This window comes from Macrosteles quadrilineatus, unplaced genomic scaffold, assembly GCF_028750875.1.
Source record: "Macrosteles quadrilineatus isolate MER2022 unplaced genomic scaffold, UCM_ALF_1.0 Scaffold_55__1_contigs__length_795759, whole genome shotgun sequence".
In the NCBI taxonomy this organism is placed as follows: Eukaryota; Metazoa; Arthropoda; class Insecta; order Hemiptera; family Cicadellidae; genus Macrosteles; species Macrosteles quadrilineatus.
Window position 1 is genome coordinate 301,391 of NW_026542648.1, and position 112,008 is coordinate 413,398.

At 35.3% G+C, this 112,008-nt stretch overlaps 2 protein-coding genes and 2 long non-coding RNA genes across 15 annotated transcripts; 2 read left to right on the forward strand and 2 right to left on the reverse strand.

The window, feature by feature from the left end:
- Positions 1-2,920: 2,920 nt before the first annotated feature.
- LOC128981895 (uncharacterized) lies at positions 2,921-7,105 on the reverse strand. Its single transcript, XR_008489520.1, has 3 exons — positions 6,849-7,105; positions 4,939-5,110; positions 2,921-3,076 (listed from the first exon to the last, which is right to left on the reverse strand). It is a non-coding gene; the product is annotated as an uncharacterized LOC128981895 (long non-coding RNA).
- A 108-nt stretch (positions 7,106-7,213) lies between these two features.
- Positions 7,214-34,807, forward strand: LOC128981888 (GDP-D-glucose phosphorylase 1-like). Of its 11 annotated transcripts, none has more exons than XM_054400867.1 (9): positions 7,214-7,305; positions 25,494-25,703; positions 30,578-30,725; positions 31,436-31,577; positions 32,100-32,202; positions 32,519-32,622; positions 33,192-33,343; positions 34,011-34,076; positions 34,651-34,807. In XM_054400867.1, exons 1-9 carry the CDS (start codon positions 7,252-7,254, stop codon positions 34,764-34,766), a joined length of 1,095 nt encoding a protein of 364 aa, XP_054256842.1. In that variant the 5' UTR covers positions 7,214-7,251; the 3' UTR covers positions 34,767-34,807. The 11 variants fall into 11 exon arrangements, with proteins under 11 accessions (XP_054256842.1, XP_054256851.1, XP_054256849.1 ...); XM_054400874.1 differs by having other exon boundaries at positions 7,265-7,300; XM_054400873.1 differs by lacking the exon at positions 7,214-7,305 and adding an exon at positions 22,919-22,941.
- On the forward strand, positions 11,730-20,960 carry LOC128981889 (uncharacterized). Its single transcript, XR_008489518.1, has 4 exons — positions 11,730-16,081; positions 17,820-17,991; positions 19,855-19,918; positions 20,903-20,960. It is a non-coding gene; the product is annotated as an uncharacterized LOC128981889 (long non-coding RNA).
- Positions 34,808-36,145: 1,338 nt separating the features above from the next.
- LOC128981897 (putative vitellogenin receptor) lies at positions 36,146-94,104 on the reverse strand. Of its 2 annotated transcripts, none has more exons than XM_054400885.1 (31): positions 94,077-94,104; positions 85,717-85,819; positions 83,591-83,716; positions 81,167-81,297; positions 80,515-80,655; positions 78,739-78,844; positions 78,065-78,217; positions 77,044-77,148; positions 76,418-76,543; positions 75,646-75,861; positions 75,003-75,174; positions 74,149-74,350; positions 73,253-73,450; positions 71,555-71,831; positions 70,604-70,865; positions 69,840-70,039; positions 68,612-68,895; positions 67,423-67,747; positions 66,711-66,840; positions 65,483-65,571; positions 63,760-64,012; positions 62,747-62,952; positions 62,200-62,313; positions 60,628-60,870; positions 59,513-59,671; positions 58,443-58,668; positions 45,013-45,244; positions 43,902-44,112; positions 42,640-42,952; positions 42,028-42,145; positions 36,146-37,092 (listed from the first exon to the last, which is right to left on the reverse strand). In XM_054400885.1, exons 2-31 carry the CDS (start codon positions 85,787-85,789, stop codon positions 36,931-36,933), a joined length of 5,553 nt encoding a protein of 1,850 aa, XP_054256860.1. In that variant the 5' UTR covers positions 85,790-85,819; positions 94,077-94,104; the 3' UTR covers positions 36,146-36,930. The 2 variants fall into 2 exon arrangements, with proteins under 2 accessions (XP_054256860.1, XP_054256859.1); XM_054400884.1 differs by lacking the exon at positions 94,077-94,104 and adding an exon at positions 87,808-87,926.
- Positions 94,105-112,008: the final 17,904 nt, after the last annotated feature.

Consider the following 112,008-nt stretch of genomic DNA (forward strand, 5'->3'; position numbering starts at 1 on the left):
ACTTATGATCAAGTAATCAAGAATTTAAAAAGACATGGTGGAGAATGTTACAACTTCATGGAACTTAATTAAGGACGCCTTCGTAGGCCACTAAAGGCAATCGGAATTAAAGTAAAAAAAATTAAGGTCGATTCACACACATCAGTTACGGAACGTCACAGTCCAGTCACTTCAGGGGCCCTATTTTTGAAATGGTTGACTGTTGAGTTGAGTGTCGAGTCATTCTATTTCCAATCGTTTCGTATTTTTGAAACGGTTGACGGTGGACTTATACGCGAGCGTTTCAGGGCAGGAATTGGACTAGCCTACTGCGCATGCGCCAGAAAGAACCAAATCAGTTGTATTTGGTCTTCAACGAGTCGACTCAGGAGTCATGACTTACTAGTTCTAGTTCAGTTCAGTTTCAGTAATTCAGTTCTGCTGCTAGCTACCACCGTGACGGTTGACGACTTGAGTCAGTCATCTCTGTCATCCCCATCATCCATTGCATTTTAAGTACCTATTCGGTACTTTAATACTAACTATGGGAATGGACTAAAAATTGAGTTTTCCCATTTTTTACCCTAAAAACATTGTTTTTTGTATTTTTCAAGTTATTTTGTCATACTTGACAAAATTAATAATTTAAACTTAATATGTTCAGAATATACCAAGAAAATTCCAGAGTACTTTCCAGAATATTCTGAGAATGTTCTCCAGATTTCTAGGCTATATAAAAATTTTCTTAGAATATTGTTTATGAATGATCTGAGTATATTTAAGGAAATTGCCTGGGATGTTGAGAATGATCTCAAACATTTTAGAAAAATTCCAGGAAATCCTATTATTTTTCATGTTGTATTTAAGTTACGGTATATACAAGTGAGTTAACAAATGTTTAGATTTTCTCGAATTCGATGTTGGCATATATTGATTGCAGTCCATGCCCTGGAATTTGAGTGGAGCAGAATCATTGCAACTATAAAATAAATTGAAATACCATCCAGAGAAAATATAGGAAATAAGGTCAACGATATTTGGTATCAAATTAAACTTACCAAATTCAAAATAAGTTTTTGGAATTTTTTACATACTTTAACCTTGTTTGAATAATCTTTATGTTGGTCTGGAATTTTCAGATTTTATTTTAGTTCCTTTATACATTTAAACAGACCAATGCATATGCAACTAAGCTTGCAACTTAACGATTGCAATACAAAAATACCCCCGCCGCAGCAAACCTGCAGACTAAGCGAATTTCAACTTTTCTGATTACATTTTTACTCAAATATTTCCATAAATAAGACATATTATTTATTCCCTATTTAAATAACATTAAATTTAACAAGTGCTTAGGTTTGCTGCTACGGGGAAGGTAAAAAGTGTTTTTTGACCATACGTGAATAGTATGGGATGAAATAAATAAATTTGCCAAATTTTATCAATATATATCCATAAACAAGTAAACTACAACAATTTTTATTTTCTCCATAAGAATAACATGGGAATTTAAAATTAAACTATTTTTGAATTTTCTCCGTGACCGTTAGGCATACAACAGCGCTTCAATATACTAAATTATTTCTTTTTTTAAGCTCTACAAAACGGTTTACAAATAAATTGCAAATTTTTTTGTTTTTCGGGTAAAAAATGGGGAAAACACATTTTTACCCCATAAACCCCTGTTCCCATGGTCCGATTATGCTGGATCGCGAACTCGTTCAAATAAACGTAGGTTTACACGTTTGTACCAAATTTCATCAAAATCGTATCATTTTTGTTCGAGTTATCGCGCTAACGGACACATATATATATATATAAATATATATATATATATATATATATATATATATATATATGAATTTGAACGGATGGTGTTTTTGGCCTCTAGGGACCTCAAAATGAAAAAGTAAATCGGTCCCGCGTCCAGGTCTTACCATGAGTACTACGGTAATAGCTTATTCCCTATATGGGAAATTCGCTAACACCAATAAATAATAACAATGGTATATAAATACCCCCGCCGCAGCAAACCTGCAGACTAAGCGAATTTCCTATTGCCTGATTGGATTTACACTAAAATGTCTCCTTAAAAATATTGCATTATACCCTATTTAAATAGAATCAGTTTGACACATACTTAGGTTTGCTGCAACAGGGGGGGGGGGTAAAAGTGTTTTTTATGTAAAATGTTAATAGTTAGTAAGAAATAAAAACATTTTCCAAATTTGGGCAAAATATGTTAATAAACAAGCAAACTACAACAGTTTACTTATTCTCCATAAGAATAACATGGGAATTTTAAATTTAAATTTTTTTGGAATTTTCTCCGTAACCATTAGGCGCATTATAGCGCTTCAATATACTAAATTATTTGTTTTTTTAAGCTCTACAAAACAGTTTGGAAAGAAATTGCAAAATTTTATGTTTTTTGGGTCAAAAATGGGAAAAACCCATTTTTACCCCATAAAAGCCCCCATAAACCCCCGTTCCCATGGTCCGATCATGATGGTTTGCGAACTCGTTCGAATAAACGTAGGTTTACACGTTTGTACCAAATTTCATCGAAATCGGATCATTTTTGCTCGAGTTATCGCGCTAACGGACACATATATATATAAATATATATATATATATAAATATATATATATATATATGAATTTGAACGGATGGTATTTTTGGCCTCTAGGGACCTCAAAACGAAAAAAAAAATTTGTCCCGGGTCCAGGTCTTACCATGAGTACTACGGTAATAGCTTATTCCCTATATGGGAAATTCGCTAAAAGCTGTTGTGTTTACTATTTTATATTTTTAAAGTGCATATTATGCAAATATTGACTACATCAGAACTTATGTTTAGAAACAAAGTAAAAAATAATTAAAAGAAGTATAAAAAAAATTATTACAGCTGGAAATAGTGGCATTGTAAATGATCATTCAATTTTAATAGTTTATGTAGAACATTTATTTTTAAAACATATAAAGTAAATCATAAACAGTGGTAATTTATCACAACAGTCCGTACTATCACACCTCACACTAATAACAAAACATTTTTAAGTCTTCAATCAGTTCACCAGCACCTCAATCAATGACTCTGTAACAAAAAAACTCTGTTTTAGGTTAATTTAATAAACATGGGCAACACATTCAATGTGAAGCCTACAGCGCAGTTCACACTAGTAAACTTATTGTATGTGGTACTATGGGGTTATTGCATGAAGTTTTGGCTGTTATTTTTTTTTTCGTGTCACTATAACATAGTAAAATGTACAGTACAATAGACTCCCTCTTATCCAGACTCTCGGGACCGAGGTCAGTCCGGATAATGGGTTTTCTCGTTAAACTGACGTCCCACAAACTCATTAAAACTGACCGTTTAAATGCATACTGTATATACAGTATTTGACTAAAATGTAGTAGAGCATAATCACTGTTCTCATATCCTTAACACAAGAACAGTCGTTTCAGTAACGCTTACCTCCCACTTCCTGCCGACCTAGTCCGGTTAAACCGATGTGCTGATAAAAATTGCCCGGTTAAAGGCCTATTTTGCTTGGAGCGATTGCAGCGATAGTCGTATGGCGATAATCGCTCCGCGATAGTAGCCGGGCACTGCTCTGACGGAGTTTGCGTTGTCCTGTTTTGCTTGGAGCGACTATCGCAAGAGTCGTGGACCACTGCCCCGGGGACCAGTCTGAGCGATAATCGCGCCGCGACTGATGCGCAGAACCTCAAAACAGTGCACTTCACTCAGTAGGCACATAATAGGGGTTAAATTAACCATAATTTACTTTTTTGTTCAAATAATTTTTTCTATTCATGTGCTGTTACGATTCTACTGTTTTGGTTATATTTCATTACACATTAATTTCATTTTCTAAATTAAATTTTAGTAGAAACAGACGACTTGTTTTAATTTGTTAAGGTAATTTACGTCTATTCAAATTTATTAAATATAAAATGCTTGACTGTTCCAAGTTGTTATGTGTTATTTACGTAGTGTGGGCGTTAATACTGTGTCAGTTTTTGTATGAATATTTTTTTTTAATTTAGACTCCAGGTTTTATTTTCCGACATTCATGTACTCTTATTGATATCACTATTTTTTTATTTATATAAATATATTTTTTCATTGATATCACTACAGTTTTCTATTTATGTCCTATCTAGTGACCTCTAGTGATACGTATCCATCCCTAATCCTACGTATCACTATGTATTTTCAATCGATCGTCCATTGATACTTCCACTAGGGTCGAGTGGAGCCTCGTCTCCTAAATCCTCACAGAGGAGACGCTTTAATGACTTACAATTCGCACTCATGACTTCACCATTGTGAGTGCTGATATTTAACTAACTATGAAAAATCGCTGTGCGACCGAAGATCAATCGCTCTAAGCAAAACGGCCGCCTTGTCAGCTATAGTAGCTGAGCGATAATCGCTGTGCGACTATCGCTACAGTCGCTCCAAGCAAAATAGGCCTTAAGAGATGTAATTTCCACCGAGTGTTGTCTGGTTTAACCGATGTCAGGTTAAAAGGTGTCCGAATAAGAGGGAGTCTACTGTACCTTATCATGGCTATTAAACATAGTAATAATGTTCCCTAATATGCAGCAAGGAAAATCAATTTTACTTAGCCTAAATACAAAGCGAAGAAGACTGATTCTGAAAATTACATTGCACTGCAACAGCAATGTTATGGGGTAAAGTTCTGCAGAGAAACTTTAATGTATTATACTATCCTATCAAATTTTCAGTTTCTATAAATTAATAGGCCTACTGACAAGAGCTTCAAATTTATATAAAATATATTGATTAAGAAATAGGCCTGCTTATTAATCTGTTAGCCTATGGGTCTTTTTAAAAAGAGGACCACCCGCCAATCTTTTACAGACCATTGCGGCGTTTAGGTTATGTTAGCTTATAGGCCTACCACATAGAAAAAAACCACGCACCTGTATGAGTCGTGCATGCAGGACAGCAGGAGAGTCAGAGTGGTGGGGAAAGACACCTCGCCCCAACGACTTATCCCCACCACTGCTCCAGGCCCTTCCCCACCATCACCCTTCACCCCTACATGCGCGAGACAGCCATGGTTCTGCGCAGGTTCTTTTGAAAGTGGTAGGCCTATAGTTTATAAACAAACAAGGTATCATTAACAAAACGTTTAGCTTTTTTCTATAAGCTAAGTTACTCATGAAAAGACACGACTAGGTATAATTTGGCGCTTTTGACAATCAGTTTTGATAGAAAACTGTACAACACTAACCCAACCCAATGATGATGCTATTGGAACAATTTGTACTGTATTTATTTAGGTGTTACCTGGTTTTTATTAACATTAACTAAACCAAACTGAACTAACCTTGTTTAACCACCACGGCACAGTGTGAAAGTCTATTTGAAAAGAATCTATGGCTTTAAATATTCATATCACGATACAGTACCTTTAATACTCAAAACAAAATTTGGAATTTATATCGCAGGGAATAATATAAAGTACTATTTGTATAACGAACTGATATTTCACCCAATATAGGCCTATATTGAAGGTACTGATATTGCAGGTTCTCTAAAGGACTTTACTGCAGTTCTTAATAGCCTACATTGTTTATAGTAAAACATTCTAGCATAAAATGAAGACTGTAAATGTATTGTTATTTGTTTCATCAAAATTACCCCAACTAAAGAATAAATTGTAGGCCTAGTTATTTTGATCTTTATAATAATGACCATAACAACCTGTATAATGATTTTTTACATCACTAAGTAAGTAGAGGACAAATTGTTTATTTCTAAAAGTAGGTAACGGGACAACAGTTTTTGGCCGCTACAAATAACTAGCCTACAGTTTAATCGTTTATAAAACTTAATGTATATTTTCCTGTCGTTGGAGTTTCAAATAGCATGTTTCTCATGGCCATGTTACTCTAAATAATTTCAAACAAACCGCTATTTAAATTAAACAAACGATGTTTTAATATTCTGACTATTACAACAGCGTGAGGAAATGCCTCGTTCAAAAGGTTACAGCATTCTTATTAAGTTAGAGACTATATGTGTGTATGAGTAGCAAGTATAATCATAGACAAAAAGAATTAAATATAGACTACCAGGCGTGCTGCGGTTGCCATGGTTACCATAGGTTCCGGCGCACACCGCTGTAGTTTACGTAGCGCGTACGCCGTAACTACCGTGGTGCTCCAAGCGGTGTGCGCCAGAACCTATGGTAACCGCAGCACAGCTGACGGTCTATACAACTCGCCCAAGGGTTTCTAATATGAAAGGTACACCGCTTGGTAACTTACTTTGTAAGTGCCTTTTACCACACAGCCTAGACAGTGGGTACACTTCCATATTTGTTGGCACAAACAACCGAATCAGTAATATTGATTATTCGATTGTTTAATTCGATATATCGTTTGGTTAGTTAGGTTAGGTTAACCTTACCTAACTAACCAAACGATATATCAAATAATTATATAATTATAAGATTCGTCCTTTTGCAATGTTTATGGGAAATGTCGGTAGTCCTAACTGTGTGACCCTACAGGGGTACAACAGTTTCTTAACTGGGCTACGCTAATATCGATTGGAACTATCAAATTGAAATATTGATTAATAATCGATATTTTAAAATATAATGTCTATTATAAAATTAATCTATCATAACCTAACCTAACTAACCAAACTTGTTGATGGTGAAAAAATCGCAGTTTACTAATCGAATCGATAGTTTCAATCGATATTAGTGTAGCCCAATTAAGAAACTGTATCCTTGTTTTATTTGGACAACACTTGGAACAAAACACAACAAACACTTTTAAAGATTAGGCCTACTGTATAAAAACTAACTTTAACTTACAAGGGTGCACGGGGATGGCACGGTAGAACGCATAACAATAAACACTCTTTTATACACTTAAATCCGACTTCAAAACATACGATACTTCGATAAAACCTCAAATTATTTTTAAAAAAACACAGCTTAAAGACTTTGAAAACTACAATCGCTGGGGCACGGCAGGGGCAGCGGCAGACAGATAAAAGAACGACAGAACAGTAAACAACTCTTTTGCTTCAATTGTGTGAGAGTCGTTCATTTGAGATCAGCTCAATTTTACGGTTTGCGCATGCGCAGTTGGCTAGTCCAATTCCTGCCTTTTACCTTTTACCTTTTACCTAGGTCCTCTTCTCCATAGTCGTTGAGACCAGGGAATCGTCAAAAATTCTTGTTTTTTCTTTTTCTTTCTTCTTTGGATGTTGTTATGTATTGTTGTAGGGTGTGTGGTCTTCGAAATATTCATTTAGACTATAGTAAGGTTTGTTGATTAAGTATTGTTTCAGTTTTTTTAAGAAAAGAGTGTTTGAATCTATTGATTTCAGGTTGTTTGGCAGTGTGTTGAATATTTTAGTTCCTATTATTTTTGGATTTCTGCTGGTTTTAGTGAGTCTGTGTGGTTGTAGATTGTAGTTTGTCTGTAAATTTCTGAGGTTGTAGTTATGGCAATTGTTTCTGGTTTGGGGGGGGTCATTTTTTAGGAATTTCATTATTTCTAGGATGTACAAGGAGGGTAAAGTTAGGATTTGGTTGGTTGTGAAAAAAGGTTTGCAGTGTTCCCTATATTGCAGTTGTTCAATTGATCTCACAGCTCTTTTTTGAAGTATTAGTAGCTTTTGTAGATGGTAGTCTGCTGCTGAGCCCCAGGCAGTGTTTCCATTTGAGGGATAAAAATCCCTTTCTAGGGATATTTAGGGCCTTCGAGGGATTGAAAAGGGATTGAGGGATAACTAGGGATAATCAGCGAAATTGAAGGATTTTTTAGATTTTCTAGGGATTTCAGGCCTTTGACATTATAAAATTGAAATATTGATAAAATAATACATTATGGCTGTATTTCAACAACGTTAAGGACCTATTTTGGCTAATTTTGCAAGGTATTGATAACACATTGATCATACTACTTTTTCCCTAGGTTTTGGTAACAAATCGATTGTAGCATAGATAAAAGATACTCCTCAAGGAGTATGTTTTATCTATGGTTGTAGGTAGTGGTAGTGACGTAGTGTTTCAAAGTCGGAACACGAACACACAAGGGGAAGAGTAACAGCCAACACTGCAAGAAACAAGCAAAGGGCTGGAGTCCGGCCGGTGGAATGGAATGGCGGATCTAGATTACTGTAATTTGTTACTTTCTTAGTAGCCCTGTGCCCTGTGTCAATGTCGAATGTTTGTTTTCGTTTTGATTTTGTTTGCCGGTGATTTCTGTGGTGTTTTTTGGTTAGTAAGTAACTTGGTGTAGGTGTAACCTTTTCACCAAGGCATGGTGGCCATGTTTGAAAAAGACAATTAAGTTTGAAATTTGGACACTTGAGTAATATTTTTGAAACAATTGTAAATACTTATAAATAAAAATTATTAGTTTATAACATTTTAAAAATAACTATTTGTTTCATTTTTTTAGTTAATTAATCTTGTTTTGTACAACATAGACAGTTTTAAATCATGGCTACCTTTAATTCCAGGCTGGAGGCCGCGGCCTTCGAAGTGGCAACGTTGTTATATTGCTTTGGTTTTCGATTCTATAATATTATGTTTTATTTCCATGTTAACTTATAGGGCGTCTTGCGCTAAACAATACTACGGTACTTGCAGCGTTGCCAATTCTACTGGGCCGCGGCCTGCCTGGAGTTAAAGATGGCTGTGGTTTTAATGGTACAAAAATGTTTTTTATATAGTATTACTTTATAAATAATATGGGATATTGAAGAATACTATCACCAGTTACCATATTTTAGGTGGCTATGCATGATATCCATTGGTATTGCTGCAAAAATAAAGTTATCTAGATTTGATGAAGAGGGATAATTGGAGGGATTATTAAAACACGGACTAGGGATAACTAGGGATTTTTTGACGTTGGCTCAGGGATATTTTTTTCTTGCGGATGGAAACACTGGCCCCAGGCTATGATGCCATACCTCAAGTGACTTTCGAATAGGGCAAAGTATGCTATTTTGGCTGTACTCTTATCAGTCACTGACCAAATCCTTCTTATTGCAAAGAGTGTTGTTGACAATTTCTTTTCCAGGTTTTCTATATGTAGGTGCCAGGACAAGTTTTTGTCCAGGGTGATACCGAGGAATTTGGTTTCTGTTGCCATTGTGATCAAGGTGCAGTTTGCAGGTGGGTTATGGTCAGGTTGATTCGATGCTATACAATGAATACAATGAATACAATGAATTTATTTGGCCAATCAACAACAACATTGTTACAGGCTATGTCAATGTACAAGCATAAAATAAAATAAATATCAAGACTTAAAAATCAAACCAAGCAAAAGATGTGCATGCACTATGCAAAAACAGCAAACAGGCTGTTGAGAGGAAAACTTAACTAAATACAGTTTCAAAAAACTCTTTGAATTTGAAAAAAGGATTTTTAATCAGCCAATCAAGTATTGCGGTTTGGAAGTTCTTTCTTTCCAGATTTCTCACATGACCAGGAAGGTGATTGAACAGTTTTATTCCTGAAACAGGGTATGACCTAGCTCTTTTATCAGTCCTGGACCGAGGAATGACAAGCTTAGAACTAAACCTAGTGTCATGATTGTGCACTGAACTGGTTACATGTTAGTCATTCATGCTGTTCTTAATACTAACAAGGCATTGGAATATATACATATTTACAACTGTCAGAATTCTTTGTCTCTTAAACAAGGGCTTACTGTGTTCTTTATAGTGAGCATGACAGAGAATCCTTACTGCCTTCTTTTGCAGTCGCAGGATCTTTTCGACATTGGGTGAGTGGCCCCACAAAATTAACCCATAGGATATGTGAGGTTGGAAAAATGCAAAGAAGGACATTCTAAGGGTACTCTGTGGCAATTGGTCACTTAGACGTCTTAAAAGATGTACTACTCTACTTAGTTTAGTACAGACTTGGCTTATGTGGTCTTTCCAATTGAGACAGGGGTCAAGGGTTATACCAAGGAGTTTGACAGGCTCTTGGAAAGGAACAATCTGGGAATCACATAGGCTAAATGTTATGTACTGTGTTTTCTCATTATTGAGCACTAATTTATTGTCAACAAACCAATTTGAGGCTGACTCAAAAATCTTCTTAACAGACAGCTCTGCTTGTTCACGGGTCGCTTTACATGATATAAGGGAAGTATCATCAGCATACAACATGCAATTACCTTCAAGTCTGGTATAGAGGTAGTCTGGTACTATTTGTATAACGAACTGATATTTCACCCAATATAGGCCTATATTGAAGGTACTGATATTGCAGGTTCTCTAAAGGACTTTACTGCAGTTCTTACTGCATGGAAGTCAGTAAGTCCCGTGGTGTTTTCTGTGATTTGTCTAAGGCCTTTGATTGTGTCAGGCATGACATTCTCTTGGAGAAATTGAGATTGTATGGGATATCTGGATCATCTTTTTCATGGTTTTCTAGTTACATCACTAACAGATATCAGCAGGTTGTCATCAAAGATAAATCCGGTGTCAAACATTTTTCTGAATGGAGCTCAGTAACCCATGGTGTTCCGCAGGGATCTAAATTGGGGCCTCTTCTGTTCATCCTCTACATCAATGACTTGTCTTTTTCAATTTCTTCCAAAATTATTCAATTCGCTGATGACACAACAATGCTAGTAAGAGCACCTTCTATTTTTTCTGCAACTAACATTGCATCCCGAGATTTAGATTCCATGATAACTTGGTTTGCACAAAACGGACTACATCTAAACTGTTCCAAAACTCATCTTCTTCATTTCCATAATCCACAACTGAAGGCAGGTGAGATAACAATCAAACTAAAATCAGGTGATTCCATAAAGTCTTCTGCAAATACTAAATTCCTGGGTGTAAACATAAATGAAAATCTAAAATGGTCTGATCATCAAATACAAATTAGCTTGTCTCTAGCAAAAGCACTGTTTGGTCTAAGGGTGGTTTATAAGTCTTCGGGTTTGCATGCAGCTCTTGCTGTGTATCATTCTTATTTTATGTCTAGGTCTTCCTATGGTATTATCTCATGGGGCAGCTCCCCCATTACCAAGAATATTTTTATCTTACAAAAAATTGCCGTTAGAATTTTAGCTGATACCAGACCACGTTCCTCTTGCCGCCCCCTTTTTATTCAGATGAAACTCTTGACAATTTATGCAGTTTATATTTTTCAACTGTGCATCTTTGTAAAAAGAAATTATAAGGAATTTATGTTGAAAAATTACACTCATCAATATAACACCCGACACAGGAATGATCTTCAATATCCTGTGCATAGAACAGCTCTGTATGAAGGATCGCCATGGTACATGGGTAGGAAAATTTACAATAACCTCCCAGATCAAATTAAAACTGAAGAAAATATGTCATCCTTTAAAAGAAAACTAAAATCTTATCTCGTTCTCTTGTGTCCTTATTCCCTAGATGATTTTATAAAAACTTAGCTTTAAATTTTATGGATTGATAAAAACAAAGAATTTAGCATATGGTATTATTAGATTGTAAAGTGGTATTGACATGTCATATGTTTATATGTGAAAATCACAATCTTGTAAACTTATGTGACGAATAAACATTTCATTTCATTTCATTTCAGAGGTCATTGATTGTTACTAAAAATAACAGAGGTCCCATAATGGAACCTTGCGGAACCCCGTGTCTTACAGCTAATGCTGTAAAGTTTATGTTGACAGTTTTTGATGTGTTGATTTTGAGGTTTAGTGAAGAACATATTTCTGATGCCAGTTTTAGGGTGTTTTCTGTTTCAGCATGGTTTGTAGATGATGTTGGATAAATGATGGTGGTGTCGTCAGCAAACATTATGCAAGTTTTTTCTGGTGTTAGATGATTTGGGAAGCTATTGATGTATATCAAGAAGTAGAGGGGTCCGAGTACAGATCCTTGAGGAATTCCTCGTTTAGTTAGTTGAGTGGGTGATTTAGTTTTTGTTTGTATTTTATTTATCTGGTGAATTATTTCAACCTGTTGTTGCCTATCTTTGAAATAGTCTTTAATCCAATTTAGTGCGTTTCCTTTTATGTTGATTTGGTATAGTTTGTCAAACAGTATATCTCTATCTAGGCTGTCAAAGGCTTTCTGTATGTCTAAGAAGAGTCCTGATGCTGGTTGTTTATTTTCCCAGAGGATGGTAATTGCTTCATGGAGTTCATTTAGTGCTGAGTTGATAGATTTGTTTTTTCTAAACCCGTGTTGATGAGGGGATAGTATCTGTAGGTTGGTCAGGTGTTCCATGATCTGTGTATAGATTATTCTTTCGAGGTATTTAGATAGTGTCGGTAAGATTGATATCGGACGGTAGTTTTCCATCAAAGTACTGTCTCCTTTTTTATATTTAGGATATACTGTTGCAGTTTTCATTCCAGATGGGACTTTTGCTTGATTAATCGAAGAGTTTATGATATGAAGAAGGGGTGGTGCGATTTCGCTCTGGCAGTGTTTGATAATTCTATTTGAAATTTCATCATACCCACATGAGTTTTTTGGTGGTAGTGCTTTGAAGATCTGTTTGAGTTGGTCCATGGTTATTGGCTTAAAATTTGATAATTCAAAGGCTTGTGTTAAGTTGGTAGTTTCATGCTGGTCTGTAGGAGGGTGAGGATCATTTATTCGAGTATTGTTACCCTGGGATACAAAGTATCTGTTGAAGGTGTCACTGATCAAGCCTGGGTCGTTAGTGAGGTTTTGATTAACGTTCAGGGTGAGTGGCCTATCAATATAATCTGCTTTGGAGTTTGTTTCCTTGTTTATGGTGTTCCATATTTCCTTTATTGGGTTGCTGGAGCTCTTGATCTTGTTTGAAATGTGTTTACGTTTTTTGTCTTTTATTTCCAGGTCATATATTTTCTTCAGCTTTTTGTAGGTGGCGTTATCTTTGTCTGTTCCGGTTAGATTGTATTTATTTTGTGCGGTCTGTAGGTTACTTCTGAGTTTGTGCAGATTTTCATCCCAAAAACGGTTTGGATTTTTGTTTTTAATAGTTTTAAGGAACCTGGGCATGGTTTCATCCATATTTAGTCTTATGGTTTGGATTAGTGCCCTATACTGGTCGTCTACAGAGGGTTTTTGATAGACATTTTCCCAATTTTCATTTTTTAGTTTGGTTTTCAGCAAATCTAGATTTTGGGGAGTAATAGGCCTGATCATTTTTTTAAAAGGCGTTGTAAGTGGAGCGGAGAAATCAGATATCTTGCATACAATTGCTTCGTGGTCTGATATATTACTTTGTTGGGCTGTAGCTTTAATTAATGATGGGTTTATGTTTGTAATGCAGGCATCAATGCAGTTCTTTGAAGTCGGGGTTATTCTGGTGAAAGAAGTTTCAATTTGATGTAAGTTGTGAGATTTTAGTGTATTTGAAAGTTGTTTAACATCTTTATCATCTTGGTTTTGTAGTTTGATGTTTATGTCACCCAAGATAACTATTTTTTTCCTTTTGTTGGAGAATTGCTGTGCTATCTGCAATGTCAAAAAACTGGTTTTTGTTTTGGTCAGGTGATCTATATGCCCCAATTATTATTAAGCTTTGTTTCTTTTTATTTAGTTGTACCACGGCAAATTCTGCAGTCTGTTCCTGGTTGAAGTCCTTGGTGGAGATGGTTTGTATTGCTGTAGAGGTTATATTATTCTTAACATAGATTGCAACTCCTCCCCATAGGTGAGTTTTTCGAGAGAATTCTGCTGCAAGTTTGTAGCCATCAAGGTAAATCTGGTTTAGTTGCTCAGTTTTATGTCCGTGTTCTGTAATTATGGGGATTTCAGGGTTGACGCTGTTTATTTCAAAAATCAGTTTATCAATTTTCTTTTGCAGGCCTCTCTGTATATTTAAGTAGTATATTGTTGTTCCAGTATTACAGGTCTTTTTTAGATTTTGTCTTGGTTTTGGGATGCAGGTTGTGAGTGTTGGCGAATTGTGGGCTTCAAGTCAGGCTTTGTGGTGTATGCCTATATGTTCTTCACATATATTGTTTTGGTTTGGTGGGAAGTCAGGGTTTGTCTTATCCATTTTCTCCGTTTCCTCCGCGTCGTCATCAGTGGGTAGTCGGGCTTCAGTTTCTTTTGTATTGTCATCAGTGAAGAGCTGGGGTTGGTGTACGGTGGGGATTTCCTTATTTTTAGATTGTTTGGGTAGGCCTACAGGTTTTGTGTTTCCCTGTCCTTGTAGATCAGCCTCTTCTAGGATCACCTTTGCTAATCTCCATGACCCCCTCCTATTGAGGTGAACTCCGTCAAGGGCAAAACACTCGCTGGTAAGCACTGAGCTTGTGTCTATGTATTTTGCGCCTAGTTCTTCACACATGAATTTAAGCGCTTCATTAACTTTGTAGATGAAGTCATTTTCGACATCATAGCGGTAAGGAATGCTGTTGACGTACCATTTAGTATTCTTAAAATATTTCATGCCAGCCTCGATTGTAAGCCAAATGGGCCGCATTACATGGTTTGGGGTCTTTGCGTCTATAGTGTTATTTGAACCTACATTTAAAATGATTTTGTGAGGGTTGTGTTCCATTTCAGTCAAGTACTTGCTACAATCTCTAATTTTACAGCCTGGCATTATTTTTGAGGTTATGTTAGCTTTGTATTCTGTTTCTATGATGTTGGCTGTACCACGGAGGAGCGAGTCGCTGATTATTATTGCTTCTGTGTTTTGAAGTTTTTCCTTTGGCTTAGCGTGTTGGGTTTTTTCCAGATGAGTTTTGTTTTGACCACTTTTTTGTTTTGGAGGGTAGCAGTTTATTTGGTCTTTAGGTGCGATTTGTTCCTTCGATGTTGGGGTCTGGCTGTGAGAATATGGAGACAGTGCACTGGTTTTGCTGTGGTTCGGTGTGGGTACCGGTAGGCCTATTGTCTGTTTGTTCAGTGGGGTTTCTTTTTGTGTAGGCCTAGACTGATAGGTTGGTCCTGTTTTTTTATTTGTTTGCCTATTGGTATCTTTGGCTACGTTGTTGATGTTCGGACCGGAGTTGGTGTTAAAATCTTTACACAGGTCATAGACAGTCTGTTCTAATTTATAGATTATCTCCATTTTTATAGCAATTGTCTCGGATAGTTTAAGATTTTCTTGATTTTTGTCTTGGAGTTGCTTCTTTAGATTTTCGATGTCACTCATTAGGATATCTACAATACAGTTCATTTGTGTGTTCAGGGGGTGGTCTGCTGTAGATTTAGGCCCATCTTCAGGGTTTGTCTCAGAAGTTTCCTGTTGGACGAGTCCTGTCGAGCCTTGATTTGATTGGCTGGCGAGTGTTTTCGCATCATTTGAGTTATGGTTAGGTCTAAGTTGTTTACAATCTTTGCATACCCATGTCAGTATGAATCTGTCAGATACCATAGCTTTGTATTGCTTATCCGTAATGCCGGCACATCTGGTGTGGTGCCATTTTTTGCAGTCGCATTCAACTGCCTTGTCATTTTCCTCAACGTTTTGTTCACATACTACACAGAGAGTAGGGTTTGGTGTAGAGTCATTTTGGTTTTCTTGGTTTGCACCTGCGTCAGTTTTTGAAATATTTTTAACCATAATTGATTTTTTTTTTTTTTTTTTTTTTTTTTATAGGAGATAGGAGGTTTGGTCTTTGGTATAGGTTGCCCAAGGATGTTGGTAGGGCTGGTGTGGAATGGTCTTTGGTTTGCCTTGAAACGCTCGCGACTTATACAACCAAAACTACTCAACACCTATCGAGCTGTTGAGTGGAGGTTGACTGCACTTTCTTCTTCCTCTCTTTCGGCAAAAAATTACTCTTTTTGAGGCGAGCGTTTCAGGGCAGGAATTGGACTAGCCAACTGCGCATGCGCAAACCGTAAAATTGAGCTGATCTCAAATGAACGACTCTCACACAATTGAAGCAAAAGAGTTGTTTACTGTTCTGTCGTTCTTTTATCTGTCTGCCGCTGCCCCTGCCGTGCCCCAGCGATTGTAGTTTTCAAAGTCTTTAAGCTGTGTTTTTTTAAAAATAATTTGAGGTTTTATCGAAGTATCGTATGTTTTGAAGTCGGATTTAAGTGTATAAAAGAGTGTTTATTGTTATGCGTTCTACCGTGCCATCCCCGTGCACCCTTGTAAGTTAAAGTTAGTTTTTATACAGTAGGCCTAATCTTTAAAAGTGTTTGTTGTGTTTTGTTCCAAGTGTTGTCCAAATAAAACAAGGATACAGTTTCTTAATTGGGCTACACTAATATCGATTGAAACTATCGATTCGATTAGTAAACTGCGATTTTTTCACCATCAACAAGTTTGGTTAGTTAGGTTAGGTTATGATAGATTAATTTTATAATAGACATTATATTTTAAAATATCGATTATTAATCAATATTTCAATTTGATAGTTCCAATCGATATTAGCGTAGCCCAGTTAAGAAACTGTTGTACCCCTGTAGGGTCACACAGTTAGGACTACCGACATTTCCCATAAACATTGCAAAAGGACGAATCTTATAATTATATAATTATTTGATATATCGTTTGGTTAGTTAGGTAAGGTTAACCTAACCTAACTAACCAAACGATATATCGAATTAAACAATCGAATAATCAATATTACTGATTCGGTTGTTTGTGCCAACAAATATGGAAGTGTACCCACTGTCTAGGCTGTGTGGTAAAAGGCACTTACAAAGTAAGTTACCAAGCGGTGTACCTTTCATATTAGAAACCCTTGGGCGAGTTGTATAGACCGTCAGCTGTGCTGCGGTTACCATAGGTTCTGGCGCACACCGCTTGGAGCACCACGGTAGTTACGGCGTACGCGCTACGTAAACTACAGCGGTGTGCGCCGGAACCTATGGTAACCATGGCAACCGCAGCACGCCTGGTAGTCTATATTTAATTCTTTTTGTCTATGATTATACTTGCTACTCATACACACATATAGTCTCTAACTTAATAAGAATGCTGTAACCTTTTGAACGAGGCATTTCCTCACGCTGTTGTAATAGTCAGAATATTAAAACATCGTTTGTTTAATTTAAATAGCGGTTTGTTTGAAATTATTTAGAGTAACATGGCCATGAGAAACATGCTATTTGAAACTCCAACGACAGGAAAATATACATTAAGTTTTATAAACGATTAAACTGTAGGCTAGTTATTTGTAGCGGCCAAAAACTGTTGTCCCGTTACCTACTTTTAGGAATAAACAATTTGTCCTCTACTTACTTAGTGATGTAAAAAATCATTATACAGGTTGTTATGGTCATTATTATAAAGATCAAAATAACTAGGCCTACAATTTATTCTTTAGTTGGGGTAATTTTGATGAAACAAATAACAATACATTTACAGTCTTCATTTTATGCTAGAATGTTTTACTATAAACAATGTAGGCTATTAAGAACTGCAGTAAAGTCCTTTAGAGAACCTGCAATATCAGTACCTTCAATATAGGCCTATATTGGGTGAAATATCAGTTCGTTATACAAATAGTACTTTATATTATTCCCTGCGATATAAATTCCAAATTTTGTTTTGAGTATTAAAGGTACTGTATCGTGATATGAATATTTAAAGCCATAGATTCTTTTCAAATAGACTTTCACACTGTGCCGTGGTGGTTAAACAAGGTTAGTTCAGTTTGGTTTAGTTAATGTTAATAAAAACCAGGTAACACCTAAATAAATACAGTACAAATTGTTCCAATAGCATCATCATTGGGTTGGGTTAGTGTTGTACAGTTTTCTATCAAAACTGATTGTCAAAAGCGCCAAATTATACCTAGTCGTGTCTTTTCATGAGTAACTTAGCTTATAGAAAAAAGCTAAACGTTTTGTTAATGATACCTTGTTTGTTTATAAACTATAGGCCTACCACTTTCAAAAGAACCTGCGCAGAACCATGGCTGTCTCGCGCATGTAGGGGTGAAGGGTGATGGTGGGGAAGGGCCTGGAGCAGTGGTGGGGATAAGTCGTTGGGGCGAGGTGTCTTTCCCCACCACTCTGACTCTCCTGCTGTCCTGCATGCACGACTCATACAGGTGCGTGGTTTTTTTCTATGTGGTAGGCCTATAAGCTAACATAACCTAAACGCCGCAATGGTCTGTAAAAGATTGGCGGGTGGTCCTCTTTTTAAAAAGACCCATAGGCTAACAGATTAATAAGCAGGCCTATTTCTTAATCAATATATTTTATATAAATTTGAAGCTCTTGTCAGTAGGCCTATTAATTTATAGAAACTGAAAATTTGATAGGATAGTATAATACATTAAAGTTTCTCTGCAGAACTTTACCCCATAACATTGCTGTTGCAGTGCAATGTAATTTTCAGAATCAGTCTTCTTCGCCTTGTATTTAGGCTAAGTAAAATTGATTTTCCTTGCTGCATATTAGGGAACATTATTACTATGTTTAATAGCCATGATAAGGTACAGTAGACTCCCTCTTATTCGGACACCTTTTAACCTGACATCGGTTAAACCAGACAACACTCGGTGGAAATTACATCTCTTAAGGCCTATTTTGCTTGGAGCGACTGTAGCGATAGTCGCACAGCGATTATCGCTCAGCTACTATAGCTGACAAGGCGGCCGTTTTGCTTAGAGCGATTGATCTTCGGTCGCACAGCGATTTTTCATAGTTAGTTAAATATCAGCACTCACAATGGTGAAGTCATGAGTGCGAATTGTAAGTCATTAAAGCGTCTCCTCTGTGAGGATTTAGGAGACGAGGCTCCACTCGACCCTAGTGGAAGTATCAATGGACGATCGATTGAAAATACATAGTGATACGTAGGATTAGGGATGGATACGTATCACTAGAGGTCACTAGATAGGACATAAATAGAAAACTGTAGTGATATCAATGAAAAAATATATTTATATAAATAAAAAAATAGTGATATCAATAAGAGTACATGAATGTCGGAAAATAAAACCTGGAGTCTAAATTAAAAAAAAAATATTCATACAAAAACTGACACAGTATTAACGCCCACACTACGTAAATAACACATAACAACTTGGAACAGTCAAGCATTTTATATTTAATAAATTTGAATAGACGTAAATTACCTTAACAAATTAAAACAAGTCGTCTGTTTCTACTAAAATTTAATTTAGAAAATGAAATTAATGTGTAATGAAATATAACCAAAACAGTAGAATCGTAACAGCACATGAATAGAAAAAATTATTTGAACAAAAAAGTAAATTATGGTTAATTTAACCCCTATTATGTGCCTACTGAGTGAAGTGCACTGTTTTGAGGTTCTGCGCATCAGTCGCGGCGCGATTATCGCTCAGACTGGTCCCCGGGGCAGTGGTCCACGACTCTTGCGATAGTCGCTCTAAGCAAAACAGGACAACGCAAACTCCGTCAGAGCAGTGCCCGGCTACTATCGCGGAGCGATTATCGCCATACGACTATCGCTGCAATCGCTCCAAGCAAAATAGGCCTTTAACCGGGCAATTTTTATCAGCACATCGGTTTAACCGGACTAGGTCGGCAGGAAGTGGGAGGTAAGCGTTACTGAAACGACTGTTCTTGTGTTAAGGATATGAGAACAGTGATTATGCTCTACTACATTTTAGTCAAATACTGTATATACAGTATGCATTTAAACGGTCAGTTTTAATGAGTTTGTGGGACGTCAGTTTAACGAGAAAACCCATTATCCGGACTGACCTCGGTCCCGAGAGTCTGGATAAGAGGGAGTCTATTGTACTGTACATTTTACTATGTTATAGTGACACGAAAAAAAAAATAACAGCCAAAACTTCATGCAATAACCCCATAGTACCACATACAATAAGTTTACTAGTGTGAACTGCGCTGTAGGCTTCACATTGAATGTGTTGCCCATGTTTATTAAATTAACCTAAAACAGAGTTTTTTTGTTACAGAGTCATTGATTGAGGTGCTGGTGAACTGATTGAAGACTTAAAAATGTTTTGTTATTAGTGTGAGGTGTGATTAGGGATGTTGCGATACTATCGATACCAGTAGGTATCGATACTTTTATTGCGATACTGCTGGTATCGTATCGGTATCGGTAGTTCCGATATTTACTTGGTATCGATACCAAGAGGCCAGTATCGTATCGTAAGTATCGGAAGGTCATTTCTGACAAATCTGAGTAAAATGGCTACGCTTTTGCCTTCTGAGCGGTTGTTTTACAAAAAGGCTGGAGCAACAGGGACCCAAAAAAGACACAGACTTTAACCATCTTTAACCCAATTAAATATTATTTTTTTTGTTTAGCTTGTCTGATATGTGGTTTGTGTAAATTATGATTCACTATAGAACTATAAGTAAAACCATTGACTATATATATCTACAGTACTGTAGGTATATATAGTCAATGGCTTTACTTCAATGGTAAAACTTAAGGGTTTGGTTGCAGAGATATTTTAATTACACATCAATGTTAGCAACGTTGTGTTAGGCAAATAAAATGAAACCATGGACTATAAAACATCAAATAAATTAAAAAAGATGGCACTTAGTTATTTCAAAATTTTTTTGTCAATTTAGGGTGAATGGTTAACACAAATGTGTGTGAATGTAATAAAATTGTTTTTTTTTTTTAAGATATGCCTAAATGATATAGGCTTAGAACCACAGATACTTGAACTTTTACTTTAAGGTAACATTGAAAACAAAGGTTGGCTATGTTTGGTTAATTTTAATTTTATCAATCTTTACATAATTAAGTAGGTCTTAGCAGCTCGAATAAAAATTTTATGGTTGGCTCATTGGCTGTACTGTACTGGAGTGAGTGAACTTTAATCGAAGATCAGACAATCACAATATGGCGTCACCAGTATTGAATGAATACGATACTGATGGTATCGATACTTTGGTTCCGATACTGAGCCGGTATCGATACTTTTTTGCGATACGGTATCGATACCAAATATCGGAAAGACAGTGGTATCGCAACATCCCTAGGTGTGATAGTACGGACTGTTGTGATAAATTACCACTGTTTATGATTTACTTTATATGTTTTAAAAATAAATGTTCTACATAAACTATTAAAATTGAATGATCATTTACAATGCCACTATTTCCAGCTGTAATAATTTTTTTTATACTTCTTTTAATTATTTTTTACTTTGTTTCTAAACATAAGTTCTGATGTAGTCAATATTTGCATAATATGCACTTTAAAAATATAAAATAGTAAACACAACAGCTTTTTATATACCATTGTTATTATTTATTGGTGTTAGCGAATTTCCCATATAGGGAATAAGCTATTACCGTAGTACTCATGGTAAGACCTGGACGCGGGACCGATTTACTTTTTCATTTTGAGGTCCCTAGAGGCCAAAAACACCATCCGTTCAAATTCATATATATATATATATATATATATATATTTATATATATATATGTGTCCGTTAGCGCGATAACTCGAACAAAAATGATACGATTTTGATGAAATTTGGTACAAACGTGTAAACCTACGTTTATTTGAACGAGTTCGCGATCCAGCATAATCGGACCATGGGAACAGGGGTTTATGGGGTAAAAATGTGTTTTCCCCATTTTTTACCCGAAAAACAAAAAATTTTGCAATTTATTTGTAAACCGTTTTGTAGAGCTTAAAAAAAGAAATAATTTAGTATATTGAAGCGCTGTTGTATGCCTAACGGTCACGGAGAAAATTCAAAAATAGTTTAATTTTAAATTCCCATGTTATTCTTATGGAGAAAATAAAAATTGTTGTAGTTTACTTGTTTATGGATATATATTGATAAAATTTGGCAAATTTATTTATTTCATCCCATACTATTCACGTATGGTCAAAAAACACTTTTTACCTTCCCCGTAGCAGCAAACCTAAGCACTTGTTAAATTTAATGTTATTTAAATAGGGAATAAATAATATGTCTTATTTATGGAAATATTTGAGTAAAAATGTAATCAGAAAAGTTGAAATTCGCTTAGTCTGCAGGTTTGCTGCGGCGGGGGTATTTTTGTATTGCAATCGTTAAGTTGCAAGCTTAGTTGCATATGCATTGGTCTGTTTAAATGTATAAAGGAACTAAAATAAAATCTGAAAATTCCAGACCAACATAAAGATTATTCAAACAAGGTTAAAGTATGTAAAAAATTCCAAAAACTTATTTTGAATTTGGTAAGTTTAATTTGATACCAAATATCGTTGACCTTATTTCCTATATTTTCTCTGGATGGTATTTCAATTTATTTTATAGTTGCAATGATTCTGCTCCACTCAAATTCCAGGGCATGGACTGCAATCAATATATGCCAACATCGAATTCGAGAAAATCTAAACATTTGTTAACTCACTTGTATATACCGTAACTTAAATACAACATGAAAAATAATAGGATTTCCTGGAATTTTTCTAAAATGTTTGAGATCATTCTCAACATCCCAGGCAATTTCCTTAAATATACTCAGATCATTCATAAAAAATATTCTAAGAAAATTTTTATATAGCCTAGAAATCTGGAGAACATTCTCAGAATATTCTGGAAAGTACTCTGGAATTTTCTTGGTATATTCTGAACATATTAAGTTTAAATTATTAATTTTGTCAAGTATGACAAAATAACTTGAAAAATACAAAAAACAATGTTTTTAGGGTAAAAAATGGGAAAACTCAATTTTTAGTCCATTCCCATAGTTAGTATTAAAGTACCGAATAGGTACTTAAAATGCAATGGATGATGGTGATGACAGAGATGACTGACTCAAGTCGTCAACCGTCACGGTGGTAGCTAGCAGCAGAACTGAATTACTGAAACTGAACTGAACTAGAACTAGTAAGTCATGACTCCTGAGTCGACTCGTTGAAGACCAAATACAACTGATTTGGTTCTTTCTGGCGCATGCGCAGTAGGCTAGTCCAATTCCTGCCCTGAAACGCTCGCCTTTTTGAGACGACGCCATATTGTTTTGTTATTGCTTTAATTTACTAATTGCGATTTAGAGGTTATGTATTTGTTGTCAATGTAATAGCACCCAATTATGCGATTGTTTTCTGTAGAATAATCGCATTTCAATTTTATTTACTGTGTCAATACTAGACTATTTAATCAAGGGTTTTAATCTTGTTGGAATGTTTGAAATAGACTAGGCATACTAATTGAACTTATTATAAGATAATTATTGTTATTAGACCTATGATTTAAGGTATTAAAGATTGTGGTAGAGAGAAACAATATCATAGTTTGTTTCAATACCATTCACCTAATAAATGGATCAAATTAATTTAAGTTACGATATGCTTCCAGTGCAATGGCAAATAGCCGCTTTAACCTAAATAAAAAACAATTAAAAATAACATAAAACAAACCGATGAAGGAAACTAAAATAAGGTGATGTGTTCCGATATATGCTTCCAGTGCAATGGCAAATAGCCGCAAGCGCGCTAATAATAGAGATCGATGGTGTGAATCGACCTTTAATGTAATTTGTTTGTTTGTTTTGTATTGGCTGCTGAGTGCTGCTAATAATGACTGCCGTTGCCGTTGCCGATACTGATACCATAAAACATACTGCTGATACTAGCCAAATTTCGGATTCGGAATTTCTTATCAGGGACTGGCATTGGCAAGTGGAAGTGAAGTTACTAAAGCCCTATCTCTCCCTGAGAGGTTATACAGTTTAATTCATAAATCTTATTTACTTTTTCAAATTATACTTAAAAGATAGTGTAAAATGCCATGTCTTTTATTTAAGTGTTTCCTAGACTAGTTTACATCTTTTATCGGTATGATACGTTAAACTTAAGTTTTGATTGTCTAGACAAGAGAAAATGATCTGAACACACACAATATTTGATTCGGTTCTTTTTGGGACCGGGTACAGTTTCTTAACTGGGCTATGCTAATATCGATTAATTAGTAAACCTTCATGCGATTTTTTCACTATCAGCAAGTTTGGTTAGTTAGGTTAGATTATGACAGTTTCATTTTATGATAGATGGGTACACTTCCATATCTGTTGGCACAAACAACCGAATGAGTAATATAGATTATTTGATTGTTTAATTCGATATATCGTTTGGTTAGTTAGGTTGGGTTAATCTTACCTAAGTAACCTATATCGAATAATCTATAGGCCTACATCGAACGATATTTTCATTCGGTTGTTTGTGCCAACAGATATGGAAGTGTACCCACAGATATGTTTGTGGATGTAATTTAAAACATCGGGTAAATCTGGACTTGACTTTAAAACGTTTTTAGATTATTCCTCCGATCTTAATAAACAAAAAATTCCTGTAAAACATTTTTTTAAGGCGCGGAAACCACTGCAAATTACAAAAATATACGGAACTATTTTTTCAAGTTGCGGAGCACATCGCTTGTCGAGGAACGAGGAGCGGAGTGATACTGACTGGTGACTACTTTCTTTTGGGCTCCTAGAATGATTTGTGTTACCAGCTGACCATTGATTTAATATTGATTGTCAATTTACGGCAATTTTTAATCGCATTAAAATAAAATGATATTTTTCTATTCTAAACTAACCTAACCTAACCAAACGTGCTGTATGGTTACATGAATTGGATTTACAGCAGAAAAGGCATGTGGGGAAGGCAGGTCGTGGTTTATGAAAATTCGTGGCTCCATTAAGTCCTTTGAAGTAAGGTTAGATTAGGTACCTAAGTTAAAGTGTAGGTTATAGGTAATCGGGTCGTTTATGTGTATTGCACCATATTGTTTTTTATCTTTTGGAATAGTTGGTTAAACGGGGAAATGATTTCAAAAATGCAAGCATCATATGCTTATCGTATTAAAGTCAGTCCCGGCCTAACGAGCCAACTGTAATACTGAAACTACTGATTCATGTTGAGTGGCTGTGCAATTTGTTATTACAGTATCATTAAATCAATTGAAATGGGAACACCACATGGGTGCGTATTTTCAGTGGCGGTTCCAAGGGGGGGGGGGGTGGCTATACGGGATATCCCCATTGGATCCTACAAAAATTAAATTTAAACATGTTAACTTAACAAAGGTTAAATTTGAACACAATTCAAGATGTAAAAAATGGCTTTAAGAGGCGCCAAACAGCTTTTAAAATACAAAATATTCCAAAACGAGGACCCCTCCTTTCATGAGAACTCCCCCCACCATGACAAGGTCCTAGAACAGCCACTGCGTATTTTAACCCAAAATATGAGTAAAGGCGAGTGTAAAATGTGTAAGTGAGATGATCTGTGTAGAGTTTTTAGATCAGCTTTTCCATTAAGTCAGGATCATGCTGCCATAAAGATCAGAAAAAATTCTTGTTTTAAATAATTCTTATTGAAATTTGCCATTAGGCTAAATCAAAATGAACGAGCGTATAATGACACTACAATTAATCTCAAGTAGCAGAAGAATCTGACACTATTCTATGTACACATGAAAAATGAATAAAGTTATCTTGAGTCTTGATGTGCATCCAATTTAGAAAGCTACCTCAGTTATTAACATGCTGATCAGTTAGTAGGTACTGTAACTTAATAAGTTTATTATTTTAATATTTTGATCTTTAATTGTATTAATTTCAGGACGTCATAATGCCATCTTTATTCGAGTACTCAGAAGACAATTTTATATTTGAAACTTGTTGGAGTGATTTCTCTCATGTAAACTCAACATTTGATAAAGCACTGATTACTAAATGGTCAGCGTTACAAGATGAAAACAAATACTTTAAATATAAGTTACATATCGATGATTCAAAAATATTACCAGGAAAGTTCAAGTATTTAGCACAGGTTTGTATTATAGGCCTACTGATATTCAACTAAATTTAGGCTATTACAATAGATAAAACATACTCCCTTAGTAGATTTGTCATCCTTATGGAACAGCTGAAGCCAATTTTATTGTTAGTTCTGTACGTCCAACTGTAGAGGTTATGTTTTCTTTACAATTTATTTCTTGATATTTCAGTCATTTAAAACATAATTTAACCAAATAAAACTGCATAATCATAAACAATAACTGGTCTTCTAGTAGGTCCGTGAAGTTGGCGTACCCATATTAGCGTATCCACTTTTGATCATACCAATCGTTAGTTCATCGTTAGTTCTCGATAGTTCCCAAATTTTTTCGTTAGTTCTCAAAAAATAAAAAAGTTATAGCCGATTATAAGTGGGTACGCTAACTTCACACTTCCGGGTTCTAGCACGGGCCGTATTCTGAGGAGAAATGTTTACATCTATATACCAATCGTTAGTTCTTCGTTAGTCCTCGATAGTTCCCAAATTTTTTCGTTAGTTCTCAAAAAATAAAAAAGTTATGAGGCATACAAAGTGGGTACGCTAACTTCACAATTGTACAATTTCCAGCGGGAACAGTTTTTTTACTATAAATGCCTATATCTATATACCAATCGTTAGTTCTTCGTTAGTTCTCGATAGTTCTCCAATATTTACGTTAGTTCCCAAAAAATAAAAAAGCTACGAGGCATACAAAGTGGGTACGCTAACTTCACAACTATACAATTTCCAGCGGGCACCGTTTTCTGACTATAAATGCTTATATCTATACACCAATCGTTAGTTCTTCGTTAGTTCTCGATAGTTCTCTAATATTTACATTAGTTCTCAAAAAATAAAAAAGTTACGAAGCATAAAAAGTGGGTACGCCAACTTCACAATTATAGAATTTCCAGCGGGCACAGTTTTTTTACTATAAATGCCTATATCTATATACCAATCGTTAGTTCTTCGTTAGTTCTCGATAGTTCTCCAATATTTACGTTAGTTCTCAAAAAATAAAAAAGATAAGAGGCAAACAAAGTGGGTACGCTAACTTTACAACCATACAATTTCCAGCGGGCACCGTTTTTTGACTATAAATGCTTATATCTATACACCAATTGTTAGTTCTTCGTTAGTTCTCGATAATTCTCCAATATTTGCGTTAGTTCTCAAAAAATTAAAAAGTTACGAAGCATAAGTGGGTACGCCAACTTCACAATTATAGAATTTCCAGCTGGCACAGTTTTCTGACTACACCTATAAATGCTTATATCTATATACCAATCGTTAGTTCTTCGTTAGTTCTCGATAGTTCTGTAATATTTACGTTAGTTCTCAAAAAAATAAAAAAGTTACGAGGCGTACAAAGTGAGTACGCTGACTTCAAAATTATAAAATTTCCAGCGGGCACTGTTTTCTGACTAAAAACGCTTATATCTATTTGCCAATTTTTAGTTCTTCGTTATTACTTGTTAGTTCCCCAATATTATTACTAGTTCTTAAAAAATAAAAAGGCAATAAGGTCTTAAACGTGGTTATGCCAACCTCACACCCAAATCATTCCTAGCGTGCACCCTTGTCTGACTAAAAGTGCCTATATCATAATATTAATCGTAAGATCTTGATAGCTCACAGATTGTTTTTGTTAGTTCTAAAAAAAATTAAATAAATAGACGTATATAGCCAGTAATGAATAGATAAACTTATTTAATACTTCTGATTTCCAGCGCGCACCTTCATTCAACGAAAAATGCTTACAGTATACTACTATACAACTAAATAAATATTGTCTCGACCCCGCCATACCCAATACGCCATTCTAGTAATGTGTTGTACACATTTATTCCATCCACCACTCCAGTCTCCAGTTTGTTCAAGTCCGTATGACCTTCCAGTCTCCATCCGTGCAACTGTCACTCGTTACGTGTTACGTTATAATACTAATACCGAACACAAACAAATACAAACAATACAAACGATTAGTTCAATTAACCAAACATAAGTTCTTTGATCGTACATATTTTATCTGCTTAGTCCAATTCAAATAATCACTGCTTATAAATTACTTTATACCATTTTACTTAGCAGACTCTGGTTTTCATTGCGATGGATAGTTTATTTTGTTTCCATGATGGACTTCTTATAAAATGCACTTTTTCACACAACTAAGTAGGTATAAATATGATTTCATTGCTTATCTAAAACAAATTTTTGGAAGCGTTTTCTTTTTTGGATGTTCTAATTAACTGAACATATTCAACTGTTAATCATTTTGATACCGTAATAAAAATTATCACTCCTAAAAATAATCTAACCGAAAGACACCTGCAACTACTATTGCGGATATCACAGATAAGCGCTATCCTGGAACTGATAAGCAATCCTTTCTCTTCGAGAGAATCATAATGTGATAGTTATTCTAATGTCAGTGTTACTTTGATTTTCATTGTGTGAAGATGAATCAAATTACAGTGCATGGAACTAAAAATTTATATAAAGATAAAAGCGTTTTTAGTCGGAAAACGGTGACCACTGGAAATTTTATAATTTTGAAGTCAGCAAACCCACTTTGTATGCCTCGTAACTTTTTTATTTTTTTTAGAACTAAAGTAAATATTGGAGAACTACCGAGAACTAACAAAGAACTAACGATTGGTATATAGATATAATCATTTATAGTCAGAAATCGGTGCCCGATGGAAATTGTATAATCGTGAAGTTAGCAAACCCACTTTGTATGCCTCGTAATTTTGTTTTTCGACAACTAACGTAAATATTTGAGAACTATCGAGAAGTAACGAAGAACTAACGATTGGTATATAAATATAAGCATTTTTATTTAAAAAACTGTGCCCGCTGGAAATTCTATAATTGTGAAGTTGGCGTACCCACTTTTTATGCTTCGTAACTTTTTCATTTTTTGAGAACTAACGCAAATATTGGAGAACTATCGAGAACTAACGAAGAACTACCAATTGGTATATAGATATAAGCATTTATAGTCATAAAACGGTGCCCGCTGGAAATTGTATAGATGTGAAGTTAGCGTACCCACTTTGTTTGCCTCGTAGCTTTTTTATTTTTTGAGAACTAACGTAAATATTTGAGAACTGTCGAGAACTAACGAAGAACTAACGATTGGTATATAAATATAAGCATTTTTATTTAGAAAACTGTGCCCGCTGGAAATTCTATAATTGTGAAGTTGGCGTACCCACTTTTAATGCTTCGTAACTTTTTCATTTTTTGAGAACTAACGCAAATATTGGAGAACTATCGAGAACTAACGAAGAACTAACGATTGGTATATAGATATAGGCATTTATAGTAAAAAAACTGTTCCCGCTGGAAATTGTATAATTGTGAAGTTAGCGTACCCACTTTGTATGCCTCGTAACTTTTTGGTTTTTTGAGAGCTAACGTAAATATTGGAGAACTATCGAGAACTAACGAAGAACTAACGATTGGTGTATAGATATAAGCATTTATAGTCAGGAAACGGTGCCCGCTGGAAATTGTATAGTTGTGAAGTTAGCGTACCCACTTTGTATGCCTCGTAACTTTTTTATTTTTTGAGAACTAACGTAAATATTGGAGAACTATCGAGAACTAACGAAGAACTAACGATTGGTATATAGATATAGGTATTTATAGTAAAAAAACTGTTCCCGCTGGAAATTGTACAATTGTGAAGTTAGCGTACCCACTTTGTATGCCTCATAACTTTTTTATTTTTTGAGAACTAACGAAAAAATTTGGGAACTATCGAGGACTAACGAAGAACTAACGATTGGTATATAGATGTAAACATTTCTCCTCAGAATACGGCCCGTGCTAGAACCCGGAAGTGTGAAGTTAGCGTACCCACTTATAATCGGCTATAACTTTTTTATTTTTTGAGAACTAACGAAAAAATTTGGGAACTATCAAGAACTAACGATGAACTAACGATTGGTATGATCAAAAGTGGATACGCTAATATGGGTACGCCAACTTCACGGACCTTCTTCTAGTCATATAACCAAATAGTAAAGCACAAATCATGAAAATAACCCTTAATAAAAGAAACAAAATTTTTTCTACACAAGCGATCTGTGTGGACGTACGTACATGAACTAGAAACAAAAAACAAGCTTCAAAATGTACAATGGGATGAGAAGTCTACTTGTGTTGATTAGTCTATGCTATTACTTTATGTAACATGCTGATATTGTTTTGTTTCTCTAAGTAATCTGGATATCAATTCATAATGTGTGTAGCTGAATTGTTGTCAGTTTTAAATGGGACTAGAAAATTTTAAATTATAGCCAAAAGCCTACGGCTAAGCCTCCATTCATTATCATCATTCCCATAATTTTAATGCTGTTGTACTTGGTAAGAATATTCCCATTGCAAGACATCATCCACGATGCTGCCATGCTTTCAGAGATTAATAAGAATGTTAATGTGATTACTAGAGAGGAACGGTTTTTTAAATTTCAATTTAACTAAATTTTAATCCTCAACCATGTTGGGATATCAGAGGGTTAGTTTCCAATTAACTTATAGTTGGCTACTACAAATCATGGGCAAACATGGACAGTTTGGCCCAATAGCTTTTTGCATCATTAGTTATGAAATTAAATGAAATAGTCCTAAGACTGATAATCAATATTATTTATTGCATGTAGCTGGAATTTTATTCGCCGTATTAAAAACAACAGTGAACGTTTTTCAGATTAGTTGGCTGTGTTTGATTTTTATTATAAGAAATACTGCTAAATCCCAATGACAATATATTGTTTTAGATCTAAAATAAAATACCTCTTCCTTGGATAGGTAGTGATGTTTCAAGATACTCAAGTACCTATTTATGGCAGTTAATTTCACTCACTCTTGTTCAGCTGAATGTGGCCAGAGGAACACAAAGACGCAAACCAATAAATGTCCAATCCATGAAACAAATGTTTGATCCAACAGTATTCAATTTTACTAAAATGGATGAAGGTGAAATTTTGTTTCAAGTTTGGAACATTCATCGAAAAGATAAAAGTAAGTCTTCAAATTACAAACATTTGTTAGGGGCCGTCCAGATATTACTTAACGCTCAAGGGTGAGGAGGAGGGGTTCAGCTTATCGTTATGAGAAGGGGAGGGACTGTTTAAATATTTTGTTTAGGTAAACATTACTTTAAAACCAACTTCAAATTAATTTTTTTGACTTCAGGAGAAAATTTTACCTAGATTTTAAACTCCAACCTTGTTTTAGTTTAAGAAAATATATGACATTGTTACTTTACTGGGTGTGGAGGAGGGGGGGGGGGGCTTACTGGATCACGCTTGCGTTATGCAGCGTCACAGGGGGGAAGGGAGAAGTTTAAAAATGATGAAAACTGTTTATGTAATATGTAGATGGCCCCTTAACTAGCTGTCGGCCAGTTCTATGAACAAGAATCATATTTTTATTTTTAGATACCAACCAGCTGTTTGAAGTGGTTTTGAATATTACTACTGTAACTTACACCTTCCTTTTAGTACTAAAAATGTAAAAGAAACATTGATTAAATGTTTTCTTATATTGTAAAGTATTTTGTTTGTTTTAAACTAGTCTATATGTTCCACACTTGCTTTATATTTTCGATTACGCTATCGACAAACGGTTTGTCATTAGTAAAACTCTAACACAAAATCTTAATTTAAGTGACGCATTTAATTTAATCTTGTCTAATGTATGGTTTACTAAATGAAGTTTACAATTTTCAGATAATTACCTAGCGATAAATGTGAGTCCAATAGGTTTTGGTCATTCTCTGTTGGTCCCATCATTGTATGATTGCCTACCGCAAGTCATGACTGAAAATAGTTTGTTAACTGCTATTGAGCTTTTTCTGCTCAGCAAATCACCGTAAGTTTAAGCCAAAAATATTAATAACACATAGATTCGAAGTAGCAAGGTGAAAAATAAATAAAAACTTGAAGGAAAGAAGCCAAAATGGATGCTAGGCCAAATATTGCAAACACTGACTCTCATAATCTCTCGTAGGACAACTTGTGTCCAAGTGTCGGGTAAAACTGTAACTTGTGCAGATTCTGTTGGAAGTTTGTTCGTCCGTGTAAGCATTGCACTTTGTATACTATTATTGACAATATCGCATTAACTTTTATTTTGCCTTTTTGGCTGTCTCCTTTGGTATTGATTCTTTTAAGTCCTTTAAAATAGCCCCTTAAATTTTAAAATAATTGAGATGAAATATTAAATTCCCTTGGGTAACTTAACTGATTTTATGCTTAGTTTTTATGTAAGTAATTACAGTAATGTTAGTCTGACTTAAATCTATTAATTGTTAAAATTTGATATTGAAGACACTGACGTCATATCTGCTGTAGCCTAATGTTATATTTGTGTTTGACCAATGCTTTTGTCCAGAGCGTTGAGAATGGGGTTCAACGGATTGTGTGCCAATGCCTCTGTCAATCATCTTCATTATCATCTCTATTATTTGGAGGAGAAAATGATGCTAGAAACAATTGTGAGTAAAAGGTCTAAACCAATTAATTTTTTAAGACCTCCATTACAGTCAGTAAACCTAATTGCTTGAAAGTTGTTGTACAGAACAGAATTTTGTTCTCATTTTCATTTTTATACCTATCATATATAAGTTAACTCGATAATTCCCATCCATGATTTATAAAATAAACAAAAATGCATCTAAGCTACGATGCATGATACTCCTATCTCGATTAAACCTAAAACTTCTAAATTATAATTAAAATTCAAAATTGTACCTAAATGATTATATTGTGAATTGTCATTGTAGGTGCATGATACAAGATTATGTTTTACAGAATGTGGAGCATTTGGCTGGCCCTTGTCACATGTTGCTGTCGTTCCCGAGCAAAGGATTTGCATTCCAGCTGAGCAAAGGGCAAAATATTCCTATATTTGTAAGGTGAATTTTAGTTGCATTAAACAAGTATGATAGTTAACATTGTTTTTAATATATTATTTTTAATTCAAAGTCTTTTGCATTCAGATTAATGTATGTTTTTATAGTACAGTATTTTAAATTCACATTAGATTAGACCTAGACTTAACAGTCAAGGAAAGCAAACAAGAAAAAAATAAAGTTCACTTCATCATTTTGTGCACACAAGATTCACTAATTTTTGTAATTTACCTTTTCAAATTATGATCAGTTTAGTAATAAATTGCCTGTGACATACCCAAGAGGGTAGACAGTAGAAACATAGACTTTAACGTTTTAAGTTTTTGTCAATAATTTTCAACAACAATAATTAAATCACTAACAAAATTTGTTATGCTGTTTTAAATCTGTGCATTGATTACTATTTTATTTTCTTAAAACTTTTAATTGAATTAGCAACCATACAAAGGTCTACATGGATTAGAAAAGTTGTATTTAAATTAAGTTTTATTTTGGACCTTCCTAATGCGCCTTTAAATTTATGATAACAAATTTAAGACACAAAACAGCAAAAATATTAGTTGTGATTTCAGGGATGTCTACAAACTTGTGAACTTGCTTCAAGAAAGTGAAATACCCCACAATGTTACTGTGACCAGAGGTTCAGGGTTCCAAGAACAGAACCCAGGAGAGTCAAGGAACCATGTCAGAGTGTATGTGTGGGCTCGCAAACCTACGGGACCTGGTGAGTAGTGTAATCTAAACTACAGTAGAAGTCATCATAACCCGACCACCTACAGACTGAGCCCTGGCTAGATAAACCAATCAATTATGAAAACAATAATTTGAACCTTATATTGTCATAATTTGCAATCAGTAGTAGTGTTGTCAAAAGTAGTGTTCATAACTCGATTCTTTTTTAGGAGACTTGTCTGTAACAAACAATAGAGAATTTTATAGGGGAAAAATTTGTTCGGTAACTAACAAAAATATCAATAACATAGATAACATAAAGTAATATCATTGGTAATATTTAGTGAGGATGAAGAAAAAAATTGCTCTCAAAAAATTAGCTTCGAAGATTATTATAATAACCTTATTGATAAAGCCAATAAGACTGGTATCTTCAGATTCATACGTGATTATTGTCTCTTCTTTTACATTGGCCAAACCTCACAAGATCCTTTTCAAAAGGTTTCAAAGAACATTTTTTTTTTCGAAAAAACATTCAACATCAGCCTATGCCAACCATTTAATCTGTTTTAATTACAACCATCATAATTTTATACAAATCTAAATACAAATTTAGAAACTTTCCACCTCAGGGATTTCTAGAAAAGTCTAGAACACACTATTATGTAACAAAAATGAATAATAAAATAGACTATTAAAAAAAATTATACCTGTTTCAGATAGAGATATTTTCAAATTTGTTGGTCCAGCTTTGTGTGAATTGTTTGGACACTTGATGATCAAAAGTAAGTTTACCTTATATACTGATAAAAAGCTAAACTTGTTGACTTTGTGTGTACTTTACATGAAGAAGACAAAAACTCTTAAAATTGCTTGAAAAATTGTAGAGGTTTCAGTTAAAACAATATTCTTACATAATGAAATAGATGAGTTCGTAAATAAATAAACTAACATTGTTTGCAATAAATAAATTGGTCCTGGGTCTAGGTCAAAACAATTTATTGAGTAAACTGATCAAGATAACAATTTTATTGTGTATTTTAATTAGTTAATTTTTTTGGTTTAGCCTGAATTTTTGTTTGTTATCCTTTGTGTTCAGCAGCTTGCTTGTGATGGAGCAAGGATGTAATTTATTTAATAAATTATCTTTATAATACAGACAAACTAGTAAATTAAATATATTGTAACATGAGACGTTTTTTTTTATTGTGATGTTCCAACAAAACAATACGATATAAATTTAACTGTGCTTAGAAACACTATAAAAATTGAATAAAACATTAAGATAATTTTTGTCTTCAGAGGAATATGTGGAACAATCTTTGTAGAATTTTACTGATTTATTGAGTGATTTTCCAGCTCAAGAAAAGTTTGATTCGGTGACTGAAGACTATGTCAATGATGTGCTCACTGATCAAACAGAAGAAACGTTTCAGTCTGTATTGGAAAAAGTCAAGCATCTCTATGAAGAATAAAAAGTGAAAAACGGAATAAAACTACTGTTGAATTATTGAAATACTATTGCAGTTTTTTCAACCTTCAACTAACGCTCCTTTCAAACTATACCTTTTACTATCCTTTCACCCACAACTGGCCAATATTTTTTCACCAACAGCTCCTAGGCACGCACCAACCCCTGGCAGTAAAACCACTTTTATTGCTTGAACACAGGAAGTCTGATGTCAAGCCATCGAGAAATCCTCAGATATCTGTTCTCCAAACTCATCTTCCATCATTATAAAGAACTCATAAACTTGACTCACAGCTGCACCAAAATTGACTGAGGTAGACAAGGCAGGCACCAACTCCAGGTATTAGAATGGCTGGTATTGCTAGGACAAAGACAACCTCATACCAGGCCATTGAGAAATCTTCAGATATTGAGTCATCTTCACACTCATCTTCAATACCCGAAAACTCTTCATCATCCTCACTCACAATCGCACATTTATCCATCATTGGTAGTATCCCTGAACATAGGTGGGCTATTTGCAGAGCGTCAAATATTTTTTACACATTGTCCAGTTTGTACTAGTTGTTAACTATATGCTTGATAAGCTCCTTATGCTTGCTTGTAAAACACTGCTTATCTGAATGATGTTGATAGCAGTGCAATTTATGACACTTCCTTTTCCTTGTCGCTGATATGATTCTTTGTTGGGTATGTTAATGACCCAGGAAAACCACAATTAAACAAAATAGTGCTTGTTTATGAAAGTTGTGTGTTGGTTTTAAGAACAATACCCCCGCCACAGCAAACCTGCCGAATGCCGACTAAGCATTCCATTCCATTCAATTTCCATTTGTCTGAATTGATTTTCAATTAAATCTATTTAAATAACATTAGGTTTAACGAGTACCTTGGTTTGCTGCTACAATGAAACCAATTAAGTGTGGTTTTTAATAAAATATTAATAGCTTTGTATAAAATAAATAAATTTGCCAAGTTTGATTAAAATATATCCATAAACAAGCAAACTACAACATTTTACAATATTCCCCATAAGAATAACACGGGAATTTTACATTTACAATTTTTTTAATTTTCTCTGTTACCAATAACTGTACGGCACAAAAACACTTTGATATACTAAATTATTTGTTTTTTAAACTCTTTAAAAACATTCAGGAAGCAGCTTGAAAAATGGATGTGTTTTTGTAACAGAAAACAACTATTCTCTTCATTGTATAATGACGATTGTCCTCAATAACAATAACTAAGCTTACAATCAATTCACACTTTTTTCCTGATCATCCACATCTGATGTATCCTGCCCGGAGGGGCAGTTCAACTACCTTTGAAAGGAAAAGGTGAATGTAAATGAAAAGATGGAAGTTTATATTAAATATGAATCAATTGTATTGACATTTACAAAATATTCTTAAATATACACTTAAATATACCTTAAAATATACATATCTATAAATTATAATAATATTCAGTCTTCACATTGTATTTGTCATTTTACAAATCACTTATTAGTTGTTATATCAATTTTTACAGTCTTTTAGTTGTGAAGAATCAAGCAAGAGACCCGTATAAAATGCATTACACTCAATTTAAAATATTTTAAAATAACTGATAATCTGTTATGTATATGATGAGCGCTGGAATTATTGAACAAACATTCCATTAGGTGTTTGTTACCATCATAATGTCCAAAAAGAAATAATAGAGAAAAGATATTATTAGATTGTTTCCTAAAAAATAACTATGAAAGGATAATATCTGACTGTCAGTATAGGAAAGGGCTGCAAAATTAGTTTTAGTCTTTTCAAGATAGGCATTGTCTTTTTGACATGTTAAAAAATTATGTCATAAATTTAAGTTAATTGGTTCAAGCTCAGTTTACTTCCAAGAGTATTATTTTCTTAATCTTCTAAGCTTAAAAAGAGAATGCATTCTTATATCACAGAGATCAGATAAACGCGGTCAGATAGTGCATCACGATTCGTCTAGTATGTCCACAATCTCACTAGTCATACACTACACTAAACATCTGACACAAAATATATAGGTACTACTTGCAAATTTTACAATATCTTAAAATAGTTTCACGCTAAAATGTAAAACTTAAAAATAAATAAATATCTCTATAAATATAACAAACAACAATGTATAACAGTTGTAGCTGAATTTTATCTTATGAGTGGAGTTTTGTGAGATTCTCCGATGGCTTCTGAATATTCAAGGCTCGCAGAATCGCCATCGACAAAGTCAGTGACATGGAACTCTATGACCTTTGGTTTCTTGGTTTCGTTGATTTCATTTGTGATTGTACTCTGTGTTCCGTCTGAAATCTGCAACGACAAACAAACCAGCTGATCTTAGACGGTTCTATTCACACCATTTACCATTTACTATTACCAACTACTTGCCCAACATTCAAAATACATATCATTTTCATAATGTTTAAAATTGAACTACTGTATAACATTCTGTATGAATTATAAAAAATTTCAATATTTAATTTTTTATCATGTTTACAATGGTGTTAGTTATGTTTCATCGTGTCCAAACTTCTACTGATTTGATCTTGCAGCGATAATTTGGCCAGACTGATTGAAAGTGTAAACTTAATGTGTTTTGAGTTTGTTGGTAAAATGAATTTATTTCAAATAGTCTTTACTTGCTTTTGTCAGCTGATTATTTAAATGATTTAAATTAGTCATCTGCCACTGTTTTGTTTGTTAGTTTTTATATACACAATTCTAGTTCAGTTCATGAAAATAAAATAATGTTAGAAGTGTTTGTTAATCTGTGAGTTTATCTTAAATTAAGCTTTCCAACATGGTGTCAGGTTATTAGAAGAATTACAATAATGAATGGAATACCTCTACCAGATCCACTTGACATTTCGGACAAAACAAATGCAGCAGAGAAATGGATGTTATTCAAGGTCCAATGGAACAACTATCTAACTTTGGCTGAAGCGTGTGGTGGCTCAAAATGCAGCAAGATAACAAGCAAAAAAGTTCAGGTAGCTTTATTCCAGTCTCTCATTGGAGGTAAAACATTACAGCTAATAAATAAAATATGCAATGACAAGGCCAGTGTTGATGAGATTATTGATAGACTAGATGATTATTTTAATAATGCTAAGAATGTTACTTTTGAGCGCTTTATGTTTAATAGTGCTACACAATCACCAAATGAGTCTTGTAAAGAGTATATTAACAGGTTACATGAAATGATAGGAAAATGTGAATTTGAGTCACTGTCAAATTTATCTAGGCTTGAAATTGAAGAGCAGCTCTTATGTGATAGGTTAGTAGTAGGTTTATCAAATAATGACTTAAGAAAACGGCTCTTATCAAAAAAAGATCTGACTCTTGATAATGCGACAAGCATATGTCTTTCTGATGAGCAGGCTAGTAATCTTGCTAAAAAAATCAATGAACGTAGAACTAACGAGACTGAACCTTCTACGGAAAATATAGTTAATGAGTCGTTTAGAATAAACAGTGATCAAAAACTTCTTTCGTGTAAATTCTGTGGGGGGAAACACCAAAGAGGAGCAAGTTACTGTCCTGCGTTTGGAAAAGCGTGTAGTTTATGTCGAAAAAACAATCATTTTGCTAAAATGTGCCTTAAAGCAAAAGAAAAGATTAAAGTAGTAAGCTCTGCTTGTGAAGATACCATTCCTGGAGATTATGTAGACAAAAATGACATATATGAAATGGAAGATGACATTCCAAAAAAACGTCTATTCGTCCATTTGAAAGTCCCATTTAGGAAAGGTAATCGATTGCTAAAATGTCAACTTGATAGCGGGGCGACATGCAATGTAATGAGTTACGATATTTTGAAGGAGCTGGTTGGAGTTGATCGTCCAGTCCTCCAAAAAAGTAATACAACGCTTACTTTCTATGGTGGTGCTTCAAAGGCTTCTCTTGGGAAAATAACATTGCATGTTATATGGAAGAATATTAAGCAAAGAATGTCGTTTGAAGTTATCAATACGAAGCATATTCCATTGATTGGAGCTCAAGACTGTTTACGGTTAGGGCTTATTGCAGTAGATGAGGATGTTTTTGAGTTAAAGAATTCTCCAAATCCAAGCTCCATTCTATCTTCTTTTCAAGACATTGGTCAAGGTCTAGGATGCTTTGAGGGTAAACATAAATTTAGACTTGACGAATCTGTTGTTCCTGTAGTGGTTCCACCTCGAAGATATCCTCTGGTTTTACAAGATGAGATAAAAAGTGAAATACAACGTCTTCAAGAATTAGGTGTAATACGTAAGGTAACGGAACCTTCCTCATGGGTCAGTGCTATGGTTGTCGTTAAGAAACCGAACAAGTTACGCATTTGTATTGACCCACATCAACTAAACAAAGCTATCCAGCGGTCACATTATCAGGTCCCCACTATAGAAGAAGTTGCTCCAAAACTTATAAAAGCCAGGATATTTAGTACTCTAGACCTAAAAGATGGGTTTTGGCATATAAAGTTAACCGAAGAGGCAAGCAAATTAACGACATTTTGGACTCCATTTGGGAGGTACCGCTGGCTAAGGATGCCTTTCGGAGTAAAGTCAGCTCCAGAAGAATTTCAACGGCGAGTACACGAAGAGCTGGAAGGACTAAAAGGAATTTTTACGATTGCAGATGATGTCGTAGTTTACGGCAGTGGAGACACAGATGAACAAGCTTTAGAGGACCATAACAAGAATCTGCATGCATTGCTTGAGCGAGCTAGACAAAGAAATATAAAGTTCAACATGAATAAATGTAAAATCGGACTGAAGGAAGTTAAGTACATGGGACATGTTTTGAGCAGTGATGGCTTGAAAGCAGATCCTGACAAGATATCAGCAGTCTCAAATATGAAAGAGCCTCAGAACAAGGAGGAAGCTCAAAGGTTCTTGGGATTTATCAATTATTTAAGTAAATTTCTGCCAGGACTGTCAGAAGTAGCAGTTCCAATAAGAACTCTAATTAAAGAAGATGTTAAGTGGACGTGGCAGGAATTACATTCATTGGCTTTCAAGAAATTAGTTAACATGGTGACCAACTCTCCAACCCTACAGTATTACAATAAGGACTCTCCTGTGACGTTGCAATGTGATGCAAGTCAGTTTGGTTTGGGTGCTTCGCTATTGCAAAATGGTAAGCCAGTTTCATATATATCAAGGACTTTAAATCCAACAGAATGCCACTATGCTCAGATCGAGAAAGAATGCCTGGCAGTTCTATTTGCCTTTGAAAGGTTTGAACAGTATTTGTTCGGTAAGTGTGATATTACGGTAGAAACCGATCACAAACCTCTTGAGACTATTTTCAAAAAACCTTTGGTCAACGCACCTAAGCGGTTGCAAAGAATGTTGCTGCGATTGCAGAAGTTTACATTTACTGTTGTTTATCGACCAGGTAAAACAATGCTTTTAGCAGATTTTTTGTCACGCGCCCCAGAAACTAAGTATGAATGCAGTATGCAGGACAATTCAGTAATGATTTTTGAAACCTCAATGAACAGCTCGACAAAGGAGTTTGAACAGTGTAAGTCCTTAGAGTACATAAATGTTACGGATGAGCGTTTAAACCAACTGAAAGAACACACATACAAAGACCCCGTGCTTCAGAAGCTTATACCGGTGATTATAAATGGTTGGCCTAATAGAAAGACTCAAGTTCCCAAGGAGCTATGGAATTACTGGCCTTTTAAGGAAGAGCTTGGAGTTGAAGACGGACTTGTCCTCAAAGGAGAGCGGATTGTTATCCCAAGTAGCATGACAATTGAACTAGTCCATAGAATTCATTTTTCACATCAAGGGGTTGAATCATGTATAAGGAGAGCAAAAGATGTATTTTTTTGGCCGGGAATGGCAGGAGATATAAGAAAAGAAGTTGAAAAATGTTTAGTATGCAAGAAATATGCACCGACTCAACGGAAAGAAACCCTCTTACTTCAAGAAACACCATCACGACCATGGCAGCGAATCGGGGTTGATTTTGCTCAAGAAGGCTCAACTCACTTCATTATTGTGACTGATTACTATTCGTCATTTTTTGAGATTAGGAAAACACAAAAATGTACCTCTGAATCATTGATTGTTTTCTGTAAAGAGTTATTTGCAAGATACGGCATTCCAGACATTGTAGTTGGTGATAGTGGCACCCCTATATTAAGTCAAGCATTTAAAGATTTTTCAGAAGAGTGGAAATTTAAGATAATTACTTCCTCTCCATATCACCACCAGGCAAATGGAAAAGTTGAATCTGCTGTAAAGATATTTAAGAGTATTTTAAAAAAAGTGAGAGAAGACAAAGGCGACTTTCAGCAGGCTCTTCTTGAGTTGAGAAATACACCACTCAAAGAAATTGGTAAGAGTCCAGCTCAGTTGTTAATGTCTAGAAGAACTAAAAGCTTTGTACCCACTTGTGAAGATCTGCTGCGTCCTAATGTTCCTGTGAAAGTAATTGAAAAGTGGGATAAAAAGAAAGATGCATACAAAACATATTTTGACAAAGGAGCTAAAGACCTCGCCCCACTGATACCAGGACAAGTTGTTTGGGTTCAAAGGAAACCTCAAGAGAGAAGGGATCCCTGGGTAGAAGGTAAAGTTATAAAAAAAGAAAGAGATCGAAGATATGTGGTACAAGTTGGTGGAAACTTATATGTTCGCAACAGACGCTTTTTAAAGACATAAAAAAAGTTAAGAAAGGGAGGATGTTGGTAAAATGAATTTATTTCAAATAGTCTTTACTTGCTTTTGTCAGCTGATTATTTAAATGATTTAAATTAGTCATCTGCCACTGTTTTGTTTGTTAGTTTTTATATACACAATTCTAGTTCAGTTCATGAAAATAAAATAATGTTAGAAGTGTTTGTTAATCTGTGAGTTTATCTTAAATTAAGCTTTCCAACAGAGTTTCATCACATGCAGTAATGTAGATTCATCTTATGTTTAGACATTTCATTTTTGCTTGGCATTTAAGCTGCCTTTTATAGGAGATACATTGTGATCAGTGGCGGTTCAAAGAGGGCTGCTACCAGGGACACCTGTTTCATACCGCCTGGAAAATTTGGTATTTTTAAAGCCGTTTGGTGATTTTCTTAAACCATTTTTAGCGTTTAGAACTGTACCCAAAAACCTCTGTTACGTTTTTAGGACAGAATGTATGTTTGAATTCATTTTTCTAGAGCCCCATGGGAGAGGAGGGTTAGCCCCTGTAGACCCCCCCCCCCCTAGGAACCGCCACTGATTGTGAACGACAAGTTTGATTGCTTACATTGTCCGAGGTGATGGGGTTCTCGTACTGATGTTCCCCAGGAGTCAGCCTCGAGTGATGAAACACTGTCTCCAAATGGCTGGCACTGACGTTGTACGCTGGGTTGTTGAAGTGGATGCTTGGAAATACAAAATACAGGTTATTTATTGTGAATAGTGTGTGTTTTGCTATCTCTGTGTTTTACTTTTACAAACGTGAATTAATATGTTTATGATTCAATTGCTGCAGTACCAACTACCTGCTACGCTAGTATAGGTATTTTTTTAGAGAGCAATGTTATTTTTTCATGTCAAACTCTTAGATGGGCGACATTTTGATGGAGGTTACTCTATAATATTTTCAGTGGGCAAATAAAATTTAAATGTTAAATCGGTGTTTTGCAACCGAGTTAAATTGTAGAGTTGGAAAAAAGTAGCTCAAAATAGTTACTGTTTGTCCTGAAAAATCATTGTCTTTGATTCTAATCAACTCTTAGGCAGTCAATAAATCGTAAATAACAGGTTTCAATACAGATATTGTAAATATGGTTTGTAGTTCAAAAATTCCAAAAATAGCTGATAAGGTCTTATTATTGTGAAGAAAACAAACATTCATCAGGATATTATCTCTTACTTTGAGAAGACTGGCTTGCTGGTAGCGTTGATAGTAGCACTGATGCAGGAATGAAGCAAAGCCATGATGTCGTAACGCAGCACAAACAGCGCAAGTGCGATGGGAATGATTATGCAGGTTAGCAACGTGATCTTGAACAGTGTCCAAAGCAAACTCGGAGAAGAAGAGTCAGCAGGAACCTTGGTGATGAAGACGGGTGACCCGACGGACATCGAGGGGCATTCCTGGCCAGGCTTGACACGTGTGCCATTAGCACATAGACAGGTGGGACCCGTCACACACAGATGTGAACAAGAACTGCACTCACTCTGGACTGTGAACAGGACACTCGTGTTAGTTGTTAAGGAAAACATATTTAACTACTGTACTGTAATCAATCAAGGGTATCCCATCTAAAATACATTTTTATCAATTAACTTTTTCATCTCTTTTTACAATCTGACTTTGGCTAAACATTCAACTGAAGGATCAGCTAATTACAATTTGAAACTGTTATAAAGAAAGTTGATCAGCATCACTGAATCATTGAAAGTGTTCTTTAATGGATAAATCAAATGGGGCGGGGGTGAAGCTCTTAAGGAAATTACTTTTTTTATTACTATTGATCCTAGCGCTAGATCATAAGTTTTTTCCCTCTAGGTTCTAAAGATAAATTGTTTTCCAGGCTAGGTCTAGAGGGGATCACGGTATTATCACTTAGATAAAATCCATTGGTGGTTGGCAGGATTTGAACCCAGGAGCTCGGGGGCCGAAGTCCCACGCTCTATCACTAGACCAACACGCTCCCCACTCATAAGCTTGGAATTACACTTCAATTTTGTAAATCGGTTTAGTAGGACAGGTGAAAAAGGGATGTTACATATACACCACTTATTATATTGAGCTTATTGAAGATTTGACAGAAATCAGTTATTGGCACAAAAGGTACTCTTACTCTGTCAGTCTCTTAATTCAATTACATTAATTTAAATTCAAAAATGGCTTTTATTTTTTTACATTAAAATGGAATGTCTACTTCTATCAAACGTCAAAGCCAAAGTTTACTAGTAGAAAATAACTACCATAGTTTTAATTTGTCTTCATCAAGCTGTTTTTCAAATACTGAATTGTACAAATTAATGGGATACTCAAACATTGTTTGAAACGTTTAATGATGAAGCAATTTACAACATTATAAAAAGACCATCAGTGAAAAAATCCATCATAATCTAAGACTAGAAAAGTAAATTTAGTCATCCAATGCACCAGCAAACATGACATACCCAGCTCTTGGTTGGCCTCCTGCATGACGGTGAACATGGCAGGAGCCGTGGCGTCCACGCGGATGACATCACAGCGCCATGCAGTCGGGCCACTCACCGCGCACTGCCACACGTTGCCGTACGTATCGAGGTGTTGGCGACGTACTGTGGACCGAGCCTCCACTAGCCACATCACGTAGTGTTCAAACAAAGCCAGTTTCATTGGCGTATCCTAGCAACACAATGACAACATTAGCGACAATATTCATTTCACGTCGTTTTTATGGTTTAATTTATTTAATCTGTACGCTTACAATTTCAATACATTATTTGTTTAAAGTAGTAGTTTACCAAATATTCTGGGTAATGTAGCACACAAAACACAAAACCATTTTCTTAATAAAAATAATATAGGCCTTACAAATCATTTTGTGAAGAAAAAGGTCTGGACCAAAGGCCAGGACCCATAACTATTAACTCTCACAAACTGATCCATAGAATAAAATATACCGACAAGGTAGTGTTTGACTAAAAAAGCAACAGCTTCTATTGGTCAGCATCCAGTCTGCTTGCACAATATTGCCAAACACTTCCTTGTTATATTAGATCACTCCCACAACTACAATGTAATGTCATTACTCTAAGGATAATCATTGACATCCGATGTTTTTGAAACATTTATGTTTTTACATTTATGGTAGGTGAGGAATATTTTTGTTACATCTATGTTTTTTTTTACTGAATTTTCATTAGTTTTAATTTTTAAGTAATCGATACATTAGTTTAGTTAAGAACGATAGCTCAATTCTTGAAAATTTGAAACTGTCAGTCAAGGTCAAATAGCGGAAGCGGATAAAAACACACATAAAAAACCATCAATAAAATTTATGTTTCCCCCCTGAAAACATCAATGCTTCCATTGCGATGTTGCGATGTTGCGATGTTACCATGTTGATGCTCATCTTTAAATTACTCCTCCGTCTTCAATTTCACAATTGGTTAGTAATATCATAAACTTAAGTTTTAATACATTAAGTTTATGATTAACAAAATAATGCATTAATTCCATCAAGAAAAGCAATGTGTGGAACATGAAAAATGGTCTAATTTGACAAGATAAGTGACTAGTTACCGGGGAGGCAAAGAGGCTTTGTCTGTTGGTGCCGTTGTAGGAGATGCGCTCAACCTCGCGCTTGTCTGCATCGAGCCAGTAGACCAGCTGATGTAGAGGGTCCAGTACAATATCGGTCACTCGGTGGAGTCCCTCACCCAACACTATAGACACTGCGGCTCCTGACATGTCTGCTCGCTTCAACACACTCTTCACCTCTCCTAGCCCCATGCTCTCCGTCCAGAACATCAACCTGCCACACAAGCACACTGTTATTATATACACTATAGCCAGTAGTCCAGCTGATGTAGATGATCCAGTACAATTTCGGTCACTCGGTGGAGTCCCTCTCCCAACACTACGTTCGCTCGCTTCAACACGTTTTGCTCTCTTCACCTCTTCTAGCCTTATACTCTCCATCCAAAACATCAACCTGCCATACAACCACACTGTTATATAATACATTGAAACAAACAAGCCCTTAAACAAGATGAAATAATTTTGTCTTTTAAAATCAGCAGTTATATTTAGATAGAGGGGTAACTCTCGAGTGTTAAGGACTAATTGAGACAAATTTTATTAAAAATTAGTTTTCAGTATTTTTCATCTAAAAAACTCAACAATTAACAAGACAACTTTTTTCCTGTACATAAACACAGCAAGGATTAGTAAAACTAGCAAAATTCCAGTTCAGACTCACAATGCACAAACTCGTCCTATCAACATCCTCTTGAGATTTCAACTGATCATATAAAAACTTCTGCCACAGATAAGCGAACACTCCAGATCAGTTACACACTATGACATACAACTAACTGAGTTAAATTCACACTCTCGATCTATAGGAACAAACTCATGACCTCTTGACAACTTGACAAGTTGGGCTCTAACAATGCCTTAGAACCAGCCAAAGTAATCCATGTTTTTTTTTCTAATTTACTGTTGTTGATTTTAATCATAGATAAAACATACTCCATTTAATCTTATTAAATTAAATTAAAATTAAGTTTTAATCTAACTTACAGGTGATACTACCATATTACTTTTTATTTGCTGTAGCCTGTAGGTAACTCTTGAGTAGGTAAGATGTTTGTGTCACCCTATGCATTGAAACTAACAAAACTGGAAATACTGTAGCGGACCGCTACAATAGCGCAAGTCACGTGACCACGATGCGCGCGCAGTCGACCCGGGTAGGCACGCGCAGCGAACCAAGAGACGAGTACAGTGTAGTGTCGAGCGCCTGGAGCTGTACATCTGATCGGATAAGTAGACTGTAGCCTAAGATGTCTAGCTAATAGAAGTAGGGGTTGGGGAAGGGGTGTAGGTTGGGGCAAAAGGTAATTCAATCATGTAGTTTATTAGGTTCTCGAAGGGTCGTGGTCTGGCAATTAATATCGTAAATTAGAATTCACATTTGCTAAGTCTAGTAACCTTTTTCACGAATTAGAATAAGTCCATATATATATATTTCTCTGTTCATTATATTATAATTAGATACATTAAGAACATAAAAGCTGGCTGTGATAGGCAGCTAAGGTAATATTGTGCACTTTGACGAGTTAGATTAATTCCTTGCAATAGAGTTGGGTTAGGACAGGAGATGTGCGTGATTTGGCAGTGGTTAGAGGAAGATATATAGGGCCCAGGTATCTTCATTTACACTCATACTACTCCACATCACCACATAGTGGTAGCAGAGCGTCAAGATCCGGCCAAAAGTGCAATTTTAACAGAAATAGAATAGATTAAAACGTGTCTCAGACCAGCCAGGTGCTTTGTTCAGACAGGAAATCGACAGGTTGCAGGTCGGCACCACGTGGCGACCTGGAACGCACGAGCATGCATAGCTAGGCACGTCATGAAATGTGAATCAATATCATTCAATTTATTTTATTTCCAAGGAAAATTTAAAAATCAATTTTAATGAGGATGTTTTAATTTCAAAGTAGAATTAGGAGAACTTTGGTGTTTTTTATTAATATTTTACTAAACCAAGTTGATGAATATATTTAAATGCATTTATGTAATCACTCACGAGTTCGACATCAAGTCTGAAAGGCAGTAATTAAACTAAATATACCTCGACGACAGGCCGAATGAGTGTTTGATGAATATTTTTATTACGAAAAGCAAAAAATTAGGAGTCAAAGTGCACATCAGTGTAGTTTACAGGCCACGACCAAAAAATCAAAATTCAAAATTGGGGGGAATTTTAAATTCATTTGTATGTCACCTCCCCAACCCCAAAAAGTCATAAATATCCCCAAAAATTTTTATTTCATAATTTTTACAGCCGAAAGGGTACTGCAGTGAATTAATTAATGATTAAAATAGTATTTTAAAGCGTAGTCTGACATATTTTAGTTGTAACTCATCACCTTAATTTAAGTTGTGTTTAGAATTTAAGTTGTTCAGCAAAGTTTTGATATTTGAGGTGGGCTAGTGAAAGTTGAGAGTCCATGTCATTAATAGGCCAGACAGACTTAGAACAGAACTGGAATGTTAGATAACAGAAGTTCAAAGATAAAGCGACGATTTAAGGCCAGATTTGTTATTTCCAAGCAAACATACACGATTTAAATATACATTACACACAGTTGTTACAGGCTCATCTTAAACAAAAATACAAATAAATATATAAAATAAATATAAAAACAGAAAAACATTTAAAACGTAAAAAAAAAATATATAATAATAATAAATGTAAAAAAAAAATGTACTACATAATCAAAAGAAAGCCAAGAGCCTGTGTACAACATTTGCTTGAGTAAATCGTCACTTCATAACATTTCAGTCAATTTAGGCCATTAATTGACAATGTTGATTCCTTCTGAATCAGGCCAAAATCACAGGGTCAATTCATTGTTCACATCAACATATTATTATCTTACATAAAATTTCATGTAATTTAGTACAACAATAACACAACAATCAGTACAGCAATAGATGTCAGACATAAAATGCATTACAGGTTTATATTTTACAGTTCACAAAGTTTCATTCACTCGCAGCGACCTTGAACATGCAGGCCCGACACTACAACCAAACAAAAGAATTCCGACATACCGACATGCCATTACCCTGCTACACTCTTTCGACCACCTTGATACCGTAATATGATACAAATTCAAATACTCGGCGATTCACTGACTAAACGTCTGGAATATTTTGTTAACCGAGAAGGTAGTAAATTAAAATTAGAATACAGTATGGGAATTTCAGGCGCAACAATTGGACAATTAAAGAAACAAATCAAAATCACAAATCCATATTTCAACAGTGAAATACCATTATTGTTATGGATAGGAACCAATGACATATTCAGCAATACATCAATAACAATGATGACACAGCAATATGTATCATTGCTCAGGGTAATCAGGAAACGTTATCTAGGCACCAGGTTGATACTGTTAGGATTACCATATTTCCCTAGGTCAGAATATACACCACACACAATAGATAAAATTACTCAATTCAACACATTTTTACACACATTGTCAAATCAAAATACCCAGCCAATTTTTCTAACACATGTTTTAAATTCAAATAAATATTATTTACACACGTACAGACATTCAAATCGTAGGGACGACATACATTTGAACAATATAGGGAATCAGATCTTAGTCAAACATTTGACACACCAATTGCAGTAAAATACAATCATTAGCCAAAATTCACACCTTTTTTTTTAAATAATTTCTCTCTTTGTCTTATTAAATTACAATTTGCCCAGCCCAAACTCTTCCCACCTGTTTGATAAAATAGTTGATATTAAAGAAGTTGTTAGGTATTGAATTTTTTTTACTATTCAAATAATAGTAGATCAAGGCAAGATGTCCAAGATTTACGAGTGGGAAACAAAACCCACAGGGGTATCATGGATACGAGATTTTGATGCGCAAAGCGCAATTCTACAGTGCGAGAAGTGGGGCTTAACCCCAGCCAAGACACTGGAAGAAAATAGGGTCATTTTAAAGAACGCGGTGACAGCGCAAGTGCCAACGGTACCAGACACACCAAAACCCACGGAACAAAACACACCCATCTTAGCGGATCAGACGGCGGAAATGATTAGAATCACAGCCCAAGCCATAGGCGATTCAATCGCTCAAGCTTTATCTCAAAACAAACCAGTAACACAATCAACACACACCCACACAAACCCGAGATTAGTCGACGATCTAGCGTCGAAAGCTCCCAACTGCGACGGCACTGACACAAGCAAATTGTTAGCCTTCTTGAAAACGGCCATTCAAATTGAGAAATTAAAGTTAGCCGACGACAAATCAATCACAATAGCATTGTTACACAAAACAGCAGGGCAATTAAGGGATATTTGGACCATGGCATTACAGGAGAACTGGGAGGTCAAGGGTAAAACAATTCCTACTATAATTAGTACCTTTCTGCCAGAAAGGGCAAAACAACAGCTCCTGACTCAAACAGTTTATAGGGCCCAGGTATCTTCATTTACACTCATACTACACCACATCATCACATATTGGTTACAGTTTATAGGGTACAGTACATCAAACAGTTTATAGGGTACAGGGTCAATTCGAGTCACTTTCAGATTTCATTATCCAGGTAAAAGAGTCAGCAGAAATCCTAATACCAACAGAATACGACTTACTGGAGGTAATATTGACAGGTATAAACGCGACAAATAGGGCACGTCTTGCAGGGTTTCCGCCGCCGACCAAACTTGATGATTTAATAGCGCTTATCCCAAAATTAGAAGTTGTGAGACAGTTAGAGGAGGGTAGCAACTCGCAATCACGCCGATGGGAAACCAGAGCAGAAAATAATAGGCAATTTACACCTCAAAACAGGCAATTCACACCTCAAAATAGACAATTCACACCTCAAAATAGGCAATTCACACCTCAACATAAGCAATACACACCACGATACATGCAACAGCCACATGGGCAACCAAGATTCCCACATCGACCACACATGCAGCCAAGTACATACTATAGGACACCAGTGCATAACAGTGCATATCACGGCACACCGAGGCAGGTCAATGACCCCAGACACTACCGCCCGCCCACCGACACTACAAACCAACACACACCTACACACAATACACAGTTAAACTCCAGAGGAGGCCGATAATGGGCGCTCTCGCACCTCCGACACGTCATAGCGCCTATTCACACACAACAATCAACCAAAACACACACACACATAGCCATAAAAACAAAAATGCCCCAAAATTTCCTAAATTAAAAACATGTACAATACAAATTTTTTTCGGCGACATTGAAACAAATGCACTTATAGATACAGGGTCTACGACGTCAATTTGCTCACGATCCTTTTTTGATAGAATCAAAAATAATCACTTAATTACAAAATCAATCACTCCGATCAATCAATTCGCTATTTCAGCCTCAGGCGACAAGGTAATGTTCTCGCACATGGCAAAGCTACACTTTAAAATTAGACACTTCTCTTGGACATTCAGTTTCCTAATAGCACCTAAATTACCAATAAACATTGTATTAGGGTTAGATTTCCTCACAAAAACAAAAGCAATCATCGACGTGGCGAACCACAATGTAACATTTCCATACGGTACAAGACCGGTCATGGCCATATTACACACAGACCAACACGATAGTAATCTACAGGAAGACAAAACTTACACCTTGGGCGATAATTTGACACCAAACCAGATACAACAGATACACAAATTATTACAGTCATTTCCAAACACAGTATCGAAACGATTAGGGCAGACAAAATTGATACACTACGACATAAAATTAAAATCTCAGCAGGTTGTAAGGAGTAGGCCGTACCAATTCGCACCGCCAAAGCTCGAAGCATTACGAAAACAAATCGACGACCTATTACAAAAGGGCGTGATAAGACCATCATCCTCCGAATACAGTAGTCCAGGATTTGTAGTCCCCAAAAAAGGAAACAAAACGCGATTTGTAGTCAATTACAAAAAGCTCAACGACTTGATTAATTTAGAGTCTACGCCAATGCCAACCGTCGAATCAGCATTTCAGTATCTAGGTCAAGCGAAGTGGTATACATTGTTGGATTTGAACAGCGCATACATGCAAATACCGTTGACAGAACAAAGCAAAAAGTACACAGCATTCGTCGTCCCATTTGGGGAATTTGAGTTCAACGTTGTACCATTTGGATTAGCCACAGGATCACAGGTTTTGACAAGGTTAATAGATAAAATATTTGGAGACATAAAATACAAATACATTTTCAATTTTTTCGACGACTTGGTAATTTATTCAAATGGATCATTTTCAGACCATCTCAATCAAATAAAGGAAGTAATAACTAGATTACAAAACGCAGGTCTTACGATCAACCCAGAAAAAATGACTGTAGCATCTAATCACATCGAATTCCTAGGCCACATTTTTCGCAACGGCACAGTTACATTTGACACACAAAAAATTCAACCAATTCTTAACTTCCCAACCCCCAAAAATGTCAAACAGATTTCTAGGCTAATCGGGATGACAGCGTATTACGCGAGGTTCATACCGAATTTTTCACACATTTCGGCACCATTAAACAAACTCAAACGCAAAGACACACCATTTGAATGGGGCTCTGAACAGGAAGCCGCCTTGCAAAGTATTAAAAAAGCTCTAACGTCGCAACCAGTTTTAAGACTCCCAGATTTCAATAAAAAATTCATCCTACAAACAGATGGTTCAGGCACAGGACTAGGAGCGCAATTAGCACAGGAACACGAAGGTAGTTTATTACCAGTAGCCTACGCGTCGAGACCACTAAGCAAACACGAAGTAAACAAATCCACAGTTGAATTAGAATGCCTAGCAGTCGTGTTCGGATTGACAAAATTCCAACAATACCTCGAACACAGGGAGTTTACACTTCAAACAGATTGTTCAGCATTAACTTGGCTTCTAAATCATCCACGACAAGTAGGTAAAATTGCGCGATGGATAACATTCATTAACTCTTTCCAATTTCATTCTGAGCACATAAAAGGCAGTGATAATCCAGTCGCCGACTGTCTATCTAGGTTATACGAGGACGCCGACACACAACCAACAGTAGTAACACTAAACGATGACACTAATACACATTCAGTAAACATTTTGATGAAAATTCCAGAAGCTTTCAAAAACATCGACGAACATCAAAGAGACGACCCCACGTTGATCAAAATTATTAGGGACCCACATAGAAACCAGGCATATACAGTAAAGGACGGAGTGTTAATGCATTTAGCACCCGGCCAAAAGACACCACGAATAGTACTCCCCACGAAACTAATTGACATGATTTTCACATACTACCATTTAGCACCTACATCAGCACACCTAGGAATCAAGAAAACTATACATAAAATAAATCAATTTTTTTGGTCACCAAATTTAAACAAAATAATAGCCGACAAAGTCAGAACATGTCTCTCTTGCCAAAGATCCAAACAAGCTCCGAACACCAGGGTAGGCGAATTATCATCCGATCTAGCAACAAAACCATTCCAAAAAGTGTACATTGACTACGTAGGCAAACTTCCTAGGACAAAGTCAGGCAACTCATACCTACTATCTGTGGTGGACGCATTTTCAAAGTTTGTAATTCTTTTACCAGCTAGAAACGCGACAGCTGCCACCACAACTACACTTCTCACAAAACACATATTCTCACACTACGGTTTCCCGCAATACTTAGTATCAGACAACGCACCATCTTTCAAATCAAAACAAATGAAGGAAATGTGTTTAAACTTCGGAATCAAACACATATTTACATCACCGTACAACCCAAGCGCAAACAACGTAGAGAGAGTCAACAAAAATCTCAAAGTTGCTATGAGAATATATCACAATTCCGACAACCAAACATGGGATCAAAACATTCATTGGTTTCAAATAGCATTCAATTCCGCTCAACATGAAAGCACCGGTTCGACACCTGCAAGCTCAATCTGCAATCTGGGGAGAGAAATAAACCATCCACTACAATTAGCCTGGGATTTAAATAAATTAATTGGGGAAGAACCTCAACCAACCACAGACAATCGCTGGCAACATGCACTTGATAACCTACGGAAGGCAAGAGAAAAACGCACACAATATTATAACAGCGGTCGTCAACCCAATCCTTACAAAGTAGGCGATTGGGTAATGTATAAAATGCACCCACAGTCCAAAGCAATAGACAACGTCAATTATAAACTCCAATACGCCTGGTCAAAACCGTGCGTGATCGACAGTTTCTCATCACCAGTGTCAGTAAAGCTGGTAAACCCCTCAACAGGTAAGATTGTGACAAAAGCCCACATTTCACAATTGAAATGATTTTTTCAACCAATTTATTAAATAAACGTCGTCAGAGTGCACAATAGAACCTTAGCCTAGTTTAATTAGTTATAAGTGAACATCTAGCAAGAAATCTCGAGTAACTGACTACAACAATACTTCGCAACAATACTTCTCAACAATACGGTACACAATACAACTCCGGCCCCGGCTGATAGGGTGTTGGGAGTTGAGTCTAAGCCGTACCTTCACAGAGGGTGCGGCTACACCTCTCGACGCACCGCTTGGCCGGAAAGCCGGAAGCGACAACACGTGGCAAGTTGGCAGCGAAACACGTCATAGTGTTTGTACTTAATATATGCATTTCCAGACCCCAGTAATCAACAACTTTTTCAATCCCCTTAAAACTTACAATCTGAGCAAACGACTAATTTTTTTTAAGTAATTTTTTATTTTTAATTTGCTCAAATTGGCTATGACGGGAATCGTTCGCCATAACACATTCTTATGACAGATTGCAACTGTCATATGAATAGTGCAGCCGACAGTTTACTTATGACAACAAACACTCACTAACAGTACTGGACTGAAAAATGACAACACATGAACGAGACAACTGACTACAGAACAAGCTAGACTTTAAACTATGGTAATTAGGCTAAGTAGAACTAAGTAGAATTAAGTAAAATTAAGTATTTCTGTGTTAATATAAGCAATTGAATCGCAAAGGTAAATACAACATTACATAAAAAGTATTAAGTAAGTAAAGTCATCCACGTATATTAAAATAAGATATATGGTATTTAGGCGTAATACAATCGTTATCAAAGTAGATAACAGCGCACATTACAATACATATGTTTGTAAATAACAAGCAGTATTCTGAGCGTAGCAGAAGAGTTTATGTATTATATATTTATAAAGGGTAATTTAAATGTTTATTATGTGTTATACACTTGCATGCGTTAAAATAAAATACAAAAATATAGATAAATATATTTATGTTGCTGAGCGACAGAGAAGGAAATGGACTAGTAGGAAACAGACAATAGCAAGCGCCAGGCACGAGATAACACCGTCGTTATCAGTACAAACATCTGTTCCATTCAAACCTCTACTTCCGCCCTATATAAATAATCAAACCAAGCACCGATCAATCCTTCACATTGAAGGAAAATATTAAAACAATATTTGTTTAAAAAATTAAATTGTGCTAAGCCGTCGGTGAAATAAATAATTATTATTTAATACCTCTGTGCATAATTCTTGATAATTGGCACTAGAGGAGCTTCGAATGAATGTACACTTACAATAACACTATCATTCCTTACATCAACCAACAGATTTTCGAAACTCCATTCAACCATGAATAGCATCCAAACTGAAAGAGTGTATAATGTGTGTCACACTAGTTAATTAATTTATTATTAGTAAATCAACAGAAACTTAGTAATATATCTCCCAGTCAATCAAATCCATAGCATTTAAGTAGATAAACATTAGATTTTTTCCCTTTTATACTCAGTAAATTAAATTCCTTTTTTTAAATTAAGTAGAACAATTTCTTATTATTAGTAAATTCATTTAGATCATAAGTATCAATAGTAAACTTAAGTAGAGTAGTCGCGATCAATTTTTACCGAATATTTAGGGAATATATCAGTGATAACTAACATCAAAATAATTAATCATCAATCAAAACAATCTCCAAATTCACATCTGAGTAAGCGTATCATCAACCTCATATCAACTTCAAAACCCAACGCATTTCATCCACCATTAAGAGGCGTCCAGCGATATAATTAGCGCCCCGAATTTAGTAAGGGCTCAAGAGCTAATTACGAAATTACGTCACATCACATCACAACAGTATACCTTCAAGAACTTCAGAACACTACTCCAGCTTCATTCTTCAGTTTACACAACTTCATTCTTCCAAATACTCAACTTCAAGAAACTCATCAAACTTCAGCAACCTTCCAAATTTACCAGCAATTACCAGAATTCAATACAACCATCAAATTTCATCAACCCTCACTATTTCGACAACATTCCCAAATTCATCATCATCAATCATATATCCAACTTCATCAACCAACAGATCTTTCTCAACCGAACTTAATTAAATCTATCACTGATATACGCCCGCCCACATTTTTTTAGAGCAGGTTTAGATTAAGCAATCCCACCAAACATAGTTATAAGAAATTCATTCAAAACCATAGTCACCTTTAGTTTAGAAAAAAAAAAAATAGTTAATAGTTTATAAGCAAGACCGACACACATTATAACCTCAAATGAGTCAAACCAAAAGGAGTGCAGAAAACTGTTGGAACATTCCCACACCGACACCGATGTCACAACGACACAATCTCACGGCGAGCACAATAAAAAAAAAAAAAAAAAAAAAAAAAAAAAAAAAAAAAAAAATTTCTTCGTCCTTCATCTTTCCCAAACCCCAAAATCACCCCAAAACTAGGAAAAGAAAAAAAAACAACCCCACCGGGGGGAGGATGTAGCGGACCGCTACAATAGCGCAAGTCACGTGACCACGATGCGCGCGCAGTCGACCCGGGTAGGCACGCGCAGCGAACCAAGAGACGAGTACAGTGTAGTGTCGAGCGCCTGGAGCTGTACATCTGATCGGATAAGTAGACTGTAGCCTAAGATGTCTAGCTAATAGAAGTAGGGGTTGGGGAAGGGGTGTAGGTTGGGGCAAAAGGTAATTCAATCATGTAGTTTATTAGGTTCTCGAAGGGTCGTGGTCTGGCAATTAATATCGTAAATTAGAATTCACATTTGCTAAGTCTAGTAACCTTTTTCACGAATTAGAATAAGTCCATATATATATATTTCTCTGTTCATTATATTATAATTAGATACATTAAGAACATAAAAGCTGGCTGTGATAGGCAGCTAAGGTAATATTGTGCACTTTGACGAGTTAGATTAATTCCTTGCAATAGAGTTGGGTTAGGACAGGAGATGTGCGTGATTTGGCAGTGGTTAGAGGAAGATATATAGGGCCCAGGTATCTTCATTTACACTCATACTACTCCACATCACCACAACACAGCAACAAACCGGCAACACTACAGAGATCAAAGCTCCCGCCCGACCATAAACCAGGAAAGTCTAAACTACCCTCAAACATTGAATGGCCCTAGTGCCAACAACCCCAGTCCAAGAAATGTAGCAGAGGAAGAAAGACCTACTGCCGTGTGTCTTTTGTTGTGTTGTCCGATCCATCCAACCGCGATATTAGTTACCGTGTGTGAAAATAAATATTTTTGTAAATACAGTATAGACCATAGTGTTAGTGATAAGAAGAACTTAAGAACACCCCTGAAGATGCCACAAAAGCTTGCGAAATGCATAGTGTGACACAAACATCTTTATAGTGGAAGAATAATAAAGCCATTCGACCTAACAAATTCGGTCGAAGTGGAAACTTTGCAAAGTGGTTTAGTAAACCTAAATAAATAAAATTTCTGAAGTCCCCATTAATCCCTGCTGTGCTTCAGCCGCCATCTTGGAAAATGGCGGCCAATTTTCACTTTTTTGACAATATTTCACAAACTATTGGTATTCGAGAATTTTTGTAAATACAAAAGTTAAAGAACGTCTAAAAATACATCTTTTTTATATTACAAGGTTTGCTCTATCTCTAATGGTTATTGAGATAAATAATAAAAGTTAGTATTAAAAAAAATTTCCCATGTTATTCTTACGGAGGAAAATAAAATTGTTGCAGTTTGCTTATTTATGGATATATTTTTATCAAACTTGGCAAATTTATTTATTTTATACTAAGCTATTAATATTTAATATAAATATACACATTAGTACCCTCCCTATAGCAGTAAACCTAGTACTCGTTAAATTTAAAGTTATTTAAATAGGGAATCTATCTTACATTTTTAGGATATATTTTTAGTAAAAATCCAGTCAGGCCAATGGATATTAATTTTTCAATCATATTAACAATAATGTTTCTTATTAGTATTATGATTTTAAGCCCACTTACTATTTTGTCACTACCATGTAACTACTAAAAAATTAAGTGGTACCTACTTTATTACTCCCGGTATAATTTTTTGTCGGTAAATATAAGGAAATTGAACCTTAAAATCCGGACTAAATTGAAATTTTGCACAGTTAAGCACAGTGAGACTAGTTGATGAAAATGGCAAAAGTTCCCAAAAATACCGGCTGTGCCTCAGCCGCATTAAGTCCGGATTTTAAGGTTGAATTTCCTAATATTTACCGACAAAATAATTATACCGGGAGTAATAAGTAGGCCTACCATGTAAGCAGTTACATAGTAGTGAAAATATAGTGAGTGAGCTTTAAACTTACTAATATTAATAAGGGAAATCTATTGTTAATATGTCTAAAAAAATAAATTTCCATTTGCCGGACTGGATCATTACTAAAATATATCCTAATAAAAAAAATGTAAGATAGATTCCCTATTTAAAAAACTTTAAATTTAACGAGTACTAGGTTTACTGCTATAGGGAGGGTATTAAAGTGTATATTTATGTTAAATATTAATAGCTTAGTATAAAATAAATAAATTTGCCAAGTTTGATAAAAATATATCCATAAATAAGCAAAATGCAACAATTTTATTTTCCTCCGTAAGAATAACATGGGAATTTTTTATTTAATACTAACTTTTATTATTTGTCTCAATAAACATTAGAGATAGAGAAAACCTTGTAATATAAAAAAGATGTATTTTTAGACGTTCTTTAACTTTTGTATTTACAAAAATTCTCTAATACCAATAGTTTGTGAAATATTGTCAAAAAAGTGAAAATTAGCCGCCATTTTCCAAGATGGCGGCTGAAGCACAGCAGGGATTTATGGGGACTTTTGAAATTTTATTTATTTAGGCTTACTTAACAACTGTGCAAAGTTTCCACTTAGTCCGAATTTGTTAGGTCGAATGGCTTTATTATTCCTAAAATTCTTGGACTATTACCTAAGAACTAAATGCTACAACAATATAGGTAATCTAACATAATTTAGGTTCTTGAATTGGGATTTAAAATAAACTATATAGATACAACGATAAAAGCAGCTAAAAGATTAATAGTTAGGCTTGTAATCAAGGTTTCTCATTAGATAACAATGTAAGCGGTGACTCACTTCTTGGTAGGATCAACAGCAAGTGTGTCTATGGTGACTTCAGGAGCTGCTTTGACGACGATGGAACACTTGCCTACGTTGAAGTTGCACACCTTCACTATGTGATCCCTCTCCACAAAATACACGTTTTCAGTTGCCCAATCCACAGCCAGCTTGCCTGGTCTCACCAGTGATGTCATCGATGTCTCGTTCTTGTTGCAACTGCGTGTGATAGTCCCCACTGTTGCTAAAGGAAGATAAAAAAGTTGATGTATGATCTTGATAGGTACAGCTCTTGCAGTTTCAAAAACATATTTGCCATTTGCACACATTTGTCTTTTTCATGTAACTAACAGAATATTGCAAAATCGTTCAGTTCAGGTAGAAAAATATACACATGTATTTTACCTATAAAATGATACTTTAAGTATTATAGTAGTTTAGGCAACGATTGCGTAAAGATAGTGTTAACGACACGAGTAGAAAATTTTAGGTATGAGCCTTCACTACTCATAACTTCTAAGAGAGGTTAAGTTTTGTTTATAACCTCTTATTGCCACTGACAGTGATACAACAAAACAATGTACCATACACTAATTGCACCACTCAACAATTAAATTGACGTGAACAGCTGATTAGTTGAAGTTCGAATCATTACAGTTTTACTTCTTCTCTCTCAATCCTTGAACCTCATTGGTCCTTTACCTGTGTTGTTATGAGTGGTAAAACTAAGCTGTTATGAAAGTAAACAATGCTTTCATGTGAAACTTTTCAACTCTAAGAACTGCTCTGAAACGGCTACTTTAAAAACCGGCGTAGGTAAAAGTTATGACAATATAATATTTTGAGAAATCGTTTTATGCAAAACCTGTACAATTTACTGGTTTGAACATGTAAACAAATCAAGAATCACACAAACAACCTTAATTTTTAGATTTGAAGCAACATGTATATCCTTAGAAGTTACAAAGTTATCTGGTACATTTGTAAAAACATGACTCCTCCATAGCAATAATGAACAATAACCCTCCAAGCCATTCATGAACAGCACTACAAACTATTTAATGTGTTTCATAGCAAGTGCACATTACCTGAACTCCAGTAAATGCAGCGTCTCCGAGAGTCAACGTCCAGTCCTGAGACTTGAAAGTTCCGTGTTTGAGATTTATGAATCACCCCAAGTTTTGATCGTGTCTGTGTCACGTAGCGTATCTCGTTGTTGGTAGCAAACACAAGAGCCATTTCGTGACCTGCACATTATTTAGGCACTGTTTTATAAACAGTTTATAAAGAGTTGTTCAATTTTTTATTCTAAGGTATGCAAATGGCGAATAAAAAAAAGGTAGTTTTTTTTCCTCTTTTATACCTAACTTACAAGAAAGAATGGAGAATGAAATAACGGGATAGCCTCGAAATGTAACAAACTAGTTAATACAAAACTAGAGGGTCCATGCTGCTCCGCAGCGATAAAATAAATATAATATCAGAGAAATAATCAAATTCATGATTTATGATAGAGAAAACAGTATCTTGAGCTTAACTGACTCAAACGATCAATAGCTCAAATCAAGTAGATAAATATATGCCGATGCTTGTTGGCAAATCTGTCCGTGCATAACTTCAATTTGAGACCTCAATCATGTAAATCAGTCGGGTAGAAGAGCCTAACAAACTTGGAAAAGAAAAAAAATAACTCCCATAAGAAATACATGGGGAGCAAATTTTGTTTACATATAAGCCGAGTGGGATTATAGATAAATATATGCCGATGCTTGATGGCAATTGGTCGGGTAGAAGAGCCAAACGAACTCGGAAAAGAAAACCCAAATTTTTTAAATATATAAGATGATATGTCCAAAGTGGTACAGTGGACTAATCCTATATCATAACTAGGTTGCCAGATTTGCGAATAAAGGGTCAGAATAAGGGGAAATAACAATAACAACAACACAATAATAGGGACAATAATAGGGGGTGGGGGGGAATAAGGGGACAGAAATGAAGGAAATAGAAAAAAATTTTAAATCAACTATAACTTACCTAAGCGTATTAGTATAGTTTAAAAATCAGATTCACCGTTCATAATGATATTGAACAACTATTTCCATCGGACAAAAAGTGAAAAAGTTAAAAACTAGGAACTGGGTTTGGCAACACAGACAGGTTTGAAAATTACACAAAAGTCAATCAAATTGCTGGTTCATACCCTTGGCTTTGCAGGTCATGCGGTTTTCACGTAGTTGGTAGTCAGGGTATTGACAGCTGCAGGAGAAGCTGCCGGGTGTGTTGTGGCAGAACTGAGAGCAGTAGATGCCGAGCGCACACTCGTCAACATCTGTGCAGCTCTTGCTGTCACCGCTCAGCTGATAGCCGTGGAAGCATGCACACTTGGGGCCGCTGGGTGTCTCTTGACATTTGTCCATACACCCAGCATCAGCACAACCTCGACCTGGAGATAGCACGTGCTTTGTGTTAAGGCTTTGCTATTTATACACTAACTCGTAAAGTATTGATTGAGTGGACTGAAGCTTCTAGTTCATGACCGCTTTGGTAAAACATCTACAAATCACAACCTTTTACTTTTACTACATTGGAAATATGTTGCTTAAAACCCATTCATTCGACAATGTGGCTAGGTTGCAGCAACTAACTGACATGTGTGTAAGACCTTAAAATAAAACCTTTGAAGCTAAACTAATTTTCATTTTTTTATGATTATGATACAATCTGTGATTAAAAGAAAGGATATTGATAAAATACCCCCGCCGAAGCAAACCTGCTGACTAAGCGAATTTCCATTTGCCTGAATTGATTTACAATTAAATGTGTTTAATTAACATTAGGTTTTATCAGTACCTAGGCTTGCTGCTACAGGGAGGGTAAACAAGTGTTTTTTTTAGTAAAATATTAATACTTGGTGTAAAATAAATAAATTTACCATGTTTGATCGAAATATATCCATAAACATGCAAACTACAACATTTCACAATATTCTCTATATGAATAACATAGGCATTTTAAAATAACAATTTTTAGAATTTTCTCTGTAATCAATAATTGTACAGAAACACTTTGGTTTGCTGCTACGGGGAAAATAAAACGTGTGTTTTAACCATATGTCAATAGTATAGGATGAAATAAATAAATTTGCCAAATTTTATCAACATATATCCATAAACAAGTAAACTACAACTGTTTTCATTTTCATGGAGGGGGGGATTTTAAATTACACTTTTTTAAATTTGCTCTGTGACCGTTAGGCATACAACAGCGGTTCAATATACTAAATTATATCTTTTTTTTAAGCTCTACAAAATGGTTTGGAGAGAAATTGCTATTTTTTTTTGTTTCTAGGGTCAAAAATGGGAAAAACCAATTTATATACATATTTAATTTTGTAATTTTAAGTAAACTATATTTATTTGTAAAACTATATAAATAGTGAATAGGATAAAATCTTCTTTCGGTGAACTTTACAAAAATTCTTGACTCAAGGCTTTATCTGTCATATCTATTTATGAAATATTTTCAAACCTCCAACTGTATGTCTATTTAGTGTTTGTAAAGTAATAAATTTGACTGTTAACTACGGTTTAAATATTTAAAATCACTATGACTCACAACTCTACTCCAAGACATCCATCCATCCACTCCAAGAAAAATCAATTCTTCACAATACAGCTGCTCAAAGACATACATAACTGCCCAGGTAACACACAACTGTTCCAAGGCACACAACTGCTTTAACACACACAACTGCTCGAAGGCAGAAACTCACCACATCTGCCTCCTTCGTCACTTCCGTCCTCACAATCTGCTTTGCCGTCACACACTTTGATGAATGGCAAACACTTCTTATTCTTACATGTGAACTCAAGGCACTCAGATATACCTATAATAAAGATAAAATTTTGAATTATGACAGCGAAAGATTTGATATAAAACCTGCCACTACTTCCGTAGGGATTTAATTTGTACATCTATCCAACATTGTACAAATATTTAATGAAATGTTGCTTTTCCAGTTTTTGCTTTCTCACTTTCATTTCAATTTATCTAACTTGAATTAAATATTTTTACTAGCCTCTGATTGGATAGAAAAATACAAATGCAATTTTTTGCAATTTATTGTTTACAAAGATATTCAATTTTTAATTAAATTATTAAAATTAAAAGGTTACTCTTAGGTTATTGCTTGAGACTGCCGCAACATTATTAATGGTTTCTAGCAAACGCTGCTGCATCAAGACCTAGTTTTTGGTACAACAATCATTACATGTTGAACAATAAATGTTTCAGTGTTGGCTGTGTGTTCTGATGCGTACCGTGACCGAGGGCTTTGTTAGCAATGCCGCGATGCTGACACAGTGAAGGGTCCTCGTCTGAGTTGTCACCGCAGTCGTTGGCTCTGTCGCACGTCCACTCCTGCGGGATACATCGGCCAGTCTCCGGACACTGGAATTGGTGCTCCAGACATCCGTCACATCCTGTCTCATCCTCTCCCCGGAGACATTCTGCCGTCCCATTGCATCTGTGGGACGGATAAAAATGAAATTCATTCATTCTTTTTATTGACAGATTGAAGTGAAAATGTTCATTTAGATGTTTCGAAAACATTTATAAATCTGTCAGTTAGTTTAGGACTGATGCTCAGTGGCGGTTCCAAGGGGGGGGGGCAAAGCCCCCACCTTAGACCCTGAAAATATATATTTAAAAATAAATATTTTAAAATAGAAATGCAACTGCAGGTTTTTCGACACAGTTATAGACGTTGAAAATAGCATTTAAAAGTCACCAAGCGCGGCTTTAAAAATAGCAAATCCCCTCCTGGTTTAGGACACCCCGGTTATCCCCCCCTTGACATGGTCCTAGAACCGCCACTGCCAATAATTCAAGTCAACACTAAATACAATAATGGTTTCATATCCAAAATATTGCTCCCATAGAACCAAATTTACAACAGACGAGTTTAGTATGCCTGGAAATTCCTACAGTAAACAATGGTAAGCTTACCTTCTTCATACTTTTTTAAGTGCCACACAACCCTTTTTTTATAAAAAACAATGTATCTCCTAAACAGATGTAACAATTTTTTATCACATTTTTAAAAATTTTACCTTGTATTTGAGGCTGAAGGGGGGGGGGGCAATGAATAAGAGCAACTTAAAAAATTGAGGTCTTATCACTCATGTCACAATATCTATGTACCGTAATGAAAAAACTTTAACTAACATGCAAATTTTAGTAATAATATTTTGTAAGCTTTGCAAACGTACTATAAACACCATACTTAATTCAAAATCAAAACATTGAAAAGTGAAAATCTACTGTAACAAACCTGGCAGTAGAAGGTAGGCAGATGTCACACACAAACTCCGTGTCGTTGCACTGTAGCCGCTGAGACGGCGAGGTGGTCTCATCAATATGTCGAGGGACCTGACCCTCCTCCTCGGCCAAAGCTGTGGCTCCGCGACAGTCTGTCTCGTCTGTCCCATCCTCACAGTCGTCCCGTCCATCGCAGATCAACTGACGATCTACACAGCGGCCATTGTTGCACACCAGCTGATCAGGCGCACAGCTGCTCTGGGTTACTACACCATGAATAACAATAATTAGCACTTTTTCACAACAAGTTTCCTTTCTCTAAAAAATATGTTAATGCTAGTTGCTTTATCCGTATTTTACAATAAGTAAGCAAGCTGAATTCTATATATTAAAGCAGTTCCTGCTCAGCTAATTGAATCTACTTTATAATAATGATATAAATAAGTATTTTGTAAAACCAATAGAGTAGTAAATAGTATTATACGTTACTAGTTCTTAAAATAGCTGTTTACCGGACGAGTGTGAGTCCGGTTAACACATTTTGGACGAGTGACGTACGATATTTCACGCCATACTACTCTAAGCTAACTTAACAATAACACCACTTTACAAATCCTTCCACCGACTAAAGGAATAACAATCACTACTCATGATTATGTTTTTGTTTATAACCACTCATTGCCAAATATAATAAGCTGGTTGGTGTCCAGTAAAAACTTAAGCATGAATATATAGATAATTACAAGACAAATAAATTTAATTTTACAGATAGGCCTGTTACTAAAAATTTCTATTCTTTCAATATATATGTTGGATGCCTGCTCCATCTTCGAATTCTCGAGCAGATCTCCATCTTTTTCGAGATCTTCTCAAGCAATTGAGCAAGTCAGTCTTGTTCTGATCCAATTAACTACCAGGCTGTAAGGTTTAACCCATTTTTCTGACAATCTCTCAGCTAGTGCTCTTATTAGTGTTTGAAAATCGTTGCCTAGGATTCCGCCGACTGATTTTATCAAAGGAGTGAAAGAGTTATTCCGGCTCTCACAGGCTGACATATACTTTATTTTCTCTTCTTCTTCTGCATTTTTTATGACATTGTCATGAGGTTTGGAGATATATGAGGGAGCATCGGTGTCTACGACACGGATATCAAATAATGCATCCCTCTGTGTCTCCCACACCCCTCTACATGCCAAGTCAGCTTTAATTGCAGGCCCGTTTGCATTTCCATTCTCTGCTATAAGGGGCTCTTTGATACAATTCCCCCATGCCTGTTCCATAATGTTTCCTAAAGCATCTCTAATTTCATTGTGTCGTTTTATAATTAGGCCAACTACAGGACATACGAGTATAAGGGCATGGTCTGTATTAAATTCTTTCCCACAGCCATCACATTTGGTTGGTAAATGGATCGGTGTCCGACCGTATCTCAGTGCTAGGGAATCCCTAAATTCTTTGGGTAGGTAACATGTCTAAATTTAATTTCTTCAATGGTATACAGGATAACCAGCTGTCATGTTTTGATTTAGGGTCAGCATTTTGTAGAATTACATTTTGCCTTTGTAGTGAAAAATATTTTAAATTTTCATTTAATTTGTTTTTTTTTAGTTTTCTTTTGTTCTCTATGGATCTTTAATGTTGTTTTTTTTTTAGTATCTTCATGCTCACTGAACTCAAGAGAGGTTTTTAATGCAAGAAATTGTAATAGAACTTCGCCTGGATGAGGTTATACTGACCACAAATGTCATGTTCGTCTGACGCGTCGCTACAGTCTGGTTGGCCGTCGCACTCCCAGCTTGAGGGGATACAAGTACCGCTCGTACATCTACACAACACACATAATCAGAATGCAACAAGTATGGGGACAATCCAGTGTCATGGATTTAATGTGTAAACTCTCAGTGAACCATGAAGTGTTAATAAAGTCAGCGTAATACACCTTCAAGGTTCAATTATTTTTCATAACCACACCGGTAGCCAGTTCCAGAAATTAAATATACTCTCTTATACATTTATTTCAGTTATCTGCTGGAAATGATTATAATGTATATTTTAGTCTGATAAGCGGATTAACCAAGCCGCGGCCTGGGGCCGCAAGCAAAGGCAGTGATTATAGTGATTAACAGTCTTTTGTACAAAAATGTAGAACAAAAATTAAAATTAAAAAAAATAATTTGAATGATTGTGGGTGATGATAATGTAGTCCCCACGATTGCAGGGAATTTTCACCTAGGGTGGGGGCCGCTCCGCTTGGGTTAGTTTGGCCTAGAGCTGCTAGTAGACTACGCTAAGTCTGGTAGTGCTGATAACGCTTCAGTGTGTTGTGTCTTTGATTCATTTTTGTTGTTTGGCAAAATTGAAAATTATTATGACTGAACAATTAATCAATCTGCTTAGTGGCTTACCTTTTGCCCAGAGAGGGACTATATTTTGTAAAAGTAAATTATTAACTACTTAGTTATTTGTCCTCTGACCAAGGACTAAAACTTTACAAAGTTAAATTTACTCTAAAATAGGAGAGGGACGTTTCCTCAAAGTCACTGCACTGAAGCATTACAGAAAATGAAACAGTTATCAAAACAAAATTGTATAGTAAAAAGAAAATTCCACTATCATTAGTGAGAGCTGTGGAAACATACAGTTATTAATCTTACCAACTGTACCATTCTAATTTATTATGGGTTTATGTTGAAAATGTTTTTTATTTACGACATTTTCACAAGTGAACAGTGAGAAAATGATATTTTGCAAAAGCTAGTAGCGTAAAAACCACTACAGTTGGTGGGACAAAGACGCTACCGGTATTTTGTAAAAATGTTTTTACTAATCAAGCAAAAAACAAGTCAGTACTAAGCTGCCTCTTTTCTATGGTTAAAATCAATAATCATAGCTATTGCGTTGAGTGGTATTTTGAGTGGGAAAAATACAAAACTAATCTATTTTCAATCAACTTTTTAGTTATACCTGAATTCTTTCTCCGGGTGACAAGTTGTTTTATCACATTGTAGCTCATCAGACTCATCTTCACAGTCTTTGGTATCGTCACACCTCCAGGACATTGGGATGCAGGGGCCACTCTTGCATTGGAACTCACCTGAAGTAAAAGTATATGTAAACTATTTGTACAATTTATCATTAGATAATGGTAATTTACTGGCATATTTTGGTTACTTAGAGTTTATGTTTTGTGGTATTTTGATTACTACTTGGAGTATAGGTGGAAGTGGAGAAGTTTTTGAGTGACAAATTAAGAATTACATTTATTTTACAGTAAATAAACTTGATATTTGGACATAATATGTAAACCCAATGTTTCTTTTCAGAAGCTTTGACGAGGATAGAAGAAATGTGTAAAGAAAAGTCACATTAAGGACACATTCAAAACTTTTCCTCCTCCTGCTCAAGCTAGTACTGCTTTTAGAAGCTACCTCTGATGTCAAGACGTGTTTACTATCTTGTGACAACCTGCTCTTAAAAATGTTTCAAAGTCGCTCACATTTGTATTTCTGTAGTGTTAAATCCTGCAATCGTCAAAAAGTTGTTGTTTGTTTCATAATGTACCTGCTTGTTGCTTGAATGTATCCCTGTAAAGTTATCTCGTCAATTGCAAAAATGCTTGTACTAAATTAAGTTTTCATTTGTATACTCGTTTATGCTGTAAAAAAAATGAATTTACCAGGTTTGCAAGTACTGGACTCAGTGAAGCAGTTGACTTCGTCAGATCCGTCTTGACAATCTGTCGTGCCATCGCAGCGTTTCTCATGGTCGAGACATTTCTCCCCGTTGTGACAAGAGAAGGTTCCTCGAGTGCACTGCAGAGTGAACGTCTTACAGTTGAGCTCATCGTCCCCGCTATGACAGTCGACGCGATGGTTGCATCGTAGAGCCACTGAGATGCATTCTCCTGAGGTACAGCGGTACTGTCCCACCTGACAATGCTTGGGCATCTCACATGTGCGGCTGTCCTCAGTCAGTACCATGCCAAAGGGACAAGCACACACCTGTCACACACACAACAGGGCAGATTATTAAAAAAATGTTTTTCAAAAGTGAATACAAAATATTTATTTAATAAGTAAATAACAGGTAAAGATTTTCCATTAGCATTTTTATCAGCATTTACACTGTTTGCCTTGACATTTTGCCCATCTACAAGGGTCAAAGCTTGGTGTAGTTGTAAAGTGTGTGGGGACGCTGACCATTTGTCTAAGAATTGACTAACAAATAGGATTCATTTATAGGACTACTGGAAAAGGCAGATTAGGAACGATGTTCCCATCAATTCCTGCTCCACTACAGCACTGGTCAAAGGACTGTGCATAGAGCATATCAAGCAGAGCACGGAGTGAGCCGGTAAAATGACTTGTACTGATATGTTTTAAATTGGAGTTCACCAGAATCCTGCTAGTCCAAACTAATTAAGACCAGACCTAGTCTAGATTACCAAATTGTTTAAAGTATAAAAGTTTAGATTAGCTGGAATTCAGTAGGACAGTAATGTAAAAAGAATCAATCCAATTCAAAATATCAATTGGATAAAAACATATTGTTCAATCATGCTGAAGCGTTAATCAAATTTTTAATTATTGTCTTTTGGATTTGTCCCTCTAGGATAAGATTAATAATTTTACGTAATTGTCATCAAGTAGTGATAATATGGTGAAATAATTAATTCAATTTTAAATAGCTGTTGGATCAGGAAACCTTTGTTTTATTTTGCCAATAGGTAAATTGTATTTGAAATTATATCTATAGCCTCTCTAGGACCAGTAGAAATTTGCTCAGAACATAATAAGTAGCACATTTAGAATGTAAAATATTTGCCAAAACAATATCCTTTTTCAACTGCACAAGTCCCTACAAACCTGTTTGTTGGGCTTCAAGAGACAGATGTGACTGCAGCCTCCGTTGTTCTTTTGGCAAGGATGATCATTCCCAGACACTAGGCCAGTCACTGCTGCCAACCTCACAGACTCGAGCCCGTGGGTAAAGTCCAACTTGAGCTGTTTGCTGCTGTCCGCGTCATCATCGTACTTGTTTACCCAAAGCAAATTTGCTGATCCATGATTGGTCCAAAATATATCATCCGCAACCACAGCTATATCCATCGGTGAGTTGTACAGCTCTCGAATCTTGATTCGTTTCATACCTAAAAGATTTCCAAAATTTAGTTTAAGCATTCAACTAAATATATTTTGAATCTAACCATGCTGTTCGCGCCAAAACGGCAAGTGTCGTCCCCACCCCTGGGCTTCGTGGGTGTGAGTGGCACAGGCCAGTAAGGCACCAACGTTCGGTCGTGTCGGATGTCATTTCATGTATTTCAATTCCATTCATTTAACATATCGCATTTAAGTTTACATTACAAGTTTCAAGTTACATATTTTCATTTATTCATTATCATTTATACAGTTTTAGCTATCATCATATTTTCAATAAACAGTGTTTTACTCCATGTGCAGTCTTATATTTCAGCTCCATAAAATCAATTTCATTACATTACATATTTCATTACATTCAGTGCGTCTGCGTACATCGCGGTGCGTACACATGCAACAGATATGAATAAGATAATCATTGCAGTACACGACTTAATTCGTTTACTGTCAAATTCAATATCATCAATTAGAATGTATATTTGGATTTTTTTTAGCATAAAAATATAGTATTAACTGGTGGTTTTATATATAAAACAATTTTTAAACGTTTGGGATTTTACACATTGACACGACACCTATGTTTCTTTGTGCTTCCATCATCAACAGTTACTCTAGGTATCTTGTTAAGATACTTATTAATTTGATAACAAATCAACACACAATAATTACAACTAATTATTAGAGTGCCCTTCAAATGGATTAACGAATCTGTGAACAATATTTGTTAATGTTGAAGAAATACACTTTTCTGACTTCAATCACAAAAAAATACATTAACTTAATTCAATCAAACAAATTTAATTTGTTATAGACCTACTGTAACGTTTGTAGACATATACCACATCAAAGCATGATCAGGATAGCTAGAAAATGGAAAATGATCAAGCTAGATGAAAACAATAAAATTTGTCACATTTACTCCTAAAACTCATACCTTCGACGTCCACAGCCTCAATGTGTCCGGTCCCTGAGTCCGACCAGAAGACGTAGTTCAAGCCCTTGTCGTAGGTGAGGGCCACATTCGGTCCGAGCACGTTGTTCTCTGCGATGTGTACATGGGTCTTCTGCTCTCCGTCCATACTGAACCTGTCAATGTGCACGACCTTGGGACCCATGAGTGCCACGAACATGAACCTACGACAAACAACAGGGACATTTTATCTGAGTTTAAAATTGAAATATTATAAAACAATTAAAAAATATGAAAATAACTTAGCCAGTAAAAATCTTATCCGTACAAACATTTCATTTGATAACTGCTACTTTTAATTATCTTGATACAGATTTGTGTACCTATTTTTTTTTACACTCGAAGCCTGAAATGTAGGCCCTTAGCCTCTTGTTCATGAAATGTTTCTGAAATACATTTTGGGAGGGGCACACATCATGAGAGGGAAATACATCATCATTTAGCAAATGATGTTGTCAATAACATTAGCCACGAATTTATTGATTATGCCAAAAACGTCACAGAAACAGACTTGAGTTTGAAACCGAGAACAAAGAACTTGAAACTTCCAGTCGTCCCTGGAAAAAGTGTTTCATTGAAACTCAAGATTCTAGTTGAGACAATGTTCCCTGCCCAAAGAGTATATCATGGATCCGTCCCAAATGTCTGGAGTCAAAACCAAACGGATCCGAACCTGAAGAAGTCTCCGTAGAAGAATCTAAAGGATCTATTATATTCAGTAGACTTACCCTTGATCAGGCACCAGTGTGATGCCCACAGGACTTTCTCCGCCGAGGTCCCTCAGTAACACCTTGCGTTCATGCGTGTTAAGAGAGAACACTTCAACAGTCTGTCTCTCGGAGTCGGCCCAATAGAGGTTGTGACCATACGGGTCAACGTCCATCCCCTCCACCTTGCCCAGGTCACTAGACAGCAGCACCGTAGTTTCACCTGACATACGGTCCAGAGAGACAATCTTCTTGTCTGCCGAGTCAAAGATGACGATGTGACCTGAGCAACAGTGAAAAACCATTTGTTAAAATTTAAATTTTGGTCAGTTTCGCTAAAAAGAATCAGGCCATGATTTGTAGGATAAGACTATCGCCAATTTCCTGAAAAAAGGCGTTTGATAATGTTGTATAATCAGAAACATATGCAACACCAAATGAACAGTTTGGAACTGCAAATGATCAAGGTATTTGTTTGTAGCCTGAGGAAAGACAATTATAGTGTTAAGTCATTAGGTTAGATTCATACTACTTTGAATTAATCAAATTACAATTTTAAGGCAATAATGATTGAAGGATGAGTGTTTAATATCATAGTGTTTTTCCTGAATGATAGATAAGCTGGTTCATCAGCATTACATGAAGAAAAGCTTGATACAGTTTCAAGCCTGTCGTAGTTTGGTGAATAATATTTATTAAATACTTAACAGCAATAAAATACAGTAGGTACTGTTCCGTATAAAGGTGTCTAAACTTGTAGAATGATTTTAAAGTGTTTAGTTAGTTTGTAGTAAATTTTGTAGTTAGTTTTTTTTTCTTTTGCTTGAGTTAAGTTTCTATGAAAACAAATGTGTTCCTCCTAAAATCCATCCTTTTTTGTCATTATGACCATATCCCTAACCCTACTTTTAGCCTATTGCCTGTTTGTATTTAACGGCTGCATAAATTTTATGATTTGATTATTAAATTTACCATTGAAGGCGTTGTAGGCAATGGCCCCGATCTTGTAGACATCGCGGAGGGGAAGGGGCGTTGCCGATAGTCGACCCAGGTGTTGATGTTCCACTTCCATGAGAGTGTTGCCGGCACCTACCACCAGGGACAGGCTCTTGAGTACTTGCTCGCAGGCGTGATTGTTGGGCGCCAACAGCTTGTTTTGGGGACAATGGCAGGTGTAGCCGCGGCGCTGGGACTTGGGCGCCAGCAGACACAAGTCACTACAGCCTGCGTCTATGCACGGGTTGCGTACCTGGAACATACAAATCACACTTTTATTACCTACTGAGACAATTCATGGGATTTGGCAATAGTAAAATAGTTCATGGTGTAGATAAGGTGGAAATGGTTTAGATCTAGATTACACAATTTAATTGCAATACTTAATCTAAGTGGAAACCCAGTGGGTCAGAGTTCTTGGACCTATCACTAAATGGAATATTTTTTGTAAATTTAAACTACATAATCATTCAATCAAATACTGGTTTTGCCTCTTATGTATTACTTTTTATTGTGCTATAGCACACCTGTTATGCTTAAATTGTTAAGCTCAAAATTACTATCCCACAACACCAAATTATGTATTTACAAAACAATATTAAGACCGGTTATACCATAAACAAAAAGTAATGAACAAAAAGACAGAACAGAAAATAATAACATTTGAAAACAAAGTCCTTAGAAAGATATTTGGCCCGACGCTCAAGGATGGAGTATGGAGGAAAAGACATAACACCGAGATTAGAGAGCGCTACAAAGACCCAGACATCGTAGCAGAAGTCAAGACGGTTGAGATGGTTTGGGCATACTATGAGAAGACAGCAAAACTCGGTATTGAAGAACATACTTGATAGAAACCCCGAAGGCAGAAGACCACCAGGATGGCCTAAGCTAAGATGGAGGGATCAAAGATATTAGAAGATTGGGAAGAAGTGTAAATGAAGCTCAAGAAAGAGACACCTGGAGGTAGTATGTGGGCGAGGCCAAGTGCCTCTTAAGGTACCAGTGGCCACTCCAGTAAGTATGGCACAACTGACCATGAGGAGGAGGGGATGAGAAGGATGATGTATGATTGAGAAGAGGGACCTTATATCTCCAAATAAGTTTTAGTTCTGGTGCCATGAATTCTTTAAATGGAGCAATTTCTGTTACATATAGTACATGTGGATCAAAATGATTATTGTTTTATATTGATCTCATATTTGTAAAGAATTAGTTGAAAAGGAGTACAGTTCAGCTAGCTTACCCGAGAAAAAGTCCAGGGTCCATGGATACACAAAATTGTCTCTTCAATCTACTTTCTGCAGAATTTTTAGATCAGAACTAAATATCAATGTTATGTTTTGTGTTCTTTTATTGTGTATCTATTAGCCCTGGACTTTAATTTTCTTGGGTAAGCTAGCTGAACTGTATTCCTTCTCAACAAATTCTTAACAAGTATGAAATCACGAACAACGCTTTTTCTTATGACCTCCTATAATTGTTGTGTCCATTTGAAGTATAACAGGCACAAACACTTTGATCAGACAACCATAAGGATAATCTTAGCAACACCCAAAAATAATTTATTTAGAGTGCCCAGGAATGTAATTTCCTTTTTTTTTTGTGCTTATAGCTATAGGCTTATTTATGGACTTATGGGAATTGTGTAGTAAACTTAAAAGGTCTACTTACAGTAGTGTTCATCATAGCTGGGTGATATATGTGAACGCCGAAGATGCGGTTGTTTTTCTCTCGTATCACAGTGTGTCTGTCCTTGCCAGTGAACTTGTTACATCTGAGTATCTCCTGACCAGTCCAGTCACTCCAGTAGATGTTGCTCTCAAACACAGCCACTGCGTACGGGTGCTTGATAGCCTCCGACAAAACCACCTACAAGACAAGATCAGCAAAGTAGATTTTGTCTAAAGAGGTTTTTCTAATGAGGAACATAACAAGCAAAGCAAGGGGTGACCCTGTTAGTGGCAAGTTCCAGGATCCAAACCCACATCGCTGCCTTGGGCCCAAGTCCATGGCACTGTGGGCTGAGCCTCCAACTTGCCAAATACAGCCACTTTGTACGGGTATTTAATGGCTTCCCACAAAACAACAATTAATAATAATAATATAACTTTATTGTCATAACACATTTCACATTTCCGAAAAGCTAAAAAGAAAAGAGCTTTCTTTGAAGTCAGAAAAAAACAATATTAACACTCCTAAGCAAAAGGTATAATTTGAATTTTAAGGCTTTTTTGGCTTTTAAAAAGTCAAGTTAAGTCAGGCTTCTGATTAAATATAACACCCAAGTGTGACAAAATACACATGCAGTGATAGTTTACATTTTTACTCTTATAACTAAATGATTAACAAACTATGGTCCTATGTCCATACATCTCTGGTTTATGGTCTGTCTATGGTTTGTACATCTATGATCACTGGAAAACATCAAAATATCAAATTTACCAATGATGTGCAACAACCCCTGGATTACTAAGTACAGTTTGCCAACTACACTTTACAATTTAAATTAGCTTTGAACAACTCTTGTCAAACTATAAGTTCATTCTGTACTATACTTCAAAGCTCACCCTTCTATCAGTTCCGTCAAGCTTAATGGATTCAATGACTAGAAGCTTGGCGTCCACCCAATAGAGGCGCTCGTTGCCGTGGTCGATGGTGAGGCCGTTTGGCCAGTGGAGGTCTTTGGTGACAAAGTCAAAGACCTCTGAACCGTCCATGCCAGAGCGAGCAATTAATGGCCGGTTACCCCAGTCTGACCAGTACATCAGGCTGGGACATAATACAGGAATATTTAGAACAAGCACTGTGCCTGAAGCAACACAAATAAATACAGTATAAAGATCGAGAATGTGATTTTGCATCCCCCCATGTGGAGGAATTAAAACTTTCCAAAAATTATATCATTATAGGTTATTACCATTATGGAATGGGGATGCATCTTGGGTATGTTTTAACTCATGAAAAGATGAGCAAGACCCCCACGTTACTTTTTTGCTTGAAAAATCTCTTTCTTCAGCTAGTACCGATGATCATTTAAAGGTTCGATGATGATGACTAAACGTCCAATGATCATGGAAAGCAGGGTTCAGATTAGAGCCAATAAAATCTACTGACGTTTTGTAGGATCAAACTAAGGCCCTCACATTTTTGGGCGAGAACTAAAACTACCCAGCTGCCCAAAAATACTATATTAAGTTAATGAAGTAAATGTATATTTTTTATCTGTTTCATACATTTTCAAACTTGTCTACCAAGTACAAAAACGTTTACTCAGATAGGTTCTCAAATAATGGAAAGTAAAAAAACTATAATTGGGTAGCCAAATGGAAAATTAACAAAATTTATCATGATGGATTATTAAAACTAAAAATTGATTAGTTGGATTAAATTCTTCATGCATGGATTTAGGAGCTGAACTGACCCTTGGAGCGGTGACAGACAGATGCCACGAGGTTTGTCGATGTCGCGGTTGTGAAGGACTGTACACGTTGTTCCCTCGTTGGAACAGACGCCTAAGTGTTGGAACTTGGAGTCTGTGAAGTATATGTTCTTAGTCACCCAGTCCAGCGCAAGATCTTCTGGAGTACCGAGACCTACAAGCAAAGAGGGCTTGTCTACTACTAGGAACTTGGTGAACTAATCAGAAACCACTTCAACTAATATTATAAGTCATACAACAACACTTGGAGTTGTATAAGTTGGAGTTATACAAACAACAAATATTATAAAACTCAGAAAATTTATGATTCTCAAAGTTGCTTCGTAGGTACTCCGTAAGTATTTTACAGTGTACCAGAATGTGACAGGGTTTTTAAGTATCACAATTATTCATCAAGGCAATCCCATAATTGTTTTCTGACGTTAGAGAAGAAGGTCCTTCTTCAAATAGTAACATTAAGATCTTGTCTTTTCTTTCTAACAAAACAAGTTTTTTTGACATTCCACCATTGCTGGTTATGTCTGTGGCACTATGTTATGTGACTAGTCACAACTATAAAATTTCCTCTATAGATGAATGAATTTTTTAAATATTTGTGTTAATTAATTAATCTACTCTTGCTGACCTGCTGTTATGACGACCTCCTTCTGACTGCCGTCCTCCACTGCCCTCATGATTGCCTCCTCACCCTGGTAGACGTTGGTCCAGTAGACATGTTCTCCGTCGTACGCCACCCCAGTCACCTGCGACAGGTCCTTGGCCACTGGGTAGTACACCTCCGATGTCAGGAAGTACGCTCGGATCTGTTTGTGCGACGAGAACAGCAACAGGCCTTCCGGTCCTGAAATAATTTGTCACGATGGATTAGCCTCTGCATGGTTGGAATTTAGAGGAAAGGCTTTTGAAATTACCTGTGTTCTGGATAGCATAGATAGAATTGACCATTATGACAGCAGCACAGAACAAAGGTAATTAACAGTTTACAGTTCAGTAAAATTTTGAATTAAATAAGATGACAGTGTTGTAACTGACTACGATCAGCTGGTTTTTGAGACAGCACAATTCATTAAGAGTCGGCAGGACCACCGGCCATCTTAGATTTTCACCCCATATAACGGTAATGTTAATTGTTGAAGCATATTACGGCATTGTTTATTAAGATAAAAAGTTACAAAATATTCTCTACTACGTGGGACATTTTTTTCTTAAAAATACATAGGTTGGTAGTGCTTACAAGTAATTGAATTTGCAGGAATCTGGCTGTCTTGGCATTGGCCAGAACGATTGTGTGTTTTTTCTCAAAATATTTACTTTTGTCACACATGCGGAGCTTTTATTCGGCGGAGCAATTCAATTAATTAAATCAAAGAACAAAGAGAAGTACGTTATTTGTTAACCTTCAGCTTTGCAGGTCCTCTTGTCTGGTTGCAGTTGATAGCCGGGATCACAGTAGCACTGGTATCCTCCCTTGAAGTTTTTACACTTGTGATCACAAATTCCAAACTGCTCACACTCGTTTACATCTGTGAAACAATCATTACTGGTACATATTTAACGTAGGAATGAAAAATAATAAGTAAACATGGACTTGTGTGCAATAACTGCAATTTGAAACACTAGACTTTTCTGATACGCAGTCCCTCTATTTTGTACACTATTTTAGATCATTGATTAATTTTAAATCGTGATAAATATCTATCATAAACAATTTTTTTCTACACTAGAAATTCCATAACTTAAACAAATCTTAACCACTTGTCAATGTCTAGTAATGTTTTAAATTAAATATATACCTACCTACTTTAAAAAGTCATTAAATGAGCATTTTTTCTGTTTAAAAGTTGAATTCCTGGTCCACCAACGTTCAAAAAACAAAAAGATCCTTTACGATTAAATTATGATTCCAATATCATTAAATTCAACATCGCCATTTATTGTATACGGTACTATAGTAGCTTCTATTGATGGCTGTATAGTTTATAAAGCAAAGACTACACAATAATTAATGTAGTTCTGTTCTAACCTTGGCAAGTGTGTCCATCATTGAACGTTCCCTTAGGACATGCACAGAGAGGTCCGTTGGGTGAGGGGTAACAGTCGTGAGGACAACTGGAGTTGGAACACATGCCTGGAAGATACAGATAACACAAATCACACAATAGTTTATCAAACAACAATATTTTATCAGGTATTGCTAAGTTCTTTCTTAGTTTTAATTGTCATTGAAGTGAATCCTTTAGTGGCATTTATGTTGTGACAATGGCAAGAATGTAAATGTAATTTATTATTTTATCTAGTCTACAGTTTATATCCTACAATTTATTATATTCAAAAAGCTTCACAATTTGTATGCAACGATTTGAAAAATAAAGTAATCTATTCATGAACTGTTGAAAAAGATATGCAATTGACGAAAAAATAAGCTTTATTGATAAAAATATGGTGGTCTCAGTATAATTTGCTAGTTTGTTCCTTCTTTAAGTTAAAACTTATGTCTGCTTATATTAAACAACCATTCCATTTGAGAAAAAAAGGTTTTGTTCTAGTGGCACAATACTATTATAGCCTAGTTGTAATTTTTACATTTAGTGTTTCTGCACTAATTGTGTATCCAGCTGGGGTATTTCACCCTTTTGTTCTTGTCTCAAGACTATGCAAGTGACTGATTGCGGTAAAAGTCAGCTACATCATTTTGTGAACATCTTGAATTTTTCATAATGGTGAGAATCTTGTAAAGTTGTTCTCCAAAGAGTGGTTATTACAAATTTTGGTAACCATAATTTACGACCAGTGGTTAGAATTGCAAATGGCCATTAAGTTTGCAATGGATATGAAGCGTACCCAAAAGCTTGAATCTCTACTTGGAATTCTCATTTTAAGTTTTCACTTTATGAACATTATTATAGCATAAAAACTTTGCCTTCCCCTCCAAATGTATGTAGTAAAACATACTTCAAATATATTTTCAAACACTTATATGTTGAATCATGTATTACTTTCAGGTCAACTCTTATGTTTGAATAGTAGATACAAAATTAGTTTACCAGTTTCATTGCAGCGGCCGCCCTCATCGGATCCATCCAGGCATTCTTCTTTGCCGTTGCAAAGTTGAAACAACTCGAGACACAACACTCCGTCGTGGCAGTAGAACAACCGCTTGTCTAGCGAACACTCCTCCATCGTGATTTCTCTTTGCGCTGTGAACAACCAAACATGATGTTGGTTAATATGGTTATCTTGATAATGATGGAACATGAGGACAAAATGTACCTTTATTTGTCACGGTTTGACTAAAAGTATTCTTCGCACTAAAAATATTAATGTGAATTGGGTTGCAACCAAGGTCTACCATACGAGGTAAACAAGCCCTGAGGGCTTAGGTCACATTTTGACTAAACCTGAAGTACAGTGACAAACGATTCCAGGTTAAGTCTTTCAACGGAGCTAGGGTTTGTTTAATAGTCTGCATAGCAAGAGTTTCACTCACAGTACAGGTTATTTACCTGTTGTGTAGCTGAAAAATATTTACCCTAGCTCAAAAAATTGTTTAACAGAAAGTACCTCAAATCAAACATTAACATGAATATGTTCTCAGACTTTCAATCTTTGCTGTTTTCTCCAGAAATTCATACTTCAAATTTCAAATTAATTTTAAAATATTCGAAATTTTGAAATAAAAAAGAATTGTCAAAGTGTAATTAGAATACATCCCACTTACGGCAGTTTTCTTCATCGGAATTGTCACCGCAATCATTTCCACCATCGCAGTAAAATTCTTGAGGGATGCAAAAGTGATTCTTGCACTTGAAACCATCACATGTAATCTGAAAATAGTAGAAAAAATTTTGTGAATTTGTGTTCAGAGCATAATGTGCGATGAGTTTCTTGAGGGATAAGTGCTCAATGCAACTTTAATTTTACAGTAAATATTTTTAATTTCCAATTACAACATCAACTGCAATAATTGGTTACTTTTACTTATTGGATGCTATATAGTGGGTTTCAAATGATAAAAAAAAAAAAAAAAAAAACTAGTCCAAACACTAGTCCTCGAAAGTTAAAAGAAGAAGAGGTGTTATCCCGACAAATTATTCAATCAACTCACATCTGTCTGTACAGGGTGTCCGATAAATTAAACGGTCTTTGCTTGAAAACTATTCAAGATAACTGAACGATTTAAACTTCAATTTGGACCTATTTCCATGTAGCAAGGAAGGAAATTTTGACCTTAGCTTGCACAAAACAGGTGTGTGGTGGCAGGCCGCCAATGTGACTCACGTGCCTGACGCATATCTGATGTTTATAGCACAACAGAAGGCACAGTCTGATCTGTGGTTCATAGGGTTTGATTCCATTGTTAAATTAAACTACATTCAAATTCACCCAATAATAAAGCAATTTGTTGCTTGTTTAATCAGTTTCGTCCAGGAGAAGTGTTTTGAAAGGACATTCACCTGGCTGGCCCAAAACAAGTGATGACAAAGTAGAAGAAATCCGACAATCTATCAGAAGCCTGAAATATCCGATTCCCTGACCAAGTCTTCAGTTAAACATATCTAAATTGACACTCCACGATGTTTGTAAAATTGTGACTTTGTGCTTACAGAATTCAGTCAAGACATCATATTAAACCCGCTGATTGCCCTAAGCGTACAGATTTTGCCAGTTTTATGCTCATACAAGAGTATCAAAGTTTGTATTTTATCTTAAACTAGCAGAGTGTCCTTCGTACGGGGTTGGCATATAAGTATTAAATGCTTATAGCAGTTATGAGTGAGGACATGGTTTAAGAAATTTCGGTTCTTTTTGAAGTTTGTTCGCTACGCTCACTCACCTTTAGGTTGGAGCTCGTTCGCTGCGCTCACTTTCCTTCAGGTTAGCTCGTTCGCTACGCTCACTTGCCTTCAGGTTAGCTCGTTCGCTACGCTCACTCGCCTCCAGGTTGAAGTTCGTTCGCTACGCTCACTCACCTTTTGGTTGCAAATTAGCTGTTGTCATAAATGTAAAAGAAATAATAGTGCTAGTGCTGCACCCTGTTGGTAATCCTTGTAACTTTAATGCTATTGAACATCACAGAACAGAACCAACTTGTTTAATTGAAACAGCTGTTAAGATTCAATAATTTCATTTCTCATAAGGTTAACATGGGAAACTCCAGAGCCACTGGGGCGGAGCCCGAAAGGATTTTTGGGATAAAAATATGCCTATATGTTAATCGGGAATGTGAGCTATCATCATGCCAAATTTCAGCCCGATCCGACCAGTAGTTTTCGCGTTTACTTTTCCCATACACACACACAGACACCACCTCTTTTTTATAATAGTATAGATTAGAAATTAGATTGCATTTTATCTTTATCTTAAATTATACGTTTTAATAATTTAATTATCTTCAATAAGCCTCAAACAACATACGTTCAAAATCCCCGCATTCTTTTTCGGAAACCTTCTATTTGCATATCATATACAACCAAGATATAAATACATAATTTACATTTTTGCTGCAGCCGAGGGTTTCGTCACTGGAGTCCAGACAGTCAGCCTTCCCATCGCAAACCCAATTCTGAGGAATGCACAGCCTATCTAAACACTGGAACTCTCTAGGACTGCAAGTGCTTACAACTCTCTCTCCTGCCTGCAATAGAACAGAGATTTCACGATGTAATACTTGGGAAAAGATTTACACTGGTAAAATATATGTTTAGAAAAAGACATATGACTGGTGTAGGATGTTTCAGGAAAAAGGGTAATGTTTTGCTAGCTTACCTGAGAAAATTAAAATCATTGATCTTATAGATTATCAAAAAAGGTTACACAACGTAACACTTATTTTTTGTGCAATACAGGACAATACAGAATACATAAATATTCATATAATTCATGAAGATGAGTGAAGTGTACTTGGTACTTTTTAAATATGTAAAATAGTTGTAGTAATACAGCTCAGTTACATTTTATTCATCTCAAATATACAAAGATGATATTCCCAAAGGACTTCAGTGTAAGACAGAGCGGTTTAATTTCCAGGGAATCTGTACAAGTAAATTTAAAGACTCTGGCAATATTTTACTCAATTAAAATCAACAACCTGGGAAAAGTTGCAAATTCTTCAAGTAAAATATTATATCAAAGGTCAATGCACTTACACTGTGATCGCTGCAATTTTTTTCATCGGACCAGTCTTCACAATCGTTGTCATCATCGCAGACGAACGAAGAACTGACGCATCGGTTGTTATCACACTCAAAGTACATTGGCGCAAGACACCTTATTACGTCTAAAACAAATAACATTACCATTACTTTTGAGCCACAGCCTAGGTGTGTATATAAAACTGAATAAATGATGCAAGATGTAGATGAGTGTAGAATGGAGTGGGGTTATGTTTGCAGCTTTTTCACTGAATAAATGTCAGCTGTTTATTCAGCTGGACCATTTATTAAAAGCAAAAACAGCTGGAATTCAAGTTTGAACTATAGAAAAAAAACTACTGATTTTTCTCAGAATTTACCTGACAACTTTTTTATTGATGATATGAGACCAAAAAATACTAGGTCCAATAATTATTTTGTATTTTAAAACCGAAATAGATAGAAATATTCTATTTGTAGCATTGATTCTTAACAAAGGTTCTGCAATTTTTTACACTAAAAAATTTTTTGAACCCTTCTAACAGGGTAGGGGGTAGGGGGTGACTTATTTTTTAAAATAGCAACCCCTATTGAGCGACCCCTCATTTTGAAGGGCTTGTCAAAAGAAACACAATGATGCAAACCCAAGGTGAATATCTCACTCCTAGCCAAAATGGCAGGTATTCCAAAATGTGTGCTTTTTCACATAAATCACTTACTTACTTCTTCGCATAAATCAAATTTTGGAATACCCACCATTTAGGCTGGGGATGAAATATCTACCTTGGGTTTGTGTCATTGTATTTCTTTTGACAAACCCTTCAAAATGAGGGGTCACTCAATAGGGGTTGTTATTAAAAAAATAAATCACCCCCACTCCCTACCCTGTTAAAGGGGTTAAAAGATATTGTTGATGTAAAAAATTGCGGAACCTATGTTAGCAATCAATTCCACAAAATATATTTCGCTTCTAAAAATATAGATTTGTTTCCATATTTGTGAAATTGGTGCTTTTTTACATACAGTAAATCAAATTTTGGAATACCTGCCATTTTGGCTAGGGGTGAGATTTCCACCTCGGGTTTGCGTCATTGTGTTTCTTTTGACATATCCTTCAAAATGAGGGGTCACTCAATAGGGGTTGCTATTTGAAAAAATAAGTCACCCTCTACCCCTTACCCAAGGCCACACTAAAAAAACAGGCCGTAATGCTCGTCCAGCATGACGTCACGATAGAAGACGGCAATCACGTAATTTTGCCGTTTGCGATCAGCTGCTTGTTTTAATCTTTCATTGGAAAATAAATAAATAAGTACTTATACGTCATAGCCGTTTTCTATCGTGACGTCATGCTTGGCGAGCATTACGGCCTGTTTTTTTAGTGTGGCCTTGCCTTACCCTGTTAGGGGGGTTAACAAATATTTTTGATGTAAAAAATAACGGAACCTTTGTTAACAATCAACGCCACAAACAAAAAGTTTTTTTCTATCTATTTCGGTTTTAGCGAATTTCCCTATAGGGAAGTAGCTATTACCGTAGGTCTCATGGTAAGACCTAAGCCCGGGACCGATTTACTTTTTAATTTTGATGTCACCAGAGGCCAAAAACACCATTCGTTCAAATTTTTATATATCTATATATATATATATATATATATGTCCATCCGCACGATAACTTGAGTAATTTTTGTCCGATTTTGATAAAATTTGGTTTGAAGGTGTAAGGCAGGATAAACTTGAATGAGTTTGCGAACCAGCATGATCGGACTATGGGAACGGGGGTTTATGGGGGGTTTTATGGGGTAAAAATAGGTTTTTCCCATTTTTGACCCTAAAAACACAAAATTTCACAATTTCTTTTTAAACCATTTTGTAGAGCTTAAAAAAACAAATAATTTAGTATGTTGAAGCGTTATTATGCGCCTAATTGTTACGGAGAAAATTCAAAAAAATTGTAATTTTAAAATTCCCATGTTATTCTTATGGAGAATAAGTCAACTGTTGTAGTTTGCTTGTTTATGAACATATTTTGATAAAATTTGAAATACATTAATTTCTTACTAAACCATAGTACCTTTTAATATTTTACATTAAAAAAAAACTTTTTTACCCTCCCTGTTGCAGCAAACCTAAGTACTCATTAAACTAATTCTGTTTAAATAGGGAATAAATGTGATATTTTTAAGGAGACAATTTAGTTTAAATCTAATCAGGCAGATGGAAATTCGCTAAGTCTGCAGGTTTGCTGCGGCGGGGGTATTAAAAATACATATTTGTTTCAATACTTAATTTACACACTGTATAATATGAGTTTATGGGATGAAGATGGAGCATATTACCACAGAATGAATTTAAGACTAGGAGCTACTTTGTTGGTAACATGTTTTGACTAAGTAAGATGGTTTAATTATTTTAGTGAATAGTGGATCTGGATACAAACCGCAGTTGTGTTCATCAGTTCCGTCGATACAATCCGGGTGTCCGTTGCAATGTTTTTCCTCGGAGATACACTCTCCGTCCATACACAGGAACTGCATAGGAGGACATCCCACACTGCCTTTGAACTCTGCAAAAATTGTGCATTTATATAACTCTAGAATTGCGTTTTGAAGCAAGCAAATACATGTTTAAAGCTCAAAATGTTTTCTTGGCGAGAATCAAGTTACAAGTTTATTATTGCAAAACTGACCACCCACAGTAAAAATTTGAGCACTGGAATTCACAAGCTATTCTTACAGTTGCACATTGACTGCGTAATTGGTTTATTCTGCTTGATGTACACTAGCTGTTCGGTGTCAGTTTGAAAAACTTTACAAATATAACATTAGGGTATTTCACACGGTACGTTTATTTATAAAATGTGAATAATAAACAAAACAAAATCAGTTAACAATATAGAATTTACACAAAATTAATTTGATTACAATTATTTTGAGGAAATATTTTAATTTAGAGTCAAACCTGACTCGACATATAAGATGTTTGTTTAAATTTAACAAACAAGATATAAAATCAATAATTGCTCTGTTTTGTATCTTGGATTGTTGAAAGTAAAAGTAAAATGAAGCTCTTTTGATGAAAAAATATTGTGTCATTATCATAATTGTCTAGGTAGCCGAATGGTTATATATATATTGCTCCCCTTAAAATTCCGAGGTCGCTGGTTTGATTCCAAGCAAGATCGTTTCCAGGCCCAAAATTGAAATTTAAAATGTCAATAATAAATTAAAAGATGTGTAATTAAGGGAGATGAAGGTAAATCTGGTAAATCATGTATGTCAAAGTTTTACTCGAAGATTTGGTCAGTTTTTCTCATATCAGCCTACACAAGATTTAAAATTAATCAAAACCAAAATGGTGGTATCCACTACTTACCAGATTTAAAAGTAATAACTTAAAACGTTTCTATTAAGGCCATAAAAGTTGAATTTTGTTTCTAAAAGCGTTGGCGGATGTGTAACTATTATATGCAAGAGATAAAGATTAAAATGTTTCTATTTTGTGTCCTCTTCCCGTTGCAAAGCACGGGTACAACAGCTAGTCAGGCTATAAATTAGTGATTCTATCCATGAAAAATCATTATTAGATAGTAACAAAACCAGTAGAGCTTAGACCGTTCCCCATATCCCTCACAAAAACGTTAAAAATGCCAAAGGCATAAATATGCCCAAACTAACTTTTAACAAAGCAAACATTAAGGACTGGCATCTTCAGTAAGGTTTTATCTGGTGATGCATATAAGAAACTAGCTGTAACCCGCGGGCTTTGCCCCGTTTAACTTCTTTATTTTCAAGATTATCTCGTTCGCATGGCTCAATCACGTCCTGGTTGAAGTTTGTTCGCTACGCTCACTCACCTCTAGGTTGGAGCTCGTTCGCTACGCTCACTCACCTTTAGGTTGGAGCTCGTTCGCTGCGCTCACTTGCCTTCAGGTTAGCTTGTTCGCTACGCTAACTCGCCTCCAGGTTGAAGTTCGTTCGCTACGCTCACTCACCTTTTGGTTGCAAATTAGCTGTTGTCATAAATGTAAAAGAAATAATAGTGCTGCACCCTGTTGGTAATCCTTGTAACTTTAATGCTATATAACATTATAGAACAGAACCAACTTGTTTAATTGAAACAGCTGTTAAGATTCAATAATTCCATTTCTCATAAGGTTCATGGGAAACTCCAGAGCCACTGGGGCGGAACCCGAAAGGATTTTTGAAATAAGAATATGCCTATATGTTAATCGGGAATGTGAGCTATCATCATGCCAAATTTCAGCCCAATCCGACCAGTATTTTTCGCGTTCACTTGTCACAAACATACATCCATACATCCATACATCCATACATCCAAACTTTCTCATTTATAATATTAGTAGGATAGGATTAGTAGGATGTGTAAATGGTAAGAACATGTTTACACCACTTTCAATGTTTTATTATAGATTGTAATATAGGTGAAATAAACTTTGTTTTTAAATTACATTGTTGTGAGTTTAAAATGTAATATAATGTTAACTTCTTAACAGGACCAAATATTAAACAACCCTACATTAAAATATAACTATAAGTTACTCACTTTCAAAAGCCGCTGAGGTGAATGTGTTTGCGTACTGAGACACAACTAGGGATGCAAACAGCCACTTCCACATAATAAGGCTCTACTTTGAGCATTTATATATCTGTAAACAAAAATATTAACGTAATCTAAACATAAGGTAAAACTGTGCCAGACTATCACTACAAACGCTAACAGCTACTTCTACTTAATCAGGCTCTACTTTGACCATTTACCTACTATAAATATAAATAAAATCTTAAGAACTTATTCACTCTCACAAAGGATAAATACCATTACTTTAAAGCAACCCATTATTTTGGAAGAGTAAAGCCAATAATTTATCAAATAAAATTTATAAACTTCTGGATTACTGTACTGTGTTTGATAACCACCCTCTGTTTAGTGAAAATTAATGGATAACGAGTATTCATTTAAAAATGTTAATAATTTGTTGAAATCAACATTGAGCAATCTATAGGCACATACTGTACTAGTTTTTACAAGCTTCAATTTAATAGTATGCACCTCAATAGGAGGAAGAAGACCGGGGTATAGGTTTTTCCTAGGTACAAAGAAGTACCTATTATCATAGTCAAATAGCTATTATGCTTAGACAAGTTCTACTTTTTATAAGATATGAAAAATCAAACAAAGTAACTTTTTTGTAAAATAAAGTATTAGTAAGCTGAATTATATTTTCTCCATTTAGCTTGTCAACAGCAATCTTTATCATGGGTATGCAGTGGGAGTAACTATGATATTTATATGAGAAATCACAAAAGGTGCAATTAACTTTTGAACCTTTTTTACAGCAATAGGTGGTTGCACTATTTGGTTAAGAATTATAAGGACCATAAAAATACTAATTTTAATCAACACCGGCTCCTTTTGAAAAATCTGATTTTTCCGTTATTTTATGTGGGTTTATAAAACCCACACACACACATGGAACATGTGAGGGTACATGTGGGGGTTATTATGGGAAAATGACATAAGTTACAAACAATAACGTTTGAACCGTAATAATTTTTGCAGCAATGTGAGTTGTACCATTTTGTTCAGAATTCAAAGGACTATAACGTACTAAATTTTTATGAAAACCGCCTGTGCCATTTTTGATAAAGTTTTATTTTTCCGTTATTTTATGGTTTTATGGGAAAATCCTCATTAAAAATCAAAATTTCGAAAAAGATAAAAACACCTGGAAATACCATGGGTTAGTACCTACATACCAAATTTCATTAAAATCGGGCAACAGGTGTGGTCCGTAGCTTCGTACACAGACAAGACATCACTTCAAAAACCATTTTTTTTTAGTTCAGGGGGACACAAAACAAATATAAATCCACTCAACACGAAGATTTTTACGAAAATAAAAAGTCTTTTGCCCGTGTGGTGAACTATATTTTTCGTCATATTGCATCATTAATTAACAAACAGAACTATGTCAAGCAATCGACAACAATAGTCTAAAGCCCTACCTAATAAATCAATCGATAAATATTTTCGATTAATACGATTGCCACAATCGAAATTTAACCACTGTTTACAACAGCCGATTTTTACTCCCTAGAGAGTAAAAATGCTACGGTACTTTAGACCCGCAACGCATGCATTAAAACGGCTGTTTTTGCTGCAGTATGACGAAAAATCAAAAGGTGTACAACATATTCAGTTGTTATACCTTTCTCTACTTTTTATCAACATAATATCAATCTAATTTGATTTAACTATCGTGGTGGAAAAATTTGTTAGCCACTTTTGTCCCTCCCTGCAAAAAGTAAGTTCACCGAAAGGAAGATATTAACTTTTGATTCTTGATCAGTACGATCAAGACAGAACATGTACGTGGGTGAGTGAACACGTGTTTCATATTACATTTGTTCCTAATTAACTTAATTATTGAACAACAATTAGTTGAGCTAACTGTAAAATAGTTTTCGAAAACCAATTAACAAACTGCAATCAATAATTCGCTTGAACCAAAGTGCAATTTTAAAACTTTTCAAACAGCGAAAAACGACGATACACAATTAATTTGTAGTTTTAAAACTTTATGCTGATTCGTTATTTCTTTTATTTGGTAAAATATGAGCTAAGTATACTTACAATCTATTTGGGGAAATATATCCAAAATTGGTAATAATCTTGCGCACTGAAGTAGCCTAAGACCTTTGCTTGTGAAGACTCGCCACAGACTACAAGAGCAAAGGAAGGATCAAGCTTGAAGAACTTGTCCAAGACTAACCGGCCAATCAGAGGCAGTTATTGGCACAAAGGATGACTTGAACAGGTCTACCAACTATCCGTGGACAACACGTGGATATCGCAGTGTTCTAATATCTAATCTGCTTTGTTACGACTTGTCCACAAACACACGTTTCCAAAGAATTCATTGTGTAAATTAGATTATCCAAGTCATGTATTTTAGAGTAGGCCTACTATAATTTTTTTCTAAGTAATCTAACAATTACGTTTTGCAAAATAATAAGCTTTTAAACCCTTTAAATAGGTATTTTATGCAAGATTTTTAGAAAATTAAAAATAAAGAGCGTGTATATAAAATTATTAAAATGACACTTTGCATTTAACACTGATTACAATCATAAACAAAAACCGTATCATGATGTGTTAAGTTAAACTGCACGGAAATACATACCGTAGTTAATATTTACAGCATCAAAAACACCAACGACAGTGAATGAGAGTATCAGTATAATAGTTATAATTAGTTTGAGTTAAATTTACAAAGACATGTTGTGTGATATTCTTGGCATTAAACTGTCGACGTTGCCAAAAATCTAATCATAATAATATTTACTTCTTAATTTCATGTGAATAAACAAAATGTTTGCAGACAAACATATTTCTGAAATCTGAATTCTATGGGTCACAGAGCCGTCAAATAACATGAATTGGAGATAATCAATTCAAGGTCGTCTGCGTTCGTTAAAAAGAACAAACCTACATTACCGAACGATAATTTTCACTTTGAAAAGACTGAAGCATCTTATCATAGACAAGAGAATTAAAAATCTTATCTAATATAAAGGGTTATTCTAAATGATGGACCCATTTTTAATGCTTTATAATTGTTATACTATTAAACTTACCGCTATAAAATACACATCAAACGAAAAAGCAACTCAACAAGTTTACGCCTTCCAAAGACACATCATTTAACAAAATCGATCCAACAGAACTATAGATTTAATTGTACAAAGTTAAAAAGTAATTTCCAAATTTTTTACCACTACATATTTGGAGGTTACTTGACGTTTTTGAAAATAACTTTTAATGGTGAGAAACTCGACCAAAGTGGAAGGTATTATTCCGAAAGAGAATAAAATTTCCTACAATCTACTACTATGCATTTTTTTGAAAATACTCAAGAAAGGTACCAAAAACTGCCTCAAAATGAAAAAAAAAAATGAAAATCCCCGTCTCCAATGTAGACAATAAACATAGCAAACATTAAATTTCGATTTTTTTATTTTAAGCCAAATTTAGGCTTTATTTATTGAGTATTTTCAAGATATGCGTAATAGTAGATTGTAGGAAATTTTATTCTCTTTCGGAATATTAACTTCCACTTTGGTCGATTTCCTTACCATTTAAAAGTTATTTGCAAAAACGTCAAGTATCCTCCAAATTTCTAGTGGTAAAAAAAGTTGGAGGTTACTTTTTAACTTTGTACAATTAAATCTACAGTTCTGTTGGATCGATTTTGTTAAATGATGTGTCTTTGAAAGGCATAAACTCTTTGAGTTGCTTTTTCGTTTGATGTGTATTTTATAGCGGTAAGTTTAATAGTATAAAAATTATAAAGCATTAAAAATGGGTCCATCATTTAGAATAACCCTGTATTTTTAGGACGAGATAGATTTTACCCAAGGAGTGCATTATCAAAACTCTTAAGTTATTTCACTTTGAAAACAGCGTTCAGACAACATTCGTACCGATCATTGTTACCATAGATGGATTAAAGGAGTAAACAACGATCTGTTCCATACTGTAATCTATGGTTATACTAGCCAGTCAATCTAACAAACAAGAATACATTAAAGGTGCGTTTTTTATGTACGCTCTACAGTATTTATTTTAGCGAATTTCCCTATAGGGAAGTAGCTATTACCGTAGGTCTCCTGTTAAGACCTAGGCACGGGGCCGATTTACTTTTTCATTTTGATGTCCCCAGAGGCCAAAAACACCATTCGTTCAAATTCATAAATATATGTGTCCGTTAGCACGATAACTCGAACAAAAGTGACCAGATTTTGAAGAAATTTGGTACAAACGTCTAAACATACATTTATTTGAACGAGTTCGCGAACCAGCATGATCGGACCATGGGAAAAAATGGGGGTAAAATGATAAAATGACCGTGGGGGTAAAAATGGATTTTTCCCATTTTTGACTCGAAAAACATAACATTTTGGAATATCTTTCCCAACCATTTTGAAGATCTTAAAAAAAGAAATAATTTAGTATATTGAAGCATTGTTGTATGCCTAATAGTTATAGAGAAAATTCAAAAAAGTGTAAATTTTCAATTCCCATGTTATTCGTAGGGAAAAAATTAAAACTTTTGTAGTTTACTTGATTATGGATATATGTTGATAAAATTTGGCAAATTTATTTATTTCATACTATCTATACTAATGACGTTTGGTCAAAAAACACTCTTTGCCTTCCCCACCAACCTAACACCAAACCTAAGCACTTGTTAAATCTAACGCTATTTAAATTGGGAATAAATATGTCTTATTTATGGAAATATTTTAGTAAAAATTTAATCAGACAAGGGGAAATTCGCTTAGTCCCCAGGTTTGCTGCGGAGGGGGTATTTTAACTTGACCATGTGAGTGCTTAACATTAAATAGCAAGATTCGTTTGAACAAAGCAACTAAACTACTTACCAACTTTTGCTGTTCTCAACTAGCAAAATTGTACTACGAAGAAATAAATAAGTTACAAGATAAAATGCATATAAACCTGAATGAAGATACGTTTAAAGCACAGGTAGGTACCGGTAACTAAGCAAGACCCCCTCAGAATCGGCTTGACATTTGTTTCCTAATCATTTGATAAGAAATCACAATCCAATTACTGCAACGCGATTACGACTGGTTGGCTGCTACAATCTAAAGTCAAACTATGTTACTATGCTAATCTTGTAGAAATCGTAAACAAACCAATGAACTCTTTTCTTATGACGAATTTAGTTGTTAGGCAAAAGTTTAACACTCTAATTAACTGTAATTAACGGCATTGAAGTCATTAAATTGGTTAAAAACACAGTGTAATTCAATCATAAAAACTTTGCATATTAACTATTTGTAAAATAAATGAGTAAACGTATCATAAAAAAGTAAATTATAGATTTTTAAAATAAAAGTAAAATAAAGTATAGTAGCATTTTTTAGGCTGTTTCAGTTTTCGTGGTGTGCTATAGTTCGTATTGCTAAAGTTGACTTGTACGTGCAGTAGGCTATTAAGAATAGCCAGTGATCTAAAAAATGTTAAGACCTTTATATATGTTCGATGATTAATTACTTGTGCTAAATTAATGCTATTTAGTGGCTTATCTAAATTACAAGTCATAATATGTTTAATTTGTTTTATTATAAAAGTAATTTTAGTGTTTTATATTTTTATTAAAGCTAACATTGTCTTGCAGTTTGAATTTTTTCATTGAAGTATTTAATTGAAATAATCGTCCGTTAAGTCACACTAGTGAATCGCACATTCTAACGACGATAGTTTATTCCTGATGTCTCGCAGTTGATATCATTTTTGTTTGTATAAGAAAGTGATATGTATAAGAAAGGACACTTTGAATTAGTTTTGTATACAAACCCAGAGTTTAATAAAAGCAATAGCAAATACAATACCTAACTTAAAAGGCTTTATCTTCGCCAATCAGGTCAAAAAGTGTGACGGCATCAGATATGTAGATCTCGGCTGAAGCAGCGCCGTCGAAGTTATAACACTTAGCACACACGAATATTTTGTTGTTGAATTAAAGGTCCTCTAATATAGTGTTATGCAATAATTTCAACTTCGTTGAATGGCTTACAATGCTTGACTAGCAGATGAATAAAGTAGACAAGAATTGGTAAAAGGGGGTGACTACACAAAAAACACATAATTTTGACACATCGTTTGTAAATATCCGTGCATTACTGGAGTAGTGTTACGTATAAATCCTCTTCACGTATTATATATAAGGACTAATTAACAATTAGCGAGTAAAGTGAATAAATCAAAAACCAAATAAATCAAAGTGTTAGTATCAAGTTTCCGTTTGTTTTGATGTTGTATTTATATTTCGTTGTTATTTCGTCACCAGCATGGCAACTCATAATGGTCCATGTTAATTTTTTTAAAATTTTAAATTCATAAAAGAAAAATAAATTTTGCACAAAAGTTCTGCTTATTGTTGAGCTTTTTTTAACTTATAAAGGGATTCTGCACATCAACAGGCAAATATCTTTTCAACAGTATGCGTAGATTTTCCTTGCGATGCACACGAGCTGAGAAGAAAGGTTTTCAAGAAACATGCTTGCCTATAGATTTAATTTGTTGTTCTTAAAAATGCTTCAACCATGTTTAATCTCATAACCTAACTACTATTTAGACTAATTCACCTTTGTAGACGTAATTGTAACTGCAATTTTTTTACTTTGGTTTTGGATAGAAGACTGAACTCAAATATTTCTTCTTACAATCAAACAAAAATTCGAAGCCAAGAATATACCAATAGGTTGAACTTGGTTTGACTTAGTTTTGGTAAAGATATTGCAAATACACTTAGTAACCTTGCTTCACCTTATAATTGGAAGGTTAATGCAAATCATTTTATTAAACATTTTAATTAATATTGTTATTTAGTTCTAAACTCATGAGCTACTGATATTTAACCTTGTGAAGAACTATAAACTTTAAGAAGAATAACAGGGCACCTGGGCATTTACCTTTTAACTTTGTACGCATACGTGCCAATATTTAGAATTGTAATTTAAGTTGTTTACATACCCCTATTATTACTTAGGTATAGATATAGTAGTATAGGTTAATAGTAAAAATAATGCCAAAGCTTATCCTTGCTTAAACTTATTCAAACAATTTCCGTTAAATTATTTTTAATAGAAACTTTATTTTATTATTGGTATTTTATTTCTAAGTTAAAAATGGTTAAGTTGGTATTTTTTTGTTTTGTGAAGAGAACCTGTTTAACTTGTAAGAAGATTGACGGGGATCCTGTACATTAAATTTATTGGTACATAACGTACAAAAAAGGTAATTTGTACGTTATCTTACTAATCTTACTAATATTATAAATGTGAAAGTTTGTGTGTTTGTTTGTTTGTTTGTTTGTTTGAAGTTATATCACGCATTAACTACTGGACGGATTGGGCTGAAATTTTGCATGATGATACCTCATATTCCCGATTAACATATAGCCTAGGCATATTCTTATCTCAAAAACCCTTTCGGGCTCCGCCCCAGTGGCTCTGTAGTTCCCCATGTTAACCTTATGAGTATTCATATTTAAAGGGAATTAAAGAATTTAGTCAGCTGTTTCAACTAAAAAAGTTGGTTCTATGATATGGAAAGTATTAAAAAGTTATGAGATTTACCAACAGGGTGCAGCACTATTATTTTTATGCATTTATGAAAACAGCTTATTTGAACTAAGTAGCAACAAAAAACAGTGATTGGCAATGAGAACTAACTGTCAAAGTAGGATTGTTTACTGTTATGTTTATGTTTTTAATTGCATGAATAATTTGTGATGTTTTGCAAAGTTTTAATTATTTATTTTTCTCTATTGTTTAGGTGCAGTGGTAGAACATTATGGCTATGGTAGATGTGTTATACTATAGTATATCGTAAATTTTATTATAGTAAACAGTTTTGTTCAAATGTGTCCTACCCCATTGCAAAAGCTAAGTTAGAGTATAACACTGCAATAAACATTTTGCACTTATATGCCAACCCCGTACGAAGGACGGGTACTCAGCTAGTGTACCAATAAATTTAAGTATCATTATCATAAAATTGTTTACAACAATATTAGCCTATGGGTTATTAGTGATTTGTAAAACAGGAACACAATTATAATTACTGTGTGTCCTTTATTAAAAGCGTGTGATGTAATACAACTTAGTATAAACACGCTGATAAGGAAGATTAAACGTATGCTAATATTTAGTTAAATTTAAACTCAAATAGTAATTTGTTCAATCAAATGAACTATTTAACGTGGTCAGTAACATTGTTATATCAGAACTAAAATGCATTTATTGTGAAATCTAATTGTTTACTATCGAGTTTGTCGTATCAGAGTACAGAGCTGGTTACTGGGTACTTACTTGTGCTGACTGTGCGGCGCTGTCTGGCTAACTAGCTAACATTGCAGTTTGTTATCTCACTCAGACTTTGGGCGGTTGAAATCAGTACTATTTTATTAGCGTAAGAGTATTTTTGTAAAACGGTTCTCCAAAGCTTCCTTAAAGATAGTAAAAGTTAGTAGATGTATACAATATGCAATCTTTGCGAATAATTTAGTCGCGGCTTCACGGACTTTTTATCATACAAGGAAAAATTGTATTTTTAACTGGAAACAAATTTTATTTATATTATTGCTATAGGTTTGCCATCCTTATAGATAGTTTGAAAGTAATATTTTTATTTTTTATTATAATTGGTTATGTATAATGAGTGCGTTTAGGTGTTTACTGTTACTTAACAAACTTCAAAAATATTTTACCGAACATAACAATACATATATTTACATTTTATTTTATTTGCACGGGCAATAAACATAATATCATAAATATAAAGATGGACAATATTATGATGGATAGACGATTCAATAAATAAATAAACTAGGCTACATCTTATGTTATTTTTGCTTGATTTAACTAACGATTGAGATACCTATGGCACTGTAAATCTAAGCTAAGACAACTACAGTATTACCTACTTATAATAAAATCATAGGCGAACCAAAATCATAATACCAATATGTTCTGTTCTAATTCGATTAGAAGTTAGTATGAGTCAATCACGAACAAACAAGTGCAGTGCATTTAGACTACAAAATAAAACAAAATATTGCTGACAAGTATTAGCAATATAAGTGATTTGCTAGGGTTGATCGGATGAATTCATTTGAGTCTGTAGGTCGCTACGCTGTTATCAAGGGTACTTCCTGGAAATGTGGACATCTTTCTAATTTGTATGTGATGTTTTTAACAACGTTACGATAATGTTTGGTTTCTTCACTGATTAAAGGTATTGTCATTACTTGGTGGATAGTATTATTAAAGTTAACATGGGGGCAGTAAAATCTGTTTGGTATTTTAAATTATTGATATCTTTGAATTATGTCGGAGTTCGAAGTTGTCCACTGGCTGGATACTGTAGGTCCAAATGGGTGAAAAAATTGTTTTCAAAGGATAATTTTGTGTTACGGCTAATGTAAGCTAATCTTTGGTTTTCAATTTAAAATAAAGTCTTCCCCAAATAAATGTGTGAATGCCATGGGAGCTACCTATTGAAAGGCATTAATTTAGGCTACTTAATTTGGTTTTGGAAGCTTGGTGTAATTTAATGTTACTTATTCGTATAGAAATAATAAATGTATTGCTTGAAGGGATTTGTTTTTCATCCACTTTTTTTCCATTTCATTTCTATATAGACAACTCGTCAAATGCAGCCTGTACCTAAATAACATCGAAAATGATCAATTACATTTTACACTACTGTTGTAACATACCATACGTAGAATCATAGACTATGTTTTATCCATGGTAAAACTGACCTTTAAATCCACCATTTTATCAACAAATGCAGTACAGTATACTCATTTTATCGTAACTAAAAACATACACTGAAAGAAGATTCCCATTATATTAACACTGGTTTTAGATCATGTAACACATAATACAAATTGACAGTTTATGTATTTGTAAACAAACCCTAATTGAACGATTTATTATAACCAGCTGACCAGTAAATGTGTATTATGTATCAAGAAACCATGTTCAAGTGAATTTGAATTCAAGCAAGTTATCATATCCACCTCTACTATTGCGGCGTTGGTGCGTGGCAACGTCGCACCGGCCGGCCTATTGCCACGATAATTTAGTAGTAACTAGGTGAAACCCGTCGAAATCGACGGTTACTTTAAAGGCTTATGCTAATTCATCCAACTGCGACAAATTGAGTTAAATTATACAGATTTTGAGCATTTAGCATTGTTTAATGAGCAATAAGTGTAAAAACATTATTGATATTAATTGCGTTAGTTACCAAATACGGTCGATCATTCAATGAATAAATTATTTCCTATACCGTACGTCATCGGAGTTTTTATTAGTATGTTAACTGGTATCTCTTCTTTTGGAAGAACCTTTAGATAGTATAAAATTGTATTGGTGGATCTTTTGTAGTTAAAAACTTCTGCGATTTCATCAGTGCAATAAAGATTAATCTATGATTTTATTTGAGAAAAAATATCTGTTTGTTGAGAAGACACGTTCTAGCTTCAAAGGGAGGTCCATCCGTTACAGTGTAAGTTTGATTTTTCCTTTGTCACGTCGCGTCAGTTCATACTTCTGTGTCAAAGAATAACCCTCTAGCATAGTTTTGAGAAATTAGTTGTGGGGTTACTGTTAAAGCTAATAAAACACTTCTGCACTTGTATTATTTTGTACAGTACTGTATTGTATTACGCAATCGAAGATTTTTCCAATGATTGAAAACATGTACCTATGACATTAATCTCATGAACCTATGATGATCTGTCTAGAATAATATGATAAAATATAGCCAAAAGTGGTGAAAAAGGCAGACACCAACCCGTACAATAAATATAAGATAGTCTAATCCTACTAATATTATAAATGAGAAAGTTTGGATGTATGGATGTATGGATGTATGGATGTATGTTTGTGACAAGTGAACGCGAAAAATACTGGTCGGATTGGGCTGAAATTTGGCATGATGATAGCTCACATTCCCGATTAACATATAGGCATATTCTTATTTCAAAAATCCTTTCGGGCTCCGCCCCAGTGGCTCTGGAGTTTCCCATGTTAACCTTATGAGAAATGGAATTATTGAATCTTAACAGCTGTTTCAATTAAACAAGTTGGTTCTGTTCTATGATGTTCAATAGCATTAACGTTACAAGGATTACCAACAGGGTGCAGCACTATTATTTCTTTTACATTTACATAATTTATGACAACAGCTAATTTGCAACCAAAAGGTGAGTGAGCGTAGCGAACGAACTTCAACCTGGAGGCGAGTTAGCGTAGCGAACGAGCTAACCTGAAGGCAAGTGAGCGCAGCGAACGAGCTCCAACCTAAAGGTGAGTGAGCGTAGCGAACGAGCTCCAACCTAAAGGTGAGTGAGGGTAGCGAACGAGCTCCAACCTAAAGGGGAGTGAGCGTAGCGAACAAACTTCAACCAGGACGTGATTGAGCCATGCGAACGAGATAATCTTGAAAATTAAGAAGTTAAACGGGGCAAAGCCCGCGGGTTACAGCTAGTAAAAAATAATTGTAAGAGTTACTGTGATAAAAGGATTTTCTACTGATTTCGTAATGGGATGTTATATTGCAAAACATAACATGATACAGACAAAAATCAATTTTAAAATCAGAAAATAACATTGCAAATACTTTTTTTGGACAGTTCAGTAACACCCAATAAATGTGTGTTGTTTAAATACAATTGAAAAATTAACAGCTGTTTCATTAAAAGTATTATCCACATGGCCAAAATGTAAACAAATCCGTGGAGGGATCTTTAAAGGCTTCCGGGGCAGAGCCCTAAGGGAATTTACTTCGTTTTTCTTTTGATAACTCATCTACAGACCAAGACCTTTCTTTGGACACCTCTACCAAGTTTCTACGCCCAGCCGTTCTCTCAAATTAGTGGAGACAAAGTTTCCAATTAAATATTTAGATTTCCCCATGTTAATCTTATGGGAGAAAACCCAACTTTGATGGAAGATCCTGCCCAAACTAATAAAGATTTCAAAAAACGAAAAACACTTTGCAAAACTACAGATCAGGGCTTTTCTTTTGACACTTTAACCATTAAAATCGGTCGAAAAATGAGGGAGGAGTTCTGTTTACAAAAATCGGCTTAGCGTATTATATAGACTAGCTGTACCCGCGGGCTTTGCCCCGTTTAACTTCATAAGTATTCGCATGCCTCAATCACGTCCTGGTTGAAGTTCGTTCGCTACGCTCACTCACCTCTAGGTTGGAGCTCGTTCGCTGCGCTCACTTGCCTTCAGGTTGAAGTTCGTTCGCTACGCTCACTCACCTTTTGGTTGAAAATTAGCTGTTGTCATAAATAAAAAAAAATAAAGTGCTGCAACAGGGTGCTTGAACTTCGTTCGCTACGCTCACTCACCTTTAAGTTGGAGCTCGTTCGCTGCGCTCACTTGCCTCCGGGTTGAAGTTCGTTCGCTTTGCTCACTCACCTTTTGGTTTAAAATTAGCTGTTGTCAAATATTAAAAAAAATAATAGTGCTGCACTCTGTTGGTAATCCTTGTAACTTTAATGCTATTGAACATCATAGAACAGAACCAACTTGTTTAATTGAAACAGCTGTTATGAAAAATCATAAGGTTAACATGGTAAACTCCAGAGCCTCTGGGGCGGAGCCCGAGAGTCCGATCAGAATAAAAACTATTTAGTTTTCCTATTTAATGCCCAAAGAATCAGTATACCGAATTTCAGCCTCCTAGGTAAATGGGAAGTGGGAGAATTAGTGATGAGTGAGTGAGTGAGTGAGTCAGTCAGTGAGGGCTTTGCCTTTTATATATTTAGATAAACAAAAGTGTAAAATATAAACATCGCGCGGACATCCATCATGAATTTAGTGCAACAGCTGTTTCAGTAGGCCTCTAGGCCGGGATAGCGGCGTTTCCCCTTTTGTCTCGTCACAACCTGACATTAGAGGAAGCAATAAAGCTATTCATTATAGGGGACCATCGTTTAAGGATGATGTACTTTGGCGAAACACTAGACATAGTTGTAAATCTCCATGAATGATTTTGGATACTGCAAGTAGACTTCACTTCGTATTGTAAAATCTGATGCCCGTTTTGAGGGGAGGTTTACGTTATAGTTGACTCGCTTGGTTACGCGAGTCAACCAAGTCAATTTCTCTTATAATAGGGCAATTTTCATATTGATCTATGGATGTTTTTTAATCTTTGATTATTTACACGATCGATCAAGCAATAGTATTCAAATAGGTGTTTCAATTCAGATGTCCCGCAAGGATGACAAATGTATTAGAGATCTCGGTTCCATCTTGGATTTCTCATAATTAAGCTGGAGACAATTTTTAGGTTAGTTCAGTCAGGTTTATGTAGAAGGTGTTTTGTTGTTACCTATTTTTTCTTGTTAGGGAACAAATTTAAAAACTATTTCGAAACTAATAGGCTTAGGTTGTAGCATTCACTATTGGATACAGAAGTGTTGTATCAATAGTCAAAGGTTGTAGTAACAAATATTTTTGAACTCCGACGGAAACAAAGGTAAAAACCCACTATTACAACTATTATTTCCTAAGTTGTAAGAGAGCAAAGTGTAGTAAAGAACAAGTCCTGAAATGTTCCCAAAACAGTTAGGTATAGTATAGGAAAGCGGGACAACTCAGTAAAGCAATATCAAAGGACAGTAACAGTGGGTTATGGATCAAACTGATCTTGGCATGTTGGTTGACACATTCTCCAGGTATTTATGATTATCACTCAATGACTCATGACTGACTAACCCCTAATCTTGCTAGACCTCCCTTCAGATACCGGTAACCATGGTAACAGATAACACACCACAGTACACTCACAGCTGCTTATCTTTAACCTTGATTACTCATGTTTATTTTGCATTTAAAATCATTTCATTATTTATTTGTTTACAAGTTTTTGAGTGTTGTAAATAGTTTATTTAAATGCTTCTCTATTTTCGTTTATTGTAAGTACTTTTTTAATAAGCAATTTTAAACTGTACATAATATTTATAAGTACACCATTACTGTAAGTAACTAATTGTAGTTAAATTACTTCTAATAAGATTGGTTGTTGCTTCATTTTCATTTTGGGAATTTTTAAATTCGGTGCATACATTTTATGACGAATAGTAGGAATTAATTAAGAATATTAAGTTTGAAAATTAATTCATTTATTTCTTTCAGCACCAACTTTTACTTAAGCTACCGTACATGAGATTTTAAATGTTAAACACACATGTTAAACCATCTATATTTGGGACCATTGGCAATTACCTTGATTTTCTATGTATGAATATGTCAAATCTTGTAATGGACTGAAAACAGTTTTGTTATACTTGTAAATATATTTATAACTAGCCTATCTAAATTCAACAGTAATTTTTTGGTCGTAAGAATATCAAACTGGTTTTCACTGTTTTCAGAACAATCGGTAGAGTTTAATAATTATTTTTATACATGCATTATCTCTGTAATGATAATAAAACTATAAAATTAAATTTAAAAAAGGTTACAGGAATCAAATGAGTGTCAGACATTGCTGACTCAGTACAGCTAGTACAATAAACTAGCTGATTACACTCTCAGTTCATGTATATTGTTATAGGCTAATAATTCTGCTTGACATGGTTCATTTCCAAAGGTCATTTCACTATCTCATACAAAATGACAAAGCTACCAGGCAAGACTTTTAGGACAGGATTATTTGGGTCCATTACCTTATAATTCTTAATGTGATATTACCAATTTTAGTTTGATTTGTTGTTCACAAAATACCTCAGTGGTGTTTGTTTTTTAGAAGCAGTTGTAGGAGCTCACAAACACAATTAGAAAGTTTTATTTTCTCAGATACGAAATTACAAATAAGAATCTACCTACATAAGCTATGCAATATGCATCATACATTTTACAAGTCCCTACTAAAAATACACATACAATCTTATTATGTTAAAAATCTTCTCTCTAAATTGATATTTCATTTTAATTTACAAGGTGCTCTTTACTTTTTTTCACTATTTTTGCTGAAAGTTTGACAGTTAACAAAAATACTGTTATCAGTTAGTTACTGATGCCGAGCAGTGACTAACCTGAAGTAGTACACTGACAATAGATGGACTAGATTGTACAAGAAACAGTTGGTTGGTGGGGGGGGGGGGGGGGGGGGGTGGCAACATTTGTGATGCCAACACAACACAATGAAATTTACATAAATAACTAGGGTAAAAGTTCAATTCATTAATTTTTAAATTATTCAAACTGTAGTTTCAGCTCTTATTCTAAAACAAAAAGCCTTACTGTCTATCAATATAAACATTTAATATTTATTTAATGACTTCTGGATACTAATGTAGGCTATACATACAATTAACATGAACTAATTGTATCCAATTTGTAATTAAAAAAAAACACTTATATGATCCCCTCACTTATATGATCATTTATATGATTTTCATTTAGTATATCATTCATATGATTTTTATATTGCAGTATAAAAATCAGTAAATTCCATCCACACTCATCAACAGCTGAATTCAACTACTTTGTCCATTTTTATACTAAAACAGGCCATTTATACTTCAACATGGAGATGGAATGTCTAGTTGTAGTGAAAGGTATAATCTTGCTCTCTGATATGTGATATGTGATGCAGATGCTCCACTGAGGGGGTGTAATGAGATCGTCTGGACCACAGCGCAGACGACAGTCTCGGCCCAGCCGAAGACAAATCCCCGCACTGCCATGGCTGCCGGTGGCCGAGGAGCAACCCACTCCCCTCCTTGCGGCAACCCTACAGCGGGGACTCTTCCCTCCCCTCATGAAGGACAAGTCCTGGACCAAATCTGTGCCTTTCAGGGTATCTAAGTTGCATTATATTTTTTTTATATTGAGATATGCAGTTTGTTTTTATTAGTTCACCAGAGAATTTAAACAACAATTATGATGGGTGGAATGATAAATATTTTATATATTTGCAGGACGGTTTTGAGTACCTGAAGCCCATAGACAGTGTAGGAAGCTGCTACACAACTGGTGTGAGTGGACTCCGGCTGACTAAGCTGCCTCCGCGGCGCAAGACCAAACCTTCCATCACATGTCTGGATGCTGATGGTAACCTCACCTACCCGCCCAAGCTGCCTAGACTGCAGCCACAGAGACCCACCAAGTCTGCGGCCCAGAGACACCAGCCTGGGGTGGTTAAACTCTCGGTAAGCAACATTTTATAAAGGGTCTCTGAAAAAAAATATGCCAGGACTGCACGGCCATTGCTTGGATTAAAGATAATTACACGATTTGAGCGTCAAATTGAAGGGAAAAGAACAAAGTTTTTTTCATACCTTTTGGTCATATCTTTTGGCTCTATCACTTGGTCATACATTAATCCAGACCATAAGTTCACTTTTGGCGAATTGGGCACATGTTTCTGCGCAGTGTTAGGCTGTTCCGATTCCCATATTTGACAATTGTGACAATAACAACAACAAATGTGTGGAATATAGCTTCGTCTGAGAACAACCCTTTTTTTAATCAAATTCGGATTCGGTCATTAATCTTATTGAGCATAAAACTGGCAGAGTTTGTACGCTTAGAAGGATTGTCATGTTTAATCTGATGTTTTGTAGGTTAACCGGTTATGTCTTGTGGGTTTCATTGAATTCTGTAGGCACAAATTCTCAATATTTTACAAACAACATTTTGGAGTTTAACAATGTTTAATGAAGACTTTGTCGGGCAATAGATTTTTGCACTGAACATCACACAGTATGAATCTTGTTGCGCTGTAAACATCCTACTGGAGACTGGTGTCAGGCGTGGGAGTCACAAGGACAGCCTGACCTCATACTTTTTTGTGCATGCTAACATCAAAGTTTCCTCCCTTGCTACACGGCAAACAAAACTTGGTAATTTCAATACCAATTTGACGTTTAAATTGTTTAGTTATCTTAAACAGTCCCTAAAAGACAACCGTTTGAATCCCAATACTTTTTTTTTAATACCCTAGTATATCCATTAAGATAAAATTTGTATTTGGTGTGTCTAAAGCAGCCTATAGTTAGAAGTTCAACATATTAATATATGGCAAAGAAAGTTAATACATATTAAAATGTTTGCAGGAGCTCTTGAGTGGAGAGTATGACAGGAAGAAAGCCGAGGAGAAGGAGCGACGGAGACAACGAGCACTCAAGAAACAAGAAGAGGCCAAACTACAGCAACAACGCAAGGCGGAAGAGGAGGCCAGGTGAATTGGGAGTTTTAGATTACCTATTTTGATCAATAACAAAATGATGTTTTAATATTTGAAAGGAAAGCCAAGTGTGGCTGATATAGGATGAAATATCATTGAAAGTATGTACAAGAAAAGGTCCACTTTGCAATATACAATCCACAAGGGCAGTGCACTTGGGACCTACAACTGTGGAAGGTAAGATGGCAAGAGAGATTGATATCAGAGTGACTTAGGTTTTTGGAATAAAAAGGGGGGGGGGAGCGATGCTCCTTCAACATACAACATGAAATTTCGTGGAACATCCTACATGTGGTCTCCTAGAACATCCTTTATGGAACATCCTACCTGGAGATTCCTGGACTACGAGTCCCCAATCAATCAGAATTAATCAGTAAAATCAGCAAAACCTTTGTACTTTGAGTTCATTTATAATACATATATGTCCATGTGGTTAAAATAAAATTTAACAATAAAATAAGGTGGCTACTCTCTAACAGTTATAGGTGGACATCAGGGTGACAGGGACGGTTTTATCCCTGACCTATCAGAAATATTTTGAAGGTTTTTAGACTAATTTTCTCAAAAGCTTTAAGGGTCCTCAAGTACAACATACCACTCATGTTGAAACTATAATTATGGCTGCTATTGCAGCTGTAAGTAACAACTACGGTTGCAGGTTTCTCATATTTTATCATACTATAGCTACTAGAAAACTGTTGTGCAGGTTATAAATTAAATATTCTTCAGAAACTTGTTCTAGATTCTTGAAAGACAGCAGCTAGTCTTGCCCATCTGTTTCGTTGTCAACTACGTTACTTATTAGTTTCATTGCCTATTTACACATTTCTTTTAAATATTTTCAGGAGACTTGCCTCAATGGAGGCAATCTTACCAGTGCATCCTGATGTACAGAAAGCAATCCTGAAAGAACATGCAGACAAACAGCAACTGAAGATTGTCAGAGAAGAAGATTGGGAGAGGATTAAATATTATTTAACAGAGGTAAATACAGTAGTTTCTATCATGATATGAACATTTAGCTTACATTATTTCACAAAGAAACCAACAGTGCAGTAAAGTCAGATAGTTAACCAACTTGATGTTTACAGATTAAGAGTTTACATTTCATAACTAGGTATTTTCTCAAAGACCTAAATACTATCAACCTTTTTATCGTTACAGGGTCTTATCTTGGACATGGGCAGTGACTAGTGTAGTCAGTCAAGTAAAATAAAATCTTTGAAAATTAAATCGAATATAAAACATGGCAGTGTGATATTTTCTTTCTATATACTTTAAAAGCCAAAAGCCACAAACTCTTCCTGTTAAATTGTTAAGCATACATATTAATTCTCTATCAGCTTTAGGGTTTGAATACACATAAGTTAATACAATACAGAATGTATACATATATGAAACATTTTGTTCACCAGGGCATCAGTGATGACATGATTGAACCATTTGATGAAAAGTGGTTGGTCAAAGCAAAGAAAAAAGTTAAGATTCCTGTAGACAAGAAGTGAGTATATCTCTAAGTTTCATTGAACTGATTGCCTTAATCAGTACAAAAATGTACCAATTAGGTACTACATTTGGAATTTGTCATAGATTATTAATTCATTTTTAATTATTACATATATTTTTTGTGCGCTAAGAGCTAAATGGCAGAGTATTATGCGAATTCTATGCTTTAGGGTAGGTTATACTAATAAGTGCTATGATTTGGTAAGGAAGGAATTAAATCATTACAAGGCACAAGACTTTCTGCTAAAGTAATGCCTCCCCTCCTCTACATTCCCAATCAGTATTTTTTTCCTTTTTCCTGCTATTGCTTGTCTGATGATCCCTTTCATTCTAAAAATAAATTAAAAAATAAATTAATCATCCTCATTTGTAGGCATAAGCCGCCGGTGTCATCACTGAACTCTCGGTCTTCGAGTTGGAGCCGCTTATTAATACTATGTACAAAACCAACTGTTTCGCCCAGGCTACGATGAGGCATCCTCAGTGGCAAAGCTGAGATTTAGCTAAACTGAACCATTACTTAAGATTTTTTTACTCCACTTCATACAAAATGAATTTAAACATGATGCTATAACAACTATAATTTTTACAAGGTACATTCCTATGCTGGACTCTGTGGACCAAGAAGTAAGACAGTGTTACTGTATGAGTCAGAACATAGCGCTCTTGGACTATGTCATGTTGGATCCCAGTGAGAGAGTGAGACTGAACATTCAGTCGTATCCACAGCGCTACCCGGCACTGACCATACGAGCGCCCGTCCCCTGGCATCAGGCGTACATCACGTCTAGTCAACGTGCTCACTACAGTCTGTTCATCGGACATGCCACCATGCACGCACTCCGTAACCTGTGGGATACCAAGTGAGTGCAGACTGAGCCATAAATAAGCATAATCAATTGAAAATAGTATGTATATAAGTCCTGTAAATTAAATATATAAGCTCTGATTGAGTGGCACTTGATATCATAGCTTAGATATCACAGGTCCTACAGGTGTAACTATTCAACCACCAAATTTTTGTTGGTTTGATTTGACTTTTGTATAGCACCACCAAGGGGATCCAAGTAGCTTAAGGACTTTTTGGTTTGGATTCAAGAAACTTTTGTCCCTGGAGAATTGGTCTGCATTACACAAGTGAGGCAGGGCTGTAGAACCTTGTGTAAATCAATGCCAGAAGCATTTCGTGATTTTTGTATAGTTGAAAAGTTAAAATCCTGGTAGTGATACTATTTTAAATTGACCTAATATTTAACATTAAGAAGTATTACTAAGCTGTAAGCCTAATAACAAATAACATGTATGTCAAAAATCTATCCTTCTCAGGACTAAACAAAAGCAACCACCAGATTTGAAAAAACTCTCCAACCAACTATGTTATCCTTTAAATAAAATACTTTTGCGATTGTACTACATTTTCCTTTTAATTGTAAGCCACGAGGAAAGATTTTTAGCTATGATTGTGATATAGACTTTTGTAATTTTAGGTACAACACACTCTTGATTCTACCATGCATTGAGCTGGAAAAAGCTGGGTTTCCTCTCATACCAGAAAACTGGGACTCCCTCGTCACAATGCTTTGTGAAGAATCTCGGAAAATCCTTTTAGAACAGTAAGTGAAATGCATTGGATGGAAAAACTTCTTACTTTGCCTATTGGCATTCATCAATGACACTACTCTTTCCCATTGTTTGACCCTAACTGACTTTGTCGTATCGACTTAATCATGTAGTGCTTGGTGTTCCTGATAACCTTAGCACTTTTACCGAAACCCTATTTTTATAACAACAACCGAAACCCTGGGCCTGATGAGAACCCGCTTTAAAACACACTAATGCTGGGCTTCTGAGATAGGCATGCTATGAACTGACTACCTGTCAAGGTCACGGCACCCACACAAACTGAAAATACAATATATATACAGGTCAGGTACGGGGGGAAAAGGGGGTTACTGGGGGAATTGGCTCCCCCAAGTAAACAGGGTTACCAACACTTGTTTGTGAAAATTTCCGTGGGCCAGAAAGACCTGGGGTTTTGGTAAAAGTGTTAAGATATTGGAGTAGTTAAAAAAAGGTACAAATGGATCCGGTTTAGCTTGAGAAAATAGAGTGTGTAACAATACCCAGGATATCTGGTGTTACAAGAATCCTGAAGCTTTCACAAAAAAGTTTTGTGTGCTCCACAGTGATGATGGGAGTTTGATTGGAAAAACCATGAAAACGGCAAAAGAGGCTGTAAAAAATACTTGTAAACATGTTAAAGTAAATTGAAATGTTATCAATCAAAGTTAAAATCTAATTTTTCCTGTCAACCGATTATCTGAAAAATCAGTTATACGTACAATCCAATTCACAATGGTTTTTATTAACTAATTGTAGTTGATGGTAATGTTGATGGCTACATTTGGTTCATGGATGATTACATTTTTGTATTGTCATGGACCCTAGGATGTGAGTCCTTTGAATGCTTGAGTTTACAAGTATCTGGTGGACTTTATTACTGTGGAAGACCCTTGGACTCAGCTTGCTTTATGGTTTCAGATGGTTAGTGGATTGTGCCGAGATAGTGTTAGCATCCCGTGCCAGCTGGGACCACTTGGTGCCGCGCCAGAAGAGAGTTCCCCTCCTACTCATCGAGCGCCTTTTCAACTGCATTAATGCTTTGCTGTCCCGTCAACTCCGATCTCTTGTGATGAACTCCCTCAGACATACACTTGAGCTCGTCACTTTCTACAAGGTAAAAATTGTGTAGAACTCAAGTTATTAGCATTTTCATCCATAAAACCTGTCTGCTAAGTTCTACAAAAATGTGCAAATGGGCTGAAGCACCCATTTTAAGAAGAGTTAAGGGTCGCTCTGTAAACCCCTTAACAAATGTTTACCACAGTCACCCTGAGGTTGGAAGAATAAAACAAACAGTAGAACTGATCACCGGACAGGGACGGAAGTATCCTCATTGAATGGATTAGTGTGATGATTTCTCACTATGCAGGAAGTGCTTCAAGTCAGAGCAGACTGCCGATTGCCTGCTTTTCGACTGTGGGTAGCTCTCTGAGGTAAGAAGGACGACTCTTTGCAATCTGCTAAGAGATTAGGATAGGAGTTCCCTAACCTAAGGGAATCAGTTACCCTGAACTGATCAGTAACCTACCCTAATCTGATCAGTTCCCTTGTCTAAAGGGGAACTGATCGGTAGAATGTAGTCATTCATTAGGTGTCTGAACATATAAGGTCTCTGAATGCAGCAACTGAATGATGTGTGGAATAATTCAACAAATCTGAATAAACCCTAATGCCTCAGCCGCCCCTTCCACATAAGGTAAACAAAAATTCAGGTTCACAAAAATTGTTGACAACCATTTAATCATACTAATATTATATATATGCAGTATAAACACAATCTTTTTTCTTTACTATGAACAATTAATTTCCGGATAGTTTTTTTAATAAATATTTTTTTTCAGAATGGAAACATTATTGAGGGGGAATATCAAGACTTGATGTTTGTCAAACGTCCCTTATTCACTGTGAAAGTTGTTCCAAAAGAGGGTTCAACGATTCTCAACTTTCAACCTCCATTTTCAACTCTTCGCTCCATGGTTGAAGATGTATTTCTACGGATTATCAAAGTCAACGATAGAATTCCCAGACTTGAAAGATATCTTTTCCCAGGTAATTAATTTTTTCCATGTATTTATAATAGGTTGAAAATATATATTTTTGAAGTCAATTGTTTTGTCAACATATTCTTTTTTGCAGACATGGAAGTGAAAGAAGAACTTTTAAGTGTCAAGCCTGAAGAAGAAGAGGTTCAGGCTATAATTAAGGAGGCTCTTGAAGCGTTTGATACCAACACGCCAGGACCGCAGGCTTTCCTCAACATTTACAATGATTACCTCTACATTTTGTCTGGGGAAGCTGCCGAGGCACTCGACAACTTCTTCAAGATTGATCCTTTCCCTTACTTGAAGGTAAAAATAGCTTGGTGAAATCAATTTGTTTGCTATTTTAAGCAATAATTTGTTTGTCGCTATAGTTTTAATTTCTAGAAATTGCTCCTTCTAATTATGTCCTTAATCATATAACTAATTCCCACTGTGTTTATCAATCATCTTGATTTTGGAATAGTAATAGTTTCTTGACTGCATGCTTTTATGAACTGTGGGTGACAAAAAAACCTGTTTCTCTACTAATTAGTAGTTTACAGTAGGTAGCCATTTTAATTGAAATTGACCACAAAACAGTATATTTGATACTTTAGTACATTTGACCATGCAGGATTTTACCAAACGTATAGAGATGTATGAAGCGTTGCGGGATGAGATAGACTTGATGAGGCGAGATATTCCGTTGAACCTGGTCAACCTGGACTGTTCCATGGTCAATGATACGCTCAGCTCCTTGGTGACGGCCCTCAGGAAACAGATTGTGGACTACTTCATAGCGGTGAACAGAACTCACAATCGCAGGTAGATATAACCAACAGTGTGTGATTCGATGAATCATCAAAGTAACTCTACTCATTACATATAGGGTTGCACCTTTTATTGTGATTGCTACTCTATTACTTTCTTGCTCTCTATTTTTTTCAGATCAGCTGGTCTAGTGGTCCTAAGGACCTTATGTCCTAGAGTTTGTGAATCAAACCCATAGAATCACCAATGTTTTTTTTTGTGGTAATGCAGTGACCTTGAGTCTTTTCCCTCTTATTCTGTTGTATAAATTATGGGAGAAATATGCATGTCATTTAATTTTATTTCAACTATAAAATTATATAACAAAATTTAAAAATCTAGTTTTTTTTAATTAAGTTTTACTATTAACCAATCTAAGTTATAAGATTTCAGCTTGGATATTTTTTATACACTTTTACTTTATCGTAATTCAATGATGCATTTGTTCAGTATTCAATCACACAATTACATAAAAGGTTCGGCCAAATATTTTGGACCTTTTTTATTTTACTGGTTTACTAAGTTTTCAGTATTGATTTGTGATTGGTTTGTTTGACAATATTCCAGTATTGCGTCAACGTTCGAGGAGATGGCAGCTAAGGTTAGTCAAGTGCCTGAGACCACAGCTGAGCTTGTAGAGTTAACGAATTACATCAACGAGAGTCGAGACTCCACAATGTTCAACCTCAAGACCAAGCTGATCACCACTGCGGAGTATGTCATGTTCTTGCTCAGCCACGCCTTGTTGCAACGTGAGTGTGACACATTAGTTGATGGTTTGACGTTAGTTGAAAACAATGGAACTATGATTTGTACATATATGATTGTGTGTTAGGGAATGTGTAAACACACTCTTTTCTGAGATATACAAGAGATACAGAGGAATGTAATGTTTAGGCTCAACACCTGTCCAGGGTTCATGTTTGACAAAATCAGCTGCTGATTCAATTTTGACAAGTCAAGATTTAAACGTCTGGTTTTTATTTTAAAGTTTTTTGTCTCTTTAATCTTTAGGAGAAAACTAAGATAGTTGAAGATTTTATCATCCAACCTGAGGATGGTACCAATTAGGTGCTGGAACTAGTATGTTGCTTAATGTAATTAAAAGGACCATGATCAGTTCTTTAAACCATTTTCAATATTAATTTTTTTACTAGAAGGCTATAACTCCATTATTAAAATTGTTTGTATCCTTTACAATTGATTGCTTTCTGCTAATGGACAAAACAGTATCTTAAGTAGAAAAGCTTGTAAAAATCTTGTATCTAAGTACTCTATGTTGTTCCTAAAGTAATAGTATATTTCATCACGAGAAGCGAAAGTGGCTCTTTTTGGTAGACAATCTTGTTTTAGGATTGCGTACGGTCGAACGGAAATATGATTAAGTAAGGTACCAAAAAGACACTTTCCCTCTGTGTGATGAACTACTATTTTCATCATACACTGTGGAGATGGCCTTCTAATCCTTACAAAATTAGACCACATAATTTGAGGTTATACAAAGTCATCATCAATGTTTATATTTCTTTTATTTACAAACATAACTTAAAATATTGTGTGATTAGCATCGTTTTCATAATGTGTGTTTTAAACAGTAAACAGCATTTATAATGTGCCATAAACAAATTTTGAGGTTAGCAAAAAAAAAAATTACCATATGTTTTTTCTGTTCCCTATTTGAAGTTTTCGAACACGAAGATTCTACGGACAATTTAGACACTAAAAACGGCTGTTTTCTGGATGGTGCGCTGAAAAATGTGATTGGACTAACTTTTATCATATCTGTCCCCATTTCTGTTGCCAGAGGAGGACATCCAGTTGAACAGTAGAGTGTTCCTGTGGCCCAAGGATATGGAGCAAGTCCTGGACCTGAGTGCCACCAGGATCGCTCACCGACGCGAGGTGGCTGAGGGCATCCTAAGAACAAAATGTGCTGAGTTTGAACAGCTGTTAGTATTATTTTCCCCACCCCAAATATTATTTTCAGACTCGAGAGAATCTCGTTAAGTAACTTAAACCATTTTCCCAAAACAATATCGCTTCATAAATGAGTGTCAACTGCTGTATGTAAGATTTGAGATAAATATTTTAAAGTTTTGTGTAAGTGTTTCTGGGATAAAATAACCAGTCATATCATCAGCGGATGAGCTCACATAGTGATCAATTGAATAACTCCGCTGAACAACGTTGCAAGTGACAAAAGTGAATATTTTCAGAAAACTAAAAATCCTTTCAGCAGCACTGATGCCAACACAGACAGTTTCCTGCCCATCAATCCCTTGTAAAGGATGAAATACCAACTTTTATGTTGGTACTTTTTTGTGCTAACCTATGTATTTTTGAAAACCCCTCACAGTAGAGAATGTCATATGCATCTTTGTTCTTTAATTATCTCAATTTCACAAAGTATGTCGTTTGCAATGTTGTTCGGCAGAGATATTCAATTAAAAAAAAACATGAACAGTTATTAAAGATTATTATTACTAATTATTAAATTATTAAATAAATTAAATTATTAATTATTAAAGATTTTTTTCTAGTTGTCAGACACACTTAAAGTACAGCTTAATATTTCAATAGAAATTGGACAGTTCAGTTTCAAGGGATTAATCCTTTGAGCCCAAAAGGTTGAACTTACAATAAACTTACAAAACAAAACAACAACAAAATCAATTCTCACCTACAGCTATGTGAATCATTCAACAAATAGCTGAACACTGTACCTGATATGTCTTGCAACCTGGGAGTCAAGTTCAGAACTACTAATAGGATCGAGCTTGCATTTACAATTATTGTTACTTGTTAGTATGGTAGACAATGGTCTGCCTAAATGAGGTCTGCTCAATGCCGAGACATTGCCTCCCTGACCTAGTAACACTGTAAATTGATTTGTTTAATTCCTTCTAGGTCAGGTTTGGTGTGCATCTCACAAGGAGGTCAAGTGGCAGAACTGCAGCTTAATTCTGGCATTTTACTTATTTTCATCCATACCTATTGTGTTTTTGTACATCAAAAATCTGTTTTATAAGAACTTAAATATTTTTGTTCATTGTAT

Coding starts and splice junctions, on each gene's coding strand:
- LOC128981888 (XM_054400867.1), top strand. CDS start 7,252: ATGTATTGTTGTAGGGTGTGTGGTCTTCGAAATATTCATTTAGACTAT. Junction 25,704..30,577: donor AGTTCAAGTATTTAGCACAG/GTTTGTATTATA, acceptor ACTCTTGTTCAG/CTGAATGTGGCCAGAGGAAC. Junction 30,726..31,435: donor CATTCATCGAAAAGATAAAA/GTAAGTCTTCAA, acceptor TACAATTTTCAG/ATAATTACCTAGCGATAAAT.
- LOC128981897 (XM_054400885.1), bottom strand. CDS start 85,789: ATGTGGAAGTGGCTGTTTGCATCCCTAGTTGTGTCTCAGTACGCAAAC. Junction 77,149..78,064: donor CGGCCGCTGCAATGAAACTG/GTAAACTAATTT, acceptor TGTATCTTCCAG/GCATGTGTTCCAACTCCAGT. Junction 60,871..62,199: donor TGACGAAGGAGGCAGATGTG/GTGAGTTTCTGC, acceptor TGCTATCTCCAG/GTCGAGGTTGTGCTGATGCT.